The sequence below is a fragment of the Vigna umbellata genome, chromosome 4 (genome assembly GCF_029865625.1).
Source record: "Vigna umbellata cultivar VRB3 chromosome 4, Vumbellata_1.0, whole genome shotgun sequence".
NCBI classification, from domain to species: domain Eukaryota; kingdom Viridiplantae; phylum Streptophyta; class Magnoliopsida; order Fabales; family Fabaceae; genus Vigna; species Vigna umbellata.
This window is the reverse complement of record NC_142168.1, coordinates 49,335,943-49,480,121: the sequence shown is the minus strand read 5'-3', so window position 1 is coordinate 49,480,121 and position 144,179 is coordinate 49,335,943. Positions and strand designations below refer to the sequence as shown.

Here is a 144,179-nt window from a genome sequence, read left to right as displayed (position 1 = left end):
TGACACTAATGAATTGAATGTGACAATATTGAAATCATTGGACAGATCTTGGCAACCAAAGGTGACTACCATCTCGGAGTCTCAAAACCTCACTCAAATGTCAATGGAAATTCTCTTTGGGAAGCTTCGTGAGCACGAGCTTGAGTTGAGAAGATTAACTGAAAAGAGGATCAAGGCAAAAGAAAGACGCTTGCCTTCAAGTCTGAAATCTCAAAAGGAAAAAGTTCTAAGAGAATTGAGGATGATGATTCCGATGATGATGAGGGAAACATGAGCCTTATGATTAAGAAGTTTGCTAAATTTATGAGAGCAAAAAGAAAAGACAAATACCGTGGAGAAGGGAAAGATATTCAAGGATCTCCATCAAGCGTCAAATGTTATGGATGTGGAGAAAGAGGACATGTGAAGACTAACTGCCCTAAGAATAAGAAAAGTGAAGAAAAGAAGGAAAGAAAGTTTCCAAAGAAGAAGAAAGCTTACATAGCTTGGGAAGAAAATGGTTCTAGTTCTTCAAGCTCAAGCGATTCAGGTGAAGAAGCTAATTTGTGCTTAATGGTAGACTCAGAAGATGCTGGAAACCAAGTAAGGGATTCTAGTTTAGAGTCAAGTGATGAATTCGATTTACAAAAGGCATTTCTTGATTTGCTAAATGAATATGAAAAAACTTGATGCTGCTCATAAAAAGTTAAAGAAAGAGCAAAATGAATTGAAATTGAAGTATGAAAAAGTGCTAGATGATGAAGTTGTTTTGAGAAACAAAGTTAGTAATCTAGAAACTAAATTGTCTGAATCTAATGCTATTGTACAACCTATTGAATGTCTATCGTGTAAGAGTCATATGTTGGATATTGACATTCTTGAGAACTTACTTGAAAAGGCAACCAAGCCTAATTCACATGCTAAAACAAACTTTAAAAGAAGTAATGCTAGAAATGGAAACGTGCATCAACACAAAAAGTCTAAAATGAAAAGAACTCGTAGAGCTTGGGTAGAAAAAAGGGACTTTTGTGAAAAATATAGTGCATGAAGTGTGTTGTTTTTACTGCATGAAACATGGTCATACCTCAAACAAATGCAACATTAAACATTTTGGTGTTCCAAATGGTAAATATGCTTGGGTTAAACTTGTGAAATGATGTATTTTTGCATGAACTAACCCCGAGGACCCATGATGAAATTGGGGACCTAAATTCTTGCTAATTTGTTTTATAGAAACCTACTAAGTCAAAGAAGTCATTGTGGTATCTTGACAGTGGTTGTTCAAGACATATGACTAGTGACAAGAAAATGTTCATATCTTTTGAGAAGAAAAAATAAGGATTTGTGACCTATGGGGATAACAACAAAGGTAGAATCATTGGAACTGGAGACATTGGAGGAGGAAACACACTAACAATAAAGGATGTGTTATATGTTGAAGGTCTTAAACAAAACCTCCTAAGCATAAGCCAATTATGTGACAAAGGTCTCAAGAAACTCAAGTTGATCATCAAGTGGTTGATCCTAAAAGCTATCAACAACCAAGAGGACTTTCTCTGGACAACATCATTGGAGATATATCAAAAGGGGTAACTACTAGACACAATCTTAATAATTTCTACTTAACAATAGCTTTTGTGTCTTAGATAGAACCTAAGAAAATAAAAGAAGCTCTTGAAGATGATAAATGGTGCATTGCTATGCAAGAAGAGCTGAATCAATTTGAAAGGAATGATGTTTGGGAACTCATTCCAAAACAAGATGATTATCAAATGATTGGAACAAAGTGGGTGTTTAGAAACAAGCTTGATGAGGATGGAAACATCACAATGAACAAAGCAAGGCTAGTTGCAAAGGGCTACTGTCAAGAGGAAGGTATAGTATGATGAAACTTATGCCCCGGTAGCTAGGTTAGAAGCAATCAGATTGTTACTTGCTTATGCATCTTTGATGAAGTTTAAATTATATCAAATAGATGTGAAAAGTGCATTTTTGAATGGTTTCATAAAAGAAGAAGTTTATGTTAGTCAACCTCCTGGTTTTGAGGATTTTAAATATCTTGATCATGTTCATAAATTGAAAAAGGCCTTGTATGGTCTTAAACAGGCACCTAGGTTTTGGTATGAAAGACTTAGTACCTTCTTGATTGAGAATAATTTCTGTAGAGGAAAGGTTGATTCAACCTTGTTTGTTAGGAAAGTAGGAAAACACATCTTGATTGTTCAAGTGTACGTAGATGATATTATTTTTGGGTCTACGGATGATTCATTGTATGAAGGATTTGCACATATAATGCAAGGTGAGTTTGGGATGTCTATGATGGGTGAGCTGAATTTCTTTTTAGGACTGCAAATAAAGCAAATGGATGGAGGAGCCTTTGTCTCCCAAACTAAATATTGTAGAGAAGTACTTAAGAAGTTTGGTATGGATACTTGTAAAGAAGCCAACACACCAGTGGCCACCTCCTGCTATTTAGATAAGGATGAATCTTGTGAAGGAGTAAATGAAACCATGTTTAGAGGAATGATAGGATCTTTACTGTATCTAACTACTAGTAGTCTAAACATTATGCAAAGTGTATGTGTGTGTGCTAGGTACCAAGCTAAACCTAAGGAATCTCATTTAATTGCTGTCAAAAGGATTTTAAAATACCTTAAAGGAACCACATCTTTTGGACTTTGGTATCCCTCTGATGCTTCACCTAGTTTAATAGGTTATTCTGATGCAGATTATGGTGGCTGTAAAATTGATAGGAAAAGTACTAGTGGAACTTGTCATTTTCTAGGCTATTCTTTAGTGTCTTGGCACTCAAAGAAACAAGCTTGTGTAGCCTTGTCTACCACTGAAGCTGAATACATTGCTGCTAGCAATTGTTGTGCCCAAATATTATGGATGAAACAGGAATTGGAGGACTTTGATATCTTTCTTGATCACATTCCTCTGAATTGTGATAACACTAGTGCTATAAACCTAACCAAGAACCCCATAATGCACTCAAGAACAAAGCATATTGAGATTAGACATCATTTCTTGAGAGATAATGTTCAAAAAGGGAGATTGCCAAATAGAGTACATTGATACTTTACATCAATTAGCTGATATCTTTACAAAAACATTGCCTAAAGATAGATTTTACGAGCTTAAAAGAGTGTTAGGAGTGTTAGATGTGTCTTAGGCTCAAGATTTATGAAATTTTCACAATTCTCGTAAGCTTAGCATTTTTAATCGATTATCAGACACGAATAATCGATTATTTTTGGCTTTGGCAAAATACTATAATCGTAGATAATCGATTATCCCATAGAACAATCGATTATTCTCACTCAAAGCCAAATCTGGACACTTATGAACAAATAATCGATTATCTTCATCCGTAATCGATCATCATACAATTCTGGACAATGACTCTTTGAGCAGATAATCGATTATCACTTACAATAATCGATTATCACGCGACCAAATTCAAAAATAGAGTCATTGCAGCGAATCCTAACGGCCGTAAACGGCTCAAAACGGCTAGTTTCTTGATTTTTCGTATAAATAGTCCCCTATAATCGATTAATGGTCAGTCCTTTGCACCCAGAACTCTGCTCAATTCTAATATTAACCAGTTTTCTTCATTTCTCTCCATTCTTTCCATGTTTCCCTCTGTCCACTTCTTTTGGATGAATCAAGAAGAAACCGTAGGAGAACAACTGGTGCATCTTCTTTTTGTAGACCTCGTCCTGCTACCATTGATGGGTGGATTTCGGATCAAGAAAAACATGCGGATTATGTCCACTTCTAGCAAGAAGGATGAATCATGGCGGTAAAGTTCATACGCCTTGATTTCTATTGATTTTATTGTCTTCAATTTCCAGATTTGTTTGGTGCTCAAGGACTTACTAATCTCGTGGAGCAAAAGGGGTGCATCTACCCAGATCTTATCTACTTCAATCTGCGTTATCGTGACGGAATCATCACAACAAAAGTGAAAGGAGTCGCAATCATTTTGGATGATGACGTCTGGACGAATGTCGCACAACTCACAATCTAGGATGATGTTGTCAAAGTCCATCTTGGCGTCTTGGACTTCAATCGTCTCCTCGCCTTTCAATCCTTTTTGCGCCATCCTGAACAACAAACCAACTGTCGACAGCTGCTAGTTGACGGATTCAAGGTTGAAGAACGAATGATCCGCTACTTAATTGTGTTGTTTCTAGGTCCTCGTGCCACTAACCATGCTCAATGTTCGAAACAAGATCTTCTACTCTTTTATGGGATTTTAAATCACATCCACATTGATTGGACAACACTCATCTCCAACACCATGTTGAAGGCCAAGAAATATAATTCTTATTATTTTCCATATGTCGTTCTCATCTCTCGAATTTTAGAGTACAAAGGCGTAAGTGTGGACGGCGAACTCACTCAAGCCATTCAAGCAATTGGAACTGAGATTGGCAAGACAACACTTCGCCAAATGGGATTTTGTTGCTCGTGGTCGCGTGATCATTCACGAAGATGATGATCACCAAGATGACGACAATGACGATATGGATGCCCATATGGCTGACCCAGTTCAAACTGTGGATCCTGCTGATGCCGGTCCTTCTCAAATGCCTTCCTCTTCCTCCCTAACTATGGAGGAGCATTTTGCAATCCTGTCTAAAAAAACTGGAGGATATGCGTATTGCTCAAGAGGTTGACTTTGATCAGATATGAGTGGCAACAAAATCATGAAGAATATGTGATCGACCAGTTCAATGACCTTGATGTCTTGGAAACATTGAAAATCACTTTAATCTTCAACCTCCAGAAAGATCACCCAGTCTTGAGTTTTAGATTTACGATTTTATGTTAGTCTACTTTGATGATTATTTATTTTGACTCTATGTTTTATGTTCTTCTTTATGATGAAAAATGTAATCTTTCTTTTTCATGAATAAAATGATATCTTATTTTCGTGCATACATTGTTTAATTGAGGGGGAGATCATATTAAAGGGGAGCATTTTCATTGATCTTTTTGCTTATTATAAAAAGGGGAGAAGTAATGCAGTTACTGCTAACTTTCTTATTGTCTATTAGCTTGTATTGTTTTTGCAAACTAACCTAAGTTGCTTTCAAACAAGTATTTTTTATCATCATCAAAAAGGGGGAGATTTTTACCAATGAGGAGCATTGGTAAATTTGAAGATAAACGATTTTGATGATGTTGCATGAAGATAGACTTGAAGAAGCTGTTATAATTATTGTAAAAGCACTTTGTAGAATATAAATATATTAGGAAAGTCTTTGAATATGTAAAACTTAGAAAATCTCGTATCTTTAGTTAAGTTACGCATTTAATCGATTATGTGAAGCTATAATCGATTATCATGAGCACTCTTGGAAAAAGCATTTTTCTATGGAATTATCACTTTCTGAAATCCCTATAACGAACTTAAATAATTGATTATCACTAACAATAATCGATTATCAATGGCAGTTGTAATCTGTCTTTTCTAACTCAAACAAGTTGCCTATATATAAGTGTTCCAAAACCCTTAGACGGTTAACTCTGAGCTTTTTGAGAATACAGTGTGATCTGAGGAAGTTCCAAATAGCTAGTTCATTGCATTGCCTGGTCTCGTGAATAGGAGAAGCTCGCGCTTTGTGGGTCAAAGGTCGGAGCGATTTTCTTCGAGTTGGCAACGCTACTGTTCTTCCAGTTCGTTGGTCGAAGGAAGACTGTTTCTGCACTGTTCCGGTTCGTTGGTCGAAGGAAAGTGTAGATTGATCGCTTCCAGTTTATTGGTCGAAGGAAGCATCCTTCTGGTTCGTTCATCGAAGGAAGGTTTTATCTTATTGTTTCATTCACTTTATTGTAAATCTGTGAAACTGATTTTATTGAAAACGTTAATCACTTTTTATAGTGATTAACAATTGGACGTAGATTCTTTTGAATCGAACCAGGATAAAAATTATGTGTTTAATTTTTCTACTCCCTACACTCTTTACATTTTATGCTCATAAACTTTTTGATAAATTTTCTCTAAGAAAATTGATTTTTTAAAACGGACCATCTTAATACGAGTTTGATCGAACACGCTTTTCGCTATCTTAATTTATTCTGTTGCGCGACTCTATAACGGCACCCATTGTTTTGACATAAATAAAATTCAAAACTAAATATTACCGTTTTCCATCCACTCGTGTACTGTGCACGAATAATGGTCATCATCTAAAACATGACGTAGTAACCACATTCATATGACCTCGTTTGTCTATTACACTACAATATATCATCATAATTATAAAATTTTAAGTAACATCATTGGAATGGAACCAAATGTAACAAAGTATGGACTAAAATACCAAACCTTAAGGGCAACCCATGCAAGCTTTTTAGTTGTAGCAGTAGATCTCCCAGATAACATCATAAGTGTTGCAAGGGAACTATTAAAAAAATTGCTTTAGCATACATTTATATAACAAATAAAGTTGAAACATTGAGATTCTTACCAATCTACTGCATGTATAAGAGGGTTGGGAAGAGACTTGTGCAATGAACAAAATTAGACAGCAGTGTTTCCCGGTATGGAGATCACAAGTAGCTGCCAATGACACCTGAAATTGGTAATAATTTAATTGTCATATACCAAAATTAATAAATGAAACTTTGAAGTTAACAAACTTCACTTACCCAAGTATATAAGGGAGAAAATATATCTCCTTCCCCATTCCAAAGCTGGTGGTGATGGATGTTTGGATATCATCAAATTTATTTCTTTCATGATTCATAGACGGGTCAATGAACCCATATACCTAAAATGAAGAAATACTCTGATATAAGTAACTTGATAAAAAAATAATTATATAAAAAAGTTCTCATAAACTTAAATCATCCATAGCTGAATGAGTGTAATATTAATTTCTTCTCTCCTCGACGCAAGCTCCCTAACATCTTGCTGATGCAAGTACAATGGGATCTGAGCTTCTCTTCCAAATGTAGTAGAATCCTAGTGTGCAATCATCGGCGCATCTGAAATTATTTTAGCAAGCTCGTCTAACGCACCAAGAGGGTCGTCCTATGATAAATGAATCTTCTTCGGTGTAGGACTTCCCTCTTGACCTATTTGCTATTACATGAAAAAATGGTTATGTTATAACGTCAATTAGAAGTAAATATTAAAATTGAGAAGTATATAGTATGAGTGTTTATCGGGGGATCAGATACATCACGAACCAAATGTCTAGGCCAGGCGACAAAGGACTTAAATTCCTCTTCCAGAGTGAAGAACTCATCTGTAGGCATAGGAAGAACGACATCTGGTACGACAACTTAATCCACCGTGACCTTGACCTCATCTTCTGCTAGCTGTACACCATGCACCACAGTGGCTGTCTCATAGACTATGCCACGAGCCATTAGCATGGTCCCAGTATCAGAGAGAATATATAACTAACATGGACAAGTGTCATCCATGTCGTCCCTTGGGGCACCGGCAGCTGAGCAACTTCCTTTACCACTTCTACCTATGAAATTAAATGTTAGGTTATACAAAAAGTAAATTAATAAAAAAAAATGATTAAGTTTACCTGTAGGGGGCACAACATGTTCCGCTATAGGAGATGGCGGAGGACAATTGCCATAATCCTCATAATGTTGCTGGAACTGGCACAACCATTTCAGCAACTTCATCATACAACTTTGCCCGAACCTTCTTTGTGATCTCCTGCATCATCTCTTCTCTTATTTCCTCCTTCAGCTTTTGTTCATACTCTTTACTTAATCCAGATGAAGATGGACGCGAGGAACACTCAAAGAACTGTCGTATGCCTATGCCAGTCCCAGCAGCACACACCCGTTCTAGGTGCTCAGGTCGTCCAATAGTTATGGCAAGAATATCCTGACGACCTTCTTGTGTGAATTGACCTTGGGAGCTCTGCTCAACCAAGGAGTCCTAGAACATAACAAAACTTCAAAATCATTTGAAAGATCTATGTAATATATATAATAAAAATTTTGTAAAAATATGAGAAATGACATCTTACAATTCTTTCAGATATCTCTCTGGCATAGTCGGAAGTATAGGAGCCCGATGGTCTTATACGAGCTAACTTCCACTTCTCGTGCCGAGATGGTGGTGAAGGAGGAGGAGGAGGGTCACCACCCTCAGAAAGTGGAAGTTTACTATCTAATTTCTGCTTCATTATTTTTTCCTCAAGCTTCCAATATCCACCACGAGACAATAGGTGTGGATTTTTATTCTGAGCACTTATTCCCTATGCTTTTGACCTTTTTTTCCTGTGACAAAATGAAACAGTTGTCATAAAAAAGAATTATGAATGATGAATTGAATGATTTTACCTACATTTACCTGCCATGTCTCGGATGAACGAAGCTCTACAAACTGACGCCATGTTTCTTCGTCAATTGCTGAATATTTGGAACATGGAGTTTCATTACATTTTGGTCCAAATATACATTTGGACGTCAATTTTGTCTTAAACCCTCGAAATCTTTCTGTAATTGCAGATAAACACCTATTCCTTAAGCTCTTGACATTTGGCATATCAAATGTCATCTGCAATAAAGAAAGTAATAACCTTATATCAATACAAATTTATCAATATAATGAATCTAGAATTTGGAGCAATATTGTTTAACTTACCAATAGATCTTGCCAGATGAGATTCCGATCAGCCTCAGATACATGGTCAAAGGATGGAGTAAGTATAGAGATACGATCACGTGCTAGTACTCCAAGGTAAGACCTAAATACATATGCATTTGGTCCAGATGCAACTCTAGTGACAATGTCAATAATGACAGGTGTCCTCTCACCTGCATATCTTCTAAGTATAAGATGTTGTAACCTCGTCGCTCCACTCGTCCGTCTAGAAGTGGTGGGGACTTCATCCCCTGACGAATGAGGTGACTCAGCCATATATCTGTCAGAATAATAAGATGAAAGATTAATAAAACACTTATGAAATAACATATATTATTTAACAAAAGCCATAAATATTTACACAAACATGAAATTCATACATAATCATACGGATTGGTCATATGTATATTCCCTTATTGTGATATTCCCGAATTGCTTGTATATAATCAATTAGAGGGTCGTTGATAACAGTTGAAAAACTGTTATTTTCATGCTTGAAATTGATACTAAAAGCAACCTTTAACACTTAGAGACTAGCTTGAAATCATGCTTTTATTCATATTTTCAGAAATAAGAGAGCTGGACAGGTTTATGCTTGATTTCAGTGTTTTTGTGCAGGTTTTAAGGTGAATTTGGTGAAAGAAGTGAAGAAGGAGAGAGATGAAATCAGAAAAGACATCAAAAAGTGCAAAAGGAGAAGATGCAACTGCCGCTCAGCGGCAGTTTACCGCTGAGCGGCACTCAGAAGCTCACGGGGGATCCGCTGAGGGGCAAAATGGCCGCTGAGGGGAAGAAACCAACTCACGCACTTACCGCTGAGCGGTACTTTACCACTGAGCGGCACACTTATGGGCTTGGGCCTAAATTTTCTGTAATTTTAGAATAGTATATAAGCTTTAGGACGTCCTAGGGTTTGTATCTTTGGCAGAAACGAAGCAAACACTCTTTCTTCCACCCCTTTGAAGGAGGATCTTGGATGCTCAGGCTACCTCTTCACCTTTCTAGGGTTTTATCTTTCATTCTTTCATTATTATTCATCTAGTTTCACCATGAATATGGTGAACTAAACCTTGTATTGTTGTTGGGGAATCAATGTAGTCTTGTGAAACTCTCATATATGGAATTAGTGTTTAAACATCTTATTTGAGATACATGCTTTCTTTCATCATTAGTTAGGGTTTTTCCTCTTTGCTCAATGTTTGCTTTGTTTAACTCATTCAATGCATGATTATTGATTTTGTCGATACGGGAACGTACGGGGAAGTCTAGATCCGTGGAATTTCTCCCAATAGTATATTGGTTGCCGTTAAGCTCCTGCACTAAAAGAACTAATTATTAGGAATGCTAGGAATCGTATGAACTCGTAATTAGGGATAGGCCTTCTTGCAAGGTAATTTAGAGAGTGGCATTAACAATGATGAAAAGAATGTTGAATTCCTAAAGTATATGAGAGTGGATAAGATGAAATTGATAACCCCAACAACATACTCATCCATATATTCCATTGAAGTGTTTGTATTTTGTTTTAGCCATTGATCAAATTCATGCATACATGTTTAGTTTCTGTTTTGCATATTAAACTCCACTTATTTCGTTCTTAAGTCTTAAATAATCAACGAATCACATAACTAAACTAGGCCGTGAGTCCTTTGGGAGAACGATACTTGGTCTTACCGAGTTTATTACTTGAAACGATTCGGTCACACTTGCCGATTGTTCAACAAGTTTGTGGCGCCGTTTTTCGGTGTTCATAAATTTGTCATCAGTCGTCATCCAAATTTATTGTCTTTTTAAAGGAATGGTTGTCAGCAATATGAAGATTACTTAGATTCTATTTGTTATCTTCAATTTGTCTTTTTCCTTGAAGAGCAACATACCAATGGTCAGACGCAGGATCTTTGACATAAAAAACCTTACTTGCTTGATATGCCATGATAAATGGTTCGTCTCCATAACCAACCTTTCGAAAATCAACAAGTGTCATACCAAATTCATCTATTTTGAACCACTCTTATTGTCGACCCACTTACATTTGAAGAGTGCAACGAAAAACTTAGTGTAATCAACCTCTCATATCTCTTCAATTCTACCACAATATCTCATGGATCCAATTACAAGATTTTGATCTTTGGATGTGGAAAATTGTAGCGACTCAGCTTCTAGACTGATGCCACTATTTTGTACTGTGCTTTTATCATCCAAAGTCTTTGTATAGAATGTGCAATTATTAATTTCATAGCATGTACAACATACAACATCAAACTTCAAACCATTTGCTACCCACAACAAAGTCTCAAAAGATCGTGATTCTTTCAAAACTTCATATTTGAACCAGGACAAGAATGTTCTATTATGCTCCATCAACTGTCATTTCTCTATTTGTCTTGGATACTTGTCCTTTACAACGGCTTTGTGTGCTTCCAAAAATGGGATCACTTCATCTGTGTTGTTTAATATGTACATATGTGCTTGCATCAATTCTTCACGACTTTTTGTCACCACATTCACACCTTGGATGCTTTTACTTGTAGAATATCTATTAAACCATCATGTCCGAGGGACTCCTATCGGATTTGCTTTAGTCATATAATCAGAGCAAAACTCGATACTTTCTTCAGCAATATATCTTTCAATCATTGAACCTTCTGGACGATATTGATTTTTGACGTACCCTTTCAAAATCTTCATATAACACTCAATAGGGTACATCCATCTTAAGTATATTGGTCCACACAACTTTATTTCTTTGACCAAATGAACAAGTACATGCACCATGATGTCAAAAAGGGATGGAGGGAAAAACATTTCTAGCTGACACAAGATGATGATAATTTCGCTTTGAAGTTCATCTAACTTTGTAGGATCGATGACTTTACTACAAATTGACGATGGTTCATGAAGCAAATAGCGCTCGTGCAGGTCACTCCATATTCTGGTGCTCGTCCTAACCGTTTCTCCTCTGCCACCCCCTTTTCTTCTGACCGTTTCTCCTCTGCCACCCCCATTTCTTCTAAGTCGAGCCCCTTTTTCCACTTGGGCTTTGGCCCAATCTGTCATCAGAATTTAATTTGGTTGGCACCCCCTTGTTTCGTTTTCACACCCCTTCTTCCACTTAGGCTTAGGCCCAATCCGTGTATAAAAGGAAAAATAGCTTAGACACCCCTTTCTCTTATTTAAGCACTTCCGCACCTTTTGTTATTATTTATCTTTTATTTTTATCTTTCCTTTGGTTTCCATTATAAATATTTATCTACCTTTTTTAAATATACTTTTATAGACAATAAAAATAAAAATAACAAAAATATTTTAAAAGGTTTAGGCACATGTGTGATCGCACGCATCGTCCTTGTGCTAAAACCTTTTCTTCTTCTTTTCTAAAAATAACAAAAATATTTTAAAAGGTTTAGGCACATGTGTGATCGCACGCATCGTCCTTGTGCTAAAACCTTTTCTTCTTCTTTTCTAAAAATTACAAAAAAATATTTTAAAAGGTTTAGGCACATGTGTGATCGCACGCATCGTCCTTGTGCTAAAACCTTTTCTTCTTCTTTTCTAAAATTACAAAAAATATTTTAAAAGGTTTAGGCACATGTGTGATCGCACGCATCGTCCTTGTGCTAAAACCTTTTCTTCTTCTTTTCTAAAATTACAAAAAAATATTTTAAAAGGTTTAGGCACATGTGTGATCGCACGCATCGTCCTTGTGCTAAAAACCTTTTCCCTTTCTTAAATAAAATTACAAAAATATATTTTAAAGGTTTAGGCACATGTGTGATCGCACGCATCGTCCTTGTGCTAAAAACCTTTTCTCTTTATTTTATAAAAATACAGAAAACAAGAAATCTACAAAAAAATTAAAAATATCTACAATTTCAAACAACAAACAAATGGCTACCAGAACTACGTGATCCTTGATTCTCCATCAAAAGTGGAGATACGTAGGAGCAAGGCAAGCCCTTGTCAGGTTCGCTTTCCCAAAAATCCAAATTTATCCCTAATCATTTTCCAAACAAAATTTTCTAAACAATTTTCAAACAAATTTTCAAGCAGTTTTCTAAAAGAACTACGTAACCCTGATTTCTCATTTTGAATGAGAATACGTAGGAGCAAGGTCAATCCTTGTCGGGCTCAAAAAACAAAAAAATATATTTTGTTTATTTAGAATTTTATTTTAGGGATAGTTAAACATTTTGAAAACCACATCAAATTCGCGTATTTAGTTAAAGGTACTGCCTTAGGGCAGGCGTTGTAGGGTGCTAATACCTTCCCTACACGTAACCGACTCCCGAACCCAGAATCTGGTTTTCGCGGACTGTGTCTTATCATTTTATGGTTTTTCCGTAGTTTTCCAAAAATAAACTATGGTGGCGACTCCAAATCTCTTTTCGAAACCGCGTTTCTTTTTGGATCGTCGTCCCGTCGCGATTCCGGTTGCGACAGATGGCGACTCCACTGGGGACGGCGAGAGTCAGGCCATTTAATTAGATGTGCGAATTTGACATGATTTTTCTTTGTGTTTTTCTTCCCCTATTTTTTTTCTTTATTTGTGTTTGATAGTCGGAATAACTGCATGTGAATTGTTGAATATGGAACCCTAGGGTAGAAAACATGTTTATATCTGCCTGGGAATTTTTTCTGGTTGTTTTGCAGGTGAGGGTTTGGGTATGCATTGCATTCTCCCTTCACACACACACTTTGTGCATATCATGAGTGGGGCCCTATACCCGGGTCTGAGCGTAACTTAGAATTAGAGGAGTTGTGTAGCGGTGTCATTCTGGGATGTACTTCCTGTCTGGCTATCGTGAGAACTCCAGCTAGAGTTTGTTGACTTCACTTGTGTCTCCTCATCTAGTTGATTACTCGACTATTGTGGAGATGCTATGAAGGGGGCCATAGCTCTAGTGACCATTGACCTCTAGGTTCAGGAGACCATCCTTGTGAAATTGCATATACTTGACCTCGAATCCAAGCCATTGAACCTTTATTAGGGCACAAAGGGAGAAACGTGTATTCTTGTAGTCCTCACGCTGTTCGTTCTCTTTCGAAAATTATGTTATTGCATTTTCATGCCATGCATGCATTTGATTCATCGTGTTGTTTTATTATCATGCATCATATTCATGCATCATTTAGTAACATGTTGGTTTTAGGGGAAATCACAGGTATACACTTGACTTCACACGAGATGGATGTTGACGCCAGATCTGATGCTACACTGCATACCAACTCCGCCATTTTAAGAAAGAAGTCTAGCCTAAGGACACATGTTGGAAATTTGACCGGGTTGATAAATTTAGGCCGAAGACTCAAGACCATACAGAGAGAAGCCTTTGGGAGGAAATATGGGAATTTGTTGAGTTTAATGGAGGTGAAAGTACAGTTGCCCGCTATTACAGCTCTAGCTCAGTATTATGATTCTCCCCTGAGATGTTTTACCTTCCAGGACTTCCAGTTGGCGCCAACTGTAGAAGAATTTGAGCATATTCTGGGCTTGCCATTAGAGGGTACCAAGCCATATCAGCACTTGGAGCATCATGCCTCTGTTTCTACCCTTGCTGTTATAATAAAATTACAGCCCAATGAATTGGAGAACCGGTTGATAACAAGACATCAAATTCGGGGGCTGACACAAGGTTACCTTGAACAATATTTGCACGACCTGGGCGATAGGGAAGAATGGGAGACCTTCATGGATGTACTAGCCCTCACTGTGTTTGGCATTGTCCTGTTTCCCAAGCTGGAAGACTTTGTAGATTACACTGCTATTGATGTCTTCGTGGCAAAAAAGACGAGATCAGAAAACCCCGTAACAGCAGTCCTCGCAGATGTGTATGGGACTATGAGTTTTTGCCATGAGAGAAAAGGGAAGAGGATTCTTTGTTGTTTGCCGGCGTTATATGCGTGGATGACGGCACGAGTATTTAAGGGGGTAATCGATGTTAGAAGTTCACCTGAGAATCTGTCGCATCAAGGAGGTAATGGGTGGGCTCTTTTCTTTGCCGGTTTGAGGGAGGGAAACGTAAAATGGCGCCTTCCTTGGCTTGAGACTAAACCATCTATCCATCATTGTGGCAACTTCCCTAACATACCTCTCATAGGCGCTAGGTATTGTATTAACTACAACCCTGTTTTGGTCCAAAGACAGTTCGGATATCCTATGAAGGGAGCGCCTTCACCAGATTATCTCACAGCCTTCTTCATCTACTATGAGGACGGACATTGTACTGAAATGTTGAGGAGAGTCAGAAGTGCCTGGGAAAATGTGGTGCGAGCAGAGAAGGACCTGAGGAGAGGAGTGATGGATAGCAGGGTTAGTTATCATACCTGGATTCTGGAGAGGGTAAGAGAAGTCAAGTTGCCTTTTAAGCCCATCAATGATCAATCGGCAAGTGAAGGAACATCCCAAGCCCCAGAAAGCGAAGAGGTGAAACAGCTGAAGGCTGAGGTGGAGAAATTGAGGGTGAGGAGTGCTAGGTTGGAAAATGAATTACAGAAAGCTCGCAATGATTTTGTGGATATGAGGAATGATAACGAAGAAAAGTCACACGCTTATGAAAACATTGTCAAAAGCCCGAAGGCAGAGAGAGATTATACATTCCGAGTAAAACAGGATCTTGCGGCCGCAAGTAAGGAGTTATCCATGAGGGTGAATGAGAAGAATGTGGCTCTAGAAGAGGGCAGACAGTGGAAACAACTCTATGAAGAAGCCAAGAGGGATAAAAGGGAAGCCCTAAAAAGACTAAGGGAAGCGCAAGTCCAAGTACAAGAATCGGGGCATCAAATGAAGGAAATGGCTACATCATTTGAAGCGGAGTTGAATCAGGAGCGCTGGAAGCTGGCAGAGGCTGAAGAGGAGTATCGAGCCATGTTAAAGCAGATGGAGGATTACATCGAGGAGCAGGAGGAGCGATGGAGGTCGATGGAATTTGAAGAAAGGCATCAGGCCTTGATAAAGCGAATGAAAGAGCACATCGCAGAGCAAGAAACGGCCGTAAAGCATTGGAAGGAAAGCTTCTCTCAGTTGGCTGCTTTGGCAAATGGGGCAATTGAAGACATCCCCAGAATGGTGTCGGAAGCTGAAGCGAGTACCCACTTTTATAGCCCACCAGTAGAGATAGAGCTTTTTATTAATCACTGTAAACGGTTGATAGACGAGATGAAATCCCTCATCACTCGGGATAGGAATTGATGTTTTTAGAGATCTTTATGGTTTGTTTCCTTTAAGAAATGTAATGAACTTGTTTCCCTTTAAATGAAAGGTGTGGGATGTTGTTTAGCATCTGCTTGTGTTAATTTCCATCAGTGATGTCGTTACAATCTTGTGATTTCCCCCTATTACTAGCATGCATCATCTTTTCTTTTATTCAGCATGTTTCATTTCCATCTAATTAATTAAAATAATAAAGCAGTACGCGTGAGAAAAAACGACGACCAAATTTCCACGACATCCCTACCGGACCCGGGCAAACTCAAAAGCCATGGCAAGCTGGGAGGAGTCAGAGGAGTCTCTCAAAATGGATGTTGGCCAGTTGAAGGACCAGATCGGCCAGATCTTGGCGACGCTTGAATCCATGAAGACTGCTGGAGAGTCTTCATCTGCGCATGTTGGGGTGAATGCTCACCCTTATCCCCCAATGTTCAACGCTGCGAGCCAATCTGTTCCTTTCCCACTGTATGGTTTACCTCCGGGTTACACCCCTCCTGTAGGAGAGTACTCAGAAGTTGAGCACGCTTCATTCTCGTTCCCCGCGACTGTCAATATACCACCAACCACCGGCACTCAGGGACCTGTCTTAGTGTCGGCTCCCATGGTGGACACGGGAATGAATGAGACCAACACGACTGATGGAATTCGGGTGACCCCAGTACCGCGTGTGGTTGCTAGGGAGGATTCTTCAGTCGAAGCTGCACAGCACGCCACGATGGTTGGGGGATTCGGTAGCCTCGTTGGAGCTACGGGTAGGTTGGAAAGTCTGGAGGCGAGGTTGAGAGCTGTTGAGGGAGTTGAGAGCTACGGGTTTGGAGATGCAGCCAGATTGAGTTTGGTTCCGGGCTTGAAAATCCCGCCTAAGTTCAAGGCGCCGGAGTTTGAAAAATATAGGGGCAACACTTGCCCTAAAAGCCATGTGACCATGTACTGCAGAAAGATGGCTGCGTATGCTCATGATGAGCAACTACTCATCCACGTTTTCCAGGAAAGTTTGGCTGGGGTGGCATTGAACTGGTACACCCACCTGGAGCCATACCAAATTCGTTGTTGGGCGGATCTAGCTGACGCCTTCGTAAAACAATATGTATACAATACTCATGTTGCTCCGGACCGTCTGTAGCTGCAGAATATGACAAAAAAGGACAATGAAACTTTCAAAGAGTACGCCCAACGATGGAGAGAGTTGGCTGCGCAAGTTGAGCCGTCGTTGTTTGATAAGGAGATGGTGTCGATGTTCGTAAACACACTCCAGCCGCCATTTTATGAGCATATGGTTGGGAATGTATCTGTCAATTTTGCTGACACCATCATCATTGGTGAGAGGATAGAAATTGGATTGAAAAACGGGAAGATAGCATATGGCCCACCTGCAGCTACAAACTACAAAAAGCCCAACTTCAATCAGGGGAAGAAAAAAGAGGGGGAGGTACATGCTGCGTCGGTAATGCCTGCGTGGAGAGGACGAGCTCCCAATCCTAATTATCGACCATACTTAAACCCACCTCCTTATGCTGCTAACACCACGTTTGCTCACCAAGCTAGGCCTCAACAACAACAAGCGTATTATCCACCGCAGCGTATCCCAACCGAAGCTGCAAGACCGGCCGCAAACATGGGCCCAAATCTGAATGTGGGTCACAACAACAACCCAAGGGGAAATCAATTTGTTAGGTTCACCCCAATCCCTATGACCTACACTGAATTGTTACCTAACCTAGTCAAAAAGGGTCTGGTCGCCATTTGCCCGATGAAGCCTGTACAGCCGCCGTACCCTAGGGGTTATGACGCAAATGCCAGGTGTAGTTATCATGCAGGAGGCGTTGGCCACTCGACCGAAGGATGTATGGCTCTCAAGTACAAAGTTCAGGCTCTGATAGATTCGGGTTGGTTAAAGTTTCAAGAGGACCAGCCCAGCGTCGATACTAATCCATTGTCCGGGCACGGGAGTTCCTCGACGAACACCGTCGAGGTTGGAAACCATGATCTGATAAGAGATGTGGGCGAAATCCGAAGTTCTAGGAGGTTTATCTTTGAAGCTTTGTTGAAGAAGGGCCTAGTGAAGGGCGATTATGATCTGGGTATAGCGTGCGCACTCCATCCGGAGGCCGGGCACTCTATTGAGGAATGTATGGAATTCGAGATTTTTGTACAAGACTTACTTGATAGAAATCTGATGCAAGTGTGCCGCAAGGTCAGAGAGGAAGAAGTATTTGCACAAATTGGAGGAGAATCTGATGTGACTCTACCCGAACCTTTGGTGATCCATTTTACTAGGACCACCCCTGCACTGGTAACTGAAGGAAATCCGTCTGTGGTCATCCGAGTGCCAACTCCTTTCCCTTATAAGAACGAGAAAGCCGTCCCATGGAGATATGGGGCAACTGCATTAGATGAGGGAGAATATGCAAATCCGATTGTGGAAAACATATCAGGCATTGGTGGAATGACCAGAAGTGGTCGAATCTTTACACCACCAGAATTGGCGAGAGAAAGAACCAATGATAGGGAAGCAACAATGGCTGCAAAAGCAAAGGAGTTCTTGAGGGGGAAGAACGTGGAGGCCGAGGAGACCCCCGACAAAGAGGAGAAGAGGGAAATATCTAAAGAAGAAGTTGGTGAATTCCTAAAGTTCATACAACAGAGTGAGTACAAAGTGGTGGAACAGTTGAATCGCATGCCTGCCCGGATCTCCTTGCTAGAATTACTCATGCACTCTGCCTCCCACCGAAAGTTGTTGATGAAGATACTCAGTGAGGCTCATGTGGAACAAGGTATTTCTCTGAACAAGTTCGAGGGCATTGTTGGCAACATCGTTGCTAATAATTACCTCACCTTCACTGATGAAGAGATACCTGTTGAGGGGAGAGGTCATAACAAAGCCCTTCATGTCTCTGTGAAATGCCTGGATCATGTGATAGCACGTGTCTTAGTGGATAATGGATCCTCCCTGAACGTCATGCCAAAAGCAACCTTGGAGAAGCTACCCAGTGACAGAACGCATATGAAGCCAAGTTCGATGATTGTGAGAGCCTTTGATGGTAGTAAGAGGGAAGTGATGGGAGAGGTAGAACTACCAGTCCAGGTCGGTCCGTGTGTCTTTCAAGTGACATTCCAAGTCATGGACATCCTCCCGGCCTATAGTTGTCTGTTGGGTCGCCCATGGATCCATTCCGCAGGGGTTGTGCCTTCTACATTACACCAAAAGTTGAAGTATGTTATGGGAGACAAGCTGGTGATAGTGGCAGGAGAGGAGGATTTCCTGGTGAGCGGACCATCATCCTCCCGTTATATTGAAGTAGCCGAGGAAGCTCTCGAGGAAACTTTCCAATCTCTGGAGATCGTGGGAAACACCTATGTGGAGCCATTCGCGGTCAACCCGCATCTGTCGCGTGCTTCTATCATGATGGCCAAAGTCATGTTAAAAGAAGGTTATATGCATGGGAAAGGTTTGGGTAGGTATGGACAGGGGCGAGCATTCCCTCTGGAGGTCGTCGAGAACAAGAATAGGTATGGCCTGGGATACAAGCCCACCAAGGAGGATAGGAGAAGGCTGATAGAAGAAAGGAGAGAGCGCAGTCTGGCTCGGATGGAAAGACGGGAGCCCAAAGTGGGAAGAATTCGTATCTGTGACCTCAAGGAGAGCTTTCGCAGTGCTGGTTGGGTTAACGCTGGCCACATAGCAGCTGTGGGAGATGAAGATGGATCGGAAGGCTCCAGTTGCGTGTGGGCCTGCTCCCCGGATGCACGACTCGACAACTGGGAGATGCTGGATTTGCCCGTGATGCTTAATTTGAATAAGATGTAATAACTTTAATCCTATAGCTTTACCCGGGGCTTTAGGATTCATGACTTACGGGTTGACGCTTTTAGTTTGTTATGCTCAGCGCGATAATCAAAGTGTGTTTGTTTTTGTTTTATCATCATTTTGCATTCCTCGTCGTTTTTTGTTTATTTATTTCCTTTTCATAAACTCAAATAATGTAGATATGACAATGAATGTTTTGAAAGTAATTATGTTGATATTCCTGATTTTGGGCGCCCCGTCAATAATACGGAAGATGATTGTGATGATGACCCGGAACCCCCTCCTGAACTGTTGAGACTAGTGGAACAAGAGTGTAAGGAGATGAAACCTCACCAGGAAGATGTTGAAGTACTCAATTTAGGGAATGAGGATGAGGTAAAGGAGGTGAAGATCGGTACAGCCATGAAAGCAGAAGTGAAAGAAAAATTGCGTGACTTATTGAGGGAGTTCAGGGATGTGTTTGCTTGGTCTTACAATGACATGCCAGGCCTCGATACAGATATTGTACAACACAAGCTCCCACTCAAGCCGGAATGCCCACCGGTAAAGCAAAAGCTAAGAAGAATGAAACCGGAAATGTCCTTGAAGATCAAGGAGGAGGTACAGAAGCAATTCGATGCAGGGTTTCTAGCTGTGGCGAGATACCCAGAATGGGTAGCAAACATTGTACCAGTGCCTAAGAAGGATGGTAAAGTTCGGATGTGTGTCGATTATCGAGATTTGAATCGCGCAAGCCCAAAGGACAATTTCCCATTACCACACATCGACACCCTAGTTGATAATACAGCCAAGTATTCACTGTTTTCGTTCATGGATGGTTTTTCGGGGTATAACCAGATCAAGATGGCGCCAGAAGATATGGAAAAGACGACTTTTATTACATTGTGGGGCACATTTTGTTATAAAGTGATGTCTTTTGGACTCAAGAATGCTGGGGCAACATATCAAAGGGCGATGGTGGCACTTTTCCATGATATGATGCACAAGGAGATTGAAGTTTATGTGGACGACATGATCGCGAAGTCCGAATCAAAAGAAGAACACGTCCTCAACTTGAGAAAGTTATTCGAGAGATTGAGGAAGTATAAGCTTAGGCTGAATCCCGCCAAATGTACATTTGGAGTGAAATCCGGGAAATTGTTGGGCTTTATTGTCAGCCAGAGGGGGATAGAGGTGGATCCAGACAAAGTGCGAGCGATAATGGAAATGCCTGCGCCTAAAACGGAAAAAGAAGTTCGAGGGTTTTTGGGAAGATTGAATTACATTGCTAGATTCATCTCCCACTTAACTGCTACTTGTGAACCACTGTTCAAGTTGTTACGAAAGAATCAGGCTGTGGTGTGGAATGAGGATTGTCAGGCCGCTTTTGAGAGAGTCAAACAATACTTACAGGACCCTCCTGTATTACGTCCACCAGAACCAGGAAGGCCACTCATTTTGTATTTGACTGTATTGGACAAGTCAATGGGTTGTGTATTGGGTCAGCATGATGAGGATGGCAAAAGAGAGCACGCTATATATTACTTGAGCAAGAAGTTCACAGACTGCGAACAACGATATTCATCGTTAGAGCGGACTTGCTGCGCATTAGCGTGGGCCGCTCATCGTTTAAGGCAATACATGTTGAGTCATTCCACATGGTTAATATCCAAGATGGATCCCATCAAGTATATTTTTGAAAAGCCTGCTCTTACTGGAAGGATAGCTCGATGGCAGATGCTATTGTCAGAGTACGACATCGTATATGTCACTCAAAAATCTGTCAAGGGTAGCGCACTAGCAGAATACCTGGCTCATCAACCCCTTTGTGATTATCAACCAATGCAACCTGAATTTCCTGATGAGGATATCATGGCTCTATTCGAAGAGAACAAAGAAGACCGAAACGAAAAAGCGTGGACGGTGTTATTCGACGGAGCCTCGAATGTGATGGGACATGGAATAGGGGCAGTGCTTATCTCCCCAGAGCGTCAGTATATACCAATGACGGCAAGGTTGTGTTTTAGCTGCACAAATAACATCGCTGAATATGAAGCCTGTGCCATGGGTATTCGAGCAGCAATTGAGTCTAAGGAAAAAATTCTGGATGTGTATGGAGATTCGGCTTTGGTCATCCATCAACTGAAAGGAGAATGGGAAACTAGGGATACAAAATTAATTCCCTACCAAGCTTACATCAGGGGATTAATGGAGTATTTCGACTCCATCACATTTAACCATATACCTCGAGAAGATAATCAATTAGCAGACTCACTGGCTACCTTGTCGTCAATGTTTGAGGTTGATCAAGATGCAGAACTACCAAAAATCAAAATGAAAAGCCATGCAGAGCCAGTATATTGCCACTTCATCGAGGAGGAGTTAGACGGCAAACCTTGGTACTTTGATATCAAGCGTTATCTTAAAACCCGAGAATACCCTGAGGATGCGTCTGAAAACGATAAAAGAGCACTAAGAAGGTTGGCCGGCAGTTTCATCTTAAGTGGGGATGTTTTATACAAGAGAAACCATGACATGGTCCTCCTCAGATGTGTGGATGCAAAGGAAGCCGAGTTGATATTGAAAGAAGTGCACGAAGGTACATTTGGTACACACATGAATGGACATTCGATGGCTAGGAAGATCTTAAGAGCTGGTTACTTCTGGTTGACCATGGAAAACGATTGTTGCATACACGTGAGGAAGTGTGAGAAATGTCAGATATATGCAGATAATATCAATGTGCCACCCACTGCTCTGAACGTGTTGTCTGCACCATGGCCATTTTCGATGTGGGGAATAGATGTCATCGGAGCTATAGAACCAAAAGCGTCAAATGGACATCGCTTCATACTAGTCGCAATCGACTATTTCACCAAGTGGGTTGAGGCTGCTTCGTATGCCAACGTGACTAGAAAGGTTGTGGTTAGATTCATAAGGAAGGAGTTGATCTGTAGGTATGGGCTACCTAACAAGATCATCACGGATAACGCTACCAACCTGAACAATCAGATGATGGCTGAGTTATGTGAGGAATTCAAAATTCACCACCATAATTCCTCTCCTTATCGTCCAAAGATGAATGGGGCAGTAGAGGCTGCTAACAAGAACATCAAGAAGATTGTGCAGAAGATGGTGGTCACTTACAAGGACTGGCACGAAATGCTTCCTTTCGCTTTGCACGGATACCGCACATCAGTACGAACATCAACTGGGGCCACGCCGTTCTCGCTAGTGTATGGGATGGAAGCGGTACTTCCATTTGAGGTCGAAATTCCCTCCTTGCGCGTGTTAATGGAAACTAAGTTAGAGGAAGCTGAGTGGGTTCAAACCCGATTCGACCAACTCAACCTTATCGAAGAGAAAAGGTCAACAGCAGTGTGTCATGGACAGCTGTATCAAAGGAGAATGAAAAAGGCGTTTGACAAAAGGGTGCACCCAAGAGAGTTTCATGAAGGCGAACTGGTGTTGAAGAGGATTTTGCCCATCCAAAAAGATCATCGAGGCAAGTGGATCCCAAACTATGAAGGGTCGTTTGTGGTGAAGAAAGCATTCTCTGGTGGGGCACTAATTCTCACAAGGATGGATGGGGAGGAATTACCGTTACCGGTTAATTCTGATGCGGTTAAAAAGTTCTATGTATGATGATTCCGTGATAAGGGTTGCCGTTAGCGAATATTAACATTGCCTTTTAAATTGTTGTAATCTGTGTTATTTCATTCAATAAATACCGCATATTAATTTTTGTTCATACTTTCTGAAATTATTGCATGTCGCGCTGAGCTGTTTAGGTAAATAAAGAGGAATGAAAACGAAAATAATTGAACGAAGGTCAATAAAAGCATCACGGGTATTCAGTCGGCTTAGCTCGGTCCTTGTGGGTGTCGTAAAAAAATAAAAAAAATAAAAATAAAAATAAAAATAAAAAAAAGGGGCAAAAGAAAAGACACATGTTGAATTCGTTGTCAATGAGGTTGTCAAGGGCGTAGTGTTTTCGAAAAGCAAAAGCAAAATAAATTTTGAAAATACCAAAGTTGGGTCTTCTCCTGATGCAAGGTTTCGGGGGTAACCATCGTTCTTTTCCGGCTAGAGCATCTGCATTCATACTACTTGAACCCTCAACCTTTTCATTTCCCATTAAAACAAAGGGTTGTCATGAATACAACACTGGGGCAGTGTTCATCATGGTACACATCCCCAATGATCTGTTGATTGGGAGATAAAAAAAAAATAATAAAAAAAAATAAAAAAAAAATAAAAAAAAAAGGAAAGAAGAGAGAGAAAAATAAGGAAGTCGATGTGTCAACCACTACCGAGTTTTATTCCAGGGCTAAGGTCGCGAGAAAGTAAGGTAAGCAAAGATTCAGAGTGACGTGTGGCCATTTTTTCTTTATCCAAACGTTAAAAGAAGTTTATCCAATTGCACCCCTTTTGAGCCATAAATTATATTTGTTTTCATCACCCCCCGACAAGAATCATTAGCACATCGATGTCAACCTAAAGGGTACATCAAGGGCGTCCAAAATCAAGGAGGGGATTTCTGAAAGAAAAGAGAAGAAGGAAAAAGAAATAAAAAAATATTTAAAGTCTCAAAGAAGTACACAACAGAGACAACGAAGCAAGCGACCCAAAAGGGGAAGAAAAGAAAGAAAAAAAATAGCAATGAAAATAAAAGGAGGCCCGAAGTCTCAAATCTTTAGGGATAGTTGACTCGACACCTTGCAAATGATTCTTGTTGAAACAATTTAACCGCCAAACACTTATTTGAGCCTTCATTATCCATTTCTTTCAAAACCCTTTGACCTTTAGCCACGGTACAAGCCAATAAAAGTCCACGCTGACTGAAGACTATTTGTCCTAATCTTTCTCACGATTTTAACCCTGAAACGAAATGATGTGGTGAATGACACAATCACTCAAAAGAAAAGAAAAAAAAAGAGAGAAGAAGGAAAGAAAATAAAAACATCGAAAAAGAAAAGAGAGAAAAGACAAAAAATGTGAAGTCTCCCCGTCAATCAAGAATCGCCAAATTGGGGCAATCCTTCTTACCCGAACCTTTCCACCTCTCCAAATCAAGTTTACTATACGCAACAAAGTTGGGGCAGCCCTTGCGGGCCATGCATGTGTAGATACTAACAACACCTCCCAAAGTTCAAGCTAGTGCTAGAGGGAATTTGAACCCCTAGTTACGTTCTCTTCCTTGCATCAAAGAACCCACTGCTTCTTGCCATTATTTTGATTGAATGCATTTCGAATGTACATCGCGTTCGACGTCAACATTGACAACGGATTCCAAGCATAGAATTCCCAAAAAAAAAAAAAAAAAGAAAGAGGAAAAAAGTGCAAGAAAGAGAAAGCGAGAGCAAGAGAAGGGAACGAAACCAATGGTTCATATGCATTCATGCACCATCATAACATAACATCATTTCATAGAAAGCAAAGAAAATTGTTCAAAAATCCATAAAGGGAAAATGAAGTGGTGAAAAAGGTTAGCAGACCTTTATATCTAAATCTCTCTAATGTTTTGCTCAGTATTTACCAATGTTTCTTCAAAAAAGATCAGAATCCAAGAGTTGTTTCTTCGATAGCTCACCTCAAGGCACTCGTCGAGCCTATTGATCCTCATTCCATTCATCCATAGGGTTTGTACACCCTCCACGAGGTTCGTACACCTCACATCATTCATCCACAGGGTTTGTACACCCTCCAAGAGGTTAGTACACCTCACATCATTCATCCATAGGGTTTGTACACCCTCCACGAGGTTAGTACACCTCATATCATTCATCCACAGGGTTTGTACACCCTCCAAGAGGTCACATCATTTGTTCAGGGTTTGTACACCCTCCACGAGGTTAGTACACCTCACATCATTCATCCACAGGGTTTGTACACCCTCCAAGAGGTTAGTACACCTCACATCATTCATCCACAGGGTTTGTACACCCTCCATAGGGTTAGTACACCTCATAGCATTCCTCCATAGGGTTAGTACACCCTCCACGAGGTTAGTACACCTCATAGCATTCATCCATAGGGTTTGTACACCCTCCATAGAGTTAGTACACCTCACATCATTGGTTCAGGGTTTGTACACCCTCCATGAGGTTTGTACACCTCGTTCCCCTCAAGCACGGTTTTGGTTCAGCGTTTCAAGCCCAGTCTCGTCTGGTGCCTCTAGTCTTTCTGTGATTTTGGGCCCTCTGCTCGGCAATGGTCGTTTATGTGGCAATCTTACATTTTTCATGGATTTGGCTAATCTTATGTCTTATATTCATCTTCCTTCATTTCGCCTCCTTAGAAATCCGGACGAAATTAGTATTTCTATCTTTACTTATCTTTTACTCTGATAATATAAAAACGTTGTTTGTCATATTATCTAGTAAAATCTAAGTAAAGAGGGGCAACTGTCAACACCGAATTTCGTCCGGATTGATTTTTGGCTTTACTTTAATTTGTTCTCCTATGTTTTATTATTTATTTTTTTTTTTTATATCAATTTTATTTTTATTTTTATTTTCGTTTTTATCCATTTTTATTGTTTATTTTTTTTTTTTGTTGTTATCTATTATTTCTTTGTTTTCTTTTTATCTTTATTTATATAAGTTATCTTATTCTATTTTATTCTCCCCTTCATATATTATTTCTTTTCATTTTTGTTTTTTATTTTGTTTTACATCTTTATACTTTATTTTATTTTAATATAATATAACTAAAAAAAAAGAAGAAAAAGATGTGTGCGTGTGTTGGAGCGGGAGGGGACAGAAATGATTTTCTGCAGAGAGCAAGGTGGTGGCAGAGGCGCGATTTGGGTGTACGGTTTTGGTACAGAGAATGGCACAAAAGACAAGCACGGGGAGCAGATTGGATGGTCGGTTTTGGGAGGAGAAGTAAAAAAGGATTTTGACATTTTTTGCTGAGGAGGATTTGGCTTCGCCATTTTGGCATTTTGCAAAGGAGAACCAGAAGGGATTTTACAGCAAAGAGAAGGGAGAAGTCAGCCACTCAAGGGAGAAGGGGATTTTCCTGGAGATCTTCACTACCAGCACCAACTTCACTCGCAGTTGCAGCAGCCGCTAGAGACGCCAAGCAATAGCATAGGAGCTTCAAGAGGTAAGCAACTACTTCACTCGTTCATATTGTCATGTATGATGGGATGAACACTGGAGCTTTTATGGTTGCCATTGCCTTTTTATACTTGTTATTGCGTTTTTACGCTTGATATTGCTCTGTTTAAGATTGGTCCTGTATATGAACCTTCACCATCGTCTCCGGCTACTATAGTAACCAACACCCTTTCAGCCACCTTTTTCTTCCACTCCCAATTCTCACCCTTCAAGTTTCCCTTCATCTTCAATCAACAACACCTTATCCCACAGCCAAACAACCTATGATCTTCATCCTTATACCACGGGGGCACCTAACATTTTCATCCTTATACCACCTCCAGCATCATCATCTCTAACACTACTACCAACACCCCACGGCCAACCCATCATTTTCATCCCTTACCTTCTTCATTTTCACCACCTCGTCTTCATCCATTTCCAATAACTAACCCACAACCTTCACACTCCCACTTCAAACTTCCGCCATCTTCATATTCATCTTCATCATCTTCAACTCTGCCATCCACTATACCTCCAACGTCTGCCCATCACCCCGTGAACCCGTCATCCTCCTTCACGCAATCATCGCCGCTCCCCACTTCATCATCTTCATCTCCGAATCAGCCTTCACCTTCGTCACCACCGAACAACATCCACACACATAGCCCATTGTACAGTCAAGAAAACAACAAGAGGAAAGAGAGGAAGGGTTGGAACGAGAGGCGGCGGCCAGTTAGGCAGGCGCGGTGCAGAGACGCCGGAGAGGAACCCCTCCCTGGGTGGCCGGATCGAGACGCGACGTGACGTGGTGGCTGGTCCAGAGGGGGCAGTAACGCGGTGCCCATCTTCGTCGTGGTGGCTGATTTGGTTCGGAGGTGGCGGGGCGTGCCTCCCAGCCCTAGCTTTTCCTAGTCAGAGAGAAAGAGACCTGGGTCTCGATGGAGGGAGGCAGCATTGAGTGAATGAGAATGGGAAGGCAGAACCCCTAGGGGAATTCTAGGTTAGAAACCACCCGGGTGGGCCAAGCCCATAATAAACGCACGTTATTTGGCCTTTTTCGAACGCTCGTCATTCGGCCTCCATTTCCCATGTCTTCCCAACGAACGCTCATCCATAACGAGCGTTCGTCATCCCGCCTCATCTTCCAAACGAACGCTCGTCCCCAACGAGCGCTCGTCGACCAGCCTCCTCTTCTCAGCGTCCGTTCGTCACATCATCCAATGAACGCTCGTCATCTACCCTCCTGTACTCAACGTACGTTCGTCATATCCCCAACGAACGCTCGTCCCAACGAACGTTCGTCATCCCGCCTCATCTTCCCAACGAACGCTCGTCCACAACGAGCGCTCGTCATTCAGCCCGTTTCCCAGCGTCCGTTCGCGAACTCCCCAACGAACGCTCGTCCCAACGAACGCTCGTCGTTCAGCCCCTTTCCCAACGTCCATTCAACCTTCTCACCAACGGACGCTCGTTATCCAAACGAACGAGCGCTCGTTAACCTTAAACTTTTCTCGACTGACCATTCAACCTTCTCACGAACGAGCGCTCGTTAGCCTCGAGCCTTTTCGACCGTGCGCGTTCGTTTTCTCCCCTTTCAAACGTTCTTCCTGTATCCTACGCGACCCTTCGCCATCAACTGTGCATGCAACCGTTCGTCCTTTAACTTTCACGAACGTTCGTCCTCCACCATTCGTACTTTGCCTTATTCGAATGTTCGTCCATGCTGACCTTTAGGACGTTCGACAATTTTCAGCTTCAACCGTTCGGTCGTTCTCAAGAGTCCTCTATTCGACCGTTCGGCCATTCAGATCTTTAGGACGTTCGGTCATACAAAGAGTCAACTGTTCGGTCATAATGTTTTAATAAACGTTCGGTCTTCGTTTGAACGCTCGGTCTCAATGACGTTTGTCTCCAAGCGTTCGGGTTTAAAGCTTTCGTTCAGGAAGCAAATAGCGCTCGTGCAGGTCACTCCATATTCTGGCGCTCGTCTTAACCGTTTCTCCTCTGCCACCCCCTTTTCTTCTGACCGTTTCTCCTCTGCCACCCCCATTTCTTCTAAGTCGAGCCCCTTTTTCCACTTGGGCTTTGGCCCAATCTGTCATCAGAATTTAATTTGGTTGGCACCCCCTTGTTTCGTTTTCACACCCCTTCTTCCACTTGGGCTTAGGCCCAATCCGTGTATAAAAGGAAAAATAGCTTAGACACCCCTTTCTCTTATTTAAGCACTTCCGCACCTTTTGTTATTATTTATCTTTTATTTTTATCTTTCCTTTGGTTTCCATTATAAATATTTATCTACCTTTTTTAAATATACTTTTATAGACAATAAAAATAAAAATAACAAAAATATTTTAAAAGGTTTAGGCACATGTGTGATCGCACGCATCGTCCTTGTGCTAAAACCTTTTCTTCTTCTTTTCTAAAAATAACAAAAATATTTTAAAAGGTTTAGGCACATGTGTGATCGCACGCATCGTCCTTGTGCTAAAACCTTTTCTTCTTCTTTTCTAAAAATTACAAAAAAATATTTTAAAAGGTTTAGGCACATGTGTGATCGCACGCATCGTCCTTGTGCTAAAACCTTTTCTTCTTCTTTTCTAAAATTACAAAAAATATTTTAAAAGGTTTAGGCACATGTGTGATCGCACGCATCGTCCTTGTGCTAAAACTTTTTCTTCTTCTTTTCTAAAATTACAAAAAAATATTTTAAAAGGTTTAGGCACATGTGTGATCGCACGCATCGTCCTTGTGCTAAAAACCTTTTCTCTTTCTTAAATAAAATTACAAAAAATATATTTTGAAGGTTTAGGCACATGTGTGATCGCACGCATCGTGCTTGTGCTAAAAACCTTTTCCCTTTCTTAAATAAAATTACAAAAATATATTTTAAAGGTTTAGGCACATGTGTGATCGCACGCATCGTCCTTGTGCTAAAAACCTTTTCTCTTTATTTTATAAAAATACAGAAAACAAGAAATCTACAAAAAAATTAAAAATATCTACAATTTCAAACAACAAACAAATGGCTACCAGAACTACGTGATCCTTGATTCTCCATCAAAAGTGGAGATACGTAGGAGCAAGGCAAGCCCTTGTCAGGTTCACTTTCCCAAAAATCCAAATTTATCCCTAATCATTTTCCAAACAAAATTTTCTAAACAATTTTCAAACAAATTTTCAAGCAGTTTTCTAAAAGAACTACGTAACCCTGATTTCTCATTTTGAATGAGAATACGTAGGAGCAAGGTCAATCCTTGTCGGGCTCAAAAAACAAAAAAATATATTTTGTTTATTTAGAATTTTATTTTAGGGATAGTTAAACATTTTGAAAACCACATCAAATTCGCGTATTTAGTTAAAGGTACTGCCTTAGGGCAGGCGTTGTAGGGTGCTAATACCTTCCCTACACGTAACCGACTCCCGAACCCAGAATCTGGTTTTCACGGACTGTGTCTTATCATTTTATGATTTTTCCGTAGTTTTCCAAAATAAACTATGGTGGCGACTCCAAATCTCTTTTCGAAACCGCGTTTCTTTTTGGATCGTCGTCCCGTCGCGATTCCGGTTGCGACAGATAGTAAATAATTTTTGTATTGAATCTCAAACAGGAAACTAAGGCTAATTGTCAAACAAATAATTACATATGCAACATGCAATATATTCAAACAAACAATATATTCAACCAAGAGTAAATAATGTAATTTCAATTAACTTTAGGGTTTAGATACTTGACTTTATTTCACTTGTTTATTTCATTTTCTCAAACCTTATTTCAATATTGTTTAGCTCATGAAAAAAATATTACTTTAACCTTATTTCATTAAGGTTAAAGTAATATTTTTATCTCAAACCTTATTTCACTTGTTTATTTCATTTTCTCAAACCTTATTTCAATATTGTTTAGCTTATAATCATATCATCAAATAACAATAACCAATATATCAATTTCACAATAATAATTACGTGATTGTCCAGTGTACTAAGCCAAACTGTGTTTTTTAAAAGATTACATGATTGTCACTATTTATGCTTCTCCCATCGTGCCTTTGATAATTGTTTGTGTTTTTCATACTTGTCTATATGTTGGTTTTCACAATTATGTTGTTTTCTATGATTGTCTAAATGCATATGATGTTAGACAATGAGTTAAGGTTAAAGTAATATTTTTTTCATTATGGTATAACGTATCTCCCTTCCTTCCATCTAAAACCCAACAAGTCTTTTTTTTTAAATTTCTTTCCTGTTATTTCTTCTAAACTACACTATCCAAAATTAACTTTTGTTTTTCTATTTTTCCTTATTTTTATCTATACTAATTTTCTTCTGATTTGCAACTAACAATTATTGTCCTAAGATCTAGTTTAAAACTAGTTTATCCTAAGTGCGTTGTTCATCTTAAAACTAGTTTAAAACTAGTTTATTTTGCTTTCAAAGTAACTTATAATAAAAAATATTTGATAAGGAAAAAAAATTGAAGCTTATTCATACATGGATGGAAGAATTTCGGTGTTCTGACTAAATAAACAAGAGCCTATACTATTTAAGACCAAATATTGTCATCTTAGAAAAATAAACGGTATTGACATCAAGGTAACTACATGTATTCATACTCTTTACTGCAATAAGCCACAATGTATCAAGCTAAAACAACACAAGTTCAATTCCTAAAAAAATTAACAACAAATGAAAACAACCAAGCAGTCAAGCAAACACCTCTATAAAACTTGCCAAACAACAATTATTATCAAACACAGCAAATGAAAACTACCCAAACATAAAATTTGTTTCTCTTTCTGCCTCCACCAATTATTATCAACAAAAACACAATCAACCAACCTCAATGCAGGCAGCAAGATTGAAACAGCAGTGGAGGTAGCAGCGGTGGAGGCTACAGCAGTGACAAAAGAGTGGACTCGTTGGAGGCACCGCAGGCAGCAGTGGCGGGGCACCAATGGCACGACGACAAAGGGAGGAGGCGCAGCCAAGAACAACAACCAGCAGCGACAGGCGCGAGCACTGGCAAGAAGGAGGCAGGCAAGCCTATGGCAACATAGGGGGCGACGCGACGAGGGCAAGGAGTGGCAGTGGTGGATGCAACTGCAAAGGAAGAATGTGAGAGCACGAGGAAGAAGAAGCTACGCAGAGGAATGAGAGAGCAAGAGAGGAAGAAGAAGCTGTTGGGCGCAAATGAAACGTGTGTAGGTTAAGTTCAGAAAATGAATGGAGCTACTACCTCGGTTACTGAAAAACCCGAGGTAATACCATCATATGGCACTAGTTAAAAGCAAAACACAAGGTATAAAGTGACAATCAATGACCTCGGTTCCTCGAAGAACCGATGCCTTAGGCCTGGCATAGCAGCCAACATAGCATTTGTCAGTGCTTCAGGCGAAAAGCCTAACTTGTAGAGGACTTTCAGGGTTCAGGGAAAAACCTGACTTGCACAGGTGTATAGGCATCGGTTGCCGAGCAAACCGAGGCAATAGGGCTTTCAAAACGTTGTTAGACAGAAAGGTCTGATTTGCAGTGAGGTATAGGTCTCGGGTCTTCTACTAACCGAGACAATACTACCATTCCGCCTCGGGTCAAAATGTAACCGAGGTATATAGCTTTGTACGCTTCGGTTTTTGCGTAACCGAAGCGTATATGGCGCGTTAGAAACTACTTTTTTTACTAGTGCTAGCATTTTTTAGAATAATCTATAGGTTTATAAACACTCATGTACTATACTATTTGATATAAGACAATATCTAACACAACTACAAAATACATTTCTTCCAACTACTATTTTCACATTCTACTATCTCCGTATTTTCTCTATTCTATAAATTGTTCTAACAATTTGGGATCTTGTTTAATTCGTGAAATCCTTCGCCAATTGCTTATTTAGCTCTTAATTTTTGTATGCCAATACGTAGATGAACAAGATAGTTATCATAAATAAATTAGTCAAAGGTTATATATTATTGGCTGATATTTTAATAATGCTAGTAGTCGGTTTTGTCAATATTTTATTATATAGTTTCGTTTACTTACAAAAATTACATTTATTTTATATGCCTTGTACTAACTATGGTATACCCTACAATATTTAAAATCTATTGTATTCAAGCTCTTTCTGTTATATTATATTCAAATTCTTTTTATAATATCTGTGACGACAGATCCATAAAATTAATCCGTAAACGAGATATAACTTTGCAATATCATTTTCTAAAATAATATATTAATGAAGTGCAATTTGCGCATTAGATTGGATTAGTGTTCATACAATGGTGTTGACTTTAAAAAAATGGTTTTAGCTTGAGGAATTTTTATATAAAAGCATGACTCTGTATCAGATGTATCAGAAGCAGTTTTCTGTTGTGGAACTCCGGGGCTTTGCTTGTTAAGGTGATTTAACTGCTGAACATTAATCCAATTCACCATCTGAGGTTCTTCTCCTTTCTTCTATTTAGTTTTTATCTTTTCTATGAAGTATCTACTTATGCTTTAATATCAATTTTGAAAGTTTCAATACTTATAGCATTATTGAGAAATTATTATCAGAGAAACTCTTTATCATCACCTTTTAACAAACACAAATTTAAGTTTAATTTCTCATATGTTCTCATTTTGGTGGACATGTGTATTAAGTTGGTCTCTACTTTTAAAATTTTTTTAATTACGTTATAATATTTTAGAAGTACCTCAATTAAGTTGTTTTTGATAAAAAAGTATTAATGACGCTAAAAATATATCAGTGTTAATATGTGATTTTTTATTTTTTTAAATTTAAAAGAAATGTAAAGTATTTGTTGCCACGTGTCAGGTTTTTAGCATGACACGTGTTATCATGTATTAATATTAGTGTTAAATGTCAATATCCTGATTTTAATTTATTACTTATATATTTTTCTTATTTATTTTAGTACCAATTTCTTACAAAAATAAAACAATACTGTTCCTTTTTAAATTAAGACAACTTATTATTTGTATAATATTATATTAATATTTTTATTAAAAATGATTTTTCTATATATTACATTATTATATATTATTAATTCATGTTTTACTAATCCGTGTTTTTTTTACTAATCCGTGTTTTTTTATGAGATTAAAACTAAGTATAAATAAAAAAATATAAAAAGTAAAAAATATGAAAAAGTTATATGTAATATATGAGTTAACGTAATTAGTAATATGCTAACAAAAATAACAAAATTGTATCACATTTTCGAAAACCCAATTAAGACCAATTAAAATCTAATAACATAATTGAAATTCTCGATGAAATAGTAGAAGTCAACCGAATGTTTAAACCTTAATATAATTATGGTTTATAATATTTATGACAATCCATTAAGTTGAATTACAGTATTAGTTTTAATTATTAGTTTATAGTTAAAATCATAAAATTTATAATGATAATGCATTCAATCATTATTTAAAATATTTGTTAGTATTATCATTTAACTAACCAGAATAAATTCTATTTTCTTTTAATGGCTTTTGTTTTATCCAATTATTTTCTCTATTGGGAATTTTTTTAAATATAGAGTAATTTATTCCATAAATTACAAAATTGGAATGATTAACATAAAATTTACAAACTAAGACTAAGTTGTCATGAATCCTGACAATTTTGTAATTGAAGTCGTCATTAATCCATTAGTGAAGTAAGAGAAAATGACACCGGTTATTTTTGCTTATAGACACCGGTTCTACAACCGAGACATATACAGACGAGATAAAACATGGTAGGTTTTATGCCTCGGTTACGGACCGAGTCAAAAAGAATAGGATTATGCCTCGGTTTTTAGGTAACCGAGGCAGTAATGTATTTTTTTTTATTTTTTCAGCCATCCTCAACCATCCTCAGTCATCCTCAGCCATTTGGGGGTTCACAACAAGAACAACAACATATCAGAAATTCCTACATACACCACAAAGCAATACACAACACACACAGAAGCTTCATCGCACCTTCATTGTATAGCATACAACATCAACAAAAGACATCATCCACAAAAGAGAAGCTTCGGAGGCCGTCGGGACTGAAGGTCGTTTCGCGGAAAGGACTCTGAACTCCTTCAAAACGAAGTCGTTTCGCGTGCCTCAGATCCTGACGGTACCGGAGGCATCGGCGGAGGCGACCCACTCCCCGTTGGGGAGAAACGAGCGATGGTGGCCGAGGCGGAGGCGACCCACTCGCCGTTGGGGAAGAAACGCGCGATGGTGGCCGAGGTGGAGGCGACCCACTCGCCGTTGGGGGAGAAACGCGCGATGGTGGCCGAGGCAGAGGCGACCCACTCGCCGTTGGGGGAGAAACGCACGATGGTGGCCGAGACGGAGGCGACCCACTCGCCGTTGGGGGAGAAACGCGCGATGGTGGCCGAAGCGGAGGAGACGAACTCGCGAGGTTGAACAACAACCAATTGGGATTTTCTGATTTAGGGCTTCGCGATTTGGGCTTCGTGATCTAGAGCGGTGGATGAAACCCTGTTTCCGGCAGAGGCAGCAGTGTCGAAGGCAGTAGTGACAGAGGCAACAATGACGGAGGTAAGCACTGGCAGCACAAGGGTGGCGCGGCGAGCCATGGAAGTGGTGGAGGAACCCGCGACACAGAGGAATAATGGAGAGCAGGAGGAAGGAGAAGCTTTTTGACGCAAATAGGTTAAGTGCAGAGTGGCAGCGGCAATAAAAGCTTTTGCTTTGGCATCGGTTAAAAGGCCAGCCCGAGGTATAAAGTGCTGGACAACATCAACGATTTCGGTTCCTGATGAACCGATGCCTTTAAGTTTGGCGTACCAGGTAAAGTTGCAGGCACGTAGCAGGTGTAGCAGTGATATAGGCCTCGGGTCTTAAATTAACCGGTGCAATATCGATATTCTGCCTCGGGTCTTAGATTAACCGATTTATATAACGTTATACGCTTCAGTTCTCACATAACCGAGGCATATATGTTAGCTTTATTTACGGTTCTGTCACCGCGCTTTTATACGCTTCGGGTTTGCTTAAACCGAAGCGTATATAGTGCTTTCCAATCCCCTTTTTTTACTAGTGATCTTACGACTCCTTTAAAAAATTCTGAAATGGTATCATGACTCATGATGACTTCTTTGTAAATATGATGAACAAAAGTTAACTACAAAAGAACTTGCAATTACCGACGAATATAAGTTGTTGAATATGTTCATAATTTGTCGATATTGCATATTTTTTGATAGATTATCGACAGACTCAAATCCATTGATGATGCTCTTGTCGAAAACTATTACCGATGAATATAGGTCATCGATAGTTATCCACAAAATGATTTGTCGATAAATATGTCGATATTTACCAGCGAGTATATCTGCTAGTGATCCGCTCGTAATAGGAGAAACACATTCAATTATAATAGGTATCATTTGGTTTCCAGCACATTAAAATTAGACAATCTCACACATTGAAAATCACATAATCTAGATACATCCAAACATCAATAAAGAAATACATTAGTCACAATGAAGTCCATATTATTAAAAACATAATATAATGTCATAAATACAAACATATAGAACTGTTTTCAAATCTTATAATATGTACATAACTAACTAAATATCTAATAATCATCATATATAGTTGTCATCAGAGTTACTTCTTTCTTCTTCTTCATGTTATTGTTGCTAGAGGGGTGGCTGCATTGTGGAGCATCGTTGTTGGGGCAGTGTTGGAGTGGGTTGAGGCTATTAGACCTTATGATCAAATTTAGTAAATTCTTAAATTCTTATTTGAGATCATAATAAACTTGGACACGAGCTTGCAATTGTTATCCCAACTCATCATAACCCTAGTCAACACTATTGGATGTAGATGATTGGTGCTTTCAACAGTGTAATGGGCAGCAAGTTGCCATGTCCAATATATTTGTCCTTTATTTTTTCCACCACCAAAGTTCACCAACACTATGTCCTGATGATGCCTTCATCATCAATTTTTGTGTGTGATGCATAATCAGAAGACCATGATCCTTGCTTAAATCTGACCTTTGAGAGTTTAGTAAAAAGAATTTATTGTTAAAGAATATGCAAAGTGTGAGTACAACAAGAATGTTTGAAAGGAACAAAATAATACAAGTATCAAGTTTGCAAAATAGTTTCCTTACATATGTCCTTCACGATCTCTCATCAATAAACTAACTAGATTCCTTACGTCGATGTGTTTGTTGAAACCCCTTATCAACATAGAAACCCATCCTAACTCTACTTCTTGTAAAATTATAGAAGTTATATATGTTGATAAGGGGTTTCAACAGACGTAAGGAATCTAGTTAGTGTGTATATATATATATATATATATATATATATATATATATATATATATATATATATATATAGCAATTTCAAAGTACATAACTTATATCACAATTGATAGGAAATGAATGAAGATTTGTATTATATGAATGACATGCTTATGAGTGGTAACTAAACCATTTGTATGTAGAACACCACCCTTTTCTAATCTAGTCCTATTTTTTTGGACTGTAGCATATTTGTTGCAGTAATCTGGCAAATTTCAATGTGTTAGCAATGAGTTTCATATGTGCTTCCCTCGTAACAAGGGTGTTCTCCTACAATACATGTATCTCTAAACATTTCTAGTAGCTTATGAGATGTTTTGCTGCGGAAATTTTTTTTAATTTAAGTTTCATGCTTAGGTCTCTGCTACACCTTTTGTCATTATAGTAGACCATGTTAAAGTAAAGTAGATGGACTTAATAGGTGAAATCAATGGAAAATGTGATTAAACAGCGGGATGTTTTATACCTTAAATCACTACCATAAGGGTATTCATTGCTCTTCATGATTGTCAAGGCTAAAGTGTGTGAAACAATTCTAGAAAGAAAAAACCTAAATATTAATACATAAATATGATATGCAGGCAAAGTAAAATAAAGAATGTAATGGAAATAAGTTAGAAAAAAGATGTGGTATAAGGTGAAGACATCTCAATGGCTTTGTTGCTACCTTGATCCATATTTTGTTATCGAGTCTCGTTTTTTCATTATCAAAATTACCTTTATTTTACATATAGTCCAAGCTGCGCTATATACACTATAATATCTAAAATCTATTATATTCAATGTCCTTTTCTCCTATTATATTTAAATCTTTTTATAATATTTGTCTCCTCTGCAAATTTTAAAGAAATTTATAAACAAACCATTAATTTGGTTGTTAGTAAGACTTTCCTTTCTCTGAAGTAACCTTTAAACTAATGGTTTTATATAAATATTAAATATATTCTTTTAAATTATGGCATAGGTATTTTAAATTGTATAAATTTAAGTAATTGTATAAATTTTTTGTTACAGGGTTTTAACCGAATGGAGAGAGAATCGAGTAATGTAGCGATTGAAATAGAACGTTTAGAGAGAGAATGGATTAAGATGCTTCAAAATGTGAAACCTCCAGAGGTAGATGAAATCGATATGCAAAGCATTTATAGGGTACCAGCAAATATTCGTCAAAATAATCCCAAAGTCTACACACCTCTAATTTTTACAATTGGCCCTTATCATCACAACAATTTAGAGGCAATGAAAAAGCTTAAACTCAAATATCTGAAGGGATTTCTGAATCGAACACAACTACCTATGAGAGTATTTGTTGACAAAATTAAAGAGATGGAAGAAAGTAATATTATTCGAACCTGTTATGCAGACACTATTGAATGTAATGATAATTTCTTAAAGATGATTTTAGTTGATGCTTGCTTCATAATTGAGCTTTTTCTAAGATCGAATAGAAAAAGTGACTGGAAGGAAAAAGACCCTTTGATTCAAAAACCACGGATGCTAGGCTATATTGAGCTTGACTTGCTATTATTGGAAAATCAACTTCCTTTTTGTGTTCTTGAACAACTTCACAAGCTCACTGATATGAATGAGAAATTTCTTGACATCACTTTAAACTATTTTGAGAACAGACTTTTCGGAGACGTGCGTCCAAGAGAGAATCCAAAACACTTCACTGATTTGTTAAGATCTTCTATAATATCATCATCAAAACTTGGTCTTGAAAAACTGGAGCGATGCAAAGAAGTTAAACATGTATACAGTGCAAGCCAACTAATGGAGGCTGGTCTTGAGTTTGAGGTTAGTCCATATAAAAGCTTTATTGACTTGACATATTCTAAACATGGAGTGTTGAGCATGCCACTCTTGAATATACATGACAATACAGAACTGTTGTTCAGGAATATGATGGCTTATGAACATTGCCACCTTTCTGCTACAAACATCATTACTCAATATGTAGTGATTCTAGCTTTTCTTATCAATACTGAAAAGGATGTGAACCTACTTGTTGAAAAGAAAATTATTGTCAATTGGACCGGTGATGCTAAAAAGGTGGCTACTATGTTTAATAATCTAACCTCACAACTTAGCATCCCAGATTTCAATTCACATTATTTCTCCATCTGTAATATCTTAAATGAATTCTATGAAAATCCTGGCAACAAGTACAAGGCTATCTTCATACACGAGTACTTCAACACTCCTTGGAAAATAGCATCTACTACGGCTGCAATTGTGCTACTTTTGCTCACGTTTATTCAGACTGTATGTTCAATCATCTCAGTGGTTCAAAGTAAGAAATCATATCCAGTTCAATACTTAAACAAATGGCATGGGACAAGTCAAACTGATAAAATTGTTATGTTAAATGTGCAGGTAATTGAAGAGAGGATTCATTAAATAAGAAAAAAGAAAGTCACTTGTTAGGAAAGTATTTGATTATTGTATTTGAGTGTCTTAGTATAAGGAAAACTTTGTTATGTTATATACTGTGTTGTTGATGACTATAATATCTCTTTCTTTAAATGAATTCTATGAACATCCTTGCAACAAGTACAAGTCTATCTTCATACACGAGTACTTCAACACTCCTTCCAAAATAGCATCTACTACTGCTGCAACTTTGCTACTTTGGCTCATGTTTATTCAGACCGTATGTTCAATCATCTCAGTAATTCGTGGTAAGAAATCATTACATGTATACTTAACTACTGAAATGAGTTAGAACTGATAAAAATAGCAATGTCAAATGTGCAGGTAAATAAAGAGATGAATTGTTAAATAAGGAACAAGAAACGCCACTTTAGGGAAGAAAACGTTGACGATTGTATCTTGTCGTCTTGGTTGTAATTGTAAGAGAACCTTGTAAATGTTAGGTAAACTTAATATGGGAGTTACTATGAGTAGTTATATTTTGATGTTTTAGAAAAGCAAAATCAAGAATTTAGTGTGTTCCTTTGGTTATTAATGGGCATTATAATGTCATAATTTGTAATAATTGGTAGACATTATGGTTTGGAGATGAAAAGCCAAATCTAAATGTAAAAGTCTTACAAATTGTAATGTCTTATTTACGTGAAATACATCATAAAAGTGAGTCCGATTATTCATAAAAGATAATTTTTCTAAAAAAGTTGGTTGTGTAAGAATTGAGTTAGAAATTTGTGGACGGTGCATATTTCTTTGCTTAATATTAATAGCTATATTACCTTCCTTAAATCATCAAATGATGCAGTGAAATTGGCTATAATAAACCATAGGTGGCCTTAGGTGTTGGAGTTTTGTTGTACTGTGCCTCTTTTGGATTCAAGTGTTTATTAATTCCTCTTCAAACGGGTTCAACCACTACTTTAATTGTGGCCTTTCGACGGAGTATTGCCAAATAAAATCCACTGCACTTTAATTTGTTTTTCCTTTGCTTAATCGGTGCTAAATGATAATGTGGATATAGACATCATGCTAGACCATACTTCACTTTAATAAGATTTTCTTTGGCAGTACTATTATGGTGTTAATACCTATGAATAAATCTGTATGTAATTACTTTACACGTAAATTTATATGCATTTTTTTTATTTCTTTCATTAGTGTTGGCATCTTAGTAATGCTTAGAAGGGAAAATAATGAAAAACATAAAAGTCACGACTATTTAATAAAAGATGTAATTCATTGAAACCTTTGAACATTTATAAAAAGTAAGATATATGTTTCCAGCTAAATGGTTTCTATATCCAAGCAAAAACAATACTAAACTAAAAAAATTATACAAGAAAATATATAAGGATCCTATACTTGAATGAATAAATAAAATATTTGTCTAGGATGGTAAAACACAATAGTCTAAAGGTAGTACACTGGACACCTCCAATAAGATGCAAGCGCTTACATCAAATGCCCCAAGCAACGACATAGGATCATGTAGATGAATCATTTCAAAAGCATCACAACAGTTAACAAACCAAGCATCTGACATGGAGCGAGTACAGAGAACCGGACACACTAAATACGAGTAGAGAAGGACGTGGAGACTTTGGACGACACAGCCGAAACAATAAATAACTTTTACTTTAAACCATTCTAAATCAGAGTACACATATATAAAAGTGTTAGTACTGACAAAAAATATTTCTATGATTATCTAAGTGTTGATTTTACAATTTGTGGCCTATACATTAAAATCGTGGCCTAAAATAATATAAAAAAACTTAAAGTTTCATTACGCTCCTCCACCCATTTTTGGAAAATCAAATTTGTATCCGTCCTACTGTTAGTCACGCGAAAAGCATTTGGTTATTCCCTCCCTCGTAAAACTTGTAAACACTTAACCCCAATCTCGACCATGCATGGCTCCGTGCACAACATGTCTATGTTGACCGGACGGGATGACCTTACCTTCCGTTCTTCGCATGCTAAGTATATTTCCTACAAAAGGGAATATAAAATTTAAGTTTGCAATAAGTTTCTTTATCTATCAAATTCAGTATAAGAAATTCAAATAAATATAATATAGACCTAAATTAATCATCTATATTATCAACATCCCAGTCTTGGTCGTCATCTTCATCCTTCTGGAAATCATGTATATGTTCATCGTCATCATCCTTCTGAAAATCATGTATATGTTCATCCTCATCCTCCATTATTTCGATGACACCGTTTGTTATTAATTCAAGAGTTAAGGAGTCAACTACGCCTTATACTAAAATAACGTTTGGTGGATACATTTTATTCACTAGTCTCGTTTTCGTTACCAAAATTACATTGATTTTATATGCCTTGTACTAACTATGGTATACCCTATAATGTTTAAAATCTATTGTATTCAATGTCATTCTGTTATATTATATTGAAATTCTTTTTATATTATATTGAAATTCTTTTTGTAATAGCCTGCAATGTCATTTGCTAAAAGAATATATTAATGAAGTGCAATTTGGGCATTAGATTTGGATTAGTGTTGACTTTGAAAAACTGGTTTTAGCTTGAGGAATTTTTATAAAAAAGCATGACTCATCAGATGAATCAGAAATCTCGAACACTGGTATTTTCTTGTTAAGGTAATTTAACAGCTGAGGTGTGTAGGCTTTGGGATTATTTTGACGAATATTTGGTACTCTATAAATACTTTGCATATAGATTTCATTTATATATGGAGGTTTCATATTTTGAAGCATCTCAGTCCATTTTCTCTCTAAACGTTCTATTTCAATAGCTACATATCTCGATTCTCCTTCCATTTTGGTTAAAACCCTTTAACATAAAAAAATATATAATAAGTTATTTAAATATTAGTATTTTGGAATCAATTTTTAAAATACATATGCCATAATTTATAAGAATGTAGTTAATATTTATATAAAACCATTAGCTAAAAAGTTACTTCATAGAAAAGAAAGTCTTACTAATTAACAACGAAATTAATGGTTTATTTATAAATTTCTTTAAAATTTTCGTAGTGCGCAAAGATATTATAAAACGGATTAAATATAATAGAACAAAACGAAATTGAATATAATAGAGCTTAAATATTATAGGGTACAACACAGTTTGGACAAGACATGTAAAATAAATGTAATTTTGGTAGGAAACGAGACTAGATAATATTGACTACATTGAACTTGTCTCTCCACTTGCTTATACCTTGTTTCTGCATCATGTAGTATTTTACTCTCCACTTGCTTATACCTTGTGTTTCGGTAGATACTTTTAGGGACCGAGAGACTAACCTGCTGACGCGTCTGGGCCGCTCGCTCGCTTCCAAACTCCTCCTGTTGGCCGATCGGTGTTGGGGCAAACCGATCGGTCTCCTTCTTGACGAGGGGGATGTACCTGCAAAAGGTACTCTGACGCCCAAGTTAGGCGTGTGATTTGAAGAGCCTCGGCTCTTGGTTGAATATTTAGTGAATGGTTATCACTATTGAGTATTTGAGAGTCATGTAGAGTAAGTGGAACGTACCTGGCTTTTGGCCCTGGCTTTGTATTTATAATTTACCTCATGGATCCTGAGCTGATATAAGCCCAATAAAATATAAACAGAATAAGATATAAACAGATTACTTGAATATCCGGTTGGTTGTTTGTAACCACTCGGTTAATATTTTATACTATACATTATGCCCCCCAAGTCCGAGTTAAGCGGTTGGCTTTAGCCGTGGTTAACTATAGGACTGATGAGTTTGAGGGAGGCTGCGTTGGCGGAACTGAAAGTGTTTTACCGCTCGACCTTCAACAATAACCGAGAGGGATTTACCGCTCGTCCTTCAACAGGAACCGAGAGGAATTTACCGCTCGGTCTTCTACATTAACCGAGAGCGCTTTACCTCTCGACCTTTGACATTAACCGAGCGGGATTTACCGCTCGTCCTTCAACAGGAACCGAGAGGAATTTATCTCTCAGTCTTCAACCTTAATCGAGAGGATTTTACCTCTCGACCTTCGACATTAACCGAGCGGGATTTACCGCTCGTTCTTCAACAGGAACCAAGAGGAATTTACCTCTCGGTCTTCAACCTTAATCGAGAGGAATTTACCTCTCGACCTTCGACATTAACCGAGCGGGATTTACCGCTCGTCCTTCAACAGGAATCGAGAGGAATTTACCTCTCGGTCTTCAACCTTAATCGAGAGGATTTTACCTCTCGACCTTCGACATTAACCGAGCGGGATTTACCGCTCGTCCTTCAACAGGAACCGAGAGGAATTTACCTCTCGGTCTTCAACCTTAATCGAGAGGATTTTACCTCTCGACCTTCAACATTAACTGAGCGGGATTTACCGCTCGTTCTTCAACAGGAACCGAGAGGAATTTACCTCTCGGTCGTCAACCTTAATCGAGAGGATTTTACCTCTCGACCTTCGACATTAACCGAGCGGGATTTACCGCTCGTCCTTCAACAGGAACCGAGAGGAATTTACCTCTCGGTCTTCAACTTTAACCTAGGACTTACCGTTCGTCTTTGAGAGGGTTTTACCTCTCTCCCGAGGGGGATTTACCACTCGGTCTTCGACCTAGGACTGCTTCCTAGGGAACGGGCTTTACCGTTCGGCTTTGAGAGGGTTTTACCTCTGTTTTGAGCTAGGATTGTGTCCTAGTGAACGGGATTTACCGTTCGTCTTTGAGAGGGCTTTACCTCTCTCCCGAGGGGGATTTACCGATCGGTCTTCGACCTAGGACTGCTTCCTAGGGAACGGGCTTTACCGTTCGGCTTTGAGAGAGTTTTACCTCTGTTTTGAGCTAGGATTGTTTCCTAGTGAACGGGATTTACCATTCGTCTTTGAGAGGGCTTTACCTTTCTCCCGAGGGGGATTTACCGCTCGGTCTTCGACCTAGGAGTGCTTCCTAGAGAACGGGCTTTACCGTTCGCTCGGTCTTCGACCTAGGAGTGCTTCCTAGGGAACGGGCTTTACCGTTCGGCTTTGAGAGGGTTTTACCTCTGTTTTGAGCTAGGATTGTTTCCTAGTGAACGGGATTTACCGTTCGTCTTTGAGAGGGCTTTACCTTTCTCCCGAGGGGGATTTACCGCTCGGTCTTCGACCTAGGAGTGCTTCCTAGAGAACGGGCTTTACCGTTCGCTCGGTCTTCGACCTAGGAGTGCTTCCTAGGGAATGGGCTTTACCGTTCGGCTTTGAGAGGGTTTTACCTCTATTTTGAGCTAGGATTGTTTCCTAGTGATCGGGATTTACCGTTCGTCTTTGAGAGGGCTTTACCTCTCTCCCGAGGGGGATTTACCGCTCGGTCTTCGACCTAGGATTGCTTCCTAGGGAACGGGCTTTACCATTCGGCTTTGAGAGGGTTTTACCTCTGTTTTGAGCTAGGATTGTTTCCTAGTGAACGGGATTTACCGTTCGTCTTTGAGAGGGTTTTACCTCTACTTTGAGCTAGGAGTGCTTCCTAGTGGACGGGCTTTACCGTTCGGCTTTGAGAGGGCTTTACCTCTCTCCCGAGAGGGATTTACCGCTCGGTCTTGGACTTGATCGTTAATTATGAACTTTGCTGACAAAATTGGCAATCAGTGTTTGCAATAGGAGACTTCCCCATCGTTAATTGAATTTCATGATACTTTAAGCATGAAATTCGTTTATGACTAGATCTTAGTCTGCACTTGCATAGTTGATGGCGTGGATTTCGATATATATTTGTTCAAGATGTTCATTCCTGAAATTCTCATGATGATATATATTATGGTATATAACCGTATAATAAATGATTCGGTTACCAGATATTATGAATTGCACCGAATAAATAACATAGATAATAAACAAGGTATCAAAACCGTTTCGAGATTTTATAATATTGTTGTTGATAGTTATCTCTAACACAATAATTTATTTGACTATTTGAATCATGCCAGAAAATGTTTCGGTTATAATAATTAGATAACTATATTTATAGTTATGTACTATATTATATATCATATATCATATAATATATTATGGATTATACTATATATTTAACATAAAAATAGTTGTTATAATATCTATTATCAATTAGATATTTTATGAAATATTCATATTTCAAAAAGTACTTATCTTGTTGACGACGTCTCACGTGTAGTTTTTACTTTGTCGAAAGTTTCTCGTGTTGATCCGAAATAGTGATGTCGAGACCGAACTCTCGTCTTGGTTTCTTGTGGTTTCTAATAATCTTTCTGGTGCTCTGTTGTTCCTCCATGCTCCTCGTGGTCATCATTGGGTTTGACGCTCGGCCCCACGGTGGGCGCCAAAATGTTTCGGTAGATACTTTTAGGGACCGAGAGACTAACCTGCTGACGCGTCTGGGCCGCTCGCTCGCTTCCAAACTCCTCCTGTTGGCCGATCGGTGTTGGCGCAAACCGATCGGTCTCCTTCTTGACGAGGGGGATGTACCTGCAAAAGGTACTCCGATGCCCAAGTTAGGCGTGTGATTTGAAGAGCCTCGGCTCTTGGTTGAATATTTAGTGAATGGTTATCACTATTGAGTATTTGAGAGTCATGTAGAGTAAGTGGAACGTACCTGGCTTTTGGCCCTGGCTTTGTATTTATAATTTACCTCATGGATCCTGAGCTGATATAAGCCCAATAAAATATAAACAGAATAAGATATAAACAGATTACCTGAATATCCGGTTGGTTGTTTGTAACCACTCGGTTAATATTTTATACTATACACCTTGTTTCCGCATCATGTAGTATTTTACTGATGAAGTAGATGAGTTTGAATTCAGGATTCTCCTACATCAAAGTCGCATTAATTGTTTCCTCCAAAATGGCCAAGAACAATTAGAATTCGTGCTTTAGATCAGGTCGACCCATAACGGGCGGGCTAGCTAGTATGTCCTTTACCTCATTAAAGGCCACCTCACACCGATCGTCCTAGTTGTTCTCGGCACTCTTCTTCATTATCTTCAAAATCGGCTTTATACGTTCTGCTAGTTTTGGAATAAAGCGGGACAACGAATCAGTCGTCCCACCAAGCGTTGCACCTCCTTAAGATTCTGTGGGCTTCTCATTTCAAGCACCACCTTGCACTTGTCAAGATTTTCTTCTATTACCCTGGCTGTTAGCATAAAGCCTAGAAACTTTTCAGCTGGCACCCTAAAAGTACACTTGGCTAGATTCAGACGCATACCATACTTGCGCACCTGGCCGAACACTTCTGCAAGATCCTTCACATGATCTTCTATCGAGCGGCTGCGCACAACCATGTTGTCCACGTAAACCTCCATGCACTGCCCAATCTGATGACAAAAGACTTTTTCCATCAAGCACTGATATGTAGCCCCTGCATTCTTCAACCCGAACGACATTACTTCATAGCAGTAATTTGACCGCTCAATAATGAAAGTTGTTTTATCGCTATTAGGGGGTACATGGAAATTTGATTATACCCCGAATAGGCATCTAAAATATTCAACACTTGATACCCCGACGCCCCATCTACCAAAGCATCAATGCTCGGCAGAGGATAGAAGTCTTTAGGGCAAGCTTTGTTTAAGTCTGTGAAGTCTGTGCACATCCTCCACTGCCCATTCGACCTTTTCACCATAACAACATTCGTCAGCCAAGTAGTGTACTTGACTTCTCGAATGAAGTTGCCTCCAAGAGCTTTTTCACCTTGACGTCCACCGTCAATCTCTTCTCTTCCCCAAGCCTCCTCTTCTTCTGTACCACCGGGCGGGCCTCCTTGAACAATGCCAACTTATGCGACATGACTTTTGGATGGATTCCTAGCATGTCGATTTCAGTCCAAGTGAATAGTTCCTTTTTTTCTTTAGCTCACCGCCTATTAGCTTGGTTTGTTCCTCCTCCAACTCACTCCAAATGAAAGTAACTTGGTCCTCCTTTCACCTGAGACCGAAGGGTCTCGTATCTCCTAGTGGTTCTATCCGGTCATCAGTATTGGCCCTTGGATCCAAGTCCGCCATTGCTACCTCCGACCGTCTAACCTTTCGTCACGAGGTTGAGGGTTCAACCTTTAGTCTCGCAACATAACATTCCCGATCGACTCTCTGATCTGTCCAAACGGTGCAAATGATCCCCTTGTCAGAAGGAAACTTAAGGGTGAGATGAGGCGTCGAGACGATTTCCCCAAAAGCGTTTTGGCATGGTTTGCATATTAGCATATTATATGGAGTGCTAGCTTCTACTAGCAAAAACCTGGTCTTCAGCTCCTTAGCACCTCGTTTGGTCCCTAAGCACGTTCTCAAATTTACGTACCCTCGGGTATCTACTCTTTCTCCAGAAAACCCTACAATATGCTTGTTGTAGGGCACGATCAAGTCCTCCAACAAATCCATCTACTAAAAAGTCTTCCTGTATAGGATATTGACTGAACTACCTTAATCGATCAGAACTTTGCCAACGTTGTACTGAGCGATAATAGCGGTAATCACCATATGATCGTCCTGCTCAGGATCGGGAGCATGAAAATCCTCATCAGTAAAGGTGATCGGTGGCATCGAGCATTTCTTTACGTCAACCATACGCACAGTTTTCAGCTCCCTCAAACTCCTCTTCGTTGCATATGCCGACGACCCTCAGGGGCTTCCTCCAAAATTCTTGCCCTTGGTGCATTCAACTGGGTATACCGCTCAAATCTGGGCCCTTTCGGGCCATCTTAAACTTTTTACCCTTTTTCTGGTCGTTTGGAATCCTCTTGCCCTCTATCTTCTCTTGGCCTGAAAATGAAGTATGTTCTTTGTGTTGCCTTTTCTAGACCGCTCACATCTCCTCAATGCGAATGAATTCAGCCGCCCTATCTTGCAATTCGTCCATTATCATAGGAGGCCATGCGAACAAGTTGTCCGCAAAAGAACAAGGTCTTAGAGTAGTAGACAAGGTGCTCATTGTGAATTTCTTGCCCACGCCCTTCACCTGCCGTGCGTCCAATTATAACGGTCCATAAAATTCCTCAGACCTTCACCTTTCTCCTGCTTGATTTTAGTTAGCTCCATGTACGTAAGATTTTGTTTCTTACTAGAAGCAAACCGTCGTTCAAACAAGTTTTTCAAGGTCATAAAACTATCAATGGTCTTGGGCTGATGAGAGTAAAACCATGCCAAAGCTTCTCCTTTAACCGATAGGAAAAAATCCTGCACCAAACATTCTCACTTGGTGAATAGATAGTCATGTCATCAGCAAATGACCTCAGGTGCTCCTCTGGATCCTTAACCCATCATATTTTTCACGAGTTGGGAGCGCCCTTTCCGGCATTTGCTTCTCCATGACCGCGGCTGTAATGGATTAAAGAGCCCTAGCCCGAGCGGCATTAACCAAACGAATAGGACTCCTCCGGGAACTGTTTTCGTCCTTATGAGTGTCCTAATTAGTCTCAGGGAATTCCACTATGGGTAGGGAAAACCCTAGAAAAATTTTGGTTAGCACAAAAAGATATAAGAGAAGATATAATATTCAGAAAATAATAAAAAAATAAAAAAAAAACAGAAAAATAAAATAAAAATTCGAAATTTAAAAATAAAATAAAAAAAATAAGTCAAAGATAATTAATAATCACACAAATTAACCAGTTAAACCACGAGTCCTCGACAACGGCGCCAAAAACTTGATGGACAAATTTATGAACACCAAAATATGATGTCACAAACTTGTTTTCAATCGGCAAGTATGACCGAATCGTTCAAGTAATAAACTTGGTTAGACCAAGTATCGTTCTTCCCAAAGGACTCACGGCCTAGTTTAGTTATGTGGTTTCTTGATTAACTAAGACTTACAAACGAAATATTTGGGGTTTAATATGCAAGACAGAAAATAAACATGTATGCATGAATTTTGATCAATGGCAAAAAGCAAAAGATAAACACTTTCAATGAAATATAGATATGAATATGTTGTTGGGGGTCAATTTCATCTTATCCACTCTCATATATTTTAGGAATTCAACATTCAAATCATCATTGTTAATGCCACTCTCTAAAGTACCTTTCTAGAAGGCTTCTCCCTAATCACGAGTTCATACAATTCCTAGCATTCCTAATGATCAGTTCATAAGTGCAGGAGCTTAACGACAACCAATATCATATTGGGAGAAATTCCCCGGATCTAGACTTCCCCGTACGTGCCCGTATCGACAAAACCAATAATCATGCATCGAATGAGTTAAACAATGCAAGCATTAAGCAAAGAGGAAAAACCCTAACTAATGATGAAAGAAAGCATAAGTCTTAATTAAAAGATGTAAAAACAGATTCCATATATGAGAGTTTCACAAGATTACATTGATTCCCCAACAAACATACAGAGTTTAGTTCACCATATTCATGGTGAACCTAAATGAATTACAATGAAAGAATGAAAGAATAAACCCGAGAAAGAGAAGAGGAGAGCTGTCACCATCTCCCAATCTACCCCAAGGGGTGGAAGAGAGAGTGTTTGCTTCGTTTCTGCCAAAGATACCTAACCCTAGGAAACCCTAAAGCTTATGTATCATTCGTAAATTACAAAAAGTCAAGTCCAAGCCCATTAAAGTGCCGCTCAGCGGTAAACTACCGCTCAGCGGTGAGTGCGTGACTTGTTTTCTCCCCTCAGCGGCCATTTTGCCCCTCAGCGGACCTTACGTGACTTCCAGAGTGCCGCTCAGCGGTAAACTACCGCTCAGCGGTGAGTGCGTGACTTGTTTTCTCCCCTCAGCGGCCATTTTGCCCCTCAGCGGACCTCCCGCAAGCTCCTGAGTGCCGCTCAGCGGTAAACTGCCGCTGAGCGGTGACTTCGGCTTCTCCTTTTGCACTTTTTATTGTCTTTTCTGATTTCATCTCTCTCCTTCTTCACTTCTTTCACCAAATTCACCTTAAAACCTGCACAAAAACACTGAAATCAAGCATAAACCTGTCCAGCTCTCTTATTTCTAAAAACATGAGGAAAAACATGATTTCAAGCTAGTTTCTAAGTGTAAAGGTTGCTTTTAGTGTCAATTTTAATCATGAAAATAACAGTTTTTCAACTGTTATCACCTGCATGGCTTCCATCCTCCTCTGTATCTCTTACATAAATGTTATCGAGTCCTGAGCTGCCATCCTTATGGTCTCGATAGGGTGTCTTCAAAAATCCTTGACCCCACAATGGACGCCAAAATGTTTATGCTAAAATGGGACGAGGATAGCCACTTGAAGAGTTCCTACCTCCGCCATACGTCCTCCTTGCTCCTTGCTCCAGATAATCGATCGGTGTAAGGGGGGTGACCTGCAGAATACACTCCGATGCTTAAGTCAGAATCTTTCTTTGTAGGTCTTTTGTAGTTAAATGATGAGTCAAAGTGAGCTTACCTCGAGATTAAAAGAATATGACCAATTAATTTACCTCTTAATGATCATTAGTGCAAACCTTAACTACTTAACAGTAGTCGTTGTGACATTAATTACGCCTTAACTCTGCTCAACGGTTGTCGGAACCAGACAGTTATGAAATGCTTTCTTGGCATGTCAACCTCTCGGTCCTATCCAACTATTTTGCCACCTTATCCGATCCAACTATTTTGCCACCTTATCCGATCGGTTAGATATACGCCCATAGTAACAAAATATATATATATATATATATATATATATATATATATATATATATATATATATATATATAAAGGTTGGTTCGTGAGGAATGAGAACAAGAGTCCAACAAAGAATAGAAAGAATGAAAAAACCCACGTAGCAAAAGGAATGATATGAATGAATATATTTCAAAAATAGAGGAAAGGGCAATAATATAGCTAAGTAAAAGAAATTATAACATTGACAATTAAAACAAGGCTTAAATGTTTACTTCGTCCCCATGTTAAGAGATGAATTTTTGTTTAGTACCCAGTTTTAAAAGTGAAGACATTGAGTTCCAAAATTGTAAAAATTGTATAAATAAAGTCCTATCTGTTAAGTTAGTAGAATCAGCGTTAACTTCACGCTGACTGCACTTTTTTTCTCTCTCCTCTGCTTTTCCTGCCACCTTCTTCTCTCTCTTTTCTATTTTTCTCACCATTAATTACTAAAAGCAAAAAAATATCTCACTTGTTCTTGTTCCTTTTATTGGTTTATGTAATAATATATTTTATATTCTTTCCGAATCCAAGGATTTAATTGTTTATATATCATAAGGTACACGCGGTTTTACATTTTAATATAATTATTTTCAAAATAACTAATGTTTGTGGGCTGTGTGAATGTGACAAAAATGATATACGAATCTACATTTGTACATCTGTAAAACTAGTGCTCCGTCGAATGCTTAGTGTTTTTTCTAGCATAATAAATCTTAATTAATATTCGTTTGAACTAACATTCAGTCTATCACAGACCCCTTAGGCCCTTCCATTGTAGATGAAAATTTAGAGGTTGTGATTGTGAGGTTAGTGTTAAGACTGGTTCCTGAGTGGCCATATTAAATTTTTGGTAGATATTCGTTTATATATATATATATATATATATATATATATATATATATATATATATATATATATATATATATCCATAGACAGCTTATAAAAAGTAGGTTTAAACCCTTTAGTTGTCCCTATTTATGTGGGTTTTTTTCCAGTTTGATCCCTGACTTATTAGAATCCCCAATTGAATCCTTAAAAATGCTAATTTGAATCAATTGAGCCCTTACCGTTAAGTACTGTTTGAGGCGAATGGCTTGGTCGTCTTGGCCGTCGTCGAGAAGCTCGTGAAAAAGCTCGAATGCGGTGACAACGTAATTCTCCTTCAACAGAAAGTTCACCATGCAATTTCACAGCGACGATCTTTCCACGTCCATTTTCTCCTTCTTCCCAATTCCTCAGATCAAAACCCTCTCTCAATCGCTCACTCTCTGATCTGAGGCCATTCAATTGAACACCACACTGTGACTCACATCGTCTCGTGCTTTCAACTTTCAACACTGTGCTACCGCGCCGAAATCTCACGTGTTTATTTTTCTTTTTATTTTCTCAACCACCGTAAATGTCCTTCAGCAACGTCGAACTCGTTCTTGACGGCGCTAAAGCTAGGCCAGCCGGTTTCGGTCACGACGAGGGGGATGGTCTCGTAGGCGGCGACAGTGAGGGCGATGACAATATCGACCATGACGTCGAAGAGGTTGCGGTAGCGGAAGCCGGTGGTGAAGTCGGTGCAGAAGTTGAAAGGGTATTCTTGGAAGAGCGCGATGCCGAGGGGGATCTCGAGGTTCAAAGGGTAGAGGTTGTAAGGCTAGAGGTTGATCAAGAAGTAGGAATCTGTATCCTGCAAGAATTGGAGGAGTGGACCTAAGAGTGTGATCCCTGGGGTTCTTGAAACTGTGCCTTTGAGGTCGGGAACGAGGATGACAGGGCGGTGTAGAGCTCTACTGAGATGGTGGTGATTTTGACAAGGCCAAAAGAAATGAACATCTTATTTTCTTGGATGTGGGGACACTATTCAATTATATAGAAATGTTCAGTTTCCACTATCTTGTTCATTTTGTTTAATATTTTATTGTTTAGGATGCAGTGAAGAGTTGTTGAATGATAAAGAGAATCGAGATTTTGTGTTTAAGGAACCTATGAGTACGTGCTCAGAACTTCTGAACAAAAATACCTTTATCACATAAAATAGAGGGGCTATCAAACTTCATCTTGGAGAAATGCTCACTTCCTCAAAAATAAAGTTACAACTTTTCCCAATTAATGAAATAACTCACATAGGAGTTGAAAAGGTCACTGGGTGATTTTTGTAGCATTTTGGCAGATTGGAGGATCTCGCCTTCAGTTGTCGGAGGCCACTGGAGATGTGCCCCACCTCTTGGGAGTGGTGGTTGGAGAAGTCCTTGGGAGCGGAGTAGATGACGCCGATGCAGGGATGGGGAAGGGCGTAAGGGAGGAGGCAGAGAAATCAGAGAGCCACGTGTTCAAAAATTGACACATCACCTTCCACCTGTGCAAAATTTTAACTTCGTTAAGTAAATTTAACGGTAATGGCTAAATTGATTCAAATTAGCATTTTTAAGGATTCAATTGGGGATTCTAATAAGTCGGGGATCAAACTAGGAAAAACCCACACAAATAGGGATAACTAAAGGATTTAAACCTAAAAAATATCTTCAATGTTCTAATCAAGTATCTCATTCCTAGTGTCTGGTTTCTGATCTCAATGGTCATGGTAATTAAAACCTTGTTTTGGTAGAAAACGTATCCCATGATCCACCATTGTTGTCATGATTTTGTTATTTCTCTCTTAACTCTGATTGAGTTGCTGTAGAAACAATTGATCACAACTTTATGGACGTTCACTTTTAAAAGTGTCATGGAGTTATTTGATTGCTAACTGGATTTGGCTATGTTACAGCAAAGAAACATTACCGGGAGGATTGGCAATAAACAGAAAAAGAGCTGAAAGAGGCCTTTCACTGTTGAAGGTCGCAAATTATTGTTTGTGGTTTGGTTATTCTTTTTGATATAAAAATAATTAAGAAAAATTCTTCAGTTTTCTAAATATTTTATGACATATTAAGAATTATTTTCTTGGATCATATGCAAATTGAAGTTGTGGATTTGCTTTCTGGAGAATCAGGTGAAATTAAGCTGAGTTCAACGATGCTACGGAAGATTGAGGCTGAAAAGGCGAAACAACAAAACACGATATCGCAGACGTAGTTATTACAAAGAAATGCTTTAATTTTTTTTCTTCTTTTTAAATATTTCTTGAAAGATTGAGTTTAAGATGTCCATTACAGCAACTGATATGTGGTTGCATGTTATGGCACTCTTTCTAAGTTTGAAAGGCGGAATGTCACATTGTTTCAGAAAAAATTATTGTCTTTCTATTAGTTATTTTGATTCTGTTAACATTAGTTATTTTGAAAATAATTATATTAAAATGTAAAACTGCGTGTAGCTTATGATAAATAAACAATTAAATCCTTGGATTCGGAAACAATATAAAATATATTATTACATAAACTAATAAAAGAAACAAGAACAAGTGAGATATTTTTCTGCTTTTAGTATTAATGGTGAGAGAAATAGAAAAGAGAGAGAAAAAGGTGGCAGGAAGAGCAGAGGAGAGAGAAATAAATTGCAGTCACGTAAACGTTGTTGCTACCAACTTAACGGATAGGACTTTATTCATACAATTTTTACAATTTTGGGACTCAATGTCTTCACTTTTAAAACTGGGTACTAAGCAGAAATTCACTTCTTAACATGGGGACGAAGTAAGCATTTAAGCCTTAAAACAATGAAAACCGAACGCAAAAGTTAAAGGCTGAAAGTGAACAGTAAGGCCGAAGCCGAATGACGCTAATAGTTGAAGGCTGAAAGAAATAGCTAAAGACCGAACGTTATTGAGTCTAACTAAAAATTCTCCACCTAGACTCAAACAAGACAAAAACGAACGGTATTAACAATGATTAAACAAAACCAATCGTGGACAAACACTTCTGAAATTTTTCCTTTGCAAGCAGTTTAGTTAACATGTCTGCAGGATTGTCTTCAGATGTTATTTTACAGATTTGGACAACACCGGATTCCACAATGTTTCTGACAAAGTGCAACTTAACATAAAAATGCTTTGTTCTTGAATGATAAAATTCATGGTTGGCCAAATGTATGGCGCTTTGGCTGTCACAATAAACACAGACAAACTTTTGATAAAACCTTAATTCTTGAATCATGTCTTTTAACCATAGTGCCTCCTTTACCCCTTCAGCAAGTGTGCAATATTCTGCTTCAGTGGTTGAAAGAGCAACAACTGATTGTAGTGTAGATTTCCAGCTCACAGTAGTTCCAAACAATGTAAACGCATACCCCGAACGGGACTTTCTTGTGTCCATGCATCCAGCAAAATCTGAATCAACAAATCCCTCAATAAAACCTCCACCTTGAAAGATATTTTGAAAGAGTAATCCAATATCAAGAGACCCCTTTATGTATCTAAGCATCCACTTCAAAGATTCCCAATGAATTTGTCCAGGATCTACCATGAATCGGCTAAGAACACTTACTCCATGTGCTAGGTCAGGTTAGTGCATACCATGCCATACATGATGCTCCCAATCTCATTTTAAAACGGAATAGAATCCATCTTCTTCCTCTCATCTTCGGACTTTGGGCTTTACTCTTTGGTAAGTTTCAAGTGTTGCCTGAGCGGAGTGCCAGAAGGTTTGGATTAAGACATCTGATACCTTGAAACCACCTTCTGCATGTAATTATGTTGAGATAAAAACAAGTTTCCTTTCAGTTTATCTCTCTATATATCAATGCCCAAGATCCGCCTAGCTTCACCTAGCTCCTTCATCCCGAAAGCGTCACTCAAATTTTGATTTCAGCTCACGAATCATGCACCTATTACTGTTGGCAATGAGGATGTCATCCATGTAATACAAAAGATACAGTACCTCACTGCCTCAGTTTAGAATGTACACACAATCATCATAATTGCACCGCTTGAAGTTCAGCTTTATCAGGAAATCATCAAATTTCTTGTACCATTGCCTTGGACTTTGCTTTAAGCCATATAGAGACTTCTGTAACAGGCACACCCTATCATCCAAAGCAAATCCCTCCAGTTGTTTCATATAAATGGTTTCTTCCAAATCTCCATGCAGAAACGCAGTTCTCACATCCAATTGTTCCAGGTGCAAATTATGATGAGTAATGATAACCATTAGGACTCTGACCGATTAGTCCTTCACCACAGGAGCAAAGATCTCATGGTAATCAATACCTTCAACCTGGATGAAACCTTTGGCTACAAGTCTTGCTTTATACCTTGTTTTCTCACCTCATGGTATAACTTCCTTTTTTCTTTAAGGACCATTTTGAACCTACAACCTTCTTACCCTTTGGCAGATCCACCAATCTCCGGGTGTTATGTTTCCTTAAAGCCTCAAGCCCTTCCTCCATAGCACCTTGCCAAAGTTGTCGTTCACTGCTATCATGAGCCTCCTTGAAACTTCTCGGTTCATCATGCTTTCAAGATCTTCAGCAACATTTAAGGCGTAGCAAATTAGATCAACCTATCCAAACCGTTTCGTTAGCTTAGAGATCCTCCTTTCCCTATCAAGAACAAGATGATAGTTCCTTAATTCAGTATCAACTCTTCTTGAGTGAGTAGCATCACCAGACATTCCATCTGAATCATCATCAAGATTTGTGATATGATCTCTTTGATCTTCATCAATAGAATGCTCCACCTAATGAGAGTCTTACTCTTCTCATATTATGGATTTTGAGCATGTATTGCCATTCTTGTCTCATCAAAAATGACATCTCTACTAATGATCAGTTTTGAAGGTTTAACATCCAACCTCTATAGTCTGTATCCCTTAATTCCTTCAGCATATCCAAGAAATACACTTTTCACAACCTGAGCCTCCAACTTATCCCCTTTGATATGAGCAAAAGCCAAGGATGCAAACACCCTTAAGTTGGAGTAATCTGTTGGCTGTCCATTCCAAACTTTCATTGGTGTTTTATGATTGAGAGTAGTGGAAGGACTCCTGTTGATTAGGTATATTGCCGTATTGGCAACCTCTCCCCAGAAAGCTTTAGAAAGACCTGATCCAAGAAGCATGCACCGAACCTTCTCTAAAATTGTTCTATTCATTCTTTCAGCCAAGTCGTTCTGTTGAGGAGTTCCAACCACAGTCATATGCCTCTTGATTCCTTTGACTTTGCATAACTCATTCATCTGAAACAAACTCCAGACCGTTGTCAGTTCTTCGACATTTCAGCTTGAATCCTAATTTACTCTCAATATGAGTATGCCACTCCTTGAACCTTTGAAACGTTTCAGACTTGTTCTTCTGAATGTAGATCCATACTCTTCTTGAAAAATTATCAATTATGCTTAGGAAGTAAGCTCCTCCACCATGAGTTTGAGTTCTTGTCGCCCCCCACAGATTAGCGTGAGCATACTCAAATGGTCGTTCGATTGAGTGCTTTCCTTTTCAGAATGGTATTCTGTGTGATTTCCCCAAGACACAATGGTCACAGAAATCAAGCTTCAATAGTCTATCACCAAGAAGTAAACCTTGCTTTTCCAATTCTTCTAGGTCCTTCTCACTGATATTTCTCATCCTTAAGTGCCAAAGCCGAGTTTTATTTTCAGACTTCTCACTTGCAACCGAGGCATGACCAATGACAGTGGAACCCTCTAGAATGTATAAGTCATTCCTTCTGCCTTTGGCTATCACAAAATCTCAAGAGAACACTTTCATCATTCCATTCTCAACTTTCATGGAATAGCCCCTAAAATCAAAAGAACTTATAGAGATCATATTTCTCTTTAGTTCAAGCACGTATCTCACATCTTGCAGCATCATTTCATGGTTGTCAAACATTTTCAATCTTATAGACCCAACTCCTTGCACTCTACAAGCCTTGTTATTACTAAGAAGCACATTTCCATGCTCTTTTTGACCAAGACTCTCAAAAAACTCCTTCACCGGGCACATATGATAAGTGCAGCCCGAATCCATGACCCAACTTCTTTGAGAATCTTCGGATGAAACCACCAGAACACCAGCAAATTCATATCCTTCAGAGGCCTCTACAACATCAACAATTTCTTGCATCCGAGAGCATTTTCCCTTCTCTGGACAATACTTCTTGATATGTCCAATCTTCTAACACTTGAAACATCTCACCTGTTTCTTATCTTCTGGTTTTGTTTTCTTCCAACTTTCCTTCTACTTCTTCCCTTTTCCTTTCAACGTAATGAGCCCTAACGCCACCTCTTTGGTTGCCTTCGAATCTTGGAGTTTTTGGAACTCCTTGGTTCGAATTGATGTCACAACCTCCTCTAGAGTAATCGCCAGATCCTTCCATAGAGCAAGGCATCCCTAAAATACTCAAAGTTTCTTGGAAGTGCATTTAGAAGAATAAAAACCTTATCTTCATCTTCTAATCTTACCCCAAGTTTTTCCAAATCATCAATGGTCTTGCTGAATTCTACAAGTTGTTCCTTTATGGTTCTTGATTCTATCATCTTGAACGAATAAAGTTGTTGTTTTAGACACAACCTATGAGCCAATGATCTTGTCCTGTATAATGATTCCAGCTTTGCCCATATCCCAGCAATAGTCTTTTCCTTTGCAACCTCCCTCAATGCCTTATCACCAAGACACAAAACAATTGCACTCCTTGCCTTATCAACCATTCTTTTCTTCCCTTCTTGCGTTAGTGTAGCAGGCATGTTCTTCGTCCTCCATCTTGATCTTTCACGGCCCAAAGTCATTCGATCCATTGAATTTCTCTATGTCGAACTTGGTACCATAACTTCTGGATTTTCTTGTCTTGATTGCCTCACAGTAGGCGCCACTTGTTGGTTCGTGAGGAAAGAGAACAAGAGTCCAAAAGCAAAATAGAGAATAGAAAGAATGAAAAAACCCAGAGATCAAAAGGAATGATCTAAATGAATATATTTCAAAAATAGAGGAAGGAGCCATAATATATAGCCAAGCAAAGAAATTGTAACACTGACAATTAAAACAATGAAAGACCGAATGCAAAAGTTAAAGGTCGAAAGCCAAACAGTAAGGCTGAAGCCGAACGATGCTAACAGTTGAAGGCTGAAAGAAATAACTAAAGACTGAACGGTATTGAGTCTAACTAACAATATATATATATATATATATATATATATATATATATATATATATATATATATATATATATATGGATGTGTGTAAAAATTTTAAAAATAATATTAATTATTATATATAATAATTTTGAATAATTTTTTTATCTATTTTCAAATAATATTTTTTATCCAAGTATATTTAGCTTTGCAATACAAGATTTTGTTTTAATAAAGGGAAAAATTTTAAAATGTGGGATGAAACACACTCAACTCTAAACATTGGTACATGAAGTAATGTGTTTTTGGGAAACAGGATGGTTCTATCAATTCAATTAGATGTTGAAGAAGCCATTCTACGTTAAGAGGATAAGCTTGCGACATTTCAATGGAGATAAGAGAAAAACAAGAAGAAAGTTGCAAATGTAAATAGAAAATGGTTTATAACATGTCACTTTACACTAAAATCCAAAGAGAAGGGAGATTCATCACTTAAAAAAACTCTTAAAGGTAAGAACCAAAAACAAAGATTTCATATATGAAGACACTGAAAGAATATCACAAGTAAAGTGTATTTCATTCATTCAAGCACAAGTTTATAAGAGAGAATTGATTTCTATTTATAGATAACCAAACAAAGAATTCGAAAATGAGTTTCAAGAAAAGGCAATACTAATGATTACATTTATGTATCACTAGTCATATTTCTATGAAGATTTTTGGCTAGAGCAAGTAACTTTGATCACACCTTATTTTTGAATAAAAGAAAAGAAAAAAATTACAACTTTAATTATATATATATAAATGACATGATTGTAACAGGAAATTACTAAGATGAGATTTCTAGTTTACAACAATACCTTACATCTGAATTTGAGATGAAGTGTTGGAAATCTCACATCGACCAGAGATAATACCAATTTATAATATATAAGTAGATGCAAACCTCACCTTACAATTGAGTTAGACTAAAAATACACTTCTTAACACGTTATCAGAGACCGTTAAAGAATTGTTACCGGTTTTATGGAGTTGAATTAAACTTAAAGTCCACTCCTTAACAATATCATCAACACTCGAGACAAATGAAAAAGACACATCTAAAAGTGAAGAGACATGTGAAATAGTTACAATTTTCACGTACACTCGAAAATGCGGAAGTGCAGCTAACAGATGACCTTTAAAATAACTTGTTGAAGATAGATACATTTCATGTATCTCTTTCTCTACTTTTGTTGTCCAAACATAACGTGCTAGGTTCTACATAATATTCTTTGATTCTCTTAATATACTTTATAATCTTCTAAAAGGATTACATTTTCTTTGCCTCTTTCTTTTTTATTCAATTTCTTTAATAGTCCTTCTTGAATATCTTCCTTAAAATTTCTCTTCATTTGTTGTTTCCTTGCCATGCTTCTTGTGTTGTACTCTTGATTCTTAACTTCTGGACAATCTAAAAACTTTTTTAATCACTCAATCCTTAGTCTTTCAGACAAAATTGCATGGAGTTGCAGGGCCAAAAGGATGAGTTTCAACCAGTTTACATGTGTAGTGACAGTTTAAAAGCTGGAATGATACACAATACACGCTATAAAATCGAACATCAGCAATTTCTTAGCATCATCAGCAAGAAAGACTATGCGGAAAACAGCTTGCGCATGTCATGTTATTCAACATTCTTCGCTGTTCTCTTTTACAAAATATATTTTTCCTACTTTGGAGGGCAAATGTAGTTTATCGATATACAAACACTAATCAGAACATGAAGCGGGCATCTTCTAGACAATAGGCTCATCTTCAAGGTAATTATAATTCAAAGTGAAGTCAGTCATGATGCTATAACACCTGAGAATAATCAAATCAGGACAATCAGAAATGCAGTTCCAAATTACGAACATATCAACCATTTAATTACTTCTGAACCAGAAAAAGGGAAAATGACAAGGCTGGTAGGGATTAAGTAGAGACACTAAATGTCCAATACTATTGTCATTTAACTAACCAAGTTATTCCCACTTTAACGTCCAATTTGATAACATAAATTGATAAAACATATTTCTATGTAGATGACAAAGCCGACAAAAATGTATTTAAAAAAGAAAATGGATATTTGCTCAAAGTTTTAAACGATAGCCATCTCCAATCTTTCGATAAAGCTAAAACATTCAATGAGTGCAAATAGATGAAATTATAAGTTCAATATGCTTACCACCCATGTTGTTTGTCATCATTTGCTATACGGAAATCGAAGTACACATATGTTCCATGCTCATATTCATCTGTTGCAACTTTTGGCATTTTATGCCGTTGAAACCATGCGTTATATTTGCGGTGATATCTCCAAGACTGTTTCTTTAGCTCTTTTGCAGCCACATATTGTTGGTAAGTGTTCTACAGAAAATAATGAATGTAAGCTTTCATGACAGAATGAGAGCAATACTAATCACCGAAAAAGTCCCCGTACCTGTTGATAGTAAAATGCAAAGAACAGGGTATCAAAATAATATGGTTCTAGACCCACTTTCTCCCAAAAGGCTGGATTATAAACAATAGGGTCCTGAACTTTAGGAAAACTAGGAGGAGTTATCGTAGGATGTTTCTGCATAACCAGAAAAAAATGGAAACTTTTGTCTTGTAATCTAGTAATACATAATGTAGTATTCAATTAAAATGATGATTATTAAAAACAAAAGAGTATACAGGAGTATAGGCCCTGGGACGTTCTGAGTCCTTAGGTTGCGGAAGTTTGTGGTGAGCTACCTCAAGCATCTGAAAATTATATAACTGATCACGAACTTCACCAGAATTAGCAGTTAATGCACTAAAGTTGTCACCAACAGGTCCAAGGTCAGTAGAATTTCTTCCTATAACACCAAGGTTAGCAGTTAATGCATCATCTTGCGTTATTTCCATGTTTGTGTGTGTGTCGTGTGTAACATTTTCAGCCTTTTTCTGACCAAATACTGCCTTCATCTTCAATTTAACATCCTCCGGTATCTTCCTACATGCACCTACATCTCCTAGTATCTTAAGTTGATGTTTTTTTGGCTCAAGTAGTATGCTTTTAGGAAAATGACATGTCACTTCCTATTGTTTCAGTTCTTTAATTAAGCTGTTCCATTTCCAGAAAGACATCAATCTTCTGTTTCAGTTCGCACCAGACAGCATTGTTTCGGAATCAGAAGCAAAGGTTCAGCTGGGTAGAACACAAAATTTAGTTAAATAAAAAACTTCATGAATCTGCTGAAAATCAAAAGTTGAATAAGAAACTGAATAAAAAAAACATTCTCAACTTCAATTAAAAAAGATAATTAAATGGCAGCAGAGCACAAAAAACTGATATTAGAAATATCAGAAACAAGGCAAGAAGAACGCAATAAAAACTGAATATGAACGCAAAAAGAACTAACTTGTTTTCTAAAACCACTTAATAAAAGATTGAAATAAAGAGAAGCAGAACATAAAACTTAATAAAAAATTTAATATGAAGGCAAAAGAATAAACAAATTTAAAAAGATACTGGGGTAAAGATTGAATAAAAGAATCAAAAACTTGTGCGCAGAGATGAATGCAAAACGAATTATTATTTTTTAGATAATCAGATACTGAATAAAATACAAATTAAAAGATAACTTAAAACTTGTTGGCAGAAGAAGAATGGCAAAAACCAATTACACTATTTCAAGACGAAAAAAAAGATACAGGGGTTCTATAAAAACCAGAAATAGAAAACGAAACAAAAAGAAGATGAAGAAGATAATAGAAGAAATGAACAACAATCTTACATAAAGTCGCCGGAGTTGTTGGGTCCTTGGAGACTAACGGTCGCCGGAGTGGGGTGATCCGAGGAGAGAACGTAACGTGTTGATGAAGAATACGTTCAGGGGTTGTTTTCGTTTACGTTCCACATATTGTAACGTTTAATATGAATGCATAATATAATATATAATATATAATATACAATATACAATATACAATATACAATATACAATATACAATATACAATATACAATATACAATATACAATATACAATATACAATATACAATATACAATATACAATATACAATATACAATATACAATATACAATAGACAATATATAATGTAAGATTCAGAAAAATAAGGTTTTAAAAATAAAATAATTTTGAGACTTTGAATTTTTGTTTGAAATTAGTGTTTTTGAGTGTATATTTGGTTAGAACACAATTGTTATGTTATTTCTTTATATTTATATTTTTGTCTATGGACAAAATGGTCTTTTGTCTTCATTTAATTGGTGTAGAAATTAATTAAGGGATGATTTGATATTTAGGAACCTTAGAAACTCAAAATCAAAGAAAGAAAATAGAGGAAGAGAGGAGATGGCGTTTTGGGATAAGAAGAGAGAGAACGCCAGAAAACTCTTAGGATAAAGGAAGATTGGTGGTGTTTTAAGGTTGTAGATACAATCTTATGATTGTCAAGGTATGAGGAAGCTTAACTTTGTTTGTTTATAGTTGTATATTATATGTGTTTTTTATTATCTTGATTGGTGATCCTTGTTTTGATACATGTGTATATGATTATGATTATTTGTGGTTATTAATGGTAAGAGTTTGTGTATGAATGGGCATATGGTTTATGTAATATTTGTGATGAGTTTTCCCTATGAATGTATTATGTGTGTTTTGTTGGGTTTGACGCTAAGGGAGAACAAAGTTGTGGTGTTTGGGGGTTTTCATATGCAAAAAGAGTTGAGATTACCGACGGACTTAGTCCGTCATGTAAGAATAGTTAGGCCATATTTCTCAACACCAAGAGGAGGGTGAATTGGTTCTTATTGAAAATATGTTCTTTTATTATCTTTTGGTATCTTTTGGCAAATCTTTAGAACTTTCTTTCACACACAAGACAATAAAGAATATAATGCAGTAAAAGAGTTAAGGATAGAAAAACCAACACAGATTTTTATATTGGTTCAGCCAAGCCTACATCTAGTCTTCAACAACCTTAGTTGAAGGGAACCACTATAACGATTGAGTTTACAAGCAAGAATACAAAGACTACCTCTCAATGCACTCTCCTTCCCCACTCAAAATCAATTACAACAAGCAAAAGGTGAACACCCTCACACTCTCACAACCTAGAAAGCAATCCCAACTTTCTATCACCTCAAAGCAATTCTAACTCTAAGAAACCCTTGAGAGCAATCCCAACTCTCAATAAGAACAAACACAGTTCTCTTCCTCTGGCACAAACGCACTGAAACTCAATCTACATACTGAAAAAGATTAACTTGATCTTCACAACAGACACTTCAGTAGTGCAGATATGACCAGAAACCTTTAAGCACAGATCTTGACAGAATCGTGATGTATTAACCCAGATTTGATATTGAATCTTCAAGATGGTTCTTGGACGCTTTTTGTAATCAAAACTCAATAAAATGTTAGTTATGAAATTTGTATATTCTGTGTCTGTTGTTTTGGAATAGTGCGCAAGACAACTGTTTATAGGATTTTCATAATCCTGATGCATTTTAATCGATTACTAAATTAATGTAATCGGTTAAGCATTTTGCATTTATTGTAAGTCAAAACAATTTAAAATAAGACTGTTATAATAGTTAAGACTTAACATAAAAACAATTTTTAATGTGTACCAGATTTAACCGATTAATGAAATTGTGTAATCGGTTGAGTATTACACTTAACAATTTTGAAAACTTTTTCTACTGAAAACTCATCACTGCACACAACAAACAGGTGTTAGAAAAGGCACGAGTTTTAATCGATTATACATATAATATAATCGGTTAAAACTTGTAGTTTGCCACAGTTAAGCATTAGCTGATATTTGAAGAACTTAATTGATTACATAAACATTGTAATCGATTACTTCATATAGATATGCTTTGTGCAAGTGGTTTTGTCATTTAAAACATGAGTATGAACACTATAGATATAAACACGTGTATGACCATAGTAAGTATGCAAACCAATCAGTTCAAGCACAAACAAATATGTAAATGCAGCTATGCATATTAAAAACGTTTCAGTTGTTGTGCAAGAAACATTATGTAACATTGTTGTTGTTGTCACATAAAAAACAATCCCTTGATTAGCTAAACCCAAACCTTTGATATCTTCTTTACAGAAAGTATTTCCAAGTGCAAGAAGGTGGTTGACAATATGAGTAAACCTCTTTTGAACATCAAAGATTGTTTCATCAACCTTCATCCCGAGCATTTCATACTCTTGGATGAATGAATTCTTTCTGGCTCTTTTTACTTCATTTGTTCCTTCGTGAGTCACCTCAAGAACATCCTACATATCTTTAGTCGTTGTGCATGTGAAGATTCTATAAAACTCATCAGTTGTAAGTGCAGAAGAGATGATATTATTTGCTTTAACATCATAGTCTCTTGCTTTCATCTAAGGTCCAATCGAAAACCCTAGTCTACTGACTCTAAGAAAATCTTAATTCCAATTTTCCAAAAAGGGTAGTTGTCACTCTCAAACAATGGTGGTCTGTTTGTAGATGTCCCTTATCCAAAAAGTTTGAGATATACTGGCCATAAGGAACTATTTAATCGATTATACGAAAAACCTAACCGATTAAAATTCGAGTAAATTTCGAATACCCAGCTCTGGTGCCAATTGTAGAAAAAGTGATGCCAATATCTCAAGCCAAAAGGGGGGTGAATATGATTTTGCTTTCAAAAGTAGGTCTTTTAAAAAGTTTTGCAAAATCTTTAAGTTTCTTGAAATCAATATGATAAGTATATGAATCAACAATAAAAGAGAAAGGATAGAAAGTTCAACACAAGGATTTATACTGGTTCAGCCAAGCCTACATCTCGTCTTCCTTCATCAACCTTAGTTGAAAGGAACCACTATAATGATAGGGTTATACAAGCAAGAATATAGAGATATCCCCTCTCAATGCACTCTCCTTTCCCAACTCAAAATCTCAATTACAATACAAGATGTGAATCACCTCACAATCTCACAAACTCAGAAAGCAATCCCAACTTTCTGTACACCTTGAGAGAAATCCCAACTCTCAATGCAGAACGCATACGTTCTTCTCCTGGCTCACAGCAATAGGAACACAATCCTCTTGATTGTAATGAAGACACTGATCCTCAAAGAATACACCTGAAGTGCAAATATGATTAGCAATGTATCAGCACATCTATCCTGCAAGAATCTTAATGATTTCTTTTCAAAATGTATGATCTTGATTCTCCCAAAAGTCTTAGGATGCTCCTACAATCAACACTTAACAAAAAAGTCAGTTATGAAAGTGTAAGTTCATGTAATTGTATTGAATGAGCACGCAACGCGTCTATTTATAGATTTTCAAATCTTGATGCAGTTTAATCGATTATGCTTTTAACGTAATTTGTTAAGCTTTTCTTTCTACTTTAATAGTTTTACATCCATATCAGATTTAACAAATTAAACAGCACATGCAATCAACTAAATAAATTATACAAGCCAACAATAAACAAATATAATCGTTATAGGCATTTATGGTTTTCAATGAAAATTATTTTCACAAGATACACACTTTAACCGATTATGAAACTTAGCGGTTGAAAATACAGTTATCTGAGATGCAATTTTTAATAATAAAACAACCCTTTGTGACTTAGAAACTTGCTGGTTCTCTTGCTTTTAGCTTATTTTGATGAATAAGAGAGTTGATGTTATAATTGAAGATTTTATCACTAAATTCCGTTGATTTTGTAGGAAATTGGAATGAATTGGAAGAGGAGTTAAAATGTCAAGAAGTTGAAACCCAGAAAAGATAGAAAGAGCACCAGAAGAGAAGGATGCAGAAGGTCGCAGGACACTTGGACGCCCTTTTCTAGGGCCCTCAATGCTGGTTGTCTCGCAACCACGCCTGCGCGCCCTTTTTTGGGGCCTTCATCGCTGGAAGTCTCGCACCCACGCCTGGGCGCTCTTTCAGGGACGCTGAGCGCCAGCCTTCGAGCACTGTTTCACGCCTGGGCGCCCTTCTTGGGACGCTGAGCACCATTCTTCTCCCAAGCTCACTTGGGCGACCTAAGTAGGGGCACTGAGTGCTGACGACATTGGCCCATGATCCAATTTAGCCCTATTTAAGGACTTGCACGTTCTAGAGAGGGTATCTTTTGACAGAAGGGACGTAAATTCAGACTTTTCAGCTCTGTGGAGGTAGAATTGGATGCGGAAGCTCTCCTTTTCGGCTTTTAGGATTTATCTTTCATTCTCATTCCATTGTTCATCTAGTTTCTCCATGACAAGGGGGAACTAAATTCAATTTGTTGTTGGGGAAGATGTAACCTCTAAACTCTCATGTATTTGAATTGATTCCAATTTATTTATGCTTCTTTCATTAATTGATAGGGTTATTCTCCTTTGCTTTGTGCTTGTTATGTTTAACTCATTCATGTCATGATTATTGGTTTTCTTTGATATGGACACATATAGAGAAACCTAGAACTGGGGAATTTCTCCTATGGTATTGCCTAGACATAGGGATAGAACACTTGGTTGTCTTAAGCTTCCGTTCATAATGAAAAATTAATTATTAGGGAGACAAGACATTGTAAACTAGTAATTAAGGATAGACTTTTTTCGCCGAGACATCGGGTTCTAAGTACTTTAGAAAGTGACATTAACAATTAATAAAGAAGAATTCATATATGCATGAGAGTGATTAGGTGAAATCTAAACCCCAACAACATCTTCATCTCATAATACCAACATCATCATTCACTTTTGCATTTCTCTTCAATTGATCAAAATTGCATTCATATTTATTTTCTTGTTTTTACATATAAAACCCTAAATTATTCTATAAGGTTTTAATTAGTTAAGTGATTACATGACTGTTTAGTATCGTGAGTCTCTTGGGAAACGATACTTGGTCTTACCATTTATTATTACTTGATACGATTTGGTACACTTGTCGACATCTTAACAGTAATTGGTTAAGTTCCATACTTGAGCAAATTATCAAATCATTTTCCATTCCAAACACATTTAAGCACTCAACAAACACATGTTGGCATAACAACGTGTTTTAATCGATTATACAACTAATGTAATAAGTTAATACATGACTATTTTGCCTATGTTAAGCATATACTGAAATCGGAAAAAATTTAACATATTATATAAACAATTTAATCGATTAGTTCTTCTAGATATACAAAGTGCAAGATGTTTCAACTTATGATTCATTTACAATCAATGAATACATATACCAATCATTTCAAGCACAAACAAAGTAAAGATCAAGCAATTGTTATGTCATTTATTGTGCAAGAAACTATAAAACATTTTTTTTATTCATCATCAGAAACACATATTTTAGATGGGTATAGCTAGATACAACTACCTATATCAATACATTGTCTTGTCATCCTCCACATAGAATCATCACATAGAATCACCCTTTTTTATCGTTTATCAAATAAGGGGGAGATAATTGATAGGATAAAGGATATCATAGTCAACATAGTATAGGATAAAAGATAGCATAGTCACTTAGCCAAGATCTAAGAGCATGTACTCAGGGGGAGTACACCAAACGATAGGATAGAATATGATACACAAGAATCAAAGGGAGTCTCCATATCCTTAGAACATAACATTGTACACATTCATGCAAATATAACATTTTTATTTGTTTAAATATAAGTATTTATGTTGTAGTATAATTGCATATCATGCTTTAATTAATTTGATTTTATTTGTTTCAACTGCTTTGAACACTAACCCGCATGCATGAGATAAAATATTAATAAAAATGAACCTCCAAGATATTTAAACAACTAAAAATCCTTAAAATGTTTTATGAATCACCTTCGAAATGAACTTGTCAAAAATCATATCGTTTAGATGTGTATTTGTTAAACATCAAAAAGAGGAAGATTGTTAAGACAAATTCTTCTATAATACTAAAATGTCTAACCACTTTTATATGTTTTGAAGTTCCACAAAACGACGTTAAACAAAATGAGCATATGAAGTTGGTATCACTAGAATATTGGAATAGTTGAAATATAAGTGGTAAATGAAAATACTCGAAAACCAAATAACTTAGGAAAGTCTTAGAAAATCACCTAGGCATAAACTAAATGCAACACTAAATGATTCCTAAGCTTAGGCGTCAATGAGAGCATTGCTACATGCAAAAGTTATACTTACTAGATGGTAATCAATTAAACTCTCAATTTCATTAAAAAGGTAAAAGTGTCGAGGCAATGTTTTTAGAAAGCGCTTTGAAAGTCTCAATTAATATTCCAAAGACTTGTAATAGAAGACAACTTGCTAAACGCACTTGTTGAATAGAGGGAACCTAAAACTGTTTATACAAAATAGACGATACCATGAGCTAAACAATCTACTTCATCCAACGATGAAGTCTTCAATCAATGCTTAGTATCTTAGTGAGAAGCTTAAATGATAAAATCCTACCTAAATGATAGAGAACGTAAAAAGCACATTGTTGTTCTAAACAAACATTAAAAGCCATTAAATGTTCAACGTTTAAATACAACAAAAGTGATAAGAGAAAAGACATATCTACTGCACGCATATCTACTTTGCTTTGTGCATATTTTCTATTACACACATCTACCTACTCCATCCAATACAAATCAGAAGTGGACATTAATAAAAGAATACCTTCACAGAATGTTCTCTCCATCAACAATTGTGCCAAAAAAAGAATACAACATACTTCTGTCAAAGTATTGGAAAAGCAAATATGCTCTGACAAGTTGACTTTAACTAATGGTTGTTTCATACAACAAGATTGAGAAGACTCAAGAATCAAGGCCAAAACTCTGTCTAATGGACATCTTTTGAGAAGCCTTTATATAGAAGATGATTCGAAGAAAAAATCAAGAGAATAACATATGAAGAGAAGAGCATACAAAGAAAAAAAGAGAACAAGAAAATATCGTCGAAAGAAAAGCACAGAAGAGCTTAAGAACTCAAGAAGATATCTCACAAGAGAAAAAACTCAAGTCTAAAAACATTCTCAAGCTTCATTGTTACATAAACCTATTATTGTAAGAAGAGAGAAGAGAGAAAAACACTTAGTGAATTTGTAAATTGAATTGTACTAAAAATATATCCTCTTTATGAGAATAATCGTCTAAGACTTGTAAACAATTTGATTGATTACACATTCTGAAGAGAATTTAACTCATGTGAGTTAAAGGATTACTAGACTTACTTACCAAGATTGTTTAGTAAAAATCAAGAGTAGGTGAAACTCAACTAGTCAAGGTAATATGTGTTATTCGTTGACTAAGGATAGTAAGAGTGGTGTTGACCAAGGATAATAAGAGTGGTGAGAAATATTGCGCAACCATGAGTGGGTGAAACTCAACTAGTTAGGGTAACCGATGTTATTTGTTGACTAAAAATACCAGCAGTGATAAGAATACTCAATTATAATCTTGTTGAAGATTATAATATAACCCTCTATGGAGTGAACCAAAATAAAAATGAGTGCATGCTTATTGTTTTGTTCTCTTAAACATTTTTCTTATAAAACCTACAATTACACCTACTTTCTACTTTTGATATTAGCGTTTCTTTTGTTAATATTTTTTTTATTAAAAAGGAAGTATTAAAATGTTGCATCAAAAATATTCTAATGTAAAATTTTCCTTGACTAATGTACTATTACATTATTTGCAAAAATATTCTAATGTAAAATCTTTCAATCCTTAACTAATGTAATATTACATTAATTGCAAAAGATTTTCAATAAAAAAATTTATTAGAAAGATTATTATTATTTTTCAAAGTCAAGCATTTAGCATTTTGCATAAAATCTTTCAATCCTTGAGTAATGTACTATTATATTATTTACAAAAAAAAGTCTTTCATTAACACTATTCAACTCTCCCATTCTAGTGTTTTTCAAGTGGTGATGCCCTTATCTTTTTGTTATGTTTTAGTAACTAAACTTACTATATAGACATGTTTTGAAAAAGTGGCAAAAGAATTGACTGAAAGCATATGGTACAGAAGCATTGCAAATTATTCATCCTCTACATTTATGCATGGTCTTGTTCTAGTTATAAAATCAAACCTTCAAATTAATTTGAGACTATTAAAATTTCAGATTAGCTAACATCCAGGGTGAATTTGGAATTATGCAATGAGAAATGTTGAACAATATTGAAAAAACAAATGAATTGTACAATGAACACTAAACTTTTAACTTTCCGATTGGTGAATCCAAAATCTGAGTCACTCAATCTGTAGTCTGAGATATGGAGGAATAGTTTTGACATTTCTCACACCTCATGGAGGTGCATGTCCAAAAAAGATGAGTTTCAACCAGTTTACATGTGTAACGTTAATTTAAAAGCTGCAATGATACACAATGCAAGCTATAAAATTGAGCATTAGCAATTTCTTAACATCAGCTAGAACTATACGGAACACAAACCTTGTACATGTAATGTTATTCAACATTCTGCGATGTTCTCTTTTACAAAATATATATTTTCCTCCTTTGGAAGGAAAATGTAGTTTATCGATACACACACTAATAAGAACATGAAATCACATATTTACAAGCGGGCATCTTCTAGACGATAGGCTCATCTTCGAGGTAATTATATTCGAAAGTGAAGTCAGTCTTGATTCTTTGACACCTGAGAATAATCAAATCAGGACAATCAGAAGTGCAGTACCAAATTACGAACATATGAACCATTTAATGGACTTCTGAACCAGAAAAAGGTAAAACAGGAAAATACAGTCTCAATAGGATTGTTTTTGAATTAAATTTATAGTAGCCAGAAGCACAGTGCCAGACGTTAACTAATCATATTGCAGGCAAGGATGACAAGGCTGGTAGGGTTTGAGTAGACACTAAATGTCCATTACTATTGTCCTTCAAGGAACCAGTTGTCCCCAACTTAACGTCCCATCTGATGACATAAATTGACAGTAAACTAAACATATTTCTAAGTAAATGACAAACCTGACAATGTATGTAAAATAGAAAATGGATATTTGCACAAAGTTTTAAACGATAGTCATCACCAATACTTGTGTTAATTTGATTGAGTCAAAGTTTATTCCAGGTTTTTAGGATTTAGTTATTTTGTTTATTATGCGTTGCAATGGTGGATTAAAATTAGGATTAAACTGTTACTGGATAGTTACTTTTTCAAGTTTTAAGTATTGCAACGTTTTCCATTAATAATACAGATGTTTTTTGGCTTCAAGTGTGCTACAGTTTTTCTTTAGCAATAACAATTGGTATCAAGAGCCTTATTCTTAAGGGGTTTGTGAGTCTATGTTATGGACGTTGAAGCAAGTCCAAGTCTCTCTTCAATTTCTCCACCCAGTGTTTAATGGCGAAAACTACAAAGTTTGGGCAGTTCGTATAGAGGCGTACATGGAAGTTGTGGATGTTTGGGAAGCAGTTATAAAGGATTATGAAATTCCTATTCTCTCATACAATCCTACCACGGTGCAAATCAAATCACACAAGGAGAAGAAGACAGAAATCCAAGGCAAAAGCCTACTTGTTTGCTGCAGTCCCATTTACTATCCTCACTTGGATTATGACTCTGAAGTTACCGTATAAGATATGTAATTATCTCAAGTCAGAGTATAAGATATGGAATGGCTTAATTACTTACTTAGTCCCCATGTTCGGAGGTAATTTGCTGTTTAGTACCCGGTTTTAAAAATGTAGGCATTTGATACCTATGTTTTGAAATTTGTATCAATTGAATCCTACCCACTTAACGCCGTTATAAATCTAACGTTTTTCTGACATCAACTTTGAATTGTGGACGAGCGGTTGTGGACGATCGTCCAAACAGAGGAGGACGCTCGTCCAACACTGGAGGACGCTCGTCCAAACAGAGGATGACGCTCGTCCAACAGTGGAGGACGCTCGCCAAACAGAGGAGGACGCTCGTCCAACAGTGGAGGACGCTCGTCCAACAGTGGAGGACGCTCGTCCAAACAGAGGAGGACGCTCGTCCAAACAGAGGAGGACGCTCATCCAACAGTGGAGGACGCTCGTCCAACAGTGGAGGACGCTCGTCCAAACAGAGGAGGACGCTCGTCCAACAGAAGAGGACGCTCGTCCAACGATGCTCGGACGCTCGTCCACTACCGCTCGTCGACAATTCAAAGTTGATGTCAGAAAAACGTTAGATTTATAACGGCGTTAAGTGGATAGGATTCAATTGATACAAATTTCAAAACATAGGTATCAAATGCCTACATTTTTAAAACCGGGTACTAAACAGCAAATTACCTCCGAACATGGGGACTAAGTAGGTAATTAAGCCGATATGGAATTATCTCAAGTCAGAGTATAAGATATGGAATTATCTCAAGTCAGAGTATAAGATATGGAATTATCTCAAGTCAGAGTATGAGGGAAATGCAAGAATCAAAGGAATGCGTGTGCTAAACTTGATTCCAAAATTCAAGTTACAGAAAAATGAAGGAAATAAAATCAATTAAAGAATATTCTGATAGGTTATTGAACATTGCAAACCAAATCAGGTTACTTGGTTCTGTGTTTATAGACTCAAGAATTATTGAAAAGATTCTCGTGACAATGCTTGAAAAATTTGAGGCATCTATTTCAGCCTTGGAAAATACAAAGGATCTTACTCAAATCACTTTTGTAGAGCTTCTGAATGTTTTGCAGGCACAGGAGCAAAGAAGAGCCATGAGGCAAGAAGGTGCCATTGAAGGAGCCTTGCAAGCCAAACATCATGAGAATGAGTAACAACAACAAGAAGAAGTCTTTTAAAAAGAATCAAAATCCTATTGGAGAATCTTCCGCCAACAACAAAACAGGAGTCAAGAAGGGATCCTACTCTCTATGTCAACATTGCAATAAAAAGGGTCATCCTACTTTCAAATGCTAGAGAAGACCAAAAGCTAAGTGTACCAAATGTAACCAAATGGGGCATGAGGTTGTAATTTGTAGGAGCAAGAATCAACAACAAGGTGAAGAGGCTAAGATTGTTGATCAGGAAGAGGAGGATCAACTATTTGTGGCTACATGCTTCATGAGCAATGAATCAAATGAAAGTTGGCTGATTGACAATGGATGCATAAATCATATGACTCATGACAAGGAGTTGTTTAGAGACTTGAAGTCAACTAACATCACCAAAGTCAGAATTGGCAATGGGAATTATATATCTGTCAAAGGAAAAGGAACTTATGCGATCACAAGCTGGAAAGGTACAAAGCTTATACAGGATGTTCTCTTTGTTCCTGACATTGACCAAAATTTGTTGAGTGTTGGTCTACTTATTGAAAAAAGCCTTAAAGTTATTTTTGAAGATGAATATTGCTTGATTAAGGATGCAACTAATCAAGATATCTTCAAAGTAAAAATGAAAGGAAAGAGTTTCTCACTCAATCCTTTAGGGGAGAAGCAATTTGTTTTCTCTCTCAAAGAAGATGTCACTCAACTTTGGCACAAGAGAGTAGGACACAATCATCATCAAAGATTGTTGCAACTAAGAGAACAGGGGTTGTCACTTGATGTTCCCAAGCTTAGTGATACAATGTCAAGTTGTAAAGCTTGTCAATTTGGAAAGCAAAAAAGAAATTCATTTCCGAAGTCAACATGGAGAGCCACTCACAAATTGCAGCTCATCCACACAAATGTTTCAGGCCCTCACATAACACCTTCCTTAAAAGGTAGTCTTTATTTTATTACCTTTATTGATGACTTCACCAGAATGTGAAGGAAGTTTAACACGTTTCTTTTGGAGTGTCTATTGTTAATTAGATTGAGAAAATGCTTTAGGAGTGTTTATTGTTAATTAGATTGAGTCAAAGTTTGTTCCTGGTTTTTAGGATTTAGTTATTTTGTTTATTATGCGTTGCAGTGCTGGATTAAAATTAGGATCAAACTGTTAGTGAGTAGTTACATTTTCAAGTATTAAATATTGCAACGTTTTCCATTAATAATATTGACGTTTTTTTGGCTTCAAGTGTGCTACAGTTTTTCTTTAGCAATAACAATTTGTATAAAGAGATGAGTGCAAATAGATGAAATTATACGTTCAAATAAGACTTATTTTATTATTCTCAATCATAAAAAGTACATTCTCATACCGTCTATTTGTAATAATCTAATTCTCCTAAAAAGGGAAATAGAGAAACTATGAAATCTAGGAAAATAAAATAAAATAAAAGATTATGTATCTATTTTCTCTAATTAGGAAGATTTTAAAAATATTATCTCAAATTACAACACTTCCCCTCAAGCTGGATCATACAAGATTGTATGAACCAAGCTTGGAATAGTCAAACTCAAATGTAGAGAACGTCAATAAACCAAATTGGATAGCAATGGACAACCGTGAACTTGCACCATGAAACTTCAACTTGGACAACAATGGACAAGAGCGAACTAGCACAATGAAACTTCAACTTGGACAGCAATGGACGAGGGCAAACTAGCACCATGAAACTTCAACTTGGGCAGCAATGGACGAGAGAGATTGCCATGAAAAGATGGATGATGACTTGCAGCAGCGAATAGCAGCAAACTACAAGAACAGATGAAGGGCCTCCAGTGGCAAACAAAAACAAACTACAGGGACTGGATTGCCATCAATAGTGGTGAACAACAACAAAACTTCAAGAACATGATGTCCATCAGTAACATATGGGAGGCCTTCAAAGGCTAATAGCCACAAACCTGTAGGGACTTAACCACCTTGAACAACAATGAACCTTTAAGGACTTAATTGCCTTAACAACAACGAACCTTTAGGGACTTAACTGCCCTAACAACAACGAACCTTCAAGGACTTAATTGTCCTGAATAGTAACAAACCTTCAGGGACTTAACTACCCTGAACAACAATAAACCTGCAGGAACTGAACTGCCCTGCAACGGCTAACAGCAACAAACCTGTAGGGACTTAACCACCCTACAGCGGCTGAAACTTTTCTTCCCCTCACGACTGAACGACATATGCACGTCAATGACAGAACGTGAAGGTGGAAGAACTGGTGAGAACCGATCCGTACTAGGGGACAAATCTGAAACCCCTAACATCGAACGAGCCAAATCAGCGGGCGGTCTCATAGAACAACTCTCAGTAAGCTGTTACAACAAGGTATTAGAACAACTCTCAGTGAGCTGTTACAACAAGGCATTGGCAGAAACCAAAAACACCAAAGGTTGGGACTTATGATGGCATCAAAAGGCCAAAGACAGGTTGGAGGTCCAAAGTTCTCTGCTGGACTACTCCTAAATGGTGATACTTAACATTGTATCATAAAAGTACCCCAAAAAGAAAGTTCTTTGCAGGGGCTGAAAAATATTTCCCCTCATGTCAAACAGCGGAAATGATGGCTAATGCATTTCACGAGACACTCTTAATGTTGACCAAAGAAAATGCGGTAGCTTATTGAGGCAGTAGCGACAAACTTGAGGCAGCAGCAACAAACTGCACAGGTTACAACAACTGAATGCAGCAACAACAACATTAAAGCACCCGCCAACAAGGCTGATGAATTGTTGACTGGAACATCACAACTACAAAAATAGATTCCCCTTCATGCCACAGGCCAACGGGGACATCACACTTGCAAGAGAAAATCACAGAATTGTAACCAGATGGTGGAAACAAGCTTGGCCACAGGTGTCGGTGCATTGGCGGCACAAGCGACAGAGAAATAGGCAAGAAGCACCAATCAGTGCCGCACAAGAAAGAGGAAGAAGAAACCCATTGGTGGTGGCAGAAAGCCTGTGAAGGCAGAGAACCCTTCTCAATGGAGAAAAAGATGACGAAAGCGGGAGAAGTAGTACTAGGAGCTGATAGCAGCATCAGCAGCGGAGACAAAGCATTGTTTCTCGAGAAACAAAATACGAATGAAGCTTGCAGCGAATAGTGAGAAGCAAAGAAGACAGATTCTGCTATGGAAGGTTAGAACCGAGAGGAGGAGGTTTGACGAGTCGACCGGAAGCGGTGCGGTGTGATTCCGACACCGGGACAGCGGCGCGTGACAAACACGCACATGAGATCTGACGGAGAGAGGAGGCGCGTGACGGCACGTGCAGAGGAGTTTGAGATGTCGACCACCAGGGTTAGGTCGCGCTCGAAGAGACGATCTAGATTTGCTGGTCACCTTGCAGTCGGAATTGCGATGGTGACCAGCGGCGGACGATAGCCGGCGACGTACAGAGGCCGGTGGCGGACGGTGACCGGTGGCAGAGAGCGGCGGTGCACAACAGAGTAAGCAGCGAAAGCAGTGGCCTTTCTTGGGTTCTTCGAAGAAGAGACTTTCGGTCTCTTTGATTCAACTAGGAGTCAATAAGAATGCCAAAAGGAGCCAAAATTGATTGGGCATCAACAAATCTAAAGCACCAGTTTCAGCTACTGGTACGAAAGGGAATGGGTTCGAATCCCATTCTGATCATACTCAAACAAACTCTGTATTTGGTAATACTGAAAAAAAAGGCCAGAATTCTAAGGCAGAACATGACTAGGGCAATTGAAGTGCATTAAAAACACATGTTAAAGAAGAGACTTTAAGGGAGCCGGCGGCGGCCATGGCGGCCGGCCGCCTGCAGATAGCAAAGACAATGGAAGTGAATCAGACAGGCTCCAATACCAAGTTGAAAATAAGACTTATTTTATTATTCCCAATCATAAAAAATACATTCTCATACCCTCTATTTGTAATAATCTTGTTAGATGTTAAGATGTGTGTTTCTGTTATTTGGGCTCAACCTATTTTGTATTAAGGGCATTGGCCCATATCTTACCATATAAATAAATTACCCTATGTGTATGCTAAACACACAAGGGATATTTTCTCCCAATCTTCTCTATTTCTCACATGGTATCTAGAGCACAGGAATAGTTCCCGCCAACTCCACGGTCTCCGATACCCATCACCGCCGCTGTCGCTGCAGTCGCCACCGCCGCCGTCGCCGGAGTTCCAGAATCGACCGACGACCACACCATCGGAATCGTCTCGGCCGGGCGACCACCGTGGTCCAAAGATTGCGGCGAACGGACCATCCACGCGCCTCCATGCGCCGCCGCAACAGTCACCGCTGCCGCCGCTTCCCGCCGTGCGTCGCCGGAGAGTTCCACCGTCGATCAGCACCGCCGTGATCGCCTCCTCGCCCTCTTTCTGGATCTGTTGTCGTTGCGTCAATCAGAGCACTTTGGATTTTTAGGGTTTCTCCCTCTCCATGGCGTCTTCCTTGTCTACAAACACCTCTGTTGGTGGCTCATCTTCTGATCCCTCAATATACACCAATTATGTGAATGTACACTTGTCCATTGACAAGTTAGATGGCACAAATTATGCAACATGGGCATCCGACATCAAACTTTGGTTGAAGAGTCAGGGGTACTTATATCACCTTACTCAAAATGTGACTACTCCTAACATAGATGACACTTCCCGCTGGATGAAAATTGATGCTCAGTTATGCATTGTTATAAAGTCCACCATTCACTCCTCACTAAAACAATGTTTCGATCATATGAAACATGTTCAAAAGTATGGGCACAAGCGAAGTTGTTATACACAAATGATACTCAACGTCTTTATGGTGTTTGTCAGGACCTATTAACTGTTATTGGTCCACGCAATCCTGGTCCAATGGCAGAATATTTGGATAAAATTCATGCCCTTCTTCATGATTTTAATGATATATTACCTCCTGCTTCCACTCCTGCTGAAGAATTGGAACAACGATCAAAGTTCTTCATGTTGTCGGCATTATACGGACTCTCTGATGATGTCTCTCATGTCCGTGATCAGATTTTGGGTTCTCATGTCATACCCAACTTTACTTCTACTTGTTCTGCTCTTTTGCGTATACCAAGCAAACCTGTCACTGAGACATCTCCTCGTACTGATGATTCCTCTGTTATGGCTGCCCAACGTGATGATCGAAGTCGGTCTCGCAAGCCAAGTAAAGGACGTCCAAAATGTGACCACTGTGGCAAGTTAGGCCACAAAATTGATAGATGTTATGCGCTTCATGGACGTCCTCCTCGACCTGTAGCAATGGCTAATTCTGATCCACCTCGATCACCTTCTGCAGACCATCCTACTTCATCTAATACCGTAGAACAACCTGCAATCTTTAACGAATTTCTCAAATGGTATAAGGATCGTCAGCACTCTAGCTCCACTACATCTGCATCTGTTGCACGTACAGGTACACCTTTGGTTGGTCTGACACACTCCCTCGGACCTTGGGTCCTTGACTCAAGCGCCACCGATCATATCACTGGTAACAAGTCCTTGTTTTCTTCTTTGTCGTGTCCGGATAATTTACCCTCGGTAACAATGGCTGATGGGTCTAGAGTTTCATCTTATGGTGTTGGTACTGTTAATATTTTTCCATCCATATCCATTGATCATGTACTTTATGTCCCTGGGTCTCCCTTCAATTTATTGTCCATTAGTCAGCTAACTCGTACTCTTAATTGTGTTATCTCATTTACTAAAGATTCTGTTTGGTTGCAGGACCGGAGTTCGAAACACATGATTGGCACAGGATGTGAGTCTCATGGCCTTTATCATCTCCGCCCTTCTCCACATGTTGGCGTAATCATGGAGTCACCATCCCTTCATCATGCTCAGTTAGGTCATCCTAGTCTTGCCAAACTACAACAACTTGTCCCGAGGTTGTCAAAATTATCAAGTTTGTCGTGTGAGTCTTGTCAGTTAGGGAAGCATACTCGTAGTTCCTTTCCTAGTAGTGTCTTACAACGGGCGTCGTCCCCCTTTTCATTGGTTCATTCTGACATTTGGGGACCTAGTCGTGTTAAGTCCACTTTAGGTTTTCAGTATTTTGTTACCATTATTGATGACTATTCCAGATGTACTTGGTTGTTTTTAATGAAGAATCGTTCTGAGTTGTTTCCTATTGTTAGATGTTAAGTTGTGTGTTTATGTTAATTGGGCTTAGCCCATTCTGTATTTAGGGTTTAACCCTTATCTTACATTATAAATAAACTACCCTATGTGTATGCTAAACACATAAGGGAGATTTCTCCTAATCTTCTCTATTATTTCACATGGTATCTAGAGCACAGGAATAGTTCCCGCCAACTCCACGGTCTCCGGTACCCATCACCGCCGCTGTCGCTGCAGTCGCCGCCGCCGCTGCCGCCGCCACCGCCGCCGCCGCCGCCGCCGTCGCCAGAGTTCCAGAATCGACCGACGACCACACCATCGGAATCGTCTCGGCCGGGCGACCACCGTGGTCCAAAGATCGCGGCGAACGAACCACCCACGCGCCTCCACGCGCCGCCGCAACAGTCACCGCTGCCGCCGCTTCCCGCCGCGCGTGCCGGCGCGTCGTCGGAGAGTTCCGCCGCCGATCAGCACCGCCGTGATCGCCTCCTCGCCCTCTTTCTGGATCTGTGGTCGTTGCGTCAATCGGAGCACTTTGGATTTTTAGGGTTTCTCCCTCTTCATGGCTGCCCAACTTGATGATCAGAGTCGGTCTCGCCAACTAGGTAAAGGACGTCCAAAATGTGACCATTGTGGCAAGCTAGGCCACAAAATTGATAGATGTTATGCGCTTCATGGACGTCCTCCTCGACCTATAGCAATGGCTAATTCTGATCCACCTCCCCGATCACCGTCTGCAGACCATCCTATTTCATCAAATACCATAAATAACCCTGTACTCTTTCAGGAATTTCTCAGATGGTATGAGGACCGTCAGCACTCTAGTTCCACTACCTCTGCTTCTGTTATACGCACAGGTACCCCTTTTGTTGGTCTGACTCACTCTCTCGGATCTTGGGTTCTTGACTCAGGCGCCACCGATCATATCACTGGTAACAAGTCCTTGTTTTCCTCCTTGTCATGTCCGGGTAATTTACCCTCGGTAACGATGGCTGATGGGTCTAGAGTCTCATCTCATGGTATTGGTACTGTTCATATTTTTCCGTCCATATCCGTTGATAATGTACTTTATGTCCCTGGGTCTCCTTTTAACTTATTGTCCGTAAGTCGTCTAACTCGTTCCCTTAATTGTGTTATTTCATTTACCAAAGATTCTGTTTGGTTGCAGGACCGGAGTTCGAAACACATGATTGGCACAGGATGTGAGTCTCATGGCCTATATCATCTCAGCCCTTCTCCACATGTTGGCATAATCATGGAGTCACCATCCCTTCTTCATGCTCAGTTAGGTCATCCAAGTCTTGCCAAACTGCAGCAACTTGTTCCGAGTCTGTCGAATATATCAAGTTTGTCGTGTGAGTCTTGTCAGTTAGGTAAACATACTCGTAGTTCCTTTCCTCGTAGTGTTTCACAAAGAGCGTCATCCCCCTTTTCATTGGTTCATTCTGATATTTGGGGCCCTAGTCGTGTCAAGTCAACTTTTGGATTTCAGTATTTTGTTACCTTTATTGATGACTATTCCAGATGTACTTGGTTGTTTCTCATGAAGAATCGTTCTGAGTTGTTTTCTATTTTTCAAACTTTTTTCAATGAGATAAAAACTCAGTTTGGGGTTTCTATTCGCACTTTACGTAGTGATAATGGCCGTGAATACCTTTCTCAACAGTTCAAACATTTTATGGCTTCTCATGGCATTCCTCACCAAACCTCATGTGCTTATACCCCTCAACAAAATGGGGTGGCTGAGCGCAAGAATAGACACCTTATTGAAACAACTCGTACACTTCTTATTCATGGTCAAGTACCCTCACGTTTTTGGGGTGATGCAGTTCTCACAGCATGTTATCTTATCAACCGCATGCCATCTTCCGTCCTAGATAACAAAATCCCTCATTCTATCTTATTTCCTCAAGACCCTCTGCATCCATTACCTCTTCGAGTTTTTGGGTCTACATGTTTTGTTCATGATTTTAGTCCTGGTCTTGATAAGTTATCTCCTAGGTCTCACAAATGTGTCTTCTTAGGATTTCCACGGTCACAAAAGGGCTATAAGTGTTTTTCCCCTTCCCTCAATCGTCATTTTATCTCTGCTGATGTCACTTTTGATGAGTCTTCTTTTTACTTTTCACATCTATCTTCTAGTTCTGTACCTCTCCCTGTTACTGTTGATATTCCTCTTATATGTGATCCTCCTTGTGATGCTCCACCCATTTTGTCTTCTCCTTCTTTAGACTCTCATTCACCACAGGATCATCCACCCCTTCAGGTTTATAGTCGCCGTAATCGTCTCCCTCATGACTCACTTCCGGTGCCGCCTCAAGTGTCTCCTCCGGCTCCAGCAACTGAGTGTGACTTGCCTATTGCCCTCCGTAAAGGTATACGCTCTACCCGTAACCCTTCCCCCCATTATACTGTTCTTAGTTACCACAGATTATCTCCATCTTTTTACACTTGTCTCTCCTCCATTTCTTCTGTGTCACTTCCTAAATCTGTGGGTGATGCCTTAACTCATCCTGGCTGGCGTCAAGCTATGCTGGATGAATTAAGTGCTTTACAGAAAAGTGGAACTTGGGAGCTTGTCCAATTACCATCTGGAAAGTCTGTTGTTGGTTGCAGGTGGGTGTATGCTGTCAAGGTTGGCCCTGATGGCACAATTGATCGTCTGAAAGCTCGACTGGTTGCCAAAGGCTACACACAGATTTTTGGTTTGGATTATGGTGATACTTTTTCTCCAGTGGCAAAAATGACCTCTGTTCGCCTATTCATTGCCATGGCCGCTCTTCGACAATGGCCTCTTTACCAACTTGATGTCAAAAATGCTTTCCTAAATGGTGATTTGCATGAAGAAATTTATATGGAGCAACCGCCTGGCTTTGTTGCTCAGGGGGAGTCATCTGGATTGGTATGTCGTCTTCGCAAATCCTTATATGGCCTAAAACAGTCTCCTCGGGCTTGGTTTGGTAAATTCAGTTGTGTTGTTCAACAATTTGGTATGTCTCGCAGTGAAGCGGATCATTCAGTGTTCTATCGCCACTCAAGTGCTGGATGTATCTACTTAGTGTATGTCGATGATATTGTTCTCACAGGAAGCGACTATCTTGGCATCTCTCAGATGAAACAACACCTTTGTCATCATTTTCAAACCAAAGATCTTGGCAAACTCCGGTACTTTTTGGGTATTGAAGTAGCACAATCCAATGATGGTATTGTCATATCTCAGAGGAAGTATGCGTTAGACATCTTGGAAGAAACAGGGTTAATGAACTGTAAATCTGTTGAGACACCTATGGACCCTAACATCAAACTCCTACCAAATCAGGGGGAGCCTTTCTCAGATCCTGAATGGTACAGAAGATTGGTAAATTAAACGTCCTGACATTTCCTTCGCAGTTAGTGTGGTGAGTCAATTTCTAAACTCCCCATGTGAAGACCATTGGGATGCAGTTGTTCGCATACTGAAGTATATTAAAGGATCACCTGGAAAAGGTTTGCTATATGGCCCTAACAACGATACAAAAATATTTTGCTATTCAGATGCTGATTGGGCTGGTTCCCCTTCTGATAGGAGGTCTACTTCTGGATATTGTGTCTCTATTGGTGGCAACCTGATATCTTGGAAAAGTAAGAAGCAAAGTGTTGTGGCAAGGTCCAGTGCAGAAGCAGAATATAGAGCTATGGCATTAGCTACTTGCGAGCTTGTGTGGCTTAAACAATTGCTTAGTGAATTGAAATTTGGAGATGTCACTCACATGACACTTATATGTGATAATCAAGCTGCTCTCCATATTAGCTCTAACCTTGTCTTCCATGAGAGAACCAAACACATTGAAGTTGATTGTCACTTCATTCGAGAAAAAATCATATCCGGAGATATCAAGACTGAGTTCGTTAACTCAAGCAACTAGTTGGCAGACATATTCACTAAGTCCTTACGAGGACCTAGAATTGATTATCTTTGTAAGAAGCAAAGTGTTGTGGCAAGGTCCAGTGCAGAAGCAGAATATAGAGCTATGGCATTAGCTACTTGCGAGCTTGTGTGGCTTAAACAATTGCTTAGTGAATTGAAATTTGGAGATGTCACTCACATGACACTTATATGTGATAATCAAGCTGCTCTCCATATTAGCTCTAACCTTGTCTTCCATGAGAGAACCAAACACATTGAAGTTGATTGTCACTTCATTCGAGAAAAAATCATATCCGGAGATATCAAGACTGAGTTCGTTAACTCAAGCAACTAGTTGGCAGATATATTCACTAAGTCCTTACGAGGACCTAGAATTGATTATCTTTGTAACAAGCTTGGAACATATGATTTATATGCTCTAGCTTGAGGGGGAGTGTTAGATATTAAGATGTGTGTTTCTGTTATTTGGACTCAGCCTATTCTGTATTAAGGGCATTGACCCATATCTTACAATATAAATAAATTACCCTATGTGTATGCTAAACACACAAGGGATATTTTCTCCCAATCTTCTCTATTTCTCACAAATCTAATTCTCCTAAACAGAGAAATAGGGAAACTATGAAATCTAGGAAAATAAAATAAAATAAAAGATTATGTATCTATTTCCTCTAATTAGGAAGATTCTAAAGATATTATCTCAAATTACAACAACTATACTTACCACCCATGTTGCATGTCATCATTTGCTATATGGAAATCAAAGTACACGTATGTTCCTTGCTCATATTCATCTGTTGCAACTTTTGGCTCTTCGTGCCGTTGAAACCATGTGTTATACTTGCGGTGATATCTCCAAGACTGTTTCTTTAGCTCTTTTGCAGCCATATATTGTTGGTAAGTATTCTACAGAAAATAATGAATGTAAGCTCACATGACAGAATTAGAGTAATACGAATCACCCAAAAAGTCCCCGTACCTGTTGATAGTAAAATGCAAAGAACAGGGTATCAGTACCGTATGGTTCTAGACCCACTCTCTCCCAAAAGGCTGGATTATTAACAATTGGTGCCTGAACTTGAGGAAAACTAGGAGGAGTTATCGTAGGATGTTTCTGCATAACCGGAAAAAATGGAAACTTTTGTCTTATAATCTAGTAATACATAATATAGTATTCAATTAAAATGATGATTATTAAAACCAAAATAGTATACAGGAGTGTAGGTCCTGGGACGTTCTGAGTCCTTAGGTTGCGGAAGTTTGAGGTGAGCTGCCTCAAGCATCTGTAAATTATATAACTGATCACGAACTCCACCAGAATTAGCAGTGAATGCACTAAAGTTGTCACCAACAAGTCCAAGGTCAGTAGAATTTCTTCCTATAACACCAAGGTTACCAGTACGCTGATTTGATTGTAAAGGTTGGCCGGGAGACAAATCAATACCCCTAGAAATCTGAACAGGCTCTGGAAGAGAGCCAGGTACTCCTGCCTGCAGCATAAATGTCAAACAGTGTGAATCACGCATGAATATATTTTACATAATACACGCACAACATGCCCATTGGATTCTTCCACGCCATGTTTCAACATGAATCAAAATATAAATAGGTATATTTGCTGTGTACAAAGCAGAATAAGGTTTTTGTTGGACCCAGCCCATCTTATTGCTAAAGAACTAGTTGAAAACACCCAAACCAACTTTCAGTTTAAAAGAATACTGTGCCAAAACGTTTGACACTTTTTTAGTTGCAGTTAGAGGTAAAATTTAACTCAAACTTCAGTTCAATGTAAGTTTAAAATGTGTTACCCTTTTTTTTTAACTCTAGTTGAGTTCAACCTGACATAGTTTCCTAACTGAAATCCAAACACAGTTAGTCTTCTAGCTTTCATGTTTAAAACAACATTAGCTAACTAATTCGTTTTCCAAACATGAAAAAATGAAACGAAACTGTTAAATATATATATATACATATACATATATATACATACATACATATATATATTCTCACAATTTAGGGTAGAATCTGATATTATTATTATGCTGAGAATACAATCCATATATACAAGACTAGGAAGCTATTTTAGGAAGCAATAATAACTCTTAAACAACCAGATCCCTATATGATTCAGGGATATCCCCATTATTCAAAATAATTATAATCTATTAAATAAGGAAAAAAATATAACTAACAGAAAAACAATGATTCTAACAAATAAAACAGATTCTAACCCTCCCCCTCGAGCAGGCCAATAAGTATTTTCCATCCCCACCTTGGAAACAATACTCTCAAAGTTGTTGTTTAGCCCCTTTCTTAGAATATCTGCAAGGTTGTCTTGTGAAGAGATATATGGAGTGCAGATTAGACCACGGTCTAATTTTTCTTTGATAAAATGTCTATCAACCTCAATATGTTTAGTTCTATCATGCTGCACTGGATTATGAGTTATGCTAATAGTAGATTTGTTCTCACAATAGAGTCTCATTGGTTCATTCAATTTTATTCCTAAGCCTGCGATAGTGTTCACATCAGTCGCCAAGATGATTTTCAGCCAAAGTAGTTGACATATCTCTTGTGCCATTGCCCTGAATTCTGCTTCAGCACTGGATTTGGCAACCACATTTTGTTTTTTACTTTTTCAAGTCACGACATTCCCTCCAAGGAAAGTGCAATATCCCGTAGTTAGTTGACCTCCTATCCACAATTAACCCTGCATAGTTTGCATCTGTATGTGCTTCTAGACTTACTTTCCCATTTCGTTAAAACAAAATTCCCGTGCTTGGGGTTCCTTTCAAATAGTGTACAGTTCTTAGTGTAACTTGTAAGTGAACCTCTTTCGGTTGATGCATGAATTGGCTATCTAGACTCACGGCGAATGCAACATCAAGTCTAGTGTGAGATAAATAAATCAATCTACCAACTAACCTTTGACACATTTCCTTGTCAACTGCAATATCTTCTTCTGCATTTCCCAATTTCATGCTAGGATCAATTGGTGTACTTGCATGCTTGCATGTTGTCTTACCAGTTTCTTTCAACAAATCAGTGATGTATTTCTATTGAGATATGAATATACCCACTTGCACCCTACTGGTTTCTTTTCATTTGGGAGAGCAACCAAATCTCAAGTACTATTTTTTCTAATGCTTCCTTTTCGACATCCATGGCTTGTTTCCTTTTCCACATCCATCACCTCAGATAAAGAGGTAGGTGTGGTTGTGGTGTTTAGGCTTGTGAGGAAGGCTTTATGGGTAGGAGAGAAGTGTTTAAAGGATAATAATTGGCTAGAGGGTATAGCAGCTTGGTGGTACATTTCCTAGTCTCTTTCCTAAGGGCAATTGCAATATCTAGGTCTTCATAAAGTGGTGGTAAACCGGATTCAGGTTGCTACAAATTCTGAAAATCAGAGGTTGATTCAATGGAGATTAAAAGATTAGGGTTAGTTACCTCATGTAATGTTGGGTTGGATTGTTGGACATGGACAGATTCTGGAATAGCCTTTGACTTCCTTGTATAAACCATTTTTTTCCCAAATCTTACATCAGCTCCATCTTGAGTGGGTTCCTTCTCAGTTGTTACATTATTAGTCCCTATTTCAAAGTCCTAAACTTAAGTCAGGGAGCATAAGAAGATCATTTTCATTTCTTGCAATCTCCCCCTGAAGATGATCTTGGGGAAGTAACTTTGGTGTTCAAAAAAGGTGACATCTTTGGACACAACGAATTTTTTGGATGGTGGGTGATAAAATTTATATCCTTTTTGTGTTGATGAGTATCTTATAAAAACACATTTAGGCTCTAGGATCAAGTTTACCTCTATCACTACTGTGCACATGGACAAAAGAAACACACCCAAATATTCTTGGAATAAGGTGGTTGGATGTGGACACATTAGGATAAAAAAAGGACAAAACCTCCATAGGGCTTTTGAAAGCTAGGATACTAGAAGGTAGTCTATTAATTAGATAACAGGCAGTGAGAACAGCCTCCCCCAAAACATTTTAGGAACCTTATGTTGAAAAGGCAAGGATCGCGTTTGATCTAGAAGGTGTCCATTTTTTCTCTTAGCAATCCCATTTTGTTGAGGTGTTTTTACACAAGATGACACATGAATGATGCCTTCCTTTTGACAAAAGGATATAAGCCCATGATTCAAAGTAATCATTGGCATTATCGGATCTAATCCTCTTAATGCTAACACCAAATTATTTTTTACCATGGAGCAAAAACGTTGAACCACATAACTGACTTCGGATTTTTGTTTTAGTAAGAAAACCCATGTGACTCGAGTACAATCATTTATAAAGGTAAGAAACCAACAGGCACCAGAAACACACCTGTATGAATTAAATAAAAGGGAAAGTGCTCTTATTATTACTAACTGGAAAAGGAACACATTTGTGCTTAGCAAGTTCACACACATCACAATTGAGACTTGCCACATCTAATTTGCTAAAAAGGGAAGGGAATAACAATTTCATCACCCTAAAGGAAGGATTTCCAAGGTGACAGTGATGTAGGAAGACCTTTTCCTTGCTGGTCTTTATTGAATCAGAGAAAAAAGAGGTGTTATTTTTGAGGTCTGGTGGCAGATTTGGATGGTCCAAGTAATACAAGCCATTCCATTCTCTAGCATATCCAATCGCCCTTCCTGAGTACTTGTTCTATAAAATACAAACATTTTCATAAAAAATAGCATTTTACATGATAGATCTGTATGAGTTTTTTTAGGGAAACTAAACTGACAGACAATTTAGGAATATGAAGGACATTTTTAAGGGTTATAGATGGGCTTATTTGAACTGCTCCTTGACCTACTCCAATCATTAGAGAGCCATCGGTTGTGGATATTTTCTTGTTGCTACGGCAAGGGGTGTAAGACGAGCAATTTTTAGGTAGGGGTGTCATGTGGTCGGTAGATCCAAAATCTAGTATCCAATGAGTTAGGGTTTTTGTCTGAGGCATTAAATCCAAAAGAAAGGAACTCGCCAAACGTACCTAAAGTATCACAGAACAACTACCTGGTGACTTATCCAACGTGAGGAATGATCTCATTTTCTCTACCTGATCCTGGTTAAGTGGAAGCACTCCTCCTATGTTTTCTTCATTGGTTGCAACACCTATGTGTGCCTATCCACCCTTTCTAGTGTTGTCTCCCTTTTTTCCCCACTCCTTGTCACGGTGTTGGGATCCCCAATCTCTACTAGGCGGTTTTCCATGCAGCTTCCAACATTTATCACGAGTGTGGCAAGGCTTATTACAGAAGGTACACCACACTCCTTCACCTTTCTTCTCCATATTGGTTATTCCCTCCTTTTTCGGGTCAACCATCATGGCAGAGCTGGAATCGAACGGTAGGTTGCAGGGGAAGCAAAGCGGAACAGGAGCTGGACCCGATCGGTTGAAGAGTAACTATCCTAACTGGGACAACAGTCACGAAAGGCGAAAAATATTTAGAAATAATTATAGTAAATAAGAATATATCTTAGGGAAATATTTTATTTAGAACAATATTCATATTTTATTCTAGGGAAAGATTTTATTCTAGGGAAATATTTTATTTACAACAATATTCATATTTTATTCTAGGGAAATATTTTATTTAGAACAATATTCATATTTTATTCTAGGGAAAGATTTTATTCTAGGGAAATATTTTATTTAGGAAATAATTAATATAAATAAAGGGAGAGTCTAGAGTTAAGGGTATGTTTTTTATTATTGAGTTGTTGACAGGCTACCGTCTTATGAGGGAAGTTATGCTCCCAAAGTAATTGAAGGAGGTTATGCTCCCAATTATTGTTTACCTTTGTTTATTCAGATATTAGCATCAATAAAAGAAATTCTTTAGTTCAATTCCATTCTTTCATTATTATTTTGCTTACTTTGAGTGTGTGAGAGGGTGATTTCGTTACGTCTCCTACTCGGGTACGTAACACACACACACACACACACACACACACACACACACATATATATATATATATATATATATATATATTTATATATGTGTGTATGTATTTATATATGTGTGTATGTATTTTATACTACTATTTTGTCTTGCAATGATGCGCTCCTCTACATATTTTCCTTCTGTAGCAGTTGCGGCAGAAGAATCAATCTGTACTCTTTATATTGTTCCATTAGGGACGTGTAGGCCACACACGCTATTCTCAGACTGGAAAAACAGTCTTGCTACCACCAATAACCTCGTCAGCACCTTCTAGCTCCATTTCAAGGTCCACCTTCCTTCTTTTCTCTGTTTGGAACGTGCGTATTTGTTATACTCCTCCCTTGGCTAATTCTGTATATCATTTTTCAATCTTTACAATTCCAACCACAACTTCAAAAAAACTCAGACAAAATCTATCTATCTTGGTCAGCTTTTGTGGAACTATGGCTCCTTGGTTAGAGGCATCACAACCATTTAGAGATATTTAAGTTCTACAGTGATGATGTCTTTGCATATACCTATTCTAAAAAGATTAAAGAACAAGTTAAAAGTAGTGAAGTTTGATTTCTAACTAAGTTTTGTTGACAATCTGTAGAGCCCTACATTTTAGGAACCATGAGGTCTTTCATAACCTATAATTCCTTTTGGAGTACGTCCAAAACTATCCTTGCCAATGATATTCAATGCCTGTATGATTCACCTCAGATGTTGGCATCTATCTAGCAATTAAATCATTCAGTCTCTTTTGTTGCTCAATTCCAATCTATCTATAGCGAAACTAAAAATGCTTTTGGAAGGCGATTTGGTGTATGAAATGAAAAAGAAACTTGATAATTTGTTCACGGTGTTAGTCGTGCATCCCGAAACCCAATTTTTGATCATATTGGTGGTCAAATTTTGACACGTCAAGAAGTTTCCCAATGTAAGATCTTGCGGAATGCCCTCTTTGTATTCTAGCCTAGAAAAATAGTGGGACTTGATCTGAAAGTTATTCAAACTTCAGTAATGGTATCTACCCAGGAAAAAGGAGGTTAGTAGGACATGAAATATATTACCGATGAAGCCATTGATTTTGGGACAGCACTGTTTGGGAATCGGAAGCCATGGTTCCGCTATGTAGAATACAAAATTTAGTTAAATAAAAAATAAATGTAAAATTAAATTTCATGGCTCTACTAAAAATCAAAAGTTGAATAAGAAACTGCAACAAAAAATCAACTTCAAATAAAAAACATAAATTAAACGACTACAGAACACAAAACTAATATTAAAAAAATCACAAACCAAGAGAAACTCAATCAGACCAAAATGAAAAACTGAATAAGAACTGATGGCATACCGCCTAGTCATGGTCAAACACTTTCAAAGAAGAGTTGAAGTCGTATGTGGAAGATGAGCCTAGACTCTATCTCTAGGGCTATCTTGGGCCATTATGGAGCTTTTAGAGTAGGAAGAATTTCGAGCTTTGTTTTTTGGGCCAAGTAGCCTACGATTTATTTTGGGCCTTGTATTATAAGCCTAGTAGTATAGGTTTTTTATTTTAGACCTTGTATTTTAGGCCAAGTAGAATAGGGTTTTGACCACTTAAGTAAAAAAGGACCAAGGTCCAATGTTGACCCAAGTGGGACGTCCAAGGAGCTAGTTTGACCAAGGGGTCAAAGTTTTCACGCTAGCTTGGTGGAAAAGGAGTTGTGGGACTTCCAAGCCATGTGTCCTCCTTTCTTTGGAGTGTTTTCCTCATAGCTAGTGATCATATGTCACTCTAGGAATAAGGAGGATTCTCCATAGGTAGTGGTCACATGTCCTCCTCCTAATGGAGAGGATTTTTTCCACATGTCCTCCTCCTATTGTAGAGGAATTATCTCCTTGCTCTCCAAGTTAGCAAAGGTAGAGTTTTTAGGTCTAGCTTCTACAATTTGGAGACACCCTTAGCCTATCAATAAAGATGTCTCCCACTCGTGTATTCACCTTGGATTTTGAGTAATGTTATGCTGCCAAGAATGAGCCATACTACTCATATTATGTCACCCTAGGCTAGAGCAACCTAAGTGGCCTCCTCTAGCCACCTTCCTTCAAGAGTTGGTCTAACCTCTCTTAGAGCATCACTAAACACCTCCTCCATGCCTCAAACACTCCAAAACCGAGAGCTACTCCTCCATTAGCAAATTTGGTTCCACACCATATCACCCTTTATCCACCTTCATGACTTTTCTTCTACATTTGGCCCAGCCTAGCTAGGAGGATTGTCATCATTTGGTATCAAGAGCTTAGGTTCTACAAGAACTAAGTCTTTTGGTCCTTTACTATCATTTTATTTTCCGTGCTGTTATGTTTGTTCCTTACTTGCCTTGTTATGTTTTTCCATCTATCATATTTTGTGACCACCCATTAATGTCTAGTTTCACACTCAGATGCATATACCTCAGCATGAGAGGTATGTGTTGGAAGTCCGACATCGATTAGAGATCAGACCAATTTATACTATATAAGTAGGTGGAAACCTCACCTAACAAGCCGGTTTTGGGCCAAGTAGTCTACGATTTATTTTGGACTTTGTATTTTGGGCCAAGTAGAATAGGGTTTTGACCACTTAAGTCAACAAAGGACCAAAGCCCAATGTTGACCCAAGTGGGACGTCCAAGGAGCTAGTTTGACCAAAGGGTCAAAGTTTTCAAGCTAGCTTGGTGGATAAAGAGGTGTGGGACTTCCAAGCCATGTGTCCTCCTTCCTTTGGAGAGTTTTCCTCATATATAGTGGCCACATGTCACTATAGGAATGGAGAGGATTCTCCATAGATAGTGGAACATGTCCTCCTCCTAATGGAGAAGATTTTTACCACATGTCCTCCTCCTATTGGAGAGGATTTTTCTCCTTGCTCTCCAAGTTAACCAAGGTAGGGTTTTTAAGTCTAGTTTCTACAATTTCGAGACACCCTTAGCCTATAAATAAAGGTATTTCCCACTCTTGTATTCACCATGAATTTTGAGTAATGTTATGTTGATGAGATTGAGTTATACTACTCATATTAAGTCATCTTAGGCTAGAGTAACCCAAGTGGCCTCCTCTAACCACCTTCCTCCAAGAGTTGGCATAACCTCTCTTAGATCATCACTAAACATCACCTCCATCATCCTCAAACACTCCAAAACCGAGAGCTACTCCTCCATTAGCCACTTTTCTTCTAGTTTTGGTCCAACCTAGCTATAGGAGGATTGTCATCAAGAACTCAAAAAGAATTAACTTGTTTTCTTAAATTACTTAATAAAAAGATTGAAACAAAGAGAAGCACAGCATAAAACTTAATAAAAAAAATTAGTATGAAGGCAACAGAATTAAACAAATTTAAAAATATACTGAGATAAAGACTGAATAAAAGACGAAAGCAAAATGAATTATTATTTTTTAAATAATAAGATGCTGAATTAAAGACATTAGAAGAATAAAAAAGCTTGTTGGCAGTAGCAGAATGCAAAACGAACTAAATTATTTCAAGAAAATATTAAACGAGGACAAAGAAGAAAAAGAACAAAGAACAAAGAAAATTCTTACTTAGAGTGGCAGGAGATGTTAGGTTGCCAGAGAAGAATGGTTGCTGGGGTGGGGTGGTCTGAGGAGAAGAAGGCTTACTGTGGGGAAGAGAGAACATAACGACGTGTTGAAGAAACATTCACGGGTGGTTTTTGTTTACATTCCACATAATACACTATAACACTTAATATACAAAATACATTTGGAAAACCTAAAATACTCTCACAAATGACGTTGTGAGGGTATTTTGGACTTATTTTATTTTGGGTTCACCCCCTTTGTCACCTAATCTTTATAGTCAAACTAGGATGGCCGACTCACTGGCTCAACCATCATATGATCCAGGGTTTACAAATATAAATCAGATGCATGGCAACCGATTTTGTGCAGACAACATAGCATGTAGGTTTCTGTGTGCATGTGTAAATTTATGCTGCAGTATATAAGATAATCTGTCTTAAAGCATATAAAAGCAGATGAGTTAGTCGGTATACCGGAGAGTCTATTATAGCATATGTGGATTTCAGTTCATCTTCGTTCATAAAATTCTTGCTAATTCCAGTACCAGTAGATTCAGTCCCCGAATCATCAGGAAAAATCTGTTGCTGTGACTCGTCAACCATAGAATTGCCAACATCTGCAGAATATTAAAAACTTTCTTGTATTTAATCTTTCACAAAATTACTATTATTTGTATGTAATGTTAAGGGTGTAAAGATTTCACAATTAATGTACAATAAATATAGATTAGGAGTTTATTTGGTAGATTTACTTCTCATTTAAAGCCTATATGTTTAGAGATTTATTTCCTTTTATTAGCAATTTTTTATTCCCACTACATACCAATGTATCACTTGAAAAAGAGAATGATTTTATTATTTTCATTCATGACAATTACATTCTCCTTACCTCTATTTGTAGCAATCTAATCTTCTAGAAAAGGGAAATAAGGAAATAGTGTACTAAAAAATAATCTAGAAGATCATACACCTATTTCTCTAATTAGGAAGATTTTATAGATATTTTCTCTAATTAATAAGATTCTATAGATATTTTCTCTAATTACAACACTCCCCCTCAAGTTGGTAAATAAATATCAATCATTTCCAACTTGTCTACAAGATCTTGAAATCTACCTGGAGGGGGGTTTTCTGTAAAAATATCTGCTAGCTGAAGTTTTGTAGGAACATAAGTTGTAATCACAAAGACTTTGTCTAGATTATTTTTGATGAAATGTTTGTCAATTTCAATGTGTTTGATCCTGTCATGTTGTACTGGATTATAGGCTATGCTCATGGCAGACTTATTGTCACAGTGTAGCTGCACAGGGTTATCCACCTTGACTTTAAGGTCATCCAAAATTATTTTCATCCAAAGTCCTTCAAACATTCTGATAGAGTATTAAGAGTGTATGAAAGGAGAAAGTGAAATTAATAGGATGGTTAGTCGGTTAGGGAGAGTGTTTAACTGTTAGCATTTCATATAGTACCCAGAAGTAGAATTTTTGTCAATAATAGAACTTGCATAGTCAGCATCAATATATATTTTCATAGTCAATGTCTCTTCCCTTTTGAATAATAGCCTATTTCCAGGACTTGACTTCAAGTATTGGACAATTTTGTCAACTGTTTGCATATGTCTCTCTCTTGGGTCATGCATAAATTGGCTCACTAGACTAACTGCATATGCAATGTCTAGTCTTGTGTGTGATAGATAAATATATCTTCCTACCAATCTCTGATATTGAGCCTTCTCTACAAGAGCACTTTCCTCACTTCCAATCATGTGATTCTGTTCTATAGGGACTACTAAGGTTTCACATCTCAGCTTTCTTTTTTCTTTTAGGAGATCAAGTACATATTTCCTTTGGGAGATGAAAATTTCGTTCTTAGAGTAAGCAACCTCTATTCCAAGAAAATATTTGAGTTTTCCTAGATCTTTTATTTCAAATTGGGTGCTAATTTTTCTTTTAACACCAATTTTTTTGTTTTTATCATCTCCTACAATAATCATATCATTCACATAGACAAGCAATAGAGTGAATTTACTAGTAGAAGACTGCTATATGAATAGAGTATGATCTCCTTGGCCTTGTCTGTATCCCAAGGAAACCAATTGCTTTTATAAATCTTCCAAACCATGCTCTAGGGGATTGCTTAAGACCCTACAATGCTTTCTTTAGGAGGCATACCTTGTGATAGATTCCTTTATCTCACTCAAAATAGCACACACACACACAACAATACTAGAAAAAATAGTATATTATTCTGGTAATCAAGAATACACTGTACAACACCCAACTCTCAAGGGAGCACTCTCCCTCCACGGGAACAACCTCCTGTCTATAAAACTAAATCAAAAGCTCTCTCACACAAGCTCCCTATCTTCTTATGAGGCCCCCCCAACCAACTAACCAATTAATTCCTAATCTGTTTCCTTCTATCCTAAACCCATTATATCCTATTACCTTATATCATATCATTACACCTTACTGCAGAACAACCTTGTCCTCAAGGTTGGAATCATGAAGCTTGATCTCATGGCTCCTATTCATCAATGTGTTATCATATGAAGGGAACCCACTGGCTACTGCCCTGACACCACTGTTTTATCCACAGGCTTCAACAATTCTTCCCCCTTCTTCACTGTTTTGACATACACACTATTATTTGTTTCTTTGCTTTCCAAACACCTAGACAAATACACAGCCATGTCCACATTGGTGATGTTGGTGAAAAACTTGTCCTTTCTGCATATGGCCTGTAGCTCTCCCAAGGAATACTCCCTCAACTGATCTCTTGGTGTTGATATTACTTGGGACTCCCATATCTTGAATTCTTGGATGAAATTTTTCCCACTCCCAGTCCATATTACTACTATCAAACCCTCAAATACCATGCTTCTCATATTCCCCTTGTTGAATATAGTGAAAAACTATATTTGAATTAATCTCCCTTGTGTAAAATACACACATAGGGTTCTCTATTTATAATAGAAGAAATATGGGCTAAGCCCAAAATACAAATGAGAAATAATAACAAACTAACTAAAAGATAAAAGATATAATATATCTAACACTCCCCCTCAACTATCCTTGCAGAGTTGCTGCCAGATCTTCCCAAGAAAAATTCTTGTATTATTGTTGCCAGGTCTTGAACCCCTGAACTGAATTTTCTTCCAGATTCTTTGACGGTTGGGTTTTGACTGAATTTTCTCCTTTATCTGAGGGTTTCTTTGCTTTCTTGATGTCTTGTAAAATATCTTTCTTAGCATCCAAACTTATCTTTCCCTCTTTCTTTCCTTTCAAGACATCCTGAAGAAATTCCTCTCTCCTTCCTATTTTTCCTCCATTAACAAAATCTTGATCTCCATTTACAGGCCTTGGACTGCCATCTAATCCTTTTTCTTGGTTTTGCACCCTTCCTCCAAGAACTCATGTGAGTTCTTTAAGCTCTTAGAGTATACCCCATGTCTCTGCTTTTAATTCCTCCATCATTGTCTCCTGCGAATCCATCCTTCCCTCTAGAGCATTCATTCTTCCTCCCATCACGCTCCTCTCCCAATGATCTGGCAGGTTGGACCAATTTGATAGATTCCTTTGATGAAATCAATCTTTCATTGAAAACAGCACACACACACACACCTAGAAATACTGGACCAAAAACAATATTGTATATTACTATGATGAACAAGAATACAAATGTACAGCATCCAACTCATTTTGTAGCAATGAGAGCTTTGATGTGAAAAAGTTACTCCTCAACCATCCATTCATCAACAAAAAGTGTATAGCAACTCTATTCTGTAGTTTCCTAGCTTGTGTGTGAACTTGATTTTGAAAATGATCATGAACCTTGTACCAAACATGATAGGAATGATTACTATCAGCGATTGAAGACACAACAACTTTTCATCTTGTAGCTTCCTCTTAGTGTATTTTGGATTAACATTGCCACTATCATGATATGATTCTTTCAAGAATCAAAGAGGAATGTTCAAACAAGCTACAAAATGTTGCAACCGGTGAGCCTTGATTACAAGTTCCACTTGTTGCCATGGAAGAAAATTTGATTCAGTTTTTCAAAAATGGCATGGGACCCTAAGCCCTTGATACCATATTTAAAACTGAAAAGCAGAATAAAGGACAAAAGGAGATAAACTGAAGTGTTATTTCTTAATGATAGTACAGAAAACAATTTATAAGAGAGCTGGTCTAACGACAGCTGCATATACTAACTTAGACCTAACTACTCTCTCGATAGAACAGTTAAGAACTACTCTTTCTACAATATATTCATACAACAATGTTTTTGTTAGCTGTAAGTTAGTTAGATTAGTATAACCCTCTGTGTTTCGTATAAATTGATCCCAGCTGTGTCTTTTCAGTAAGTTGAATGATAATTCTTCTCACAGTTTTAAAATTCTCTCTTATTCTAATAGTATCAGGGGCTGTCATGCCATAAATTGGTTGTTCAACATTTATAGGTTGGCCAACATCAGGATAACATTAGATTGTAACAACATATTATGAATAAATTCTACCAAAAACATGAACTTTTAAGTTAAAACATCAAAATATACCTGGATCTTTAGAAACAACTGACAGCAGTGATTGTTGGCTAGATGGGGAATGGACCGAAATGGGTGGCTGTGGTACTGAGGTGGAAGAAATACCACTAAGACCTGAAGACTGGACTCCAAGTCCCATACCAGATTGAGAAGCAACAGATGAGCCTTGAGAATTGAACTGCACATATAGTGAGATGTTATAATAAAAAGAAGGTCCCATATAGTGAAAAATCACAAAATTTAAAGCTCACAAATACCAGTATATGTCATGTAAAATATATATTTCCACTTCAGAGAAAAATCAAGTTAGGTTATGAAGATGCAATGTATGATACAAGAAAATATTCAAGTATTCGATAGAGTCAATTACAGAGAAGATAAATAAAATCTTCTGGGGCCTAGCCTAGACCATTAATAAAATTCTTCAATATGGTAATTGAGAGTATCTCAAAGGAGAATTGTAACAGTCAACGAGTTAAGGTATATAATAAAGTTCCCAAGTGTAAAAAATAGAGCTGTATGCCGAATGTTGGACAATGTAGACCAGTCAAACGTAAAAATTTTAGCCAAAGAATCAAGGTGTCTTTCGTTCTGCTTTGAAATTTTCGGGATATGACCAGAAACAACCCAAAATAGAAGCATGATGATTTCTAAAAGAATCAAGGTGTCCTTGCCATGAACACACGATGTCCTCAATGTGAATACACAATATCTTCAATATGAAGGGTGTGTTAGAGAGATAGATATGACCAAAATTATAATATATAAGTGAAGGCAAATCTCACATTACTAAATTGATTTAATAAAATTGAGTTAGACTTAAATTTCATTGTCTCAATATGGTATCAGATATCTCCTTTTTGTCAATTGTAGATCACTAGAGATATGGCCAAAATTATAGTATAGTAGTGAAGGCAAACCTCACCTTACTAAATTGATTTAATAAGGTTGAGTTAGGCTTAAATTTCACTACGTATTAAATATCTCCTTTTTGTCACTACAATTTTTATCTTTATAGTTACTCTTGATCCAAGTGATGATGCCACCACAGATGGGATCGGACCAACCTACATTGACATTCCTTATTTTTAAATTTTAATTTATTACAAAAGATATGAGAATGTAACTGGAGTGATTGATCTCAATAAATTAATTCTTTATTTTTCAAGTTTTATTATTAGGGAATACCAATCTTCTCTATATATTATACCGATTTTGTTTTCTCAATATAAATAAAGCATTCCTGGTTTCTCAGAAACACGATTTCAACCCAATATCTATCTATTTCCTATAATTTAACAGTTATTAAAGCATGTACAAGTACAAGAGGTCTTAACAATTTAAACTGTATTCATAAATGCTTCAATTCAACCAGAATGAATTTATAATTAAACTAATTGAAAGAAAATAATGGGACTACGCTTTTCTCCTGAATTTCATTATGAATTCTAAAGAAACAAAAGCAATAAATTCAACTCCCAAATGTATTTTTGACCATGCGTATGTGTACAATATACAGCCCAAGCAAAAACAATGACTACAATACACCAGAGGGAATACACGAACTTGCATATTTAAATTAGATAACTCAAGGATTCCAGCAAATTCAAAAGGCTCAGCATATCTACCTTTTACTTCAGGCAGTAAAAAAGTGTAGATAAATTTTAATTTTTTAACTATGCAATGAATCATAAATCTTTTGGCCAATAATGAATCTTCAATCCTTAAATTCTGTGTAAAGGAGAGGAAAAAAACACGTATAAAAATGATACCTGCTGTAAGAGAGGATTTTGTTGTTGAGCAGAAAACTGCTTGTGATTTCCTCCAGCATAGGATGGCATATTAAGAAGGGCACTTTGCCCTTGTTGCACTTGCTGGAACTTCTGTAAATATCTTTCCCTCTGATCAGGAACTATTTCAGTTCTTGCACGAACATGACCCTGAAGTACAAAATAAATAAGTCCCTTCAGAGGTATAAAAAAATAACAAACTACACAGCATATGTCCCATCCCATGAAGTCCTTACTCCCAGGTGATTATCACATGTACTAATAAGTATGTTATGCTTTCTACTGCAATTTTGTATGCCATAACTACCCATTCCTGTGTAATTAAAAATATATCTCTCAAATTTAGAAGGAATATTATTTCTTTCTTATTCTCATTATGAGGTTATTAACCTCTATAAATATACATGGGTTAGCTGCATATTTTAGGAAATGCAGACAGTTAATTCTAAGAAACAGATCCCTATCATTACGGGATCAATCATACATAAATAAGCCTAATAAATGCAGCACATAACTGTTGCATAAATACAGCCCATCAAATATAAAAACATCCTAAAATATATCACGACAATTACTACCACGTCAATCATGGTTTTTGACACTCCCCCTCAAGCTGGTGAATAGGTGTTTTCCATTCCCAGCTTGGATATAATCCCTTCAAATTTACTGCAGTTCAGGCCCTTGGTGAGGATGTCCGCAAGTTGGTTCTGAGTGGACACATATGGTGTGCAAATCATGCCACTGTCAAGTTTTTCCTTGATAAAGTGTCTATCGACTTCAATATGTTTAGTCCTATCATGTTGAACCGGATTGTGAGCTATGCTAATTGCAGATTTATTGTCACAATATAACCTCATAGGTTCGTCCTACTTTATCTTCAAGTCTTCCAATATAATCTTCAGCCATAGAAGTTCACATATTCCGTGGGCCATTGCACGAAATTCTGCTTCAGCACTTGATCTAGCCACTACACTCTGTTTTTTACTCTTCCAAGTGACTAAGTTTCCACCGAGGAAGGTGCAGTATCCCGTGGTTGACCTTCTATCTACAACTGACCCTGCATAGTCCGCATCTGTATATGCTTCAAGACTTACACTCTTGTTCCGCGTGAACAAAATTCCTCTTCCGGAGGTTCCTTTTAAGTACTGAACAATCCTAAGGGCAACTTGTAGATGAGCTTCCTTTGGTTGGTGCATAAATTGGCTGACTAGACTTACAGCAAAAGCAATGTCTGGTCTAGTATGAGATAAGTAAATAAGTCTGCCCACAAGTCTTTGATACATTTCCTTGTCCACCGCAATATCCTCCTCCATACTTCCCAATTTTATATTTGGATCAACTGGAGTACTTGCTGGTCTGCAGCCTGTCTTCCCTGTTTCTTTGAGCATATCAGTAATATACTTTTGTTGAGATATGAAGATCCCTTTCATGGAATGAGCCACTTCAATTCCCAAAAAATATTTAAGCCTCCCTAGCGTCTTGATCTCAAATTCAGTGGCAAGACACTCACTTAACACTTGTTGTTCCTGCTTGTCGTCCCCACTTACTATAATATCATCTACATACACTAATAAAAGTGTTACTCCCCCTGAAACTGAATGTTTGATAAATAATGTGATCTCCTTGGCTCTGTTTGTAGCCCAGACCTGTCATGACCTTGGTAAATCTTCCAAACCATGCTCTTGGAGATTGTTTTAGCCCATATAGAGCCTTTCTTAGTTTGCAAACAGTTCCAGCAGCAACCCGGTCATTGTAACCAGGGGGCAATTCCATGTATATTTCTTCTTCAAAATCTCCATGCAAAAAAGCATTCTTCACATCAAATTGCTACAGATCCCAATCATTATTAGCTGCCAATGACAATATTACTCTGACCGTGTTCATCTTAGCAACCGGGGCAAATGTCTCCATGTAATCAACTCCATAGGTTTGAGTGAAGCCTTTAGCTACCAACCTTGCCTTGTGACGTTCAATGGTCCCATCGGCCCTATACTTTATTGTATATACCCACTTACATCCAACTGGTTTTTTTCCAAGAGGTAGAGTGACAAGTTCCCAGGTTCTATGTTTACGGCATCCATTTCCACATCCATGGCATGTTTCCATTTCCTGTCAGACAATGCTTCAGATACAGAGGAAGGTGTGTGTGTGGAGTTGAGGTTAGTGAGAAAAGTTTTATGGGTAGGAGAGAATTTTTCAAAGGATAAAAAATTTGACAGTGGGTAAAGTGGTTGTTGGGTGCATGTTGTAGTTCCCTTTCTAAGGGCAATGGGCAGGTCCAGAGTTTGGTCCACCTGTGCTTCTAGATTTTCAGACAAAAGCTCATTAGAATCACTTAAATTTATAGGATTTGAAGGTGTTACCTCATGCAGTGACGGTGGGTTGGATTCTTGGACATTGCCGGATCCTGGAATGGCCTTTTCTTTCCTTGAATACACCAGATTTTTCCCAAACTTTCCGCCTCCATCAGGTGCAGGTGCAGGCTGTTTTGCTGGTTCATGTGTAGGCTGTTTTGCTGGTTCAGGTGCAGGAGTAGTTTCAGGGTCAATTTCTGGTCCAAAAGTCATATTTGGGGACATGAGAGTCTCATCTTCCTGTCTTACATTCTCCCCCTGAAGATGAGGCTTTTTAAAGTAGCTTTCTTGTTCGTTGAAGGTGACATCTCTTGACACATAGAATCTTTTTGAGAGGGGTTGAAAACATTTGTACCCTTTTTGTGTGGTAGAGTATCCTAAGAAGACACACTTGACAACCCTAGGATCCAACTTTCCCCTTTCATTACTATGAATATGCACAAAGGATACACACCCAAATATTCTAGGTTGAAGGTTATTTGTAGGATCTAAGTGTGGGTAGAACGAGGATAGAACTTCCATGGGACTTTTAGTGTTTAAAACCTTAGTGGGTAACCTATTAATTAGATAGGTGGCAGTAAGAAGGGCTTCCCCCCAAAATCTCTTAGGAACATGGTTTTGAAAAAGTAGAGCTCTAGTTTGATCTAATAGGTGCCCATTTTTCCTTTCTGCAATCCCATTCTGTTGAGGTGTGTTTACACATGAGGACTCATGGATTATCCCTTCCCTTTGGCAAAAAGAGTTTAGTACAAGGTTAAAGTAGTCCTTGGCATTGTCAGACCTAACTCTTTTGATACTGACCCCAAATTGATTTTTAATCATTGAGACAAATTGGATAAACATAGAGCTAACTTCAGATTTTTGTTTCAATAAAAACACCCAAGTAACCTGGGTACAATCATCAATGAATGTTAAAAACCATTTAGCACCTGAGATATTAGGAACATGGGCAGGACCCCATACATCAGTGTGAACAAGAGAAAACGGGAGAGAACTTATCTTATTGCTAATGGGAAAAGGTACACGCTTGTGTTTTGCAAACTCACACACCTCACAATGGAGACTCTCCACATTTAAATTTTTAAACAGGGAAGGAAACAACACTTTTATAACACGGAATGATGGATGTCCTAGCCGGTAATGATGAAGTTGAGCTTTCTCTTTATTGGTCATGATGGATGTAGATATAAGACTCTTGGTAGGCAGATTAGGGTTCTCCATGTAGTATAGGCCATTCCATTCTCTAGCATGTCCAATCGTCCTCCCCGAGTTCTTGTCCTGCAAGATACAAGCGTTGTTGTAAAAGACAACATTACATGAAAGATCTTTGGTAAGTTTTTGTATGGAGATCAAGTTGGTGGATAGTTTAGGGACATGAAGGACATTTTTTAAGGTCATGGATGGGCTTAGTTGGACCTCTCCTTGTCCGGCTGCAGTTATAAGGGTTCCATCTGCAGTAGAAATTTTCTTATTGCTAGGACATGGGGAATACGTGGAAAAGTATTTGGGTAAGGGGGTCATATGGTCAGTGGCTCGAGAGTCTAATATCCAGTAATGTGTAAATGGTGTATCTGAAACATTGAGCCCAAACAGAAATGGAAACTTACCAGAGTATGTCAATGTACACATACCTGTACTGGTGGGCTTCTCCAATTTACTAAGAAAGGCTCTTACCCGTTCTATCTCTTCATGATTCAACTGTACAGATTCTTCACTTTGACCATTAGCAATGTATGCTTGCCCTTGCCCTCCTTTTTTGTATACGCCTCCTTTTTGCCCCCACTCTCGGCTTGGGTTTTTTGGCCCCCATTCTCGGCTTGAGATCTTTCCATCTTTCAGCCCCCATTCTCGGCTTGGGGGTTTTCCGTGTAATTTCCAACACTTTTCCCTTGTGTGGCGTGGCTTATTACAATGAGTACACCAAACCTCCTCATGTTTTTTCTCCATATTGGGAACCCAGTATTTTTTCTGGTTGGCAGTCATGATTGTTCCTCCTTCAGCTATCATTGCAGAATTTTCGATGGTTGAGGTTTCCAGCATCAGCCCTCTCCTGCTTTCTTCACTCCGGATAATGGCCACCACTTCATTAAGCCCTGGAACCTTTTCTTTTCCCAGGATTTGGATTCGAACTTGGTCATATTCAGGGTTTAGGCCTACCAAAAAATCATAGACCCTATCTTGTTCAATATACTCCTTTAGAATTGCTGAGTCTTCTGAGCATTTTGCTTTTATAACTCGATAGTGATCCAGTTCCATCCATAGAGACTTGAGTTGATTGGCATATTCTGTGACTGATTTATTTCCCTGTTTGGCAGCCACAGTCTTCACTTTTACATCATAAATTTGAGCAGCATCCTTGGCCTTAGAGTAAGTTTGTTCAGCTACCTCCCAAATTTCTCTTGCTGATTTCAGAAACATACAGGTATCACTGATTTCTGGGACCATTGAATTCCATAGCCATGCCATGATCATGGAGTCTTCTTCATCCCATGATTTGAATTTGGGATCAGTCTCATCTGGTGCATTACCAGTCAGGTGACTGATCTTCCCTTTACCTTTCAAGATGGTCTTAATGATTTGAGACCATTTGAGATAGTTCTTCCCATTTAACCTATAAGTGGAATGAATATTCTGCATTTCTCCAGTGGTTTGGGGACTGTCCCCAGTTTCCAGATTCACTACTTCAGCCATAACAAGGAGGAATCAAGGTAGAAGGAGTTACACTGCAATGAAGGCTAGCTCCGAGGCACAACAATAAAGGCTGTGATTTTAGGTTACAGATCGCGCAGCAATGAAGGCTGCGGCTGCAGTTTGGTGGCACGGTCAGAGACTCCCAGGGATCGGGAGCTCTGATACCATCTCAAATTTAGAAGGAATATTATTTCTTTCTTATTCTCATTATGAGGTTATTAACCTCTATAAATATACATGGGTTAGCTGCATATTTTAGGAAATGCAGACAGTTAATTCTAAGAAACAGATCCCTATGATTACGGGATCAATCATACATAAATAAACCTAATAAATGCAGCACATAAATGTTGCATAAATACAGCCCATCAAATATAAAAACATCCTAAAATATATCACGACAATTACTACCACGTCAATCATGGTTTTTGACAATATCGCATCACAATTTTTGAACTACATACTTTCATTCAACTAATCCGTAACAAAAGGAAAAAAAAGAAAACCTAGATACATTAAATGATCTACATGTACCAGACTCAAAACTGATGCAAAAAGCCAGCATCTCCCCAACATAGGCCTGTATGTGCACCCAAGTAACATTTTTCAATTGAATAGGCCTATATACATACTCATCCACAAAATACTTTCATATATAAATTAGCAGATGTGCTGACCTCAAATGCATTGAAGATCACTAAAGTCACTAAAACAAGCATAAAAGATTTTTCTAATCTTTGATAATCAAATAACTGAATAAGATACAAAAGAGAAAAGTAAGAGAACAAGAAATCCTCAAGAAATGTATCAAAAGAAAAAGGAAAATGACAAGAGCAGGTAGAAAAATTTAGATACAGGTATTTCTCATAAAACATACAAAAAAAATCAAGTTCAACCTACAATCATCACCTGTGATGAACCACATACAACTATATGATTAATGAAATGATAAGCCAAACAATTATTGAATGCATAATTCATTTTGAAGAGTGTAAGGGTAGGTTAGTTTTTTAAGGTCTGTTGATAGCATTACATGTCTATCTTCGGTTTGGAATTATATAAAAGTTGCAAATTCAACCAACATAGCATTACAAACAAATTCCAAGTTAGATCATTAATGAATGACATACTTTATAATTGGAGAAGAAAAGTAACAAACAGTTCACACTTCAAGTACAATAAATAAACAAAAGGCAACGTGGCAGTTGGAATAGCAAAAAGAATTTAAGAGCAAAAGTGTACCATGTCATTTTGATTCTGGAAGGGGCTTCCAGGTCTCCATTGCATGCCAGGAATAGCAGAAGGGGAGAAAACTCTCCCAGACAAAGTTGCACCTTCATTGGCATTACTAGAGTCAACTGAGGAAGTTCCATCAGTACCCCTTGCAACCTGAGGAATAATCATTCTATTACTTAAAGGGGATACAAGAGTTGGTACCATCCCATTGCTTCCGAGTCTATCATCAGCAACCAATATGTTTCTCTTGGTTATTTCAGAAGTTGAAGAAACTAAACCAAGGGGCCCATTGCTGGAAACCATGTTCCCAGATACAACAGGTATGTTATTTGTTGTTTGATTTGACAGGCTGTTTCTGCTGATATTCCTTATGAGTGCAACATCAGAAAGTGATGGAGATGGTCTTCGGACAGGGAAACTATTAATCTCATCTTCTTTCACAGTGCTAGACTGATTTACAAATGAAGCATTGACAGCACTACTAATTTCCAAGGAACTCCGAAGAGAATTTGAACCAGGTGTGAGAGATGAAATGGGCGGCGGACTTGACAAGTTAGGCACCGTAACATTTATAGAAACAGGAGTAGCAAAATTCGCCACTGGTGTTGCCGCTGGTGTTGTCGCAGTAGAACTAACTGTACTACTTTTAGGAGGTGGAGTTCTTGCACCAACATCAGAATTGCTATCCTGAGAAGCTGTATCATCAGCTTGCTCCTGGAAAGAAGCATTTGAAGATTAGAAATTGGAGTCACCCATACAAGGACTAATGAACAACTGATTTTCCCATAAGCAATAGGTTTTTCTGTGTTAAGTGGTAGTTCAGACACAACCACTTGGTGGAACTACAGTCATGATTGACCATCATGTACTATTCTTAAAAGGTTCCATTAGAAAAATAACACTATAAAAAATGTTAACATTGGATTGACTGGTGCCATATGTAACATAAATATTGTTAACATGGTCTTGAACAACTATTTGAGTACTTTCTTCATTTCTTGCACGAATTTTTGATTATTTTTCTTTAATCAACTCATCAATTTGTTAAGACATCTCATAAATTGATGCCATTAACAATAAGTTAACACACTTGACAATTAAAAATAAAAATTCCCATAAACTTGGGTTGAACCAAAACTATGCATAACCTATCCAAAAGCGTTTATATATCAATGAAGACCATCAAAAAACACTTAGAAAGGAAAAGTAAGCCTTATCTCTCTGACAGGCACATCAATTTTTTTGAAAAACTGCATAAATATTCCTACTGAAAACTTCTGAAAAAAAAATCCCTTTTTTTCAATAATAATGACTTAACTTTTTCAGCTCATAAAAGTAAGAATAGAGGAATACACACAGATGTTTGTGATGCTGAAGCTGATGTTGGCAAAGGCTTCAAGCTAAGAACAGGTGCCACCTGCCAAAATAGCAAATAAATTAGGAGATCCATTTATAGAAAAATTATAATATGCATACAGGAAATTTCAATAAAAAATATGGATAGCAAAATCATACATTTGAACCAGCAGAAACAATCAAAACCCAGTACAAAAAATCATTAAGTTTGGAAAAAACAATTACTGCAAGCAACAATTCATCTGCCAATCCCATGAAGTGACACGGACCAGCAAAATCCCAAAATCACTATAGTTGTATAGTTAACACAAACATGATGTTAGGACATAGGATGATAGGATAGAGGGGGTTTAGGTTTGTAGCCAAACGGTAATAGGGGCATGTCGAACGGGTTTAACAGGGGGTTTAGGTTGGAAGCCGAACGGTAACAGGGACATGCCGAACGGGTTTAACAAGGAACTGTTTGGTTTCAGTTTGGGAAGGGTTTCTGTTGTAAGGAGGAGAGGGTCAAAGTTATTAGAGCTATAAATAGACTCCTGTAAACTCTGTATAGGGATATTGAGTGATTTTGTTATAAAGTCTGGACTTTTATCAGCCGGTTTGGAGGTGGATTTCGGGAGACGGTGTTTGAACGACTGGCGACACTGCAACAGGAGAACACCGTGGAAGAGTATGTCCGGGAATTTGAGACATTGGTGGGGCAAACCCATGGCGTGACGGAGGAGCAGATACTGGGATACTTCCTTGCCGGATTGCGCGAGGACATTAAAGGACAGGTTCGAATTCACGATCCGCAAGAGCTGACAATGGCAATGAGAATCGCGAGAGACGTGGAGGACGCAATGCGTGGAGCGAGAGGGGGAAGTTGGAATGCGACCAAGCATTCGCAATCTTGGGAACAAGCGATCGGGGCAGTAACAAAAAAACGAGATAAGTCGCCCTAATCCGAATCGACCGAGCGGGGCAGAGAAAGTGTAGGATCAATGAGAAGAGAAGTCACAACGAGTGCCAACACTAGATCGAACGGTAACGTGGGACCGAACAGTATGGGCGGGAGCGACAACAGAAGCCGAATGGTGACGAGCATGCCCTATCCTGAGTTCCTGAAGAGAAGAGAAGAGGGACAATGTTTTCGATGTGGAGGACCATTCGCGGCCGGTCACCATTGTCCAGAAAGGAGCCTGCGGGTGGTACTCTTAGCAGAGGATGAAGAAGACGATGAAGAGGAGGATTTGCCAACACCCAAGCCTTTTGATCAAGCTTACCTGTTTCAACCTTGAGGACAAGGTTGTTCGGCCGCCAGGTGTAATGTTAGGACATAGGATGATAGGATAGAGGGGGTTTAGGTTTGTAGCCGAACGGTAATAGGGGCATGCCAAACGGGTTTAACAGGGGGTTTAGGTTGGAAGTCGAATGGTAACAGGGACATGCCGAACGGGTTTAACAGGGAACTGTTTGGTTTCGGTTTGGGAAGGGTTTTTGTTGTAAGGAGGAGTGGGTCAAAGCTATTAGAGCTATAAATAGACTCTTGTAAACTCTGTATAGGGATATTGAGTGATTTTGTTGTAAAGTCTGGACTTTTACCAGAAGAGGGAGGTTATGCTCCCAACCAGGGAGGTTATGCTTCCAACCATTCTTTGTAAAGAGATTTATATTGCTGTCACTAATAGAACCCATTTTTTCTTTACTGTTTCTACCTACTGTTAGTGTTCATAGTTAGGTTTCAAATCCAGGAACCTAACACATGACCTCTATTCCAAAGTTTAAAGTTATTTTTCTGACTTCAATTTGGTACGATAATATCATTAGGATCAATCACTGCAATTGAGATATAGTCTATTTTATGTGCTTCTACCACAGCTTTTCTTTTTCAAAGACATCTGGGTGGGTTAAGAAAGTAGGGTGTATGCGAGCTTCCCTTGAAATTGACTCCTTAGGAATATAGGACTTTCGAACTTACTAAAACAAGTTCCCATGTCAAGGGCTAAAGGATAGGAGTGACAGGAAACTCATTTTTTGTCCCCACATATAACATCAATGTTCTAATTTAGGTCCACTATAATACCGTTAGAATCTATCAATTCGAAGTATCATCTGTTTTGAAGCTCAATGCTTCCATCACAATTTTTTTCTTAAAAAGTGCCTTGGTGGATTAAAAAGTGTGTCCCAATCCAGTAACACAAATCTAATCTGCATAAGATTAACTTATTAACTAATTTTCAGGAAGTAATTCTTTAATTTGCAGTTTATGACAGCTTTGTAATAAACATAGGAAGAAAAAGGGTATCTCAACAGAAGCTAGAAATCATGCAACTACAGATGCATCAATATGTGTTAGTGTGTGCACCTCTCAGTATTTCCAACATAGCAATAATTGTTAAACAAATACCTTAGCAAGACCAGGGGGAATTGTTACAATATCTTCAAGTGACTCCACCTTATCTAGGGGTAATGAACTATATAGCTCATCAACATCACTAAATTCTTCAAAGTCCTCCTATAAAAAAAAGAAATATAGGTTAGACAGAAAATTAATACCAATTCAAAAAATTTGCCCGGTATCTGTCAGAAAAACTGTTTCAAATAATGCATTGAGGAGCAGTTCCTCTTAAAATAGAATACAAGCACATAATAACTACAAATCTTAATTTATGATGGATATAAATCCTAATCTAGTCCTACAACTCAGGAGCAGTGATCCTGTAATATAAATATAAATATACTTTCAGCCTACTAATCCTCCTAATTATCCTATTAGTCCTGCAATTAATTCCTAATTGTGTAATTAAAACGGTACAGGAAAATATTAAGTGCAGCATAAATCATGGGATTCTGACAGTATCTATTGAAAACAAAAATAGAAAAGAAACTTTGTATTTATTATTCTGAGATTTGTACAGCTCACGAACTTCTATTGACAGAAGTTATATATAGACTCAAGAAGCTCAGCTAACTGACTAGACCAGTTATAACTTGTTGAAGATCCCATACCATTCAGAGATATGGCTAAAATAGAGTATATACATAAGGTACACACACCTTGAATTAAAGGCTGGCTTTGAAGGATTGAATAAGACCTAAACCCACTCTCTCAGAATAACAACCTGACAGTGACCAACGTAACAAACTACTCTATCAGAATGCAACATATAATGATGGCTATGACTAACAGTCCGATAAAAGGAGTTACACACTCCCACAAACTAACTAATTGTTTGATAAAAGAGGTTATTTGCTCACACTAACTCAAGACTATAAAGGGTAGATAAATAAAGTAACTCAATTATAGTGTTTAAAAGCAGAATGGAAAATGTTTAAGCTATGCAAGACAAACCTGATTACGTTCTACATAGTCATCCAAGAAATCTTTGACATCATTCACCTGCTCTGGACTTAGTTCATCATTATCAAGTAGCCTCAAGATAAATTCACATTTCTTTACATGAGCCTTGTGCCGAGTGATTGATGTTTCTAGATGTATCTGATCAACAGACACAAACATCTGAATAGCCATGACTTAGATTGACAGAAAAACTATTTCTGATATTATTCATAGAGGAGCAATTGGTCTTGAATAGAATAATACAAAGACTTAATAATTGAAAATCCTAATTTATGATGGATATAATCTATCCCTATAATTCAGGACAAATGATTCCGTACAATAAATATAAAATATACTGTCAGCATACTAATCCTCTTAATTGTCCTCCTAATTACGAAATCTAACTAAATCTCCTAATTATGTAATTAACAATATATAAGGAAATATTATCTGCAGCGTAAATCAGTCCCAGAAACTGTATTTCCTTTACTACAACATACCAATCTGGGTGGCTTGTTCTTTCCTTTCTTTGAAGAAATTCCTTCAAGCTCAGCTTCAAAGTTATCGATCTGAGATTCTAATTCCCCAACCTACTCAAACATTTAAAATAACAATTTCCAGATGAAGAAATATAAATAAGCTATTAAAAGTTCAGAATAAATACAACCGTTTCTAGATATAACAGAGACACTCTAATGTTAATCATGACGTAAACAGGCAGTAAATTTGTATAAACAGAGACACTACAATATTAATCATATGATGTGAAGCAGGCAGAATACTTGTGAAAATATCATTATGGAAAGAAAATTTTGAGAACCAACTTCAAAAAAACAAAATTCATCATTGAAAAGGTATCTTAACAGTCAACAGTGAACCTGCAATATTTTCCACGTTGCAACCTGCAAGAACTATGACTAACAAAGCAAACATGACAAATCATTTTCCTAATACTATGAAGTTACATGAAGTATACAAGCTATTAAAGCAATAATTAATGTCCATGCTTTGATCACAACTGTAGAGATCCCATATCAACTACAAATATGGTCACTGTAGAATTTATAAAGAGAATTAGGCAATCTTCATCTAAAGGGATAGTTTTTGGAATTGACTTAGCCCCAAGATAGTTTCAGATCCCACGATAGATTTTAAATTGATACATCTTCAAGTATCCAAAAACTGAACTTGGCCCCACGAACTACCACACAGTCAACTTGACCATATGACTTTCCCTTTCCAAAACAATCTCTACACTCCATATGTCATGTCCCAGGCATGAGGTGTGTGTGTTTTTGTGTATTTATAAAAGCCTTGGGTAATGCTCACTTCAACGATATCATGAGCTAAACTTTTGCGTTGAGTTAGCTTTCAAACTGTTAGATATATTATATCTTTTATCTTTTACTTAGTTTGTTATTATTTCTCATTTGTATTTTGGGCTTAGCCCATATTTCTTTTATTATAAATAGAGAACCCTATGTGTGTATTTTACACAAGGGAGATTAATTCAAATATAGTTTTTCACTATATTCAACATGGTATCAGAGCCATGGTTAGTGCCTATCCTAGCGAGTTCTGAGTGGGCATTCTATTCTTCTATTCCACCCGCAATCGGGCCGTTATCGGACCACCCAATTTCTACTATCACGCACGAGATGTCTATACCTCGGCGTGAAGGGGGTGTGTTGGAAGTCCCACATCGACTAGAGATAAGGCCAATTTATAATATATAAGTGAGGTGCAAACCTCACCTTACAAGCCGGTTTTGTGGGGTTGAGTTAGGCTTAAAAACCCACCTTCTAATATGGTATCAGAGCAGGTTCTCTGATCTTCTTCTGGTGTCTCTGCTGTCTGCCGGCGGCTGGCCGCCATGGCCGCCGGCAGCCCCTAAAATTTCAGTGGGCAACCCTTCTCTCTTTCTTTTTCTCTTAAATCTGTGCCACAGTCAACACCGTGCAGTCAGATCTCTCCACCGTCGCCGCCGCTTCTTTCCGGCCAGTCCGTCGCCGCCTCCGGCCACCGCCGCCGCCGCCGCCGGAGTTCCAGAATCGACCGGCGACCACACCATCGGAATCGTCTCGACCGGGCGACCACCGTGGTATGAAGATCGCGGTGAACGGACCTTTCACGCGCCTTCACGCGCCGCCGCAAGAGTCACCGCTGCCGCCGCTGCCGGCGCGCGTGCCGGCGCGTCGCCGGAGCTTTCCGCCGCCGATCAGCACTGCCGTGATCGCCTCTTCGCCCTCTTTCTGGATCTGTGGTCGTTGCATCAATCGGAGTACTTTGAATTTTTAGGGTTTCTCCCTCTCCATGGCTGCCCAACTTGATGATCGGAGTCGGTCTCGCCAACCAGACCATCGCCGCTGTCCCCGCGCCGTTTGCTGCTGTCCACGCGCCGTTTCCCGCTGTCCAGGCGCCGTTTCCCGCTGTCCGCGCCGTTTGACCACTGTCCAGCCACTATTGATCGCTGTCCAGGTGCCGTTTCCGCTGTCCGGCGCCGTTTAGTTTGCCGCTGTTCGGCACTGTTTGCCACTTTTCGGTGCTAGAGTTAGCCCGATGTTTGGCCCTGTTTGCCGCTGTTCAGTGCTAGAGTTAGCACTGTTTGCTGCTGTTTGGTGCTAGAGTTAGCACTGTTTGCCGTTGTTCGATGCTAGAGTTTAGCCCGATCTTCTTGTGATACACGGCTGAGTATCACCACTTGGGAGTTGTCCAGCAAAGAATCTTGGACCTCCAACATATCTTGATGTCTTTGTTTCAGCATTGTAGCTTAATATTTTGTTTTGTTTTAGTGGTTCAGCAACTGTGATCTTTCACATTTCCACCTTCACACTAAGGGGGAGTACGTTTCCAAGACACTGCAAGTCACATAAATATGGGTGTAGTCCCTGCAGTTTTGTAGATTTCAGCTACTACTGTTGATCCTGTCACCCATCCATCATTGATGAGGATTTAGTGTAGTCCCTGCAGTTTTGTAGCTCTTAGCTTTCAGCTACTACTGTTGATCCCGTCACTCATCCATCATTGATTGGGAATCAGTCCTTGCAGTTTATCATTGTCCACACGGCTCTCCTTCATCCACTTTTGAAGTTGAAGTTTCACAAGCTGCTGTTAGTCCATCTATGTTTGCCTCACACTCTTGAAGACAAATCATCTAGTTCAACACTAAGTTCATCTATTCCAAGCTTAGTTCATACAATTTGTATGCTCCAGCTTGAGGGGGAGTGTTAGATATATTATATCTTTTATCTTTTACTTAGTTTGTTATTATTTCTCATTTGTATTTTGGGCTTAGCCCATATTTCTTTTATTATAAATAGAGAACCCTATGTGTGTATTTTACACAAGGGAGATTAATTCAAATATAGTTTTTCACTATATTCAACACAAACCAAATTCAAGAAAAACAAAAGTAAAAATGATAGTTATTCATGGCAATCAATTTTATACCACATTGTTCAACCAATCCCTTGTCTCCGATTTAGCCTTCTCTCTAGGATCCTGTCACAAAGGATTGAGAATGAAAAACTGTCATAAATACACCTACAAAGTCCAAAAATATATAAAATAAAAAAGAATATTGAGTTAAAAACTCACAGTTTTGGGCTGTTGACCTAAGCCTTCTTTAGAGAATGCTTTTGTCTTTGTCTCCTTCTCACAGATCTTGAATCTTTCCATTTCACGCTCAATAAGCTTGCGTGCATCCACCAAAGCCTGCTCATACGAGGCACTAACCTATGTCCCAATGAGTTAAAGACAAACAAATGTCAAATTCAAAATCAAGTTAAAAATAAAAATTTTAGTATAAGATCATTTCATACCACTTAAACAAGTCAATCCAGCAATACCACCATCTAAGTACAACCAGAAGAAAAAAAAATGCAATATAGAAACGATGAACAGAAAAGACATAGCAAACAAGACTTAACTGAACCATACTAAAATATGCTCTGATTTTCTATGATTTATCATTCAGTCAAAGTGAATAAAAACCAATCTTCTTCGTATTAACCAGAAAATACTTCATCAAAATATAGGATAAGACTTAAGTGTTGAAACCTGAAGGAGTTCGGTTGTCAAACTTTCCATCAATGGACTTTGAGACCTCTTAAAAGTTAATCTTAACATGTTCAAAGTTTGGAAGAATGGCACGGAGGATCATCACCTTAGAGAAATTGTCCAGCATCTTCTAGATCTTGTCTAAAGACTAAACCTCCAAGAAAGTATTTAATTCTTCAATAATAGACTGGGCTTCACTAATAAAAGACATCATGTTATGGTCTGTTTGTTTAAGAGAGGCAAGCCTATTGGTAGAGACGTAAATGCGCTGAATATCATTTGCAAATATATTTTAAGCCTTTTTTCCAAAAGTAGTTGCACATCTTAAACGATCTGAGTACCCAATAACTTGGATTCCACATATTGTCATTACTCTCGTCTTGTTTAAGGTGATAATGGAAACCTTGGACGAGGAACCGAAGTTCAATTCAAACAAACAAAGAGAGATAACTTTTTTCCATTAATCTTTAAGAGGTAATGGTAGGAGTTTCAAAGAAGGAGACAACAGGTCCAAAAGATATTTTTGTTGACAGAGAAGAAAACAGCCAACAAGAAACAAAAAGAGAGCACTAGTTTTGATCTTCAACCACACCAAAAATGGAGTACTTTCAGTCAGAACGAAGACGAGAGGTCCAACGAGACCTATGGAGGACATCCGAAGTCAATGCGTGGATGTTAAGCACCTAGTAGCAATGAACAAGAGTGTGTGTGGTGACACGTGAAGCTGATTCAACTTTAAAGACCTATAGGGTTGGTCATCACATAAAGAGACACTCCAAATCCAGTGGTTACCAAAGAAAATTACAATGGCAGACAACAACAAACGGTGGATATTTCTCCAAAGACTAAGACCAACAAAGCAGGATCAACCCTCTGATACCAATTGAGATAAATAAAAGAGACTACATTTGAGAGAGCTCTATCACTCATATGTTCCTATATCTTTTAGCAACGTGACCTAAACCATCTTCAACTGACACCTTTTCTTCCTTCAAATTCTAAACAAAATTGAGAACTCTCTAGAAAGAACGTAGAGCACTCTTCAACAAGAACAGAAGATTGGTCTACTATATCATTATTCATCGAAGCTGGGTCTTGCGTTGGAATGTTAATAGGTCATGGTTGGCATTGATATACCTGAAGAGGTGTTGGAGAAGCATTTGAGGCATGGTAGAGTAATCTTGTGGTGATGAAGGAATATTGACAGAGGCGGGAAAGTGACTGCATATGTCTTCATCAGAAGAAATAGATGTATAAAATGGAATAAACTCAAAGAAATAGGCATCAACAGATACAAAATATTGATTAAGATCAAGAGAAAATTGATAGTGTTTGATAATTAGAGTGAAATGTGCATTCCCATAGCATCAGGTTTTCTTTGCTGGAGGTAGGCTTCTTTAATACCAAAAGATAAGGATCATGGGTGTACCAATTCTACCATGACCCTCCAAATCCCTCAACAATTCATACATCGTATGACACAACAAGTAAAGCATTAGATAGAAGGGTCCACCCACTTTAATACCAAAAGATAAGGATCATGGGTGTATGATAGGTTTCTACTCAAGAAACCTCAACAGACAGCCACACACACACTCCAGATCACACACCAAACACAAAGAATAGCCTTTCTTGTATTAACAGGGACAAGAAACAATGTACAGAGAACCAATGAGAGCTTAACCTCCCCTACAGGATTAAAAATTCCTGTTAGAAACAACAACTAACCAAAAGCCCTCTAAAAGACTATACAATTGCTATTTATCCATTCTTATTCCCGCCTTTCCTAACTGAGTTAGGAAATTAATGTTTCTTTCTTCTCTTGTACACTCTTAACCTCCTAACATTACCCTCCGCCCCCTCAACAACCTTGTCCTCAAGGTTGAAATCGGGATATTGATCCTTGATAGTAATCCTGTCTTCCCAGGTTGCTCCCTCTCTTCCTCCTTCTTGCCATTCCACCAATTCCTGCTGAACCATCTCTTCTCCTTGTTGCACTTGCCTGCTTTCCAGGATTCTAGCTAGCCAAAACGTAGGTTCTTCTGCTTGCAACTCAGGTGGCAGTTCCCTCTCCAACTTCTTTTCGCCCATTGCCTTCTTAAGTTGGGATACATGGAAGATTGAGTGTATCCTAGTTGTTTCTAGTAACCTGAGCCTATAAGCCACCTCTCCCACCTATTGCACCACTTGAAAAGGACCAAAGTATCGAGCTGGTAGCTTCAGATGGAGTCTTGATGGCATGGAAGATTTCCTGTGAGGTCTGATTTTCAAGTAAACCCAATCCTCCACCTTTATATCTGTCGGTCGCCTCCTTTTATTCGCCTGCTGGGTTATTAAATCCTGAGCTCAAGTCAAGTGAAACTTCAGCTGTTTGAGAGCTTCGTCTCTTGTTTGCAGTCCTTGGGCAACCGCTTCTATTGGTGTTTCCCCTAATCGAATATGCTCAAGGAAGGTGCATCCCTACATAAACCGTCTCAAAAGGTGTGCACCTGGCTGCACCCTGATAACTAGTATTATACCAGTAGTCAGCCCAAGGCAGCATTGCACTCCAACTCTTTGGCTGCTCAGAGCAGAAACACCGTAAATACCCCTCCAAAATTTTGTTTAACACCTCGGTTTGGCCATCTGACTCAGGATGATACGTTGTACTCATCCTGAGTTGGGTTCCCTGCATCCTAAATAGCTCCTTCCAGAAAATGCTCAAGAACAAGGGATCCCTATCACTGACAATTGAAACCGGGATCCCATGTAACCTCACTACCTCCTTATCAAACACCTCTACTACTGTCTGAGCTGAATAAGGATGCTTGAGTGGCAAAAAATGGCCATATTTGCTTAGGCGATCAACTACTATTAGAACTGCATCATAGCCTAGGGATTTTGGCAGCTTCACTATAAAGTCCATACTCACTTCCTCCCAAACTGCGTGAGGTATGGGTAGTGGTTGTAACAGCCCTTGAGGAGAAGTTGCAAAGTATTTGTGTTGTTGGCACACCAAGAAACTTGCCACAAAGTATGTAACTGACTTTTTCATCCCTATCCAATACAAAGATTGGGCTACTTTTCTGTACATTTTGTACACTCCAAAGTGGCCTCCCGTGTTGGTCGAATGGAACTCAGCCAGAAGCTATCCACACCGATTTCGCAGATAGCACCCGTCTTCCTTTGTATGCTGAATGAGCATTGGGGTCCCTCTAAATATCTGCTATCACCTTCTTCAGCACCTCATCCTCCTCAACCTCCTTTAACACCTCTTGGGTATCTATATGGACGCACGTTTACTGGGCCTACCCCTTCCTCAAAGGGAATTTGATGCACCATTTCTCTGTTTGGGGGCAGCCCCCTTATCTCCTGGAAATCCTGGGAGTGAATGTCCAGAATCCCTTCTAGCTCTGGATACTCCCCTGACTCATCATCCCTTTCGACCTGGCCCAAGTCCCATACCAAAGTCCAAGCCTCCACCTCTGTCAGCTTCAGTAATGACCTGGGTTCCACCAATCTCCTAACCAAAGTCGGATCCCCCTGAATAATCACCTTTGTTCTGCCTTGTTAGTACATCATGGTCATCTCCCCCCAGTTCAGCATCACTTTCCCCAGCTTGGCTAATCATTCCACACCCAAAATTATGTCTACACCGCCCAACTCAAACAGATGGAACTTCTCTTTCACTTAAGTTTCTGCCAGGGTAATTACTACCCTCTAGCAACACCCACGAGTCTTTTTTCTTTGTCCATCACTCAGACTCACCGAATAGGGTGGCGTGTCCTCCATGGGCAGCTTCAGCTCCTCCGCCAACCCTACTAATGAAATTGTGGCTTGCGCCACTATCTATGAGTACTAACACCTTCCTCTCTCCAATCCTCCCCTCCCGTTTCATCGTTTTGGGTTGAGTTAGCCCCTCTGATGAAAACGTAGACAATTCCATGGGTTTCTGGTCCTGGTCTGCCACACCTTCCTCCTTTTCCTCCTCTTCTTTCTCTGTGAGAATAACCACCCTTAAACTCCTCTCAGGATAGTGGTGGTCGGGGCTAAAAGGCCCTCCGCACCTAAAGCATTGGCCCTCTTCCTTGTGCTTCCAAAATTCTGGATTAGGAAGGCTTTGCACATTCCGACCTCTGTCATCGCTTCCCCCTGCCCCACTAGCTTTCGCGCTGGCATTCATCGGGTTTCCCTCTCTTCTTACCGATCCTACACTCTCCACACCACCAATATGATTCCGATTATGCGACTGGTCTCATCGCGAGTCACCGTACCCGTCGTGCGCCCCCAAGACTGCGAATTCTTGGTCATATTCAAGTTTCCCCCTCTCATGCCACCCGGAACCTCCTCAACAGCCTTCGCAATTTTCATGGCAACCATTAACTCCTGGGGATCGTGGGGTCTAACCTGATTCCTAATGTTGTCGCACAATCCCGGGAGAAAATACCCAAGCATTTCTTCTTCTGAAACTCCTTGAGTTTGACCCACCAAGATCTCGAACTCTTGGACATATTAGCTTAGGTGTGATTCTAAGTCTCACCTTATCTCATAACAATACAATACAGGGTGTGTTTTGATACAAAGCTAGAAGTGCTTTTAACAGGTTCAGGGAGCTTCTCCGCCAGAAAAAGAATATATTTCCAGTAAAAAAAGCCTCAAAACCACTTCTAGGTTGTATCCAACATGCCCACAATATAATTCGACCGTGCAAGTATTATCAATTGAAGGAAAGAAATATATATATATATATATATGTATATATATATATATATATGTATGTATATATGTATATATATGTATGTATATATGTATATATATGTATGTATATATGTATATATATGTATGTATATATGTATATATATATATATGTATGTATATATGTATATATATGTATGTATATATATATATATATATGTATGTATATATATATATATATATATATATGTATGTATATATATATATATATATGTATGTATATATATATATATATATGTATGTATATATATACACGTGTGTGTTTGTGTAATTAGCAACAGAAGATTAAAAGAAGAGAGATAATCTTCACCTTCTTATCTTTGATTTCACTGGATTGAATCCAAGTCTTAATCTGGTCCCTGTATCTCTGCAGCTTCTTAATCTCCTTCTTCAGGTCAGCCTCGAACTTCTCCTTCTGGTTCGCATTGTCCGTGTCGTAAACCTAACTCACCAACCGCCACATGTCATTCGGAAACAGAAGAAACTCGAAATTGAAGAAGATGAATAACAGAAGAACCTTGTTCCAGATGCTATCAAAGACTTCGACGCCTTCCTGAACCTTCTTCAGAACACGGTCAATCTCGCCCTGGAGTTTCCGACTCGCCCCCATTTTCGCCGATTCAACTCATCCAACTCGGGCCTGAAATTCTAATCTCTTTCGAAATTATCGATTCTCCGTAGGTAAGTTCAACCTCTGTCTCTCATTTTTGAAGCTGTGTTTTCCTCTTTTTCTTCTTCCCCGGACAGTGAGACCCACCCGTTCTTACAAAAAGTCGTTGTTATCATTTACCTTGTGTATTTATCCAGAAAAAATAGTATTTATAACGTTTGTATTTAAAAAGTTAATTATTGCAGAAATTATAAAAAACACCGTATTAAAATTTAAGAACTAAGTTAAATTAACTGAGGTGTAGAAATAAATTAGTTAAAGTTTCTTACACCTTACAAATAAATCTAAAAATAATAAATAATTAGGAACACAAAAATCTAAGAATAATAAATAATTTGGAACACAAAAGGTCTATCCCAGCATATAAAGTGAAGAAATTTTGTTAAGTTAAGAAGAGACAAAAAAAATTAAATTTTACGGTTTTTTCAATTTTTTCTATTATTAGAAGGATTTTAATAATTGATAAATGTTTATGATTAAAGATAATTTTGAAAAATATATCTTAAGATATTTGATTTGATATTGTTAAATAAGTATCTTATTTAACTATATCAATAAATATCAAAAGATATTATATGCGAATCTTTTTTTAATCTAGCAAACATCTTCTCAAATACTTTTAGATCTCTACAACAATCAAATATATTTTGAAAATATTGAATTATTTAGAAAATAATATGAGGAAATTACATTATCATAAAGAAGATTACAGCAATAGAAAAACCTAAAACAAAGTTCAATCCAATTTCTATATAGAAAGACTTACGAAAACACATTAGAGGAGCTTATGAACCCTTTAGAGGGTTCAAATTTCGTCATATCTCTCTTATCTCATATTCTCCAGCCTCTCTTCTTCTATTTTCATGTTAAATTTTAAATTTTAAATAAAACTAATTTGCTTAAATATCATTAAACACACATATTTAAAATAAATGTTTATAGCATAAATTGATAATCTAGTTGAATTTACATTGAAATGGAATAAAGAGGTACCTGTTACGATGTTGGAGGTTGTCAATGTATCCATGTCGAAGTGGGCCAATAAAGTTCACTTTTATATTGTTATTATTGTGCAATTCTTTCATATCTAGTAATTTGATATGAAATTATAAATTTCATGATAGCAAAATTTACAAAGTTAACAAAAAAAAAGGGGGTAGAAGTAAAAGTATGTGAAAGGAAAAAAAAAATAGTGTAGTTATGGATACAAAGAATACCCTAAAAAAGATTATTAGTGTTGTCAGTGCTAAAGAAATACAAGTTGATGAGGAAAATGTTAAGGTTATCAAAGATTGGCCTATACCTAAGATTGTGAGTAAGGTGAGAGGGCTTCATAGTTTAATAAGTTTCTACACGATATATTTGTTGAAGATTTGAGTACCTAAGTTTCTACACGATATATAGTTGTATCATTTTATGTTTTGTTCTTGGTGTTGTACATGAATTTATGTTGGTTACCTTTTAACCTTTTAGGACAAATGTAATGAAGTAATAATATATTTTGTTTATGCTTATTGGATAGCAAATATATAATGTCCTTAGCAGGGGTGGCAAAATGGGCTAACCCAACCCTTTTAAGTCTGACTTGAATTTGGCCCACCAAAAATAGGTTGAGCTAGGATGGCCCACCCCTTAAGAATGGGTTCACTTTTACAACCCAACCCACTCAGCTATTGAGCTGGCGGATTGACCAAGTTATCGGGCAAAACGGGTTCATGTCGGGCTATCGGACGGGCTGTCAGGCTGACGCTAGGCTACATTTGCATAATTTATCATTTATTTGAATATAACATTTGTGCCTACCTTTGAATTTCCCATAATATATTAAAACATGTTAATACATTAAATAATTTTCGTTCACACTGTTAAAACAAGAGCGTCTATAAGACTAAACTGTCTAAACGTCCTCATATGTTTTGAAGTTTAACAAACAATAATAAACGACATGATCATATGACAGAGTGTCATCTTTGGAAAAGTAATATAGCTAAAAGATAAGGTGTTTACGAAAAAGCTTTGTGAAATGTAAATACCTTAAGAAAGGCTTTAATAAATGTATTAATACATAAACAAACCCACTATTAAACGATTTCCCTATGAAATGCATCAATGAGAGTCTTGCTAAATGCACTTGTGTTATACTTTGCTAAAGAAAGCTAGATGATCTCTCACTATGATTTACAAAATGATGTTTTTGGTAAACGTACTAAAAGGTACCAACATTGTCCAAAAACACATGTTGAAAGATATCTCACTAAACGCGCTCTTGAATCAAATAAGTACTTACTAAATAAGGCATTGTAAGGAAAAATCTTTCATAGGCTAAGTGATACCATGTGTTCATCGAAGTTTTCATGAAATGGTGAAACTCTCATGAACCGACAAGTATCTTCTTTAGAATGCTTAAACGATCTAACGTTGATTGACCAATAAAAATTTGAAATGCTTATAGTTGTTTTGAACGCGCATCGAATGCCATTAAATGCACAATGTCTCACAACAAAAGTGATAAGAAAAATGACATATCTTCCTGCATGCATATCTACTTGACTCTGTGCAGATTACCTATGTCAAGTATCTACCTGCTCCATCATATACAAATCAAAAGTGGATGTTAGAAACAAAGAAGAAATTCACCAAATGTTCTCTCTATCAAAAGTCGCGCTAGAAAGTTTGTATAACTTACTTTTTATAAAGAACTGAAAAAGCATGGTTGCTTTGAGAGGTTGACTTTAACCAATGAATACTACCTACGAAAAAGCTAAGAAGATCTGAAGATCAAAGCAACAAACTCTTGTTGGAAGTCTTCAACAAGTAGGCTTCTAAATTCTATTTAGTTTGTCTTTCCAGTTATTATTTCGTCTTGGTTGGTCTATATTGAGTCTTTATTTTCTTTTTAACCCTTGATTTGAGTCATATGTGGTTCCTTTTTAGGAGTTTTCTAGAAATTTTCATGAATTGCACTTGCTAGAGTCACTTGCATCATTGATTCTTGTATGCTGAATTAAGATGGATCAAATCAGGATTTAAGTGTGTATGCTTTTCTTGTATGTTTTGCACTAGTAGAAGTAATCATCAAACACAAATTTCACTTTGATCAAACATACACACACATTTTCCCTTGTCTTAGCCGAAACTGAAAAAAAAAGTGCTACATCAATCACCAAAAATTCTCTTTAAAAATTTCATGCTTAATTGCTTCTAACTGAGACTTCCTTCTGGCCTTGTGTGTGTTTGACATCAATATTTTAGCTTCTACTTACATCAATTTACAGAATATATTGGTTTGAAGCATGCCAAATTATTTCCACTCATTTTTAGATCTTTCTCTTCATGTATGCAAATAGTTTTTAATGTAATTGCTTCTTATTTGTGTGCATTCTTTTGTTTCAATTTTTTCAGTTGTTCCTTTATTTTGATTCCTTCATATTACTTGTTGTTTTGTCTCTTTTAGTACTTTAGTTTGTTGCCACTTTTTTGTTCAAACTTTTCTTGCTTTACTATGTTCCTTCTACATCATTGTCTGGTAGTTTTCAATTGATTTTTTGGCCTCTTGAAGTGTATGTCTCTTGGATTGTGTCCTTGTATGTGTTTAGGTTGATTGTACATCCTTTCACTTGTCTTTTTTATTGTTTAAGTATTCTGAAATAGGACTTTGAGAAACAATTCTATCTTGATTGAAGATTACAAGTGAGTTGGTGTGGTCATTCCCTTTCTTTTGGGCAAAACCGTGTGCATTAAACCAAGGAGTGTGTTGTTGTTTTCTTTGATTTTTTGCTGGTATTCTAACCTTTTATTTTCTAAGTTTTGCTTCTATTTTGTATTGCAAACATGTCTACAAGTTCAAGACAATCCTTCTCCAAAGGAGATAGTTATAATGGGAGTGCATCTAGCAAATTGGACATGGAAAAAGCACTTTAACAAATTAAGCATCAACTTGATTCTCTTAATATGCGGAAGGACAACGAGTTTAAGATGAAAGGAAAGAAAGGATATGGACACAAAGAGCTCAAGCATTCTCCTCGTGGTCATTGTCCTTCCAAGAAGCATAAAGAAGATAGAGCTTTTGATAAATTTCTTCAATTGCCAAAGTTGAACTTGCCACCTCTCAAAAGAAAAAAAGATCCTTCTATTTTTTTTAGTTTGGGTAGCTAAAGTAGAGCAAGTTTTTGATTTGTACAATGTAGATAATTTTTTTTGTGTAAAATTAGCTACATTAGCTTTAAAGGGATATGTCATGCAATGGTTATATAGGATGAACTTAACCACCATGGGATCACATGCGAGCTCTTGGGAACATTCCAAGCACATTTTATTCCAATGCTTCATACCTCCTCACTAACTTAGGGAACTCTTGGTTAAGCTTCAACAACTTAATCTAGGTAGATGAAGTGTGGAGAAGTATGTTTGCGAGCTCGAAGTGCTCCTACATTGTACTAATACAATTGAGAGCGATCAAGCCAAGATAACTAGATTTATTAGTGGTCTCAAAAGAAACATACAAGATATTTTTGAACTTCATGATGATGATATTTTGGATGTTGTGGTACATAGGGTTATAAAAGTGGAAAAACAAATTTTAATAAAAGAGTCCTACCGCAACAAGTTTTCAAATGCTTCCAAAGACATTTTTTACAAAAATTCATCATCAAAGGAGAAGGATACAAATGTTTTTAAGGAGAACTCTAATAAACCTCGTCATCATTCTACTAAAAATGTGCCTACTTTTAAGCCTAAGTCACCTTCACGCTCTAGTAAAATGCAATGTTTCATGTGCTTAGGCCATGGTCATATTGCATTTGCATGCCCCAACAAAAGGCCAATGTGAATTAAAGGAGAAGAGGTTGTCACCAATGATTCTCCACCTTCTTCACTTTCACACACTTCTCACTTTTCTTCTTCCTCTAGTGATTTCATTTGATGGAGACCTGCTAGTTATAAGACGTTTATTGGGACAAGTCCACAAGGACTTGGATCAAACTCAAAAGGAAAATATTTTTCACACTAGATGTCTTATAGCTACCAATGTTTGCTCGATGATAATATATAGGGGAGTTACATCAATGTGGCCAGCACACGCGTAGTACACAAACTCAAGTTACCTACTATCGCGCATGCCAAGCCCTACAAGCTTCAATGCTTAAGTGAGGAGGGTGAAATCTGTTACCAATGAGGAGCATTGATGTCTTAAAAGATAATGATTTTGATGATGCTACAAAGTGAAGAATATGAAGACCCTTGTAGTATTAAGTTTAAATCTTTACAACTAAAGTCAGTAATGACCGAGCGGTAAAATTATGACCGAGCAGTGGAGGGCATGACCAAGAGCACGTAAGACATGACCAAGACCAATCAATCACGACTCGAGCCGAACACATATGAAGACCGAACGGTCACTATCAGTCAACGGTCGAACGCAGATGCAGACCAAACGACTACAATCAGATGAAGGCCAAACACAGTTGAAGGCATAACACTATTCATGCCCGAACATAGTTCAGGACCGAATAGAGTTGAACATGGCGAAAAATCAGTTGTATACCAAATGGTCACCAACATTGACCGAACACAAGTTCAGGACCGAATGGTGTTGAACATAGTTGAAAGTTGAACAATGCTAAAAGGCTGAATGACACATAGCAGTTGAAGACCAAACGATGTCAAAGAAAAGCCGAATGGTAGAAGGCAATCATGGTTAAACCGAACGGTAGAAGGAGTTGAAGAACTGAAGACCAACCGATTTGAAATGTCAATATTCAAACTATTCCCAATCTCGCAGATAATCGATTATCACTTACAATAATCGATTATCACTGGCAGTTGAAACGAGTCTTTTCAGTTTCGGACCAGTAGGCTATATATACCTTTACCAAACACTTCAGAAACCAACTTTTCCTAATTGAGAATACAATGCTATCTGAGGAAATTCTCAAGTGCCAGTTCATTGCTATTGTCAAGTCTTGTGAACAGAAGAAGCTCGCGCTTTGTGTGTCAAAGGTCGGAGCGGTTCTCTTCAAGTTGGCAGAGCTGTTTCCTTCTGGTTCGTTCGTCGAAGGAAGGTGTTTTTGTTACTGTTATTGTCAATCACTGTATTGTAACTGTAAAACTATTTTTAGTGAAAAGGTTAATCACTCTTCATAGTGATTAACGACTGGACGTAGAATCTTTTGATTCGAACCAAGATAAAAATCATTTGTGTGATTTTTCTACTCCCTACACTCTTTATATTTTCTGCTCATCAATTGTTTGATAAAACGTTTAAGAGAAAATTAAAGGAACCATTTTTTAAATTCACCGAACAAGCTCTTCGCTTTTAAACAATCCGTATCTTACTGTGTTTTGATATTTCCGTTGCGCAAAATCGGTATCGGTTGTTCCAACAAAATCTTGGTCAATAAATAAGTCCATATTTCATTTTCCATAAGAAAGTACTAAGATGAGGTTCTCTGTGATGTTGTACCCATAGAAGCAACTCACATCCTATTAGGTAGACCTTGGAAATTTGATAGAAATGTTCAACATGATGGTCTTACCAATAAGATGTCATTTACTTTCCAAGGGTGTAAGATTATATTGAAACCTCTAACTCCAAAGGATATACATAAGGACCACCTAATAATGAGGTCCAAGAGAGGTGAAGAAAAGGAGTGATTCAAGCTCAATTGTTTAATCTCTCATAAAGAGGTTCTTCAAGATCACGTAGAAAAGAGATGAGAGAACAAAAGAAGAAAATGAGACGAGTGAAAGAGAGGAGAAAGTAAAGGGAGAGCAAGAAGAATCTGTGAGAGGAAAGGCGAAGGCAAGAGTGTTAGAGGAAGTGCTACTCAAGGCACATTCCCCACCCATAATTCTGAATTATCTAAGCAATTTTATGAGAGTTTTTCCATTCTTTCACTTTTCTCCCATTATTAAGTTTTTGCTCTTTGTTCCCAAACTCTTTTGTGAGAATATCCCACCTTACTTTTCCCTTATTTGCATTCTTCAAAAACAATTTCCAAACTACATCTTAATTTAGTGTTATCTCTTTGTTTACATTTAACTTAATATAAAAATTAAGTTTTTCTAAAATAGGTCTCCTAATTTTAACCAAAAAATTCAATCAAAATCTAAGGAGACCTTCTTCTAGTTTAATGCTTATTGTAGAAGGACCTTTGATCCAAGAGTTACTGATTTCTTTTCTTTGTGTAAGTCTTTCAAGATTTGAGGTCAAATCCTTTCCAACTTGGGAGGATGATATGATCATAAACGGGTCAAGACCTAAGGAAAACATGAAGAAATAAAAAGAGTAGAATAGGTTTTATGGATGTAATTTGGCCTTTAGTAGCATAGGTTTTCATAGACCTGTATTTTTCCTTTCTAGTTTCTTTCTCTTAGTTTGGTTGTAGGGAAGGTTATATATCCTTCTTCTCTTTAAAGTGCAAGCAATGTGAGACTTCACATAATATTGAATTAAAAGAAAGAAGAATAAATAAGTCTTTCTCCTTTAGTTGATTGTAATGCAAGTTACCTCTTGTATAACTTTAGTTTTGATCTTTACGCTAGTTAGGTAGCTTATATTCCCCTATGATGATTTAAAATTAAGAGATGTGGGACCTAAAACCTGTTTTATACGTTACATTTCATATTTAAGGTCTCTAAGTCCCACATCCCTTAGTTTACTCAACTTACTTCCTCTCTTAGTACTATATAAGTAACCTATGGTCTCCTTTGTAATACACACCTTTCATTGAATGAAAATAAGAGTGATTTGAATTAAATTACCTTTTTTCTTTGAGATAAAATCTATCTCTTAATCTGAATCTTGGGTCTTATCTTGTGAAGAACAAGTGGTGATCCTGCCTTGCACTTATCTTGGATCCTTCCAAGTGGCGTGACTTCATTCTTCTAAGTTTCCTTTCCTTTCTCGTTTTCATTTGTTGTATTTTTAATTCCATTTACATTCTTGTTTGTTTAGTCCTTAGTTTCCTTTCTATTCAGGCATGTTATTCCATATTAGATTGGGTGGACGGGTGCTGAGCAAGAACGAGTTTCTTACATTTAGGTTTTTTATAATGATGCGTGACTATCGGATTAACCGAGCTAACATGCAAGGATGGGTGAAGGCAAATATCTTACATTTAATTTTTTTAATGATGTTAGAACGCCAAACTGGCTTACCGACAATCGAGTTGGGTGAGATAAATTATATTAGGCTCTCGAGTTAAAGAGGTCATTCCAACTTACATTTTTTTTGTTGGACTACCTGAAACTTGACTTTTTTTTGTCACCTTGTCCTTGGTGATAATTTTGCATGAAATGTTAAAATATATATCAAATTACTTTTATGTATTAATAAATGGTTTATGCTTCTCTAAATTTTGTCCTATTAAATTTGATTTCTTTTCCTAGTTAATTTAAATGTCTCACATATCTATTAATATTCCGGACGTGGTACGTGAAAAGTGCATTCAAATCATGATATCAACATTTGAATTAATTGCGTAAACATAAATTATTCGACTTTTCTAATGTACAAAGAAAAAAGATGGTAAACTAATTAAACATTATGCAAAGGAATATTTCAATATATATATATATATATATATATATATATATATATATATATATATAATTGAATTGAATTTTTTTATTTTCAACATTTAAAAAATACAGATAGAAAAAAAAACTCGATCATCGTCAGGTTAGAATAGTAATAACACTGTTTACTTTTAATTTATGTATTAATTTTTATTTCAAAGTAATGCAAAATTATTAATTTTTCTAATAATTTAGAAGTACATATTAAAATTCCATGGTGGGACAATAATCGCATGATATGGAGTTTAAGAGTATGAGTTAAATTAGCTCATAATAGCACAGTAAAATATCTCTTCTAAATCCATGGTGGCAAATCCTTCATATGAAGATTGAGTTTTTAATTAAAGGTTAATTTTCTCCTAAATTCGTTCTCATTAAATTTAGAAAACTCCATATTGAAATGAACATGTAATAATCAAGCTAAAAAAGAGTACATTCTAAATTTATCTTCCCAATCAACATATCTTTGCATAGTAATAACGAATCAAGCAAAAACTGAATTCTAATTTAACCTTAAAAAGCCATAATAAAGCAAAAAATGATTGGTGTAACCCTCCCACCTAAAACAAACCAAAACTAAAAAAGAACATTTGGAAGAGGTATAAGATGGCATTACACGATGGAATGATAATTCTTCATCCACTTTCACTACTCAAAAATAAAAATGGTATGAATAACCTTTTGATTAGTATGTTGACAACCACATTTTATTTTACGTAACTGATTTTCCAATGGGGTAATCACACATAACCCTAATTTATATTTCATTGTTTGATCTTTGCAATAACATCTCTCTTTCAGATTCTTCTCCTCTTCCTCGGATGAAGGTGCTTCAACTATGCTACATTTGAAGGTATTCCAGAAAATGACATGAGGTATCTAGAGAGGATTACCAAATACGTTTAAATTTTGAAAAGAAGGCACCTTCATTGAATGGTTATTATTGATAAGCTATTATTGTTGCACATTTAGATAAACAAGAAAGGGAAAAGATTGGCACAAGTTATGTTCAGAAAGGGAGATGGAGAATAATGACATGGAAGGTGTGCATTGGTGCAACATATGCTCTAAAATGGTGAACCCAATTAGTGATACTGAGAACATATGCCCATTTTGCGAGACAGAGGTTTCTGAGGTAATGGAGAACCTAAGGGACCAGAATGATGTTATTGACTTGAGGTCAGCTTGGGTGTTCTCACTTTATGCCCCAATTTTTCTTGGTTTGATGGGTGCTTTCAGTCCTTCTCTAGCAAGGATTGCTCCACATGGGGGAAGCAGCTCAAGGGGGGAGGAAGAAGAGGTTGAGCAGCAGATGGAAAATGAGCTTGTGCTTGGAAGAAGAAGAAGAACTTCATCCTACATGATGCATCTTTTCAGAGGACTTCATGTTAGGATGGTGTCTGAGTCTGAAAATCTTGAAGACAATAGGAACATGGATGGCAGCAGCATACTTGTGATTGATCCATTCAATGAAGGTGCACTAATTGTGAGAGGCCCTAACATGAACCACACAAGTAGTCCAAATGAGAACAATGCTGTTGGGAGCTCCCTGAATGACCTTGTGGTAGGATCTGGCTTTGATTTGTTGCTGCAACACTTGGCACAGATTGGTCCTGGTGGGTATGCTAGTGTGAACCCTCCAGCACAGAAGGCAGCAATTGAAGCATTGCCTAGTGTGACTAGTGAGGAGAAGTTGCAGTGCACAGTGTGCTTGGAGGATGTTGAGGTTGGGAATGAAGCAAAGGAGATGCCATGCAAGCATATGTTCCATGATGATTGCATTGTCTCATGGCTAAAACTTCACGGTTCTTGTCCAGTATGCAGGTTTCAGATGCCATATGAGGATTCAAATGTTGAAGCCAATGTGGGAAATGGAACTGAAAATCATAACAGTGAGCTAGTCAGAGCTGGAGAAGAGAGACCAAGAAATGGAAGGAGGAACTGGTTTCCAGTGCTGCAATCATTCAGCAATTTTCTTCCTTCTCCCTGATCAAAACTCTCTTGTTGTTATGCTTGTAGGAAATTGCACACATGCGATTGATGCAGCTGTTACTGTGATTGTGATACAGTCGCAGTCGCTGAGAGCTAAAACACCTTAATGCTCTGGCTAAAATTGCATCAGTTAACCGTTTAATTAAACCCTTTTGGGGTCTAGTCTTCATCATCCTCATCAGAAGACACTGCCATGCCTCTTAAATCCTTCCTAATTCTATGTATGTTTTAGATTTCCTAGTCTTACTTTCTTGTACAACTCAAATACGCATATGTTTGTAAATATTTGCAAAAAAAAGACTATTTTTTCAGTACTATTTTCTGGTAAAATATAGTGCATTCTGTTGTTTACCAATCTAAAAGGAAAACGAACATGCTAATGCTTAGTTCCCGAGAAAACAATAACATTAGTTTTTAAAAATACAAAAAAATTACTTTCAGCACATGATCTCTAACTGATATTTTAGTTCTTAACTTTGGTTCACATCAATCAATATGGTCCCTAATATTGTTGTACATTGGTCAATTTGATCCCAGACTTTAGCAATTATAAATCATTGAGTTTGGTCCCTCATTGTTGTATACATTGAATTTGATTTCTAATGTCAAGGATCAAATTGACTGTCAAATTCAAAAACCAAATTAGCGGTGACGTCAAATTCAGAGACCAGATTAATTGTTGTAAAAGACAGGATCTAAATTAGATTTTCATAAGATCAAAAAGTAAATTCTGTAATGCTCAAATTACAGGACTAACAATACATTAATGCTTAATTCCCAAATGAGATTCCCTGTAATGAAATCCGAAAGAGGCAAAGAGCTATTTTCTGAAAAATAAACTACAAGAGCGTAAAAACAAGCCTAAAAACAAAAACAATACTAAACAAAAAAACAAGGTATCAGTCCTAGTCCTAGACTTTTGTCTTCAGTTAAGAAACATCCAGTATCTTGATCACAGTAGAGGTTTCAACTCGGAGCAGTGCTACAATACTATCTCCAGGGGCGCACAAGTCATTTTCCTTTGCATATGAAAGAGCAAACTTTATGGTTTCTTGTGTTGACTCAGTCTGGGAGGCTCCAAGAGAACCAGAGGCCAAAACAGGTATTAGGCCGCGGTAGATAAGGCTATGCCTTGCAGGAGCTTCGTCACTGCAGAACCATTCAAAAGAATCTGTGGTTATCTCAGGAACTACCACAGAAAGAATAGGCATGCTGGGTCTATACTTGGCCACAAGTTTTGAAGTGGTTCCACCTCTAGTCAGCACTAAGATTAGAGCAGCATTGATGCACTTTGCAGTCCTGACTGCTGCTGAAGCCATGCTCTCCAAAGGAGTCATTGGAGTGGGAGCTGTTTCCATAATTTTTTTGAACAAATCACCATAGTCTATGAAACTTTCCGCTTCAGAACAGATTCTAGCCATGGTTTGGACAGCAATGTCTGGATAGGCTCCTGCAGCAGTTTCCCCACTAAGCATAACACAGTCAGTGCCATCAAGGACTGCATTGGCAACATCAGTGGCCTCCGCTCGCGTAGGCCGGGGTGATTTGATCATGGACTCTAACATCTGGGTGGCAGTTACCACAGGCTTGCCTTGTACGTTTGATTTGTGAATCATTACTTTCTGAGCAAGAAAGATTTTCTCTATTGGAATTTCCATTCCCAAGTCGCCTCTTGCCACCATGAATGCGTCTGAATTTGCAAGTATCTCATCAAAATTGGCAATTCCCTCTTGATTTTCAACCTGACAAAGACAAGAAGACGACTAATAAGTACAATTTGTGAGATTGATCAATGTAGGATAGGAGCTTTTTGCTTTAACCTTTTTTTCTTGTTTTCAAGTAACTTGAGAATCTTTGAAAAGGGAATCAAAGTGAAAACAACAGGACATTTCTATAGGTAATTTTGGAAAAAACAAAGGTAAAAACAAACATTTTCTCTAATAAAACAAGTCCTGTTGCATTTATTTAGCAACTCTGAAGAAAGGTTGATATTTCATTTGATGATTTGACAATAGGATGGAATGATACCTTGGACATAAGAAGTATGTTTTTTGCATGCTCTCCAAGTAGATTTCTGACCTCTACAAGGTCTGAACCTTTTCTAACAAAAGAGAGAGCAATGATGTCAATCTTATTAGGAACCCCCCACCCCAGAATGTCTTCCTTGTCCTTCTCTGTCAAGGTTGGAAGATCAACAACCACTCCGGGAAGATTAACATTCTTCCTCTCGCCCAAAACTGCAGAATTTTCACACCGACATCGAACCAGGCCATTCTCCTTGTTACATTCCAAGACAGTGAAGCTGATTGTCCCATCAGCACACAGAATATTACTCCCTGGACTCAAATGGTGTGCCAACTTCTTGTAGCTCATGCTGATCATCTTCTCATCACCCTTTATACTGTAATCAGTTGTAATTGTGATTTCTTGTCCTCTATGGATTTGTATAGGTTTCCCTTCTTTCAGAAACCCAGTTCTGATCTCTGGACCCTGTCATTTTTTTTTCAAACATAAACACAAACACCAAATATGTCAAATAATCATTCTCAAAACATCAATGCAGAATGAAGCTCTCAAAGAAGCACCACCAATGCCATGAAGCACGTCAAAGAATATCCCCAAAAAGAACAATTCACTCATTTGAATTTGTTGTATATGTATACCTACTTGAAGTATTCTTTTACCAATGTAACCAAAATGAAAAAAGTCGAGAATAAAAACATGACAAAGTAACTTGCAAAAGCAGGTAAAAGGTGAAAGAGTTTGGAAACCTTGGTATCCAACATGACAGCGCAGAGAATGCCAGTGTTGTTCATTGCATTCCTGAGATTGTCAAGGGTCTCTTGGTGATAAGAGTGAGAGCCATGAGAGAAGTTGAAGCGAGCCACGTTCATCCCTTCCTTGAGAAGCTTCTCCAGCATCTCCACAGACCTACTTGATGGTCCCAAAGTGCACACGATCTTCGTCTTTGCCTTCACACCCTTTTTCTCCATTCTTCCACCCACAGACCTTAGATATCAATGTACCGTGTTGGTCCTGCAAAATGATCACGCAAATAATGCACGAAAAATAAGAACTTTACATTAACATGAAAAAGGGTTCATCTATGAACCATTTTTTGACACTTGCACAAGAATATATGTGTAGGTACAGGGCAGGGCAAGATGCTACAAAACTTGTTTGACAAATTAGCTTGAAGCCCAAGCAAATTTGTCCCTGAAATCAATGTGCTTTCTTATACAAATCATCATGCACGATCAACTTTTGACGGTTAAAACTTTGAAATAGAACGAATATGCTCATAAAGTTCACACGTGATGTGATCAACCATTAATTAAATCGAATATAATGTACCGTGTAATTGGCTTCGAAAATGTTCAAACTTGAAGCAAGAAGAATCTGAATTCACCAAAAAGAAGAGGAAGAAGATTTGAAGCAATTAAGAGGAGTAAAAACCGTGAGACGAGTCCCTTGTATATATAGGCAATGGAGAAATATAGTAACCATGGTTTTCGCATAGAAGATAAAAGATTATGATAAAATCCTTAAAAGATTAATGTCACATAATCTACCTATCTGTAAGGTTATCTTCACAAATGATAACCGTAATTTTAACCATTCGCATGTATTTATGATTTAATTGTGATATACTTTAAATTTTGAATTTTTTTTGGTATTATTTTCTTTATATAAATTAATTATAATGTTATTACGATAATAATCCATCCTAGTTTTAATTTAATTTCAAATATTAGATTTTTACACATCGTATCAACAAAGATGGCGTCATGACTTAAATAATTTGTTTTTATGAAAAGTACTGAAATGTTCTTTCTGTTAATATATACAATTTATATACAAGTATTATATTACGCATACATATTTTAATATGAAACTAAAAATGATAGAGTAAAAGTAAGATAAATTTATATTACTATTAAAGTTTAAGTGATTTTATTCATAAATTCTATAAATTATATTTTTCAGTCAAATATATTTATTTTGCTTTTTAAAAATTCTACTAAAAGGTTTTTAAGAGCATTATATAAACTATTATTGTATCATATATTAAGCAATAAACTAGTATAAAATTAGCAAAATAAAATTTTAATAACATTTAAAGTATTGTGATCAAAATAGGTTGTAACCCGCGAGTTAACCCAGCCTACCACGAGTTTGAGCCGGGTTGGGTTTAAGAAAAATATAATTCTTTTATGCGGGTTAGTTTTCAACCCAGCTCACTTAGAACCCAGCTTACCGGTTTGAACCCGTGGTGAACCGGGTTGGCTCACCAATCCACCTAATTTAATTTAATTATTTATTTATTTTTGTTTCAATATTATTAGTTAGCATTTTTTTTATTATATTGTAGATGGTGATAAAGAAGAAGATGTTTCAAGAGAAAAAAATATTATAAATTTATCTATTCAAGACTCTAATATTATAAATGGACAAGTGATACAAAAATTATCAATATTAAAAACTTATTTGTTCGCCTTTGGTACATGTTTTTGGATTACGCTTAGATTGTATGATACTATTTTTATTTAGTTTTGAAATTTCTTTGGACTTTAACATCATTTTAGTATGAAATTTATTTAGATTTGAATTAAAAAAATTAATTTTTTTTATTTAAAAAAACTTATAATTAAATAAAGGTTAAAGCCCTTTAGTTATCCCTATTTTTCTAGGGTTTTCTCAGTTCGATCCCCGTTTAATTAGAATCCCAATTTAGTCCTAAAATGCTAATTTGAGTCAATTGGGCCCCTATCGTTAAATTGACTTAACGAGGTTAAGTTTTTTATGAACTGAGACGTTGACGTGGCCAATTTTTTAAACATGGCATTCAGAGAGTTGTGTCCGTGGAATTTAAGAACATTTAACATTTTAAAATTAGGGATTTGTGGAGTGTAAAATGTAATCCGAAATTAGGGTTCATTGAAATTTAATTAGGGATTTCTAGAGTGTAAAATGTAATCAGGAATTAGGGTTCCTTGAAATTGAAATTGTTGTCCCATTGAATTTGAAATTAGGGTTTGTTTCCCCATAATTCCTAATCACATTGGGGTTTCCTTAAGCGCGAAACTCACGAGAACGTGATGGAGGTGCGAGGTTGATGGAAGCGCTGAGTGCTTGTGCGTCGCGAATTTGGTTGGTGAGGCAATGGCCGGCGAGAGACTGGTTCTACAATGAAGGGAACCGCGATTAATGTTCTGGCTTGAAGGAGATTGGCCTTCTGATTTGGTTTGCAGGTGGACGAAATGGAGGTGGCCATGGAGGTTGGTTGTTGCGCGAGGAAGATAATGGCTCATGGCGGCTTGCGACTTTCGAATGTTGGCTGTGGAGGTGCTTACAGTTGTGCGATGCGAGACTTGCGTTTCTGGCTCTCCTTGCAGGTTCTCGAAGAAGGCTGAAGGAAGATGGTGTTCGCAATAAAGGTTTGTCGCGACGATTTCGGAGGTTGTTGGGTGGTCTCTATGGCAGCTGCGGCAACATTGACGGTGAAGATGAACAACGATGGTGTCGACGTGATAGTGTGGCGCGAATTAGGGTTATGTGGTGGCTTTGGGTGGTCTAGCGAGATGAGCATGGTGGTTGGCCGTGGCGGCGAGGATGATTGGTGGTAAGACTATGGTGGCGGCGTCGTGGCATAGCTGACGACATAGCTTTCGCCATGTGATTAGGAATTAGGGTTAATTTAAAATCCACCAACAAACCCTAATTACATTTTACATTCAAAAATCCCTAGTTTTAAATGTTAAATGTTCTTAAATTCCACCTTCAGAGCTCTGTAAATGCCACGTTTAAAAAATTGGCCACGTCAACATCCTAGCTCATAAAAAATTTAACCCCGTTAAACCAATTTAACGGCAAGGGCCAATTAACTTAAATTAGCATTTTTTAGGACTAAATTGGGGATTCTAATAAAACGTGATCGAATTGGAAAAAACTCACAAAAATAAAGACAACTAAAGGGGTTTAACCTTAAATAAACTAGTGAACCAACCCGTTTAACCTACCAACCCATGGTGGGTCTGGTCGAGTTCGAATTTTTTCAGCTTGCTAATAAGTAAGCTGGGTTGGATTGGTTCACTAAGTGACCAACCCATGATGGGTCGGGTCGAGTCGGATTACTCATTTTGACATCTCTAGTAATATTGATCATACAATGTTTGACAAGCACTAAAAACTCAGAAAAAAAAAACTAATTTGATATTGTACGTGTAATAACAATTTCACTCTGAAATTTTCTTAATGTGTGTTCTTTTTAAGTAATTATAGTAAAAAATAAGTTTATTGTAAGAAATAAATCTTTATAGGGTGAGTAAGTCGCATGAGAAAGTTTGATTTACGAAATAAATGAATTTGTTTTATAAATAAACATTCAATTTGATAAAAATCGGAAGTAAATAAATTAGCCCATTGATCATCATAACTATTTAAAAAAAAAACCCGAAAATTTATCAATTGAGGAGAAATTTATTTACTTATTATTTCATTTGTCAAATGTGAAATCTATTAATCTAAAAAATATGCTAAACTAAAACTTTATCCAACTAAAATCTATCATATTAAACAAATTTCCTTTTTTCCTTTTAGTTACTTATATAGTTTTTCTATCTACATTGTACTGGTTTCAAATGTTCAAGATTTAAAATGATATCATCTTACACTACAAAAAAACTATTCTGGAGATGGTTTTATTTTAAGTTACGGATGTTTTTATTTTAAATTGCGGGAGTTTTTAATATTTGCAAATTAATTTGAGGGTGTTTTGCAAATGAATTTGATTTATAAGGTGGAGGGTTTTAATCTCTCTTATCAGTGATTATTATTTTGTGAATGTTTGAAATCTCTTTTTATTTGTACTTATTTTACTGTAGGGATTTAAATCCTCCATTTGTATTAATTATTTTGTGGGTTTATTACATTGTTTTTCTTACCATATTTTACCATATTTCTAGTTTCCTAAATATAATAATTTTTTAGTAGTTACAAACTCCTAATGACAATGTATGAGATCATTTGAGATATTTATATTTTTGTATCAATAATATTTATTTATAAATTACTTTCAAATAGTTTAATTGTTTTAATTGTGATAAAAGACATGACAAACTTTTATCAAAGTGTTCAAATATATCATTAAAAATATTTCATTATAAAAATAACCATATAACATAGTAATTTAAATTAAACATAATCATAGTGATATAGTAATTTAAACTGAAATGTAATTACAACTTAATTCACAATTATTAAAAATTATAATAAATTAAATATAGTTTCATTTTAAAAAAACATTATATAAACACTAAATGTTGCTAGCAACGTATGATCCAAATTTATTATGTTAATAAAAAAATTAAAACATAGATTTTATTGTTAAATTTATAAAAAAATAGAAAGTAAATTATAAAATAAATGTTTTTTTAAAACTTTATTATAAGTTGGTAGTTTCTTTAGAGGTAATTATTGAATTAAAAAATAGTTCTAAAATAAAATAATAAAACTATTTACAAGAATAAAGACTAGTGAAAACATATCGAGTAGTGAAAACATCAATAATGACAAACAATATATAACTATATTATGAGTTACTAGAGGGGCAGTGGTTATGGTGTATTGTTCAAGTTTTCTAATCTCCCATTTTGTTGAATATATAGGAAAATCATATGATCCATATGAATTATGTGGAAGACAATGTCTTCCTATTTAAGGTTTTTTGGTTTGAAGGCATTGAAATTAAATATTCTCAAGAAGAGTTGGATGGCAGTAACGATGATAATTCAACTACTGCTCAGGATGAACCTAGAGATGTTTACCATGGTAAAATGCTTATCCATGGCCAAACCTCTTCCGTGGTATGAGATATGTATTAACTTTGTGTACCATACGGGCCCGACGGTCCAGATAGCGGCGCCGATATCGACCTAACCGTCGGGGTTTTTTCTATCTTTTTACTCCTCTGACAGCATTGTCGGACAACTTGCATAAACATTCACTGCGCGCTATTTTACTCGACCATTCATCCTTCCACTCGGGTGAGTAACAACTATGTACCGTACGGAACGGGCGGTCTAGAGAGTAGCGGACAGTTGCACAAGATCAACCGATAGGTGAACTGAGTCATTAAGACTACGGTTAAGATAAATAGTGATTAGAGCCATTGGACTAGAATTGGGCCGTGATTAACTTTTCACTAGTCCTAAGCCCATGGCGAAAACTATAAATACAAGTCAGAGGTAAGTGGTAGATAGGTTGCATTCATTGCACATTTATTACTGCTCTGTTGAATTGCCGAACGGTTTGAATACTGACTATGACATGGGGGATCTTTGACAGGTTCCCTACCGGACGAAGGAGCGAGAGAGCAGAGCTTGGAGCGAGACCGGACGACAAGAAGACAAATTGTGAAGGAGTTTGGTGACTTTGCTAAAACATCTCAAGGTAATCTATTTTCTCTGATATTATCCACCACCCAAATAACATCTTAAAGTTAAAAACATAAAAATTAGTTGTTGTCATATTTAACAATATCTTTATTGACAGAAATATACATTGTTAAACTTACCAATCAACAAATCAACGAAGAAATTCCCATCAATAATATGTTGTAATAATGTTAGATTATTGCAAAAGAAAAACGTTGGATTGCAACGTTCAAAACTTTAATTGCCAATAACGTTTAAATTCATTATATTAAGTGCTCCAATGATAAAATATTTAATGGTTTTTATTGTCTTTTATTGATTTTATTCTTTCCTAACTCTATAAATAGAGACTTTTTCCCCCATTCCAAAAACATCCCAAGTCAGTCTTCTCTCCTTTTCTTTTCTTCTTTTTCACTTCTAAAATTATTCTGGGTTTATTTTATACTCTTTTTAGATATCCTTGCTAGTTCTGAGATCCTCAGAAATATTCTGAGAAGTTCCTGTTGTATCCTGGGGGACTTGCGCAATACACCGCGGATAAGTCATTAAGGACAGTGATCTACACACCTCAGGAAATTTTGTTTGTGATTATGCCAACATTTTTACAACAATCTTAAGGACTTATGGCTGACATCAACAACTCAATCTCGAAGGATCAAAACTTTGTTTTCAGAACTCAGACAATGTTTGCGAAACCCATAACTTCGGAGGCTGCCAAGGTGCTCGCAACAATGATGACTTTTGATCGAATTTGTAAGGACTGCGGATGAGGACGAAGAAGCTGAGGTACTTGAGTAAATTTTCATATATTTTACCTACAAAGAGAAAAACACAACCAGGTATTTTCTCGTTTACCAATCTTAAATATTTTAAAATTGTGGGGGTGTAGGTAATTTTACTTAATTACTCGAAAATTAAGTGAAGTAATTTTACTTAATTTACCAACCAGGTATTTTACTTAATTTTACTTAATTTTAAAATTTTGGTACACGCAATGAGATTGTTGCTAGAACTAAATTGTTTCTAGGATCAAACTTTGACATGAAAGACATAAGTGAAGCCAATGTGATTTTAGGTATTAGAATCATAAGGATGAGAGATAGTATATTACTATCACAAGAACAATACGTTGAGAAACTTCTTAAGAAGTTTAGGTTTTATTACCTCACCAGTGAGTACCCCTTATGATGCTAATTCTAAATTAATGAAAAATAGAGGAGAATTATTATCTCAGCCTCAGTATGCCCAGATAATTGGGAGCTTACTGCACTTGATGAACTTTTGTTATGCAGTAGGTAGACTGAGTAGGTACACTCAATGTCCAAATCAAGAACATTGGGATGCACTTTCCAGGCTTATGAGATACTTAAGAGGTTTAAGGGATTATGCCATTGAATATAGTGGATTTCCCACTGTACTAGAAGGGTACAATGATGCTAACTGGATATCTGATTCAGATGAGACAAAATCCACTAGTGGTTATGTATTCACACTTGGGGTGGTGCGATTACATGGAGATCAGCCAGACAAACTATTATTGCAAGATCAACAATGGAATCTGAGTTTGTCACTCTTGAGATGGCTGGTAGTGAGACTATGTGGTTGACAAACTTCTTATCAAACATTCCACTAGGAATGAAACCAACCCCATCGGTGTCAATACACTGTGATTGCTAATCGACAATAGTTATAGCTAAAAACAAGAATTACAATGGAAAGAATAGATTTGGTGAAGCAGCTGCTAAAGAGTGGAACTATTTCCATTGACTATGTGAAGTCAGAACGGAATCTAGCAGATCCTCTGACAAAACCCTAGGAAGACAAATGATATTAGAAACATCGAGGGGAATGAGAATTAAGCCACTGACAAACAAACAAGTGATGGTAACCCAACCTTTATGATTGGAGATCCCATGAATAAGGTTCATATGGGTAAAAACAAGTTACTTGTTAGTTATGATAGCACTAAATTGATTTTAATCAATTATGTCCCTTCCTATGGTGTGTGTGAAAGTGCTAGAGACTGCAATATTGAGAGGTTAAACTTTGTCGTTAAAATTCTATGTGGTGAAAGAATTTTAGCTTAAACAAAGTTTTAATGATTTTCACATCCCTTACGGGTGGTGTATGATTTGCAGCATACACTTGATGAAATCACCTATATGAGTGTCGAGTGGGGCCGCTTGCATGAGATCTTGGCATGATCTCTAGAGCACTCATGAATACCGGGCACGCGCATGGCCTATTAAGCGCAACACAGCGATAACGACAATGATTGTGGGGGTGTATTGTGATTGATAAACCTCTAACACACGTCAAGTGTCTTTGGTTCATATAGCTTGCTATACCAACTACACTATGTGTTAAGTATTTCAATCTAATATTGGTTCCTATAGCTTGCTATACCAAGTCTGATGCATTACATCCTATGAGACCCAAAATAAAAGTTTCTTATCTTTTTCTTTTGCAATAAGTGGGAGATTGTTGTAATAATGTTAGATTATTGCAAAAGAACAACGTTGGATTGCAACGTTCAAAACTTTAATTGCCAATAACGTTTAAATTCATTTTATTAAGTGCTCCAACGGTAAAATATTTAATGGTTTTTATTGTTTTTTATTGATTTTATTCTTTCCTAACTCTATAAATAGAGACTTTTTCCCCCATTCCAAAAACATCCCAAGTCAGTCTTCTCTCCTTTTCTTTTCTTCTTTTTCACTTCTAAAATTATTCTGGGTTTATTTTATACTATTTTTAGAGATCCTTGCTAGTTCTGAGATCCTCAGAAATATTCTGAGAAGTTCCTGTTGTATCTTGGGGGACTTGCGCAATACACCACGGATAAGTCATTAAGGACAGTGATCTACACGCCTATGGAAATTTTGTTCGTGATTATGTCAACATTTTTACAACATAATATCCTTTATAGGCTTAAACTTGAATGTTTTTATAGGCACATTTGCCATTGGTTGCTGATTTATACCACCTCTCCAATAAATAATAACGTGAAGTGTACTCACAGATCCGAAATTGTCCTTGGTTCTTCAAAAGTTTGAAATTATGCATTATATAATTGTTCTCTCTACTAAGTTTTCCTCCCACAAAACCAAATCCTTCTTCTTAATTGTTGAAGTAATGGATTAAAAAAATTATTATTTTGTGACAGTTACTTTGTGGAGGTGATAAAAACCCTCTACAAGTTAATATTATTTAAGATGATTAAAAAGAATTGTCTTAATACTAACAATAGTGAGAGTTTTAATTGTTTTATGAAGAGGTTTATTATGATTTCCACAAATTAAATACACTTTTCATCATTACACCTTTCTTGTTGACTTAAATTTTCAAAAACCTACATTCCCTCTTATACTCTTATATAGAGCTGTCAAAACGGGTAACCCAGCCCGACCCGACCCGATCCATCACGGGTTGGCCACTTAGTGAGTCAACCCAACCCGGCTCATTTATTAGCGAGTCGAAAAAATTTGAACCCGACCCTACCCGAACCACCACGGGTTGGTGGGTCAAATGAGTTGACTCATTGGCTCACTTAATTAACCTTTTTTTCACCCTCTTCTTCTCATATTCTCAAATTTGTACCTTTCTTTCCCTCTTTCATGATGAAAGTGTCTTCTTTTCCCACACTCCAACCGTTCATTTCTTTGTAATTTTATGATTTGACCTCACTCCAAACTTATCTCCTAATAATTAAACTTATCTCCTAATAATTAAATGAAACAAAACATGTACAGGATTTTGATTGGAGACAGGAAAACATTAGGCTGGAATTAAGGAAAATTAGTTCCTTCTTTTGTGAGAAACATCCAAACACAGGGCTGCTATCTTCAAGGATAAAACCTTAATTTCCTCTTTATAAAAACTTAACGAAAATAGTAAGGAAGAAGGGAGGAGAGAAGGTTGGTCAGAGATAGGAAGAAGTAAGTAAAGAGGTTGGACAAAACTCTATAGATCTAGCCAAGTAAGACTTACCTTAGATCATGTAGAAGAATTGGAACTGCTAATTTTCGCGAAAAAGAACAAAGGAATCCAGGTAGGGGAGCTAATCTTTGATTGAAATGTATGATTATCTGGTGATGTTTGGTTGAATATATGTTTCTGCTCATGTTGTTATTGCTATACGGTAGTTTCACTTCCAGATCTACACTTCATCATATCTTATATATCCTCTCTTACCATATGGGGGAAAGTTTGCCATGAGTGGTTGCCGTGAGTTATACCTGTTGTCAATCTTGGAGTATATAGAACAAGCTTGAATTTGGATGCCAATATTAATTAAGCTTTACGGCCTTTATGTATAACGAATTATGTTTTTTTAGCCGAGAGTCTTGTTCACGAATATAAATTCTTAGTGGATTCAATTATTTATTAAACTACTTCCTTTTATGTATATGCTTTTGTGGAATCATTCCATTCATTGCAATTTGTGTTCGATTAGTAAAGGATATATTTTTTTTTATTAAACCATGCTTCACCTTTTAGGAAAAACATAGTGAATTGTGTGGAGTGACTGGATTAAATCACTTATTCCATTCCTTTTAATTATTTTAAAACTGCAAGACACACTTTGCAGAAAATTTTCAGTGCACGTTCCTTGCCAAAAACCACCTCTTCATCAATGAATTTTATTTAAGATGAGATGAATTTTTTTTAAACGTGAATGAATATATCATCTAATATAAAAATTAATTTTAATTTATCTGCAACTTTACTTTATTTTAGTGGGAAAACATTTTTCTCAGGATCATGCTGCAATTAGACCTGGTTAGGATGTTTCATGAAGTCAAAACCTTTGATCCATTCCATCTTAGGAAGACTATGACGTTGTAAAATGCTATAAGCAATTTAATCCTTTTATTTTATCTTATTTTCTTTGGATGCAATTTTAGTTGTTTTATAGGAAAGTTTAAGTTTTGGGGCAGTTCGCATTAAGAGCTATTACCCTTGATTACCATTGAAACATGACAGTACATAAACACAATAAAACTCAGGTTGAAAAGCAGATGGAGAAAGTGCAGATTAA

The 144,179-nt window shown here is 37.6% G+C and overlaps 5 protein-coding genes across 6 annotated transcripts; 2 read left to right on the top strand and 3 right to left on the bottom strand.

Moving 5' to 3' along the window:
* Window positions 1-38,070: 38,070 nt before the first annotated feature.
* LOC124836712 (UPF0481 protein At3g47200-like) lies at window positions 38,071-46,320 on the top strand. Its single transcript, XM_088112958.1, has 3 exons — window positions 38,071-39,309; window positions 42,705-42,740; window positions 46,213-46,320. Exons 1-3 carry the CDS (start codon window positions 38,071-38,073, stop codon window positions 46,318-46,320), a joined length of 1,383 nt encoding a protein of 460 aa, XP_087969084.1.
* Window positions 46,321-60,705: 14,385 nt separating this feature from the next.
* LOC124836711 (uncharacterized) lies at window positions 60,706-62,247 on the bottom strand. The gene is made up of 4 exons (XM_047311887.2): window positions 61,758-62,247; window positions 61,522-61,656; window positions 61,267-61,448; window positions 60,706-60,902 (listed from the first exon to the last, which is right to left on the bottom strand). Exons 1-4 carry the CDS (start codon window positions 62,028-62,030, stop codon window positions 60,836-60,838), a joined length of 657 nt encoding a protein of 218 aa, XP_047167843.1. The 5' UTR covers window positions 62,031-62,247; the 3' UTR covers window positions 60,706-60,835.
* Window positions 62,248-71,329: 9,082 nt separating this feature from the next.
* Window positions 71,330-120,251, bottom strand: LOC124843880 (uncharacterized). 2 transcript variants are annotated; one of them, XM_088112290.1, is made up of 16 exons: window positions 119,982-120,251; window positions 119,775-119,906; window positions 114,269-114,406; window positions 114,122-114,172; window positions 111,172-111,261; window positions 110,681-110,848; window positions 109,736-109,843; window positions 107,348-107,407; window positions 105,997-106,704; window positions 99,692-99,859; window positions 97,932-98,097; window positions 93,845-93,987; window positions 85,085-85,360; window positions 84,850-84,984; window positions 84,595-84,776; window positions 71,330-71,715 (listed from the first exon to the last, which is right to left on the bottom strand). In XM_088112290.1, the coding sequence occupies exons 1-16, from the start codon at window positions 120,072-120,074 to the stop codon at window positions 71,649-71,651; spliced, it is 2,685 nt and encodes an 894-aa protein (XP_087968416.1). In that variant the 5' UTR covers window positions 120,075-120,251; the 3' UTR covers window positions 71,330-71,648. The 2 variants fall into 2 exon arrangements, with proteins under 2 accessions (XP_087968416.1, XP_087968417.1); XM_088112291.1 differs by having other exon boundaries at window positions 110,681-110,827.
* A 9,287-nt stretch (window positions 120,252-129,538) lies between these two features.
* LOC124843883 (E3 ubiquitin-protein ligase SIRP1) lies at window positions 129,539-130,967 on the top strand. Its single transcript, XM_088111190.1, has one exon. The coding sequence runs from the start codon at window positions 129,733-129,735 to the stop codon at window positions 130,699-130,701; it is 969 nt and encodes a 322-aa protein (XP_087967316.1). The 5' UTR covers window positions 129,539-129,732; the 3' UTR covers window positions 130,702-130,967.
* Window positions 130,968-131,421: 454 nt separating this feature from the next.
* Window positions 131,422-133,883, bottom strand: LOC124843881 (pyruvate kinase, cytosolic isozyme-like). Its single transcript, XM_047320719.2, has 3 exons — window positions 133,475-133,883; window positions 132,732-133,193; window positions 131,422-132,445 (listed from the first exon to the last, which is right to left on the bottom strand). The coding sequence occupies exons 1-3, from the start codon at window positions 133,694-133,696 to the stop codon at window positions 131,633-131,635; spliced, it is 1,497 nt and encodes a 498-aa protein (XP_047176675.1). The 5' UTR covers window positions 133,697-133,883; the 3' UTR covers window positions 131,422-131,632.
* Window positions 133,884-144,179: the final 10,296 nt, after the last annotated feature.

Bases quoted from the DNA above. Each gene is read 5' to 3' on its own strand.
- LOC124836711 (XM_047311887.2), bottom strand. From the start codon at position 62,030: ATGAAGGCAGTATTTGGTCAGAAAAAGGCTGAAAATGTTACACACGAC. The intron at 61,657-61,757 runs GTATACTCTTTT...CTGGTTATGCAG, and splicing joins GTCCCAGGGCCTATACTCCT to AAACATCCTACGATAACTCC. The intron at 61,449-61,521 runs GTACGGGGACTT...TATTTTCTGTAG, and splicing joins TTGCATTTTACTATCAACAG to AACACTTACCAACAATATGT.
- LOC124836712 (XM_088112958.1), top strand. From the start codon at position 38,071: ATGGAGAGAGAATCGAGTAATGTAGCGATTGAAATAGAACGTTTAGAG. The intron at 39,310-42,704 runs GTATGTTCAATC...TGCATCATGTAG, and splicing joins TGCTCACGTTTATTCAGACT to TATTTTACTCTCCACTTGCT. The intron at 42,741-46,212 runs GTAGATACTTTT...CGCATCATGTAG, and splicing joins TGCTTATACCTTGTGTTTCG to TATTTTACTGATGAAGTAGA.
- LOC124843880 (XM_088112290.1), bottom strand. From the start codon at position 120,074: ATGGGGGCGAGTCGGAAACTCCAGGGCGAGATTGACCGTGTTCTGAAG. The intron at 109,844-110,680 runs GTTTGTCTTGCA...TTTTTTTTATAG, and splicing joins ACTATGTAGAACGTAATCAG to GAGGACTTTGAAGAATTTAG. The intron at 84,777-84,849 runs GTACGGGGACTT...TATTTTCTGTAG, and splicing joins TTGCATTTTACTATCAACAG to AATACTTACCAACAATATAT.
- LOC124843881 (XM_047320719.2), bottom strand. From the start codon at position 133,696: ATGGAGAAAAAGGGTGTGAAGGCAAAGACGAAGATCGTGTGCACTTTG. The intron at 133,194-133,474 runs GTTTCCAAACTC...AAAAAATGACAG, and splicing joins CTGTCATGTTGGATACCAAG to GGTCCAGAGATCAGAACTGG. The intron at 132,446-132,731 runs GTATCATTCCAT...TGTCTTTGTCAG, and splicing joins ACATACTTCTTATGTCCAAG to GTTGAAAATCAAGAGGGAAT.
- LOC124843883 (XM_088111190.1), top strand. From the start codon at position 129,733: ATGGAGAATAATGACATGGAAGGTGTGCATTGGTGCAACATATGCTCT.